This window comes from Abrus precatorius, unplaced genomic scaffold (assembly GCF_003935025.1).
Source record: "Abrus precatorius isolate BTA unplaced genomic scaffold, Abrus_2018 Scaffold11, whole genome shotgun sequence".
In the NCBI taxonomy this organism is placed as follows: domain Eukaryota; kingdom Viridiplantae; phylum Streptophyta; class Magnoliopsida; order Fabales; family Fabaceae; genus Abrus; species Abrus precatorius.
In genome coordinates this window covers 2,139,516-2,282,367 of record NW_020874303.1, presented here as the reverse complement: position 1 = coordinate 2,282,367, position 142,852 = coordinate 2,139,516, and the positions used below count along the sequence as shown (strand labels likewise).

Sequence of the window (142,852 nt, the reverse complement as noted above, 5' to 3'; positions counted from 1 at the left end):
AAAATCCTGACATGCGTCACTTTTTTGAAAAAGAAACATCAAAAAATGTGTATCGCTTATTTATTGCAAGTTTTACAGACTTTTAGTAATTATTAAATAAAAAATTTCATTTATTACTATCAATCTAGTAAATAGAATAATTTTTAATAGAAGTTTCAAAATTCAATTTAACTAAATTCATTAATATTATAAATTTTAATAAAAATTTATTTTACATATTATTTATGTTGTATAATATTATATAAATTAAAAAATCAATATAAAAATCAGTCTTTTATAAAAAAAATTATTTTTATCTTTTTCTCTTCTTAAAAATATGCCTTGTTTTATTTATTTATTTTAAATTTTATAAGTAAATTTAGTTTTTTTTTCATTACTATCTAATTAATGTAAGTTTAATTTTAATACAAATAATTTTATTATTGTTTAAATTTAAAATTGTTGTTCATCTAAAAATTAATAGTTATGGTTATATTTGTAACACCCTACTTTATAAACCCTTAATTAGAAAATTAGTGATTTTTTTTATATACTAATAATCTTCCCCTATACATAATATCGATGTATTAAACTATTAATCACAAAAATAAACTTTAACAAGCAAATTTTTAATAATATATTTCAAAATTTCGTCGTTATATAAAATATTTAAAGCAAACTTTTATAAGTGTTTAGATATCCTTTTACAGTAATACAAGGGGCAAAAAAGTCAATAAGTTCTCCACATTACACAACACTGTATACTAAAGAACTCAATTACCATTTTACCTAACAACATAATTACATACAGATAAAATATTAGTTACAATTCTTCAAAATAATAAGAGTAACAGTGGGGATGACTTCCTACAAAGCAGCACAACTAAACAAAAAGAATGGCTTCTACCTAGTACCATAAAGGCTTATGTACAACAAAAGAATGTCTACGACTAACCTTTGCCACGATACAAAAAAAAAAAAAGTAGTATCAATCCTATTCTGAATCTATATCTTCAAACTCAAGAGATGAATCTCCTCATTTGAGTCCATTTTTGAGTCGCTAAACTCATCGGTGTTTAAAAGATCATAATCCTCCGGAATATCAATATACATTTCCTCCTCCTCAACTGGAGGAGAATTGGTGGTGGTATAAGTTAGAAAGGATTATTATTATCTAAGTCAAGAGTTAGTCTAGTTCTTATAGTAATAGGGACACCAGCTCTAGGTCTTGGTGTCGCTCTCCTAAAAAATATAGTAAGTATGCCCCCAAAAGTATGGGTGTGTCTATCCCAATTGTACTGCCATCGATGTGGCTCCAGGCTAATGAGCTTAATCATCATATTCATTTAGTGTGGAATATGGGTCATCTCCCTCTGCTATAAGTGGTAACCAACCAGGTCCAATGAGTATTGCAGGTACAGAGAAAATAGAAAAATGATAGGGTGAGCCACAGTTCATACATCACGTTAAAATCAAACATCATAAACATTCACAGATCAATTGCATTCTAAATGAATGATGATAATGGTCATGATCCTAGTTTGTTTTCTAAAATGTCTATGCATGTGGGCCCGAATCATTTCTTAAATCAATGTTGGAGTAGTCAGGAGTTGACACTACTAGGTATAAAAATCCACCCACGGAATTATTAAGACTCACGCTCAATATAAACCTAGTAGCTCACTGACCATGATATATGGCAAGAGCACAGTCAGGTATAGAAGAATTTGTACAGTAGGATCCCCGACGACAGGTAGCAAGCCTGAGTCTTTTAAGACTTCTAAACACTACCCTTCCTATCCTCAAGTCTTCCCTTAGGGCCTCCCTATCGTATTCCCAGAGTCCATAATCTTTGATTCTCCATTTTATATAAAATACCATTTTTGGATGAGTAATGTATGAGTTCCTAAGTGATTTTTCTTAGAAAAGTCCTATATTCCCAAATTCTTAAATTTGTTCGAGAATGATTAAAAAAAATTTTAGTCTAAATATTTTTCAAAATTTTGACAAAGTTTCTCTTATAATATTGACTTTCCAAAATCTTCCAAATACCTGTTACAATCAGAAAAATTTCCAATACAATTTATAAAGGTTTTCAATCCATCATTCAATCATTTCAATTTATTTTCATTAAACTTTCCCATGAAAAACCACCATGCACATAAATGCTCACTCAAATAAAATTCATATCATATAACACAATTTATTTCTTAATGAAGTATCAAACATATATTTTAACCACCAAACACATAAGCAAACTATTATCAAAATTAAGCATATAAGGAAATCACAATCATCAATCATAACAAAATTTAGACAATTTCAACAAATAAGATTAAACAAGTTTATGATGTAATCCTTACTATATAGCCCACCCTTTACCTGTTACGTTCATGTTTGTTTTCTCCAACGCTTGAAGTTGATTTCTGACAAAATTTATACATGTAATGAAACGTTAGTTAGAACCTTATAGTTCTCTGATTTTATCTCGTGGAAATTTAAACTCATTTTGTTTTGTTAATCCATTTTTGGTAATATGTTAAGCTCACATTCACCTTACACTTAACTTAAAAAAATCATCCTAGTTGGTACACACTTAAAGTAGGAAGAATAGGTTCAATATTTTAGAATTTTCTAGAGTTATATAGATTGTTTTGGCATGAGGTCAAAGCTCAAATTTCAATAACGTAATTATCTACAATATTGATGAGAGGTTAAAGTCTAATTCGAGATAGATTGTACAATAAAGTTGGTCAAAGTCATAATATGAAAATTTTTTAGCAAATTGCACAAGGTTTAGTGTTTTTGCCATAACTCAAGAAATACTTAATATTTTAACATGAGACCAGTTTCTAAATTTCAAGGATTCATTTATCTACAACTTTTATGAAGGAATTAAGTTCAAATACCCTATAGAATAGTGCCAGTTTTCAGTTTACAGTTGTTTCTGACAGGGCTCAACTACACCAACACTCTAAACATACCTTAGTAATTTGACCATATCTCATGCTACACATAAGCTATTAACATGAAACTAATTTCTAAATTTCAGGCATACAATTTCCTACAAATTTTATGAGGAGTCAAGTCCTAATTTTACACTCATCAGTCTCAGTAAATCAAAATCTATGCCTGTTGGAACAGGACAACCTCCTAAGGTGACAATTATAATACCTGTTAGTAAAATGGACATAACTTGAGTTATAAATATCCATTTGAGGTGAAATCAGTGGCTAAATTTCAAGTATTAAAAGGGCTACAACTTTCATGGAGACATAAACTCCCAATTCAGTCCATACAAGTCCCAGAATTTAGTGAACAGTGACTTGTGAATTTGGGTTCTTAAGTTTTTAGCTCAACCACTTCTAATCCTCCATTTTTAGCATGACTCTAGTATCCTAAGTGTAAAACCACAACAATAAAAGCAAGATAATACCCTTCCCATTCTTATTCAAGTTCATCCAAGTAAGAAGAGAAAATTAAATGAGCACCATTCTAAAAAATAAAACTATACAAATGTAGAGGAGGATGAGGGTAACAAATATACCTCTTGAAGCTTCTCAAGAAAATCAAAGTTTGGCCCTCAAAATCAAGCTTGAAAGTGAGAGTATTTGAGAGAAAAATTAGATAAAAGAACTTATGGGAAGCTTATTAGAGAAGAAGATTATTTTTCATGTATCTTCTCTCTCTTAATCATTTTTAAAAGTTAAAATTTAATTACTTTATAATTTTTTTTAACTTAAAAATTACACTTTCGCAAATGTAATTTTTTTTTGTTAAGATACCCGCAAAATAGGCTAATTTTGAGTATTTTTTAAAAGTTCCAGCAAAATTTTAGAAAATCATAAATTATCTAATGAATATAAAACTTTAAAGTTACTTTAACTAATTCCTAATAATTTATTTTTTTTAAAAATTTTGACAAAGATTTTGTCAAAATTCAGCAGATCATGAGTACTGAGAATTATAATGTTATAATATTAACTGGATTTTTTCTTTAATTTATGCTAGTCCTAAAAAAATAAATCTGAGTGTAAGAAATACTTATTTAAATTTAGTTATTTAATTATTGGTATTTAATATTTAGTTAAAGATTTTAATTTTATTTTTTATGAGAAAGAAAAAATAGGAGTTAATTATGCCAATACTTATCAAATTAATAAGTTTTCTAATTATCTATATAAATATGAGATACATGATTTGAGTTTTAAAAAAACTTTTTTACTTAGTAGAAAGGACATTTAAAAAAATTAGATAGAGTGATTGTTAATAAGATCTGACATCTCTCTTTTAAAATAGCTTTATTATTCATATCTTTATATTAAGATTTAACCATTAGTTTTTGACTTAAAATTAGAGCTAGAGATAGTTTGTATAATTATAATAAATCTTTTAAATTTTTTACTTTATTAATATGTTTTACTTTTTTAATGAGGTTAAAATTTTTTAGATTCTCTTAAACTCTCACATAGATAATGTTTATAAATTTAAAACAAATATATCATATTGGAATAGGTCTACCTTTGATAGTATTTTTAATAATAAAAAAAAAGTATTTAATTAATAAATAAAAGGCATATCTCGCAAATTTGCATATGGTAATAATTTCTTTTTAAGTAACCTCGTAAAATCTATTTAGAAAGAAAACTAACAAATCCTTAATCACAAAGAATCCTATTGGTATTAGCAAAATAGAGTTAAATGGCTTATTTTAAGTGATGTTTTAGTTGAAAAATTCTTTTGTGATGTTAATTATTTTTTATATTGTTGCAGAATAAATTCACTTTTTTTTTTCTAAGACTAGTGTCTGATCATAGATGTGTGAGATGGATCTCTTTTAGCTAAAGACTATTGCTACTGTGTGTGGAAATTCTGGTCCTTTATTTCTATTAATTTGTAATGTTAGAATAATGTACATTTGTAGAGAAGCAAATTAGTGTATCAGAGCTTAATTCTTATTTCATTATTCTTAGTTTGAGGTAGCCTCTCCATCTCTCTTTCTCCTTTAAAATCTTAATGATTGTGAATGTCGGCTTGTCTTTAAACTTTTAGTCCCATTAAATAATAAAAAAAAACTATTAACTTCAATATTTAGAAGTGTTTTGAAACATATAAAATAAAATAATAAATTTATATTTAAGAAGATAATATTTATTATATTTTTATATGTTTGATGTAATAAAATATTAAAATAAAATTTTTATTATTTTCAATAATTTAAAATTAATCTTAAATATTGATGTTAATTCATTAAAAATGTACTTATACTGTAAAAATTATGTCAAAACTGTTAAATTTATTAAATATTAATTATTATATTAAAAAATATTTTGTCCGATGTAACTATTTTATTATTTATATTAAATAGAACAAAATTAAGTGTAATATTATAAATATTTATAAAATAATTATAGTTCTGTACTTTTATTTTGTTGAATACCTTTATTTAATTGAATCTATAATGATTTAACAATATTTATATTTACTATTTAATATATATATATATATATATATATATATATATATATATGCTATGATAAAAATTAATGATATCTAGTGATATCTCTATTTATGATAAAATGATAATATAAAATTACACTTGTTTTAATTAAATTCTTTAAATGTAATAAAAAAAATACAAAACTCAAGTAAATTTTTAAAAAGTTGTGTAACTTTTTAAATTGACCATGTGATTTAAAATTTTTTAATTTGTACAATTTAAATTTATCATTTTCATATAAAAAATTTTCTTACCGGATACATCTTATATATATATAAGAAGAAATAAATTTATACTGTTATAAATTACACATGTTCTTACACAGTTCATAATTTTATATAAAATATTTTTTTTATTTATTTAACTATTAAACTATAACTATATATTAATTTATGTAAAATGTTGCAATCCTTAAAGGTTATATTAAAATTAAAATTACCAAACACGAAATTATAAAACAAAGTAAAAACAAATGTAATTTCAAAATTAATATTTATTTATATTTAAAAAATATATATTATATATTTACCTACAATACAAATAGATACACATATAATACTATCACCATCAACTTTGCCATTGAAATATGTCACAAATGTTCATATATGGTTGAGGAATTAAGAATAAAAGGTTATTACATGGTTAAATGTAATTATGTTAGTTAATAATAAACTTTTTATTATTAATTAAAAATATTTTATTTTATTTTATTTGACTTGTAAATTAATATTTTTTAATATTTTTATAATATTCTATAAATTTTAACTAATAATAAAAAATATGACCATATAATTTTTCGAAGATTAATAATACTTCATCGTAAGCACTATGAGCAAGTGGTAAAATGATTTGGCTGCTAACAGATTCTCAGCAAGTTTGGACTTGGAATCGAACAAAAGAAGGAGCAATGCATATAATATAGCATTGATTAATATCAGGGTCTTATTAAAATATTGGTTAAAAAATTGAAAAATAATAATTATATTAAATATGATGATATACATACATAACTGATCTTTTTATTTATTTTTTAATTAATAGCTTAAGAACATTAATTAATATTTTTTGAGTAGATGCAAGAGCATTGATGCCTTGGCACAGAAGACCCCATTCCCAACATTGGAAATGAGTTTATGACTGTAATCAAATATTCCAAACAATAAGCATCTTAAAGAGTGAACATTGATGCTTCAATTTTAACAAGAATACGAATAATTAATCAATCAATTTCAGCTTTATCACGTAAAGGGTAATGCACTCAGTCAAATTCAAATAATTTACTAGAAGAGGTTGGTCTCAGTAATAAAGTTCCGTATCAGCTTATCCCTTAAGTAAAATTTTAAGTTTAAATATTTATATATATAAAAAAAATTCAATTATTACATTCAGATGCACAATTTTAGATTAGATTCAGATTAAATTAGATTAGAAAAAAAATTTAAATAATTTTACAATTTTGACTTTTTTTAAAAAATATTTTTTTAAAATGGCTTTAAGAGTATAGTTTTAGAGATATATTAAAAAAATGTTTAAAAATATCACTTATGGCTATTTCCCACGTAATTGAAGTGAAGGTTACAATTAGAAATAATAAATGAGAGAATAAAACATCTAAGGAATAAGTGAGTAAAGTGTATTTGACCCTTAAAGTTTCAATACAAAAATAATTATTAAAATAATATGTTATAAAGAAATAGAAAGTGATAATATGTAATAAAAAATAAAAATTTAAATATAGTAATTTTATATTTGAAAACTTTTCTATAAAAATAATTCTTATAAACTTTATTTAGTTTTGAATAAAAGAAACTTATTTCAAAATGTTTAATGTATTAAAATGTAAAGATTAAAATAATCCCTTTTTGAACAAACTGGTTGTTTGTAATTTGTATACGTAAGAATCTCTGACAGTGTCCGTTGGAATAAAAATAAGTATTTTTTAATTATTTACGTGTAATTTTATTCTTCTTAATTTAATTACTTATATTTAGTTTTTTTAATTATTCAAACTAAATACTCTATCTAAAATTTTATGCAATAATTAATAAAAAAATAACAGAAGTGGAAGATATTATTAATTTACGTAAATTAGTAAAAAAAATTAATAAAATATTTAAATAAATATACTAAATAAAATATAATAAAAATATTTTTATTATTTCATATTTGTATTTACAAATTTATATAAATCAATGATGTATTGCATAATTGTTATATTTTTATTAATTATCAAACAAAAATTTAATTTAAACAATTAAAAAATAAAAAAATATTAAAACTATAAATACGAAACTAAATATATTTATAAGTTTTTTAACATATTTTTAATTGGAGTCACAGTTTATTTGTTTGCATAAACTAAACTCAAAAACCAAAACTAAAATCAAAAGTTATGATTATGCACAAAACGCGTTTTGATGGTAACAGATTTTGTTGTTGTGTGTAACGACGTAAAACAAATTTGATGAAACGGAAAAATACCTTTTTCAGAACTCTATTACAAATGGGACAAATTTTAAGTATAATATTATATGCATGTGTTATTTTTAAATTTAAATTTTATTTTAAAATTTAAGAAATAAATATTAATATTATAACTTAATATATATTATCAAAATATATTTTTTTAATTAAAAATAAATGTAAAATACTATTTGACAATGTACCTAAACTTTTTCCATATCATTATCCATAAAAGGACAAATTTTCTGAATTATAACTATTTATTAATTAAAATTTTGAATTTATGAAAAATTAGTCCTTAATCATACAAAAATGATCCATTTTAATTTATAAAATTATAAATATTTATCAATTTAATAATGAAATTTATAAAAAAAAGTTACCCAATTTATACATAACTATTAATTTAATTTGTAAAATAATGGAAAAAAGTCAATACTTAAAATTGTCAATATGACATATTAAGTGCAAATATTTACATGATTAGTGATGTTATAAACTTATAAAACAACTCAATTACATTTCAATGTACAATGATTTCAATTTTTTTAATGAATTTTATTTCAAAATGTTAAGATTAACCATTCTTGAGTTTATGTGTGATTCTTTATTTTTTTCTTGAATTATTTTTTTAATTTGGTTTAGATTAAAATTATTTATTTTTTATAATTTTAGGGGCTATTTTTTTTCTAATTTTAAAGACTAAATATTGAATATTTATAATTTAAGAGACTAAAATGAACAATTATCGATAATGATTAATTTGTTCATAATTTTAAAGACCAAAATAACTAAATTTTGATAATTTTATACATTATTTTTTTATAATTTAAAAAAATTAAATTAACAAAATACCTATTATTTCAGGACTAAAATGACTTATTTGTCCCTTTTGTTTGTACTACTCTTTGGACCATTCTGCACAACCGACTTAACAAAAGTGTGTATTAAAACTGCTCACCAAAAAAAAAAAAGGAAAAAGAAGTCAAAAACCACACAATAAAGACATGTAATTGTATCAAACTCATTTTTCTAAAAGTATATATATATAGTCATTGTGTTTGACATTATTTTTATTTAGAATGTTTGTATTTCTCTTATAATTATATTAATAAAAAATATATTTATATAAATTTAAAAAATAAATAAAAGTAACACAAATATATAAAAATAGCAGTATATACTTTCTTTAATTAAACATACAAAATTTATTTTATTTAAAAAAAAACTACGTATGGAAAAAGTTTGTGGCTACCATTTGTATCCTTCTTTGACATTTGGGATGACTCATTTATTGTCGTAATCCGAGTGATACACTCAAAACTCTTCACTTTCTCCTTCACCTTCACCTTACTGTGACCACTTCTCTGTCTTCACTCTGCTTCTTCTCGATTTGCTACCATTCCCTCACATCCAAATCACTCTTTAGCTTCTCTCTTCTCTCTAACAACTCTTTGAGGCAGCCACATGCTATCCTGGTTAGGAACATTTCGTTCAGTCTTTTCTTAATTCTTGGTAAATGGGTTTGTTTTCTCTGCTTGCTCAGAAAATTGGGTTGGACCAAAAAGAAAAACTCTGCCTCTTCAAATTGCCAAAATAAATAATAATAAAAAAAAAACGATAAAATTCCCTGTTTTGAAGCGTTTTTTTTTTTTTTACCTCTGATGTTACTGTTGTTGAAGGAATACAAATTTTATTGTTATAATGTTATTCTTCAGTTTCCTGAAGAAAAAAAAAAAAAACAGAACTTTATTGATTTTCGTGTTCTTTTCCCTCTCTTTTTCGTATTGGCTCTGTTTTATTATGGAGCCGCTTATTTTGATTGCTTCCTATTTAGTTGAATTGGACAAAGCCGGTTTTATTTTTTCTTTTTGGTTTGAACCCTGTTTCGGTTGGTCTGCAAATTAATGAAGCAACATATGTTTAAATCGAAGGATACTTGGTTTGGTTGCTTAAATCTAATGGAACAGGAAAAACAGATTTTAGTGTATGAAGTGTAACTTAATTGGTTTCTGTAGGCCAAAACCGTTTTTTTTTTTTTTTGGTGTAACTTTTGTTAATCAGATATTCTCAGCAACTAAACGAAATGACATATTTGAGGAGAGTTTTTATATGATCTGCTTTGTTCTGTTTTTGTCCTGTTCAGAGTCTTCACAGATTTTGAGTACTCATGGAGAATTCAAGGTTTGGTGCCTTTTTGAGGAATAGAAGGTTTGAGAGCTTCTTGAATACAAACTCTGAAAAGGGGGTGGTGGAAACTCCAAAAGTTTCAGTAAAAGATGAATCAGTACAAAGGCTTAGGATGAATGCTTTTGTAGATGATGATGGGTGGGTTTCAGTGATCATATCTTGGATCAGAATTGTGACTTGTTTTGTTTCCATGATGGTCACAACATTTATTTGGGCATCGATCATGCTTGTGCTTATACCATGGCCTTATGAGAGGATTAAGCAAGGAAACATTTATGGGCATGTGACTGGTAGAATGCTGGTATGATACTTTGGCTTTTGAAATTAGTTCAACTTGCTTGCTGCTGCATGGAGTGCTTAGCTTTTGAAATATTCTAAATGATTTTCGTTTTCTTTTTTGTTTATTTATTGTTATGTTTGATTGAGCCTTAATATAAAAAAGATTACGTCTTGTTCAATAATTTGAATCTTGTGAAGTATGAAAATGTTATTTTAGTTGAGATTTTAATCATATCAAAGAGCCAGAATATCAGGTAATAATCCTTAATTTAGAATTCCTTTAACCAACGCATCTCAAAGTCAAAACTGTGATGTAATATTGATTCTGTTGATAGGCTCATTGATATGCATTGGTATTTAAAGAAGCAAAAGTTTGAAATATCGTTGTCTTTCCATTAAGATATGGAACTCTCGAATTTAGTGGTGATTAGTGATAAATCATATGCTGGGTTGTGGATTATTTTTTCTATTATGTGTAACTGCAGAGGAAGATTCCTAGCCTTAATTAATTTGGTAAGGTCGTTAAGACACACAATTGTGTGTGGTCAGTGGATTCCTTCAACAATGTATTATAGATTCTATTTCTTAAATGACATCCGAATACTTAACTGAAATGCTTTAGAAATCCAATCATCAGGTCATGTGTGTGGCAAAGATATTCAATTATATTGGATTTAAATGGTAATCTGAATAAATTTCAGGTCCATGATCTTTACTTCACTTATGGCAGTATGCTCAATAAGTCAAAAGCTTTCTGAATGTTAATGCCATTTTAAGAAGAGCATGTTTCCGAAGTCTCACTTTAGTCTTCATGATTTTTGTAGCATAGTCATTGAATACTAAATTTTTAGGATTTCTTTGCAAGTTAATGTTCAAAACATTGATGCAGATGTGGATTCTTGGGAATCCTGTAAAAATTGAGGGTGTTGAGTACTCTAATAAGAGGGCAATTTACATAAGTAATCATGCATCTCCGATTGACATATTTCTGATAATGTGGTTGACTCCTAAAGGTACCGTTGGCATTGCAAAGAAAGAGGTATGTTTTAATGCTTTATGGGTTAAGCATAACAAATTTTTATGCATAGCTAAAATATTACATATGCCATGGTCAAAACAATTGATGTCTTGTAGTACTTTTCAGAATGTTTTCACCTTAGAAGCTTTAATAAATCTACTATGGCACTGCACTCTCAAGATTGCAATTGTTTTTGTTATTGCTTTGAAAATGGATCTCCATTTGCATCTCCAAGCATTTACTTATCAATAGTTCAACAATGTGTTCTAAAGATTCAGAAACTTATTGCCAACCATTTCTATGCAGATAATTTGGTATCCTCTATTTGGCCAACTTTATGTTTTGGCCAACCATCTCCGTATAGACCGGTCCAACCCAGCCGCAGCTATTGAGTCCATGAAACAGGTGTATAACATTTTCCCTGCATCATCGTTTATCATGTTCTTGTCTAAGGTTCTAATTTCTAATCATTGCAATGCTTAGGCAGCTCGTGCAGTCGTGAAGAACAATCTGTCACTGATCATTTTTCCAGAGGGAACAAGGTCTAAAAACGGGCGACTACTACCCTTCAAGAAAGTAACTTTCTACCTTTATCTTCTTTTAGTGTAATGGATGGTATTCTTATAAATCTACAGAGATATTACTCTTAAAATGTTTCATTTTCTCACTTGGAACTAATCTATCCATCACTTTCCATTTACTTTTGTGCAGGGTTTTGTTCATTTGGCGCTGCAATCACGTCTTCCAATTGTTCCAATGGTCCTGACAGGTACTCATCTGGCATGGAGAAAAGGCAGCTTACATGTTCGGCCTGCGCCGCTTACTGTCAAGTACCTTCCTCCAATAAGCACTGAAAATTGGAGTGTTAGCAAGATTGATGACTATGTTAAAATGTTACATAACTTGTATGCAGAAAACCTTCCCAGGTCTCAGAAACCTCTACCTTGAAAGGTTTGGTCCAATTCTTAGCTGAGTTACCTACAGAGTGAGGTTCATGTTTGTGATCAGGTCTTAGAACAAAGTTAACAGCTGCAATATGCACAAATCAACTCAGTTCCTAACTCATTATTATATGTATAGCCCATGTCCTTTCAAAATTTAGTTAGCTTGCTTAATCTAAATTCAATCTTTCATAGCCTTGATAGTGTAAATTAATTACTATAGACTTTAATGATAAGGTTATACAATAGCATTTAGTGGTTCTTGGGTACTTTGTAACATTTGTTTCCTCAATTTCTCCAGCCAATGTTGCATAGACAATGGGAATAGTTAAAAGTTGTTTTCATTATTTTTTTTATGAATTTTAAAACCGTTTTTTTAAAATATGCACAAAGACACGTAATAAATACTTATGTATAGAATTTAATGCAGAGATAGTATTAAATTTTTTTTTTTAATAAAAATTTATTATGTATTGATTTCTTATTATGTGTTGAGAGTACACATTAGAATAATATATCTTACAATATAGACAATAAAATAAAGATAAAGTAATATTTTTATAATTAAAAATAAAAGTAAAACATATTTTAAAACCAAACAGTCCCTTAAAATGTAAGGGATAAAAAGCCGTAGTGAGTTAAATGAGATTGATGTAATTAACATAGCTGGGAGAAGAAGAAGTCTTGTGATTTTTCATGTATAAATTATTATATTGGTAATAATTATTAATTTTTACTATGATTATTTTAAAAGCTATATTTATTATATATTTTAATAAATTAATAATGTAAATAATTTTCATTAATAATGCATAAAAAATATAGTTTAATTTTTAATAACATATTAAGTTGTAAAGTTTGAATGCATAGCTGTGCAAAGCATAATGGTTTGGTGAATCTAACTTAGCATTTTATGCTCACACTGTGAGACACATTGTCATAACAGATGTCTATGCATAAAGTGTCTAATTATTGGCATCTTAAAAGATTAATAAATAAAAGTATCCATGCCTTATTTTGTGAAGAACATGAGATGGATCTTCCAATTCCAATGTCTAAGGAAATTATTTTGTTAATTTATTTTGGGCGATGAGAACTAAGTGAAAGTAAAGATAATTTTTTACTCTGTTGCTAACAGTTAAAGTCGATTTCTTTTTTTTTTATTATTATTATTTAAAAAAATTACAGAAAAGGTTAAAATGTAACTTGTAGAATTTGGTATAATTAAATATTATAAATTATTTTGACTTGACAATTACGTGAGAGGAAAGTTAATTATTCAATTATAAAAAAAATAAGTATAAGAGCAAATTGTGGGGTGAGACTGAGATTAACTGACTATTATTTTCTCTTGGAATGCAAATGTAATTAAAATAGGTATTTGTTATTTATAAATAGATTTTCTTTAGATATGGATATTAAAATAAGCTTAAAAGCTGATATTTATATTTGGGTTATGTAAAAAATTAAGTGTATAATTAAAATTTTATATTTCAATTTAAATTTATGTTAACAATAAATGTTGAGTGATGATAACGAGGATAATGATAAGTATGGCATGGGAAGTTGTGTTAACAGAGTGTGATAAGATAATTGAGTAATTAAAATTATCAAGCAAATCTATTAAACGTCGTCTGTATCTTACGAAATACTACCTCTGCTGTGGAGGATGACTCGTCTATTAGAAGATTAGGAGAATATTAATTATTTTTTTAACTAATATATATAATTTGCGTATTAATATTCTTTCCAATTCTTTTATAAATAATAATAATAATAATTTTTATCTTAATTATAAAAAAATTAAATATATTAATTATTAAATTCTTTTTTTATATATATTTATTGTAATATTTGTTTTTATAGATATTCACCCATGAATATATTCATTATTTATTGTATGAGTCACTAATTTAAGTATTTATTATTGTAAATATTTTTTGAATACATTTTAAATGTATGAAGTATGATATAAAATAACTTTTTATTATTTTTCGTAAATATATTGTCAACATTTAATTTTTTTAAGAGTTTATATTGATTTATGATATTAAGTTTAAAAAATTAATAATATTAAAACTTTATTTTAAAATATTATTATACTTTTATAATTTTAATATAGTAAATTTATTTTTGATATTTATTTTATATTAAAAAAATTCAATTAAAATTAATGTCAACTATTGATAATTAAAATTTACATTAAAAAAAAAAGAATGCAGCATGCAGATAAAAAAATTGTGTAAATGACTTTTTCGGTATATAATATATAGATTAGCATTAAAATATTAAAAAATTTCTAAATATTTATTTAAGTAAAGTGAATAGCCTAAAAATAATAATATATTAATAACTAGAAATATAAGTATTATTCTAAAAAATGTAAAGGGAATTCAGAAAATTTCCCAATTTAGCTTAATTTCTAGCTATCCATGTTATTAACTTTCTATTCAAATCAAAGTGCCACAATTAAGAAATGGATTTTGTCTCCAAATCTTACATAATTAAATCTGAATATAGGTGGTCAAATATGTACTTTCATTTTTGTATTCTTATCAAATTGATAATATTTATTCAAACAATATTTTTATAAAAATATATGAAATCTGATAAAATCAGTAATATAGAATAAATTGAATAAATGTAGCAATTATATACGTGGTAAATAAAACTTAAATAACAATCATTTGTTACTTACTTAATATAAAAAAATGGCATATTTCTGCTTTAAAATATTAATTTTGAAAATGTTCAAAATACATATTAGTTCCCAAGAAAAAATTCACAAAAATATTTGATGTACTTGAGATGTTAAGTGAATATTAGTATTTATATTTATGCACATTGGTGTATATATATAGTCAAAAACCACTCAAATCAATGTACCACTATTCATAATAATAAGATTTTAATATTTTTTTCTTTAAATGGTAAAAATATGAATTCTAAAATTGTTAAAATGATTAATTGTAAAATAACTTCACTATGGAATTCATACCATTTTTTTTATTTCAAATTAATACGCCATAATTTAAAAATCAATATATATATATATATATATATATATATATATATTTGTATAAAATCAAATCTGAATAATGAATGCATAGAATTTGGAAGAAACGTCAATTATAAAATACTTCAAAATCCATGTAAAGAAAGATAGATATATATTGCCAATAAATTCAAATCAATCCATCACTAAAATACAAAATCCAATCGAGTTAAATACTACTTTAAATATATTTATCTTTTTTTTAAGTTTAATTTTGAAATTTAATTTATTTATTAAATATATTTTTATATTTTTTAAATTGACCTATTTGTTTTAATAATCTAACTTCATTTTACAATAATTTTTTTATGTCAACCAATTAGTCTTCCTTTATATACGGATTAAATCTTCAATTATGTTAACAAGTATAACTTTTTAAAATATTATGATAAAATTTAATACTAATAATATTTAAAATTATTTTTTAATTAGATATATTTTTTAAAATTTTTGCATAATTTATTTAATAAATCATCTACGTTTGACTTAATTTAAGATGAATTAATTCATAAGCACAAACGTTTTTTTTAATTTATTTATTTTTAATTACAGAATTTTAAATTATTTCATTCTTACATTACCTGACACGACTTAAAATAAAAATTAATATATTTTTTCTGCTTCAAATTTTTTTTCTTTTCCTTTTTTTTATTTAATTAAATTTTTAGTTTCTTTATTTTAGACTACGTGTGATTTTGATTTTTAAAATATCTCATTTTAAATTAATTAAGTTTTTTTTTAAATTGTATAAATTTATTTTTTTTCTATTTCATTTGTTATTTAAGAATAATTATATAAGTTCTATTTAATAATAAAAAAACTTTTAAATGAAAATATTCGGTAGTGTATTTTTGAACTTTTTTAATTTTAACGGTTTGTTGCCTATATGCACTGGTCATTATTGTCACGAAGGTGACGATCCATGTGACCAGAATCAAATGATCGCCACGTGTCAAATATTCATTGCACGTTATCAGCGGTTCTGAAACAGCCTGATACCGTAGCACTCACTGCATTTTCTTACACTGCACCGCCTTGCTGTCTCAGCCTATAAAAGACATATAATAACCGAAATAAAAAGGGTAATTAGTAATTTTTATTTTTAATTATTAATAGAAATTTATTTTATTAGTATTATTTTTCTAATTAATTTTTTTATTCATTTAATATTTTAATAGTTTATTTATTTATTTATTTTACATTTAAAAAAATACATCATAAATAATAATGAATAAATAAATATATTAATATTTTTTATTTAAACAATAACTGATTACTATTTTGAAAAAGAAATTAATAAATTCATTAAAATTTTATTTTTTACACTAAATATTATAGATGAGAGAAAAATTAAAATTTATTACCTAATTTTAATATAATAAATAATTTGAAATAAATTAAAATATAAAAATTACATTTTTTTAAAATATATGTAATACATACCAAATTTTAACCCATGATATTTTATTTATTATTTACAATTATCAGATAATCTAATAAATAATTTTACTAAATTTTTTTAATTGGATTAAATAATTTTAAAATTTCAACTTTTAGTTAATTTTCAGCTTCTAATTAATTTATTCACTAATTTTATTAAACTTAATTTAAATAAATAAATATATTTATTTATAAATTTAATTTAAATATATTATTGATGTAAATTTTTACTGATTATATTTTTGATATATTATGATTAATTAATAATATAAATAATTTTATAAAAATATATTTTATCTGTTATTTATTTATATAAATAACAGATAAATATTTTATTACCATGAATTTTATGACTATAAAAAAATTATTAATTAATTAATGCATGTAAAAATAATTTTTTTATAATTGAAAAAAAAAAAACATACTCGTAACTATTCGTTATAAAATGGTCCTAAAAGAGTAGCTTCCACTTCCACCTGGTTCTTCTTCTTCCGTGTTCTTCAAAATCGAATCTGAAGTTTCTGAATCTCACAATCTCAACACAAACCCCATTTTCATTCACGGTCTTTGCAGTTCCCAACACTGTAATCTCTCTCTTTTTTTCTCTCTAAAAATATCTATTTTAGCACTTGTATGTGGTTTTTCTTGTGTTTTAGATCGAACCCATGTCGGGATTTTCATGGGGTTAAATTTGTTTTTTGTTTATTTTATAAATTATGGAGACTAAGTGAAATGGGGAATGAGAAAAATTGGATTTTGACTCCTTAGGTGAGGTTAAACCCTTGGATTGTGGTGATGGGAAATGGGATTTTTTAAAATTTGTTTTTACTTTGGGCTTTTCGATCAAGCTCGTGTTTTTTCTTTTCCTAGTTGAAGTTTTGATTGGTTTCAGGAGGGAAAATTGAAATGCAAAAGGAAAAGAAAATTTTGATTTTTTTGAAGGTCATGCTCTTGAATTTTGATGTACGAATTATTAATGGGAATATCTAATTCTTCGGTTTTGTTGGAGTTTTTTTTTATTATTATTTTTTTTATGAGTGGGTGTTGCTGTTAATTGGCTTGTGCTTCATGGTTATATGGAATATAGGCCTTTTTTTTGTTAACTGTTTTTTTCTAAATTGTTGCAGGTTTTCTTTTCGCTGACAAGTTTACTGTGCTGAAAGAGGTCTAATGGCTAGAAATTCTTTCCTTTACAATTTCAGTTTTTGACACGAATGTTTATTTGTGGCTTAGGTGTCTCTGTTGATGTCTTTAATTATTTTTTTCACTTAAATAATTTATTATAGTTTAGTAGCTTAACTTTTCTCTTTTAAGGTTTCATGCTAACATATTGAGTTGGTTTGCATTTGGCTATTTTTCATCCCAATCCCTTATTCTGATCGACTTGCTATTGTAAAATGGTCGTTGTATAATATTCCATTACTTGAAGCTTGTCCCCCCCCTTTTTTTTTTGTTAAACTTTGGGAAATGGAGAGTAAGTGTTCTTTATTTATCCAATGAGAGTGACAATTGAATTTTGGATATAAAACAAAATTTTAATATGTTCTACTTCCATATTGAAACATCAAGACAAGATTTTTAATTCTTCCCTGCTCTCTTTGAAAATAATAATATTTACAACTTATACATAAGAGCCTTTCAGACTTCTATGGCCACTTGGTATGTGTAAACAAATCCGAAACTCATATATCTTAAATGTTAATCAACAGCATGGTATTGTGCAAAAGTCAATCTTTTTTTATGCAATGTTTTATTTTACATAGTAACTATATAACCCTAAAATTTTCAAAGTTTTAGTTCTGTGCAGTATGCATTACAGAAAAGAATTTCATCTATCATGCTTTACAAACTCTGGGTTCATTACTATGACTGATTGGGTGGAGTAGTTGAAAGTGTCCTGTCCTTGTTTCAACTTTGGGGATGAAGATATTATGTATTTCTTACTGTGTCTGAAATTTCTAGTAACAAATTATCCTTACATAAGGAACTAGTTTTGCGCACTGTATTTTATTTATTATTCAAGGCTTTCATTTTCATCTCTGCATCACGGGTGCATTTTTTTTCAACTTTATCTGAGGAGTATATTTTCTGAAATTTAGGTATAGCTAGCTGCCAATTACAGGTTGGTTAGGGTGCATATATTATGATTATGGATTGGGAATATGTGCTCATAACTTGAATTAAGTTGAATACAATGTCAGCTTGATTCCTTGTAACTGAAGTTCAAAACAAATTTAATGCTACAATCATGATTGGGGGCGTATGGTATTGAATGCTGGGAAGTAAAGGCCTGACAATACCATAAGATTAAGCATTTTACAGATGAGGATGCTTCATTTGATGAGTTGTCATACAAGAAATGATAAGGTCAAGAATGAATATATCAGAAGAAATATATAATCCATCCATTTTATACCCTTTCCTCTAATAAATGCAGGTGTGCGCTTGAGGAAATGTACAAATCACCCTACATCCATTTTACACTGTCTCTCTTTCTCTGTCTTTGTTGTCTCTTTTTATCACTCTTCTCTCTATAATTTTTCAACATAGAAGATAATTGACTAGCCATCTGTTTTTAATAAATTTTAACATTCTTTCATTTAACATAGTGTCATAATTTCTTATTTCTTTTGTAGACTATGTCATTTTTATAGATTTCATACATTAAGACCTATTCATTTAGTTATCCATGTATATTCTATACCCTATTAAGGTGTTTTCTAATTTACTTACAATCAATTTTGTTTTCAACTTTTAGCTAGTTTTTGGTGCATTGCATTCAATATAATTTGCTCCTTTTTTCTTTCAGTTCCTGCCAATAAGAGGATCAAACTGACATAAATTTTGCATGCTGTCCAATCTCCCAATCCAGCAATTCTAGATGAATAACATAAACCTCTAGACTCCTTGATTTTCACTACTCTTTTTCTTTCCTACGGCAGCAGGTTTGGAACAAATGTTGTAACTTTTAATTTATATTAGTCATGTATTTACTGTTAACTCAATGATATAATGACAGTTATAAGTTCAAGTTTGTAGAATCAAGGAAGTATTTAGAAAGAAGTTATGTTTTATTGGTTCTCTTAATTGTGATGTACATGTACACCATCTCAATAATGCTATTTTGGTTTATCACCAAGTTGTCTTGCAACTGTCTTAGTTTATATTTAATAACAGTAGTCAATTAGCTAGTTCTGTCATTATATTGAGAAGCAGACTTTTAGATTGAGAAAATTATGATCCTATCATGTTGAGCTTAAATATATTCCAAGTTGCCTATAGACAGTTCTTTACTTTTATTTGGGTAGCTTATAGACTGTTTTTCCCCCTTATTGTAGACACTGGAGTTACAGCAGTATCAAGATGGACCAACAAAACCAAAATAACACTCCAGATGGGTCTGGAGATGTGCCTTTGAAGCGCAAACGTGGTCGTCCACGGAAGTACCCAAGGCCAGATTCAGAGGAGAGTTCCTACATCCTAGTTAGTCAAAACAAAAAGCAGAATCCTGTTCGTGTTGAGCAAGCTCCAGGACCTCCTGGATTTGAAGGGGTTAATGGAAATCAACAACTTCAAAGAGGCCAAGAGAATCATTCGAATGATGCGATGGTTGGCCAGGTAGTTTCTGGTGTAATTGAGGCTGTATTTGATGCTGGATATTTGCTCAGTGTTAGAGTTGGTGATTCTGATACTACTTTGAGGGGGCTAGTGTTCAAACCTGGAAGATATGTTCCTATTTCATCTGAAAATGATGTTGCTCCGACTGTTCCAATGATCCAAAGAAATGAGGTTCCCTTTCCTTCAAGAACTGCTCAGGTTCAAACTCCTCTCCCAAAGGAAAGGAATGAACAGCCTGTGAATGTACATAGAATTGAAACTCTCACAATGAATGGGTCACCATCTGTCCCTCAGGTGTCAAGAGGTGCTGTTAGTTCTAGTAACTTGGTTCCCTCTTCTGGAAAAAATGTACCTTCTATGACAGGCCAAACTGATCATCTACTATCCAGAGGTAATTTGGTGCCTGTATTGCTCCAACCAAATAATTTTTCAAATGGGGTGCCAGTTTCTAATCAACCATCACAAGTCAAGACCCAAGTTTCTCTAGGAAGTGGAGTGCTTGCCTCCAAAGAAATTCCTGTACATGGTACTCAAGCACTTACTTCTCATACTCAAACTAGCCAGAGTTTGTTGTCAAGTGGTATGCAAAGTGGTGAAGGTGTTCCACTCAATCAATCTTCATCTCACGTGGTGAATGAGACTGAGGCCAAATCAATGAAAATGCCTAGCATGCCTTTTGAGCAACTGGTTACTGAAGTTGTAAAGAGGATCCAAGCTCCATCAGATGCCATGGATACTGAGACGGACAACAAGTCAGGTGAGAATACAGTAGTGAAGGATTCCACCAGTCGGCAGGAAGATAAAGTTAATGATGTGGATCAACCCATTTTGATTAAGCCTCTGCAAGCTGTACAGTCTCATCCTCAAGAAAACTCAGGGTCTGCTCCCAACTCTTCAGACTATAATGAAAGTGGCAAAATGACTGAGCTTTTGCAGGTAAAACAAAGCTTTGACTTGTATTTTATTAGGCATGTGAGAGGGGATTGAGGTGATGGAAGAAACCAACACTTAGTTACCCTTTAGTTTGCTATGTGCTTAAATTGTGACATGTACGTATTAATGATCTATAATGTGATAAGGTTTTGCAGAATAACAAAATGGAGAACCAGACTTCCAAAGCAGCAGAGATAGAATCTGGAAACAAGTTGGATGGTACAAGGAATTTAGACACCGAACTTGAAGATAGTGAAACTGTTCAATCAACAACGCCTTTCTAAGCATTGAGTGCATGATTTATAAGTTTTTATCATCGCTGGTCCTTGTGCCAGCAGATTTATCTGTCATGAAGTAGGTAAATATCTGGCATAGTAAAATATTTAGGCTTTCTAGTTTTAGTCTCATGGATCTTAAATAATTATAGACTTGCAAAGGTTTCTTATTGGGTTTGTGGAGGAAAGGTAGCTTGTTACAGTTTTATTTATTGTTTTTAAATTTGAGACCCTACCTTAAAATTGGATGTTAATTACTTTCTTGTGATCTTCACAAAGCAATTATTGCCAAAAACTTTAAATTTAATGTTTCAAGTCATTTATCAGGAAGTTAGTTGCTTTGTGTGCTTTGTAGTTTTCTTGTTGCATTTGTTATACCTTGTTCCATTTATTGCTCATCTAGTTTTTGCTTTGAAACAACTTTGTATATTATGTGATAGTTTTGTTCTGAGGTCCATGGGACTCAAGTTAGAGAATTTCTAGTTAATAGGAGTTTAGTTTTTGCCATTATTAAATAAAAAAGAGTTTTGGGTTATCATTGTGATTTTCTTTTGGTTGATGGGCTTAAGAAATAGTGAAGGACAGTAATATATCTAAGTCTAGAATTCTTAGACTCAATCGGATTATATATATATATATATATATATATATATATATATATATATATATATATATATATATATCCACTTTGGTTGAGTCACCTCAATTTATAAAGTATAGTCTTATGTGTCTGCGGTAGAGAGGCTTATTGCAGCAGACATTGTGTATGTATAATTAAATTTCATGTGTTGATAATTACTATAGTTAGAGTATGAAGGTTGAAAGGCTTTGGACGTCCACATTGTTCCTAGATCGTGTCAAAAGGATTTGTACTTGAGTAATGGTGAAGCAAATTAAACTACGCTATTTAATATGAAGTAAAATGGTCATTTTTAAAAAATATGATATGTTTTTTCTTAAGAGATTATTATTATTTAAATATGAATAGGTTTTTAAAATAATTTTTTATAAGTTTTTTTTATTGTAAATTTAATTCTGTACTGTTTATTAGCTGAATTATAAAAACGATTCATAATTTTCATTATTCATAAATAAAATATATATCAATTAATCATGCGATATCACTTATTCTTAAGATCGTTCACAATTTACTGTTAAAAGTATTAATTACTACAAGTGTATTTTTTGGAAGAATATTTTAAATTTTCATTTTTTTTTTGTTGCTGTAGTGTCAATTTAAATATGAGATATAAACAGAAAATAATTTTTCCAAAAACAAAAAAATGAGTAACATATAAACATAATAAAATATAGACGTTGTCTTTATAAAAATTATAATTTCTTTCTTGATTCCTTGTTAGCATGTTCCTACCTAATTATATGTTTGGCTGAAGAGAAAATTATTGAATTATATTACTTCTCTCGTGTAGTTGAGAGAAAAGAGGGAGGAGAGAAAAGAAAATATAGTATAAACCTAAAACACAAGAAAATTATTTTTTTCCTCTTCATCTAAACATAAGTAAGGAAAATAATATTAATGTGATATTCGAAACAAAGCATTGGATGTAAAATCATAGAACCTTCCACTTCAAAACATTTTGTTTGGCGTGTGTATTTTAGTTGAAAATTAGTTTTTGGGACTTCAAAATTAAATTGAATTGAGGAACAACTTCATATTTTATTCAATTTTTTTCATGGACTTTAAGAATTATAATTTTAAATATCAAGATAAAATTTAAAATAAATATTTTATATTGTATTATTAATATATTAATATTTATATAATTTAAGAATTATTGTTTAAAGTATTTTTTTAAGTATTGTTATCTGTAATTATCATAATTATGTCAACATGTTATCATTGTTGTTACTAATATTTATTCGTAACTATAATTATCTTAATGAATGAATGTGTCTAATTTTATTTTTGTTTAAGTGATTTCATATTTAAAATTATTATTTTAACTTTTATATTCAATCTTCTTTCTTTTTTCATATTCAACTCTTCTTTTCTTTTTTTAACTTTCCTTTTCCTCCATTCTTATTCTATACTCAACTCCTTCTTCCCTTTACTCCCACTCTATATGCACCTCTCCATTTCTTTTTCCCACCCTCACCTCACCTTATATCCATATTTTTCTCTTTTTTTCATGATTAACTCTTCCACCCTGGCTCTTCCCATCTCCACTCATTCCCAATCTCTTTCTCTCTCCACACCTAGTCCCTCTCCCCTCCTTCTCATGAGAATTGTGTAAAATTTATTTGTCTTTTTTTTAAATTTTACTTAAGCAAAGATAAAATTAGAGGTTTAATTCTTGCCACAGGAGGGGATCACGATCCATTATCTTAGTATTTTGACTATTGTTGTTTCTGTTTTCTATTCTCCAATTGTTGCTTGAGGTTGCTTTTTTATTTTTTATTTTTTCTTTAAAATAATTCTTTAGGATAAAAAAAACTTTGGTTCATTTTTTTAATTGTTTTCATACTTTTTTATATTTTTATTTTTTAAAATTATATTTAAAAATTAAATTCTAAAAGCTTGTATAAAAAAATTCCAAAAACTCAATTACGAAAATATACATAAAAATGGTTGATTTTGAAAGAGTACAATTTTATTTTTGAAAATTTTATTTAGAAATAGTTAATTCTAAAACTTAATTTTCAAAAGTATGAAAACTTAATTTGTAAAAGTGTAAAATATTAATTTCAGAAACTTATTTCCAGAAATAATTACTAATAAGAAATTAATTTTTAGAAGTGTTGAAACCTAAATTTGAAAATTAATTTAATTTTAAATTTTTTAGAACTGTAGAATCTTAATTCTAGAAACTTTTTTTTGGAAGTTTGAAAATATAAATTTAGAAATTAATTTAATTCTAAAATCTTATTTTTGAAAATGTAGAATCCTAATTCCAAAAACTTGAGAAACAATTAATAATCTCACAAATAAATGCTTTTACATTATATTGATAATGGATATATCTAGAAAGTAACAATTCTTAGAATATGCTCAAAAGAAGGTAATAAGAATAATGAAACTTGAAGCAGGGAAGAAGAAGAACGAAATGTTATAAAGATGGAGTAATGTTCTGAAAAAAAATTAAAATCTGAAAAAAAAAGAGAAAAATTTGTACATTGTTTGATTTAAAAAAATATTTTTTATTTTTATTTTATGTTTAGTAATTTGAATTATTATCAAGGACATTTTTAAAAAAATTAAAAAAAGTAGTGTAAAAGAAAAAGATAGAGGGCAAAATATAACCCACCTCATTAGAGGTATCAATTTTGGTTAATTCATTTGAACTAACCCATTTCAAGGCAAGAGCTAAATGGCTTGGACCATATACTCATTTTTTACTTTTAAATTTACTTCTTAATTACATCAATAATTTAATAACTAACATGTTTATAGTATTTGGAAAAATCTTATTTGTACAAATATATTATACAAATTTTGTTACAATACAGAGAAATAAGAAAAAAAAAGGAAAAGAGATATAAGATGAGTTATGTGATGGAAAGAGATAATTTTTTTTTATTGTAAAAATTCATTATGAGAATATTATAACCTAACATTTATATATAATTAATTTCTTTTATAATACTTTTGTACTATTGAAGGCATATGTATCAATATTTTATGGATTTATAATAAAATAAATAAAAATTTGGACCATTAAAGACTTAATCCACATGATTTAGTCAAAATTTGAACTCAAATTCATCGAACTATTCAAATCTATCTATCCAATTTCACTCATTTTGACACCCCCCTTAACTATTGTTGACATTCTTTGAGCATTATTAACTTCCACATCCTCTAACTAACATCACTGCTAGTATTCTCCATCCTTAGATTACCTTCATATCTTTACCATCACCATTGCCGCTAATGTTACACATTTTCCATCAATATAAATGAGTGCTCCTAGTTTATATAACCCTTTTCATTAAATCATACAGATTAAAAAGAATCTGAACAATAACTAATGTATTAATTTTAAAAAACTAATACTATTTTAGTTTACTCTTATTTCAAATTATACTCTATTATCATATTAATTATTAAAAAAATACCCTTAAATATTTATAATAACTCTTATATTGAAGACCAACAAAAATCTTTAAAGAGATCTTATAAAAGAACCAGAGTATTACACAATAACATTACCTATTGTGCTCGTTAATAGAAATGAAGTCTAATTTTAATTCAAAAATAAGAGCTTAGTGAGTAAATAGCTGGATTTAACTTGTCTAAAAATACCTGATCACATAAATGCTGAACGCAAAATAAGGGTACTTACACGCCAATGACAAACAAAAATTCCATCATCCAAAGCTCGGAACAAATATTGAATGTTACATCATTTTGTCAGAGATCATCATAAACAAATAATCAATTGTGAAATCTATATTCAATTGCTTAATATAGTGTTATCGTGTTAATAACGGACTCATTCAAGTTCAATTGCCAAACATACAATATCAATCTTTAAAGGAAAAATCTTTCCCCAACTCCAAAAATACTAATTGAACCTTATCTTAAAATTAGGACCTCCAAATATCTAATAATTCTGACAGCTAAATTCTACTGTACACTTCTCACAAATAAGAGGAGACAAAATTTTTTATAGAAAAATCTAATAGAAAAAGAAAAAGAAAAATGAGCCTTAACTTAGAGAAAGGGATATCAACACCAGAATCTGAATGAAAATTTCACTAAAACTTGGTGCCATAGAAACCATTTGGTCCAGGGACAGAAATAGGTCGAGGCACAGGAAAGCCAGGTTGCAGAAGTGGAATGTGGCTTTGAAGTGCAAAGGGTTGTTGTCCACTTGTTAGGACAGGTGGGGGCACACAAACTGGCATTGCTTGACCAATTGTTCCTCCTGCTTTTGGAAAATAGAACCATTAGCACAAAAAAGAAGGCAGATCCATGTTTTTCAATTTGGATGCCAAAATTATTAGGACTATATGCAGTTGTAGTATAGGCATAACTTCAATTGCTTTATGTTATGTTATGGTATCCTTAAAGGGAAAACATTAATGAGTGTCCCTAGGACAGTTGTTAAGGATTCAAAAAGAAAAGTTGTTAATTGAAAAGTAAAGTTTGTTAAGTTCTCATATATTGAATCTGTTTGAGTAGTGTAATAAACCGCTTACTCAATGAGCTTTTTTACATGAGAGCTTATGCCATAAATTTGATCATAAAATTTATTGAAGTTGAAAAAAGCTTATGTTGATGAGTTATAACAAGAACCTTGTTGAAATAAATTAAAAAAAGCTTATGAGAGTTTCCATAAGCTATTCCAAATATTCCCTAAATGTTGTACTTCTGAGTAAATACTTTCGATTTTTGTTCATTACTTAAGATATTAACAAGTGGTTTTAGGAAATTCATTAGCAAGACCCCTGACCCCATAAAAAAATAAAGATATTAATGAGGTGATGCCAAAATGAGTTCCTGGCCATGTACCAAAGAGTTTATAAAGGTGACAGTAATAAATACAATTTTTGGGTCTCTGACTGAGTATGATAGATCCCCAGTAAGACACTTGTATACTAGAAGAAGGGTATGCAAAAACAGGGAATAATATCACATCTTAACAGTATCAGAATGTCAGTTAAATTTGGCTGAGAAACTAGGGGGATCATAAATAACTGATAGAGTTAGCACAAGGGAGTTAGTAGTTTTTTACAATCAGAGTGGAGTGTGCTGGGCCTGGGTCCCTCAAAAACCCGGATCAGATATACTATTTTCTTGTATTCTTTTACCCAAATTCTAGTTCAGTATTGCTCTGATATTGATTCGGATTCTAGGGTTCCATCTTAATAAAAAGACACTTTCCATTTTCCTATGTCACTGAGGTAGCAGTCCCTATCAGAGTATCTCCACAAGCATAGATATGAAACTAATTTGTTGGATGGGGTGGCTGTTAGGCATAGCAATAAAGATAATAATGAAAATGAGATAATTTCTCCTTTGAGCAAAATTATTATGTTTTTACCATGCTGCTTTGGAAATTGTACATGATTCAGCATAGGGCGAGCTCCTGAGACTGGTGAGATAGCTGTTGCTCCATGAATCAAATCCTACAATCACAAGTAAAACAACAAAGCTAATGATGGTCAATTATTACAATAAAACATTTCTATATGGAAAAGATGCTTATTATCTATTTGGCTGACCATGCAAATATAAAACTTAAAGCAAAGTGTAGCAATTATCTATTGATTCAATCAGAAAATATTTAAGATACAGCCATCCATTCTCTCATAAGTCACATCCCCTTTAAGGATTTGTAGTATAGTTGAAAAGCAGTAGCGCTCTTATTATCCACTGGGAATTCCTTAATGTTTTTTAAGATCTACAGAATGAATTTCTTCCAATTTTGGCCTAACCTTCTTTTATTAAGAAAGATTGAAGAAACTTCCAAACTGAAAGAGTTATAGGGCATGTTATCTTACATGGGAAACTGGCTGAACATAGACTAACTGGGGGGAACGTCCAACCATAACCTGCATTCAGAATAAAAGAAGAAGATATCTTTCTTATTGCTGATTCTTTGGCATGTAAATACAGATTACCTCCTAAATCCATTATTAGAACTTACACAAGAAAACTCAAATTAGATAGATGGAATATAAGATCTTTTTGTACTTACAGCAGTAGAGCTTGGCTGCAAATAAGTAGGTTCAGACAAAACAGGAGTATAATGTGTAGCATACCGAAGAGGTTGGCTCCTATGTGCCAGTTGTCCAACAATCTGTTGCCAGAGAAATGTGTAAAATAAATAAAATGAACACGCAGAAGTTTCAGCTTTCAGACTGGTCTTGCATTTATGACATTTGGCATTAAATACTCATATGCATGAGACCAAATCTCAGTAAATTTATTGATACATACAGGTTGTGAAAATTGAATGCCACTGCCACCATTTCCCACTGTCAAATTACTATACTGTGCAACCTTTACAGGGGTAGAGGGCCGAGAAGTAAAAGTATTGAATCCAACTTCTGGTTGGATAGTAGCAACAGGTGCCAAAGGAGAGCTATTTGGTACGTATACCATGTTTGCAGCAGAACTTGCCGAAATAGGATTTACAAAAGATGGAGAGAAAATTTTGGCTGCTGGATTGAGCTTAAATTCCTAAAAGAATGTCCCAATGAGAAAAAGTTAAAAGTACATCAAAACTGTTTAAAAAACTACCAAATTATCTTAAACTTGGAACTAGCAATTCTATTATGCTCTTTGGTAAACCAAACTAAGGTTTGAATGATGGATAACATATATAGAGAATATGAAAGTCCTATATCGACTATAGATATGGCAAAATAAGAGCTTATAAAGACAAACAATTCTCATTTTACAAGATAGCTTTTAGAGTTGAGTTAGGATTAAAGTCTATATTCAACATGTTATCAAAGTTTATTATAGATTTGATATTGGGCCACTCTTGCCTAAAAAAATAAAATCTAGCCCTATGAATTTCCCAGTGCAACTTACCTGGTGGCTGGTCCTGTGGTTTTCTTAATGCCACTTACCTGGTCGCGCAACTTATTCAGCTCTATATTAAAAAAAAAACGTTCTCCAATTTCTACACTCTAGATGTCCAATCTTGAGCATGAGGAGGTGTGTTGAAATCTCACATTGACTATAAATATGACTAAATAAGAGCTTATAAAAGTTAAAACAATCCTCACCTTACGTGCTAGCTTTTGAGGTAGAGTTAAACTTATAGCCCAAATTCAATGGGGAGCAAGACAAAAAAAAAATAATGGGCCACTAGTCCAAAATGTTCAGAAATAGTGTAGCTAACAGAGTACTTGGCAGATGAATTCATATGATTTGTGAAGATCATCATGTTGATCCAAACAACACATCAGTTGATAAAATGCATCCAACAAGGTATGTAAATGAATCCAATGTGCTTTGCAAGGAAAAATTAACTCTACACCTACATCTTCTCTTTTTATCAGGAGCTCTTTAGCCAGCAGCTGTTAATGGATGTTAAACTGATTTATTTACCTTAGCATTTCTGGTAGAATCTGTACCCCTTGGAGCTGATATTTCAACAGACCTTGCTGGCAACTTACGTGAATCTGAGATGAGATCCACCATACCTTGGGTTGAATTTTTAGAGGGAGAGTCTGCTAAAGTAAACCTTTCAGTATGCTGATCATCAACTTTAACAGATGAAGGAGCACTGTTGCAGAATAATCCATTATCATAAGGACTTGATGTGCTATCAGTGTTTCCATGCTCAATAGCATCCTCTTGACAATGACATGTATCAGCTGCAATGTGAGTACAAGAGATTTAAATAAGAAGGGAACAAGGAATTACAAATGCAATATCCTCATCTTGTTTTGAGAAGAGGGGATTAATTCAAGGAGAGAGATGACGAGCCTTAGCTCAATTAGATTGGATAGGAAAAAGGTGTTGGTTAACCAGATAGAAAAGAGAAGTTATGATAATATTATGTAAAAGCATTGGAAGGAAAATAAAACAAAAATCAAAAGTTCCTTATCTGTAATTGCAGCTTTGAAAATTGGTTATATCAATATCAGGGTAACAAAGGAAGCACATACATATAGAAATTCTTAAATAAATAAATACCTTGATATCAAGGTAACAAACTGACATGCCTTATTGGTTATTTGCACACCATTTAACATACAAAAGTTGCTAAAGAAGTGTACAGACTAACAAATATCCACCATCATTACTAGTTAAGCCATTTTGGTATACATTGACTAAGGATAATTTTGCATGCAGTAGATATTTAAGAAATCTGACTCACTTTCATGGCTTGAATCAAGGCTTTGAATCTTTTCATCCTGTGGAAAATCAAAGCTTTAGAATTAAAAAAATTCAAACCACCAAAGTGTGGCAATCCAGCTTAGAATTACTAGTTATGCATATGTGAACATACAATTTTTTCATTAGCAAACTCAGACTTCTGTTCACAGTTGTTGGCTTTTTCTTTTGATTCGTCATCTCCAGCTTGTCTGTCAGAAAACGGTTAGCAGAAATGCCAAAATGAAAGAAAAAAAAGTCATAAATTTGTATTTTTAGTAAACTTTCTTCTCAACAAATGTGAATTCTCAAATTACCAACCATCCATTGGCAAGCAAAGAATATAATGTGAATGCTTCCATTGGATGTTGGTTACAAAACATAATAATAAGTTAACTTCTGTATGCTTAACACACATCTCTCCATCCATGAGAATGATTTCGATAAAAGATAGTACCTTGATTGATTAGTTTGTTTTGCATCCATCAAAGACCGGGTATGATTATCTACCTCACATGTTAGACTCTCGGAACAAACATTATGAACAATTGCTTCCTCATCATGACCAGTTATGTTTCCACTAATGCCATCTGAAGGAAGCATTACTCCCTACACACAAAGCAACACGTATATTAAGCACATTAGTTATATTCTAATAGAGATATCTTTGGACTCATAAAAGATATATTGCATGGTACAAATGTCTAACCTTTGCGACAACTTGCACAAGATCACCTGACAAAATCACCAGCGTATCTACCATGCCCTCATTTCCAACGTTGGTGTTGCCCTTTCCCTTCTTGCTCATCCTTGCTTTCTTCAAAACAATACCTGAACATGGCACAAAACATGGGAATGCTACGAGTTTCTAGTAATATAAAAGATGAACTAAAATTTAAATAGAATTTTATGCCAAAACCAAATAATTAACATTAACAACTAGGCCAGACATTGCTAATCACCATCACCCATCTTAATGCGTCTATATATATGACAAACAAGATCAAGATAAGGCTTTTCTTATTTCCAAAAGTTAATTAAAATTTTCGTATAAACAAGTCCATTAAGTAACCCCCAGATCCAATAGCAAAACAAATACAATTTGATGGTAGAATTAATAATTCAATTCCTCAGATTTTCTCAACGAAAAAGAGCCACAGAAAACAAAGAAGCTAAAATCAATCGTCTGTCTAAGGATCTATGATTCAAGTTTCAACAGACAAGTTACAATTATCAAAAAACAAAACAAAGCTACCACAGATGGAAAATTACACGTGATTGTTCAATCAGGGGGATGGGTATTCCCCTAGTATAAAATTTTTCACAACCCATTTGAGCTTGCAAGGGAATAAAAACAAAAAACAATTTTCCCAGAAAAATAGAATGAAAGGAGAGAAAGACCATAATCGGTGTCAACAGAGGCAGTGTGGAAGATTCCAGAATAAACAGAGCCATCCTTAACGTGAACATGAACAGGGAGACCAACGATGCACATAGTGGTGAAAAGCAAGGCCTCACTCAGTGACGAACCAGAAGAAGCAGATGAACAAGTGTGTTCCTCTGTCAACGATTCTCTGTTTCTGTTTCTGCAACCCATCTCAATCTCTGTGTAGAAGTTCGGTTTCTTCTTCTGCTATTATGATATGAATGAACTAAGAGATCTTGGAATTGCAAAAATGAGTTGTGTTTTAGTACACATAAGATGTCTACGTTGTTGTTCCTTACATTATTCATGAACTGTTGTTCCAACCTAAAATTACGATGATTGTTCACTTTACAGTGTGACCCCAATGTTTTAGAACGGTTACTTAAAATATAAATTTGCCCTCTATAATTGTGCTTAATCTTTAAAAAATTATATTTTATTTTTTGTACAAACGTTTTTTATGTTTAAGTTTCTATTATTTCAATAATGATAAATAAAGTTTAAATTATATAGATATTTTAGGGATTAAAGTCTTCTAAAAAACTTGAATAAAAAAAATATAAGTTTCTAAAATTTCAACATAGTTTTGAGTAATGAAAAATATATTTTTATTATTAATCAAAATTTACTAAAAATATTATATAAATTTAATTTTAATTTAATAATAATTTTTATTCGTACTCTTGTAATTTTAATATATTTTGATGAGATTAGTCGATCTAAGCCAATTTACATAACTAGAAGGTTTTTTTAGTCGGAGAGGTGAAAGAGGAAGTTGGATGAAAAGGATATAAAATTTGTTTTCTACAGCTTCTATTGTTAGATACATATAAAAAATTATTTATTAAAAAGAAAAATTGAATGGAAAGAATTTTTATTTTTTAAAGAAAAATAATAATAAAGCTTACTTGACTTGATACAACATGTTTTGTGAAATTTATTCTAAAAACACTTTTAGATCTTCTGTTTTTAAATTAAAAAAATTAAAAAAACCTTAAAATTATTTCTGTTTTGTTTTTTAAGTTTTAGTTCTTAGAACCATAAAATAATAGACAATCACAATTTTTATTAATAATATTTATGTGATTATTTGTTGAAGATAAAAGTGACAAATAGTAGTAGGAGTTGTAATGATAAATAATTATAGTAATTGAGGATAATAATAAAAATAATAACTTGTTATAGTGATAATATAATAATAATAATTTTTTGTCATGATAATTGTAATAACAACAACTGCAAAAATAGTAATAATAACTAACTAGATTGTAATAGTAGTGATGATCACTAAATTATAGTAATACTAAAAATAATGATAATAATAGTATTAATAATAATAGTGGTGATTTTAAAATTTAGTTAATGATGATGATAATAATAATTGTTGAGTTAAAGTAATTAAAGAGAAAAAAGTAATATAATGATTAATAATAGTAACTGTAAAAATAACAATATCGATAATTGTAACAATCAATTATAGAAATGTTTAAGTCAGTTGATAAAGGTGAAAAAGGTAACAATAATATTAAGCAATAGTAATATGTATAATAATTTATTTAAACCATTAAAATAAAAAAATTAGTTATATCGTTAAGAATTAACTAAAATTGATTATAAATGTACATCATTAAAGATGTTTGATTTTTTTTTCCTTAAAAAATGATTTTTCTCTTATTTTTAAAAGTTTTATTACTAAAATAAATTTAAAATAAATTTAAAATAAATAGACTTATATATATATATATATATTATTTAACTATTTATTATTAATTTTTTTATCATGTAAAATATATAAAATAATTTTTTATTAATGAATCTTGTTAATTTGTACCTTAGGATATTGGTTAAAGAATTGAAAATGGTAAGTTTTTTTATTTTAAATTGTGTTAGATTACATTGAAAATCATTAGGAATCATATATTTTTTTAATTTAAATTTTCTCCTATAGTAGGAACTAGACTGTCCAATTAATTTTGTTTAAGAGAATCTTGATTTACTTAAAGAAAAATAAATTTTGATAATATATTTAACTGAATTATTGTAAATTCGTTTAAACAAATTTCGTATATTTTTTTTGTTAATCGAATTTCGTATATTTTGACTAATGATATTTTAATAGTTTCAATATATTATCAAGCTAAATTATATAAAAATAAAAACTTTCATGAATCAAAGATAAATTAAATATTACATTTAAGATTTAAGATAAAAGAAGAGTATTTCAAACACTTTTTTCTTATCTTCTAAGATTTGAAGATGAGAGAAAAGTGTTTGAAATATACTTTATTATTTTATTTATTTTAGATATTAAATACAAAACTTTATTTAATATTTTTTCTAAAAATTTTGGTTTGAGATCCAAATTTATATTTATTATTTTTAAAAAAAATTATTTTTAATTTCTTAACCAATACCTTTAGAATTATATATATATATATATATATATATATATATATATATATATATAATCTTTTTATCATGTAAAATATATAATATTACTCGTTAAACAATATTATTAAAACATTGATTAAAGAATTAAAAATAGTGGGTTTTTTATTTGAAATTTTATTGAGCTACACTAAAAATCATGAAGAATCATATATTTATCATATTTTAAAAAAAATTATTTTTAATTTCTTAACCAATAGTTTAGGGTACTTTGTTAGCATTTTTTAAAATTAATTTAAAAGTCTATTTTATTTTTTATTTTATAATTTTACACTAATTTATTATTTAATTTAATATATAATGTAAAAAATATTATTAATTACCACTTGTTCAATCTCAATTTAATTATAGTTGAACCATAGAAACTTATATTAGTATTTGTAACGGGAGTATTTATAGTTCAATTTAATTCAATTTTAGTTAAAAAACTCATATATGAAATTAATGTGTTTTAGTGTATATATTTTTTATTTTTAAATAATTTTTATTTTCTAAAATACATTTATTTTTATATAAATTTTATTTTAATTTATACTAACGAGAAGCTTAGTTAAAATGTGTTTGTTAAAAAGTTATAAATAAGAAAAAGTGTGAAAGAACAATAAATTTGCTTACAAATAAAAAACGTACTCATGTGAGAAAAGTAAAATATAAAACAAATAGAAATAATACACCTTATATTTATACATAATTACGATAATATTAGTGAAAAATAATTTTTTTATAAAATATAATAAAAATAATATAATGTATATTACAAGTGTATATATTTTTAATAATATAAATTGAAAATATTAAAATTGAATTAAGTTACAATATAAACAATTTTTAAATGGATTACATTATAATTTATATTGTATATAAACATTAAATGGAAATTTAAATAGAATACGTGAGAGTTCTTTTTTTTTTTTTTTTTATGTTTTGTATATGCTTAACCATCTAGGTTCTAAAGTTCCTTATGATTATACATTAATAGCTTCTGACATATTTATTTATTTCATTCACTTAATTTAAATACTGAAATATATTTTATTTTTTTATTATTTTGTATGAAATATTAAATATGTAACAATTGTTTTTTTAAAAGGAAATAATCTTTATAGTTGGAGTTAAAAAGTAAGAGACTTGAGATTACTTTAAATAGGATGAACATTGTCCAGAAAAGCCTCAGTTAAAGTTGTCTACTGGTCATTCTCTTCGTCTTTTGTGCCAAATAAGTTGCTGAAATCTCATTCTCTTTGGCTTTATGCATTTCAATTAATTCTGAGTTAAACTTATGCATATAAAACATTGCAATATATAAATGAGATTTGGTACAAGATTTTCATAGAATCATCTTTCAAAAGAGAGGAAAAATTCATAATCGATGATTTAATGAGATTTAATTAATGTATTCATTTATTTATTTTGGATTTTACTCTAGTTAGAAAAGAAACAAAAACACTTCATTCAACTTTCTAGTATTCCATCGATTTTAGGTTAAATTATAAATTTAATTTTTATATTTAACACACTTTTCAATTTGAAAAAAATTACAATTTAATCTTTATATGAGTCAATATATATGTTAACACTATTATATAAGAAAAACTGAATGTAAAAAAAAAAATTCATATAAAAATAAATCGTAAATATTAACTTAAAAGATTAATTTGTAAATAAATATCAAATTATAAGAAATAAATGTATATTTAAATTAAAAACTGTAAACTTGTTAAAAAAAAACACTGAATGAAAAATAAATGAAATTTTAAAAATTAAAAATTATCTTTTTAATTAAACTAATATCTAGTGTGATTTTATTTTCTAAAGATAGTAGTTTTTTTTAAAAAAGTCTTTATTAAATATTCTATAAAATTTAATATACAATAAAAATTATAATAAAAATATTAATATTAATATTTTATTCTTCTATTTGAATGTAGGATAGGAGATAAAGATTTAAAATAAGTAATATTAATTTAAGTTTTTGTGGTTGAATATTGTTAATCTCGTATTTAAGTTTATTTAAATATATAAATTTCTAGGTTCTTCAAATTTGTAAATATTATATTTAGTACCTTATTTATTTTTCTAAACAAGTTTATAACTTTTTTCATTTGTTAGAATATACCTTTAATTCTTGTAGTTGTTACTTATCTATAAATTAGTCTTTATAATTATTGTTTATGTTTAAGTCATTATACGAGTATTTTTTTTATGCATTGGTCTTTCTTATTTAACGTGTCCAAGTATTTTTAACTATAAAAGCTAATTTAAAAATATTTATTCATACAGGAAATAAATTGTATTTAGCTTTTAAGTATAAAAACTAAATTTATAATTTCACCTTAATTTTATTATTTTATTTGAATTTATTATCCTTCATAGAATTCAAGAAAATTAAAAACTTATCATAAACTGTTTTAAGCATTTTTTTTAATAAACATATGTTATTATGTACAAACATATATTACTATTATACTACATATATGTCTTGATCTCTAATATTTTACGAAATTTTGATTTTAGTCCTTAATATTTGTAGTTTTAACCTGTAATTTATCTATATTCAATACTTTTATTCCTTCTTATTATCATGTTGTAACAAAAGTAACATGTAACAATCTTTTAATTAGCATGTTATCACTAGATATCAAAAGGATTGAATATAAAAAAGTTAAAGGCTAAAACTAAAAAAACAAAGTTTTGAGAGACTAAAATGAATTTTTTTTAAGAATATAGGAACTAGAAATATATTTAAATCTATAATTTTTAAATTTCAAAGTATATAATTAAAATTTACATACCTGCGTTATGATGGATATATGATATGGTCTTGTTCAAATTCCCAAGCCAATATTTCTCAAGGAATGTTATATAAACTGATCTTAACAATGGTGTATTGACTTGACCTCCTGAAAAGGTCTTCATAATTGGAATGTTGCTCACACTCACTTTTTGTAATTTTGGCCAATCAATAGTTCTACTCTGCTGGCAGAAACTAATTAACTTTGGAAGGTCTTTGAGTATAAGACACTCTACTTCAGGAAAAATGATGGATACATTTTCTTCTTTATCTTCTGATAATATCTTCTCTATTTTCTCACACTTACACAATTTAAGTAATTTCAGCTTACCAAGGTTTTTGGTAGCAGAACATGAGAATAAACTCTTGAGGCTACCACAATTGACAATGTTGAGTGACACCAAATTTGGAAAAAAGGGAACTTGAGGTTCCTTGTTCCATAAATATGTCAAACTCTTTAGGTTGCTCAATGTTAATGCCCTTAGTTGAGGAAGCATTTCTTTGATATTCTCATCTTGTTTGTCATCATCAAGGTAAAATACCTCAGTTAATAACTCACATTTGTCCACAGTCAAATTTATTAGATTGGTGTATCTTGTGATCATATAAGAAGAAGTGCCTCTCAGCAAGTTGTTGTTGCTCAAAGTTAGATTTTCCCATCCTAAAGTTTAGCATTTTTCAAAAAAGTTAGAAACATGTTAATATAATGTCAAACGAAAATTGTTATCTAATAATTTAAATTAAGAAAATACAAGAGGCATATGTCGAAAAGCAGATGTTATTATGTATGAACATGTATCACTAACTTTATATTATTCGAAGTTTTGTATGTGATATTAAAGTTTGCATACCTGAATTGCGATGGATATATGATACGGTCTTATTCAAATTACCAAGCCAATATTTCTTAACAAATGTTATATAAACTGATCTTAACAATGGTGTGTTGACATGACCTCCTGAAAAAGTCTTCATGCTTGGAATATTGCTTACCCTCACTGTTTGTAATTTAGGCCAATCAAAAGTCCCATTTTGCTGACAAAAACTGACTAACTTAGGAAGATTTTTTAGTACAAGGCATTCTACTTCCGGGAAAATGATATATACACTTTCATTTTTATCAATTGATATTACCTCTTCTATTTTTTCACAGTCACACAATTTGAGTAATTTGAGTTTTCCAAGATTTTTGGCAGAAGAATGTGAGAATAAACTTTTGAGGCTACCACAGTGAATAATGTGAAGTGATATCAAATTTGAAAAAAATGGCACTTGAGGTTCTTTGCTCCAGAGACATGCCAATCTCTTTAGGTTGCTCAATGTTAATGTACTCAGTTGAGGAAACATCTCTTGAATGTTCTGATTTTGCTTGTCATCTTCAATGTGAAATATCTCTGTCATAAATACACATTTATCCACAGTCATAAATCTTAGTTTGTCATATCTTTTGATCATGTTGGAAGAGATGACATTCAACAATTTGTTGTTCCTCAAAGTTAGATTTTCCAATTCACAAAATGATTCTTGAGGGCTATTGTAGTGCCAGAGTTTCTCAACATCCTGGTTTATTATACAAAGTACTTTCAACTTGTTCAATGACAGCTGCAAGGAACAAATGGTAATTATCAATGTCTAGGGAGTGGAGATGAAAACAAAACTACATAGGAAATATGAAATGAACTGTAATTGATTGTGTAGCATAGTACAATTATATCATTCAATTTCTTTCCATCATAAACATGATGGCTTTGACTTTGATACAAAATTGAGATTGACCATAAGATTATATCAAAAGTGGAGAAGATTTATTGTTATATATATATATATATATATATATATATATATATATATATATATATAATGAAAATGAATATTATATCTTAAATTTTGATAAACTTACAGAATTTGGGAAGAAATAGTTTGAGGTAGCAGGTTCTGGGAGATCCTTCTCATTGGAGTCATCAAGAAAAGTGATGAGAGCAGGACAATTTGTGATTATCAATGTTTCCAAGGATGGAAATTGAGATGTAGAAGGAAATACAGTTGTAAGCTTTGTTAGATTTTCAAGAGAAACATACTTCAACTGAGGAAATGAGGTCTTATTCTCTTCCATTTCTTTGTTGACGATGTGAGTCAAATTGGGTAAGTTAATTAAAGTCAATTCAGTTAGCTGCTGCAAAAGCTCTGTAGGATATGATATTCCCTCTCTGATGCGGAATATCATTTCCATTGAGTTACAATGACTTATAGTGAGTTTTGTCAAATTTGGAATATCATACTCACTGAACATGAATAATTCTGGGAGGGTCATAAGCTCCACCTTGCTCAATGCTAGGGATTTAAAGTCAAAATAATGTGGAAGAACTTCTGTTAACTTGACACATTCTTGAATCTTCAATTCATTCAGTTTGAGGGGCGATTTAAGGAGCTCACGAAAGACTCTCTCTAGAGAGGGGCATCTCTTGATGTGTATCTTTATCAAATTATCAAACCAATTGTAACGGATTCTATAATTACTCCATATGTGCACTAGGTCAGGTAATTCAATTAATACCAATTCCTTCAAGGAATAGACATTAAAAGACTCCACGTCAAATAGAATTGGTTCTGTTCTGCAGTGTTCAATGGTGATATGTTCAAGCAGTAGTGACCTCTCTTCCAAGTAGCGAAAAATTAGAAGCAAACGGTTTCCTTTGCTGCAATTTTTTGCTTTAAACATTGTAAGGTAAGCCAGAAAGAAAGGGTTATGTTCGCATAATTCCTCTGCTTTGCTTAATTGCTCATCCCCATCAATAGTAAACTCACTTATAGTTGAGATCTCATCCTGTAAGATTTTTCTTGCTTTAGTAAATCACTATGAACAGCAAACCAAGTGAAAATAATTCAAACATAACTTTAAGGACTAACCAATTCTAATACCTAACTATTGCAAAATAATTGTTTCTATCATTCAATATCATTGTTTTAATTCAGAATATCAATAATACAATTTTTAGGGATTTAAAATTGATACTAACTTGGCTTCGAAAAAAACAAAGTTGATGCTGATTCTTCTGGTTGTGTTAGAGATGGATATTTAATTTTGTCTCTAACATGAATGTATTATTGTAGAAATTGTGAGGTACTATTATTGTTCTATCAATTGAATAGGCTAAGAGATATCCTAAAGTATATGTGGAATCAAATTCTATGTTTGAAGAGTCCCATTACTCATCCTTAATGTGCTTCTTTTATAACTATAGTTTTAGGAAAAGAAATTGGTAAGTCACTATTTCTCATAGCTAGAGGAGGAAAAATAAAGTAACAAATTGGTTTATGAATTTTTTTTATTAACTTAATTTTGGTTGTAATTGTATTAGAATCCTCCTGTTAGTCATAACAAATTGTTAATCACTTCTTGGTTGTTAGTATTTTTTTTTCAGGATTATCCCGTTATTTTCATTAAAAACAATAATATATTTTTTTATTAATTTAATGTATTCAATTTTTATAATTTTATCTTATTTCATCATAAACATCTCTTTATTTTAAAAATAAACTAAAGATTCTATTTTAAATTATGATTCTATTCAATTCACATGTTAATTATTTGAAATAACTTCGATCTATCAATGAAAATGTAGCATTAAATAAATGTTGCATATTAAAAAATAAACATAAACATAAACATTTTTCACAAAAAAGAATTACTTCATCCCTTTAGTTTTATGTGTAATCCTAAACATATATTAGTTAGATAGATAATGACATACAGAGATACTTATTTGTATAAAATATTTTCTATTTTAAATGTGTAGCAACCATTCATGATTAAAAATATAAATATAAAATTAAAATATAAATAAATGATTAATAAAATATGACTATTCTATTTTCAATATTAGTAATAGATATATTAGATAATCTATTACATAAATTAGGTTTCAAAAATATTTTATGAATAATTAGAAAAGATATCGTATTGTTTTCTAAAATTTGGATGAAAGTTAAAAATAGAAAATATATAAATAAATATAATAAAATATAAATATGCAGTGTAAATTTAATAATATTAAAATTTATTGAATTTTTGAGAGAGAGATCTAACCAATAAGAGAAAAAGTTGACTAATTTGGGCATCATTGTAAAGTTGGTCTTGATTGTCTATGATCATTGACTTCAACTGTGACCTTTCTATCATTCCCAAACCAAATGTATGCAATTCGGGGCAGTGGTTGACAACAACATTCTCCAAAGATAAGCATTCAACTTTGGCTTTATTGAATAACCCCTTAAATGATGGCAAGTCTTCAATATGCATTTTAGTCATTTCAGGAAATTCAACTACAGATAGATCAATTTTCAGGAAACCCAATTATTCAGCATAAAAGAATAAGTAAATAAATAAAAATATCATTCCAATATAATAATTTACCTCTCTGAACTGAAAAACAGAAACCTAAGACGATCAATTTTGGTAGCCGAAGCAGAGTTAAACAAATCAATTGGATACTTAATTTTTGAAGTCGACTGTACTCCTCATCCAAAATGAAAATGTATTCCATGGAACTGCAATTTTTGACTACTAAAGTCCTTAAATATCGAAGATTTGTGGATAGCAGAGTACGAAAAACATACAGCAGTTTCTCACAATCTTCGATGTATAGGTTCTTTAGCCTCCCAAGTGAATTTTGATCACTGTATGGAAAACCCCATAGGCGGCTTACACTAATATTGGAAATCACCATTCTCTCCAAATTAGGAAAAGAAATCTGCATATATACACACAATAATATATTATCACATCAATAAACATAATTAGAAAATGAAATTATTTAGCTTTCATACAATTATTTGTCACTTAATTGATACAAAATTTCTTTGCTTTGGCTTATTTTATTTTCTTTTATTTGGTTTTTGTTAATTCTATGGCTTTGGAATTGTAATGAAAGGCAAAACAGTATAAGCAAAATTAGTAATTTGTAATACTTTAATGCGTTAACATTGGACTTCAAATATATACATACCATTTCATCAAAAAGTGCTAGTCCACGGTAAGAAGAATGCATATAGAAACATAATAATGCAGGGAGTCTTTGTAACCTTAGAGAGCGTAATTGAGGAAACACTATTCTCTCTTTTCCTCCAACCACAATTGCATCAATGAGTTTGCACTCTGAAACTTCTAAATCAACAAGATGAGGAAGACCTTCGATCATTGACTTTATGAAGAGACATTTTATATTATGGCATTGTTGTACTTTGATGACTTTTATTTTCAAGAATGATTTTTCATTTAGAGGACCCTGGCATATGTGCTTTAAATTGCTTACATTGTTTAGAGACAAAGACTCCAAGTTGGAGAAAGCACCACTGTGATGATCATCACTAGAACTCACGGCTATGCATTTGATTTCAACATTGTTTTGTACAAAGAGCGATTGTAGATGGGGAAACTCATCCAAATCACTCAGAACATCTTGGACACCACCATTCAGTTCATCTAAGTATAAGACATCAACATTTTTCACCATCCTTTCAATCCCATCCTCCAATTGCAAATGTTGGTTGAGCTTGAGTTTCAATACTTTTAACCCATGATCACCATTATGGGTCTCAGTCCACCTATCCCCAATGAAAATCGTGTACGATTTCATTTTTTCAAAGTACAGGTCCATTGGCCATGCTTCAGGATCAGGAACATACAAGTCTTCTATATATGCCAAGCGATGCAAGTTTGTTAGCTCTTTCAAGCTTGCATTTCTGTTTTCACTGTTGGATCTTTCAACCTCCCAATTGCAAAAGGAGTTTCTCAAATACAATTCTTCTAAACTAGTTAAGTTTGAAAGAACATTGGATGGAATCACCTGGAGATAAGTGTCTCTTAAATCCAAGATTAGCAACTTCTGAAGCTGTCCAATTTCTCTAGGCAATTGTTGGATTCTACTTCCGAGGAGGACAAGAATTTGTAGGTTTGTGAGTTCACCAACTATAGTTATGTCTCCCAATTCGCAATTATACATGGATAATGCTTGAAGGTTCTTTAACAAACCAAAACTAGAAGGTAGTTTTAAACAATCAAAACCAATAAGTTTTAATACTTTCAGAAGTTTAGTCTCATCAAAAAATGAATTGGGAACCTGAATTGAGGGATTGTCAGTGCTTAGTATAATCTCTTGAATGTCTGGACACTGCAACTTTTCATGAACCTGTGCACCACTCTCAATAGTCATGTTGCAGAAGCGTAAACTTCTCAACCATTCTTCAGGTGGCCATTCTTTAGAAATCATTGAAGCTTTTAGATGACTTTGAGCTATTGAATAAGCAGTGTGCCATATCAAGTCATTTATTTTGACAGTTTCCTTTTCATCTTCAACCAGAAGACCATAGGCCTTAAGATCACTGATTAATGAATCACACCTACTTCTTGCAGCCTCTAATGTATCAAGATTTTTTAATAAACCTTCCCACATGTCTAAATATATACTATGCTTGTTCACGGCTCTCTTTCCCCTGATGGTAAGAATCAAGAGCAAGAATTTGTGTTCTTCACTCTCTAAACTATTGTAACATAGTGATAGTTTTTAGTGTAGGTGAGATGAGTAAGATAGTTGAAATGTGTTAGTAGGAATAGTTGAAAATAGTAGTTGAAGAAGTTTTAGTAAGAGACTCAAGAGATGGAGAATTGTTGTCTTGATTACTTCTTCTTCATTGCATTTACAATGAGGTAGCATGCCTATTTATAGGCATCATCCACCATTTGGTTCAATATACTAGAGCTATCTAGAAACTTGAAGATTTACAATATTCTAGAACTTTCTCTAGAAGCATCTACATACTAGAAGATACAATTAGTTTTTCCTAGATTGTTCTTAGTATTTTTTCTAGACTATTCTAGAAATTTGTATCAATTTCTAATACTCCTCCTTGGTGCAAATTTCTGTAACTCCAAGCTTCGTGCGTAGCTGTTCAAATTTTGGTCTTGGTAGTGCTTTAGTAAAAATGTCTGCAACTTGATCTTCGGTTGTGCAATACTCGAGCTTGATTTCTTTAGTTCCTTCTGCTTCCCTGATAAAGTGATATTTGATTGCTATGTGTTTTGTTCTACTATGATGCACTGGATTCTTTGTCATTGCTATAGCTGATTTGTTGTCGCAGTAGATTGTAGTAGGCTCATTTTGTTTTTCTCCCATTTCTTCAAGTATTCTTCGTAACCATATTGCTTGACTTGTAGTCTCAGCAGCTGCTACATATTCAGCTTCTGCTGTTGATTGCGCAACTGTTGCTTGCTTCTTTGAAGCCCATGAGATTGTTCCTGATCCTAGTGAAAAGGCATAACCAGATGTGCTTTTCATGTCGTCGATCGATCCTGCCCAGTCACTGTCGGTGTAGCCAAGTAGCTTTGAGTTGCTTATAGTTCGGTACCATATACCATACTCTTTTGTGCCTTGTAGATATCTTAGGATTCTTTTTGCTGTTCCAAAATGAATTTGGCTTGGACTTTGCATGAATCTTGAAAGAAGACTTACAGCATACGTTATGTCTGGTCGTGTGGCTGTGAGATATAGTAAGCTTCCAATCAAACTTCTGTAACGTGATGCATCAGCTTCCGGTGCACCATCATTTTTCTTCAATTTCTCATTTGTCACCAATGGAGTGCTGACTATCTTACATTCATTCATCTTAAATTTCTTGAGTAGTGCTTCAACATATTTCTTCTGTGAGATAAATATTCCTTCTTTCTTTTGTTTTACCTCTATTCCGAGGAAGTAGTTCATTAAGCCAAGGTCGGTCATTTCGAAGGTCTTCATCATATCTTCTTTGAACTTATCTATCATCTCCACATTATTTCCTGTGCAGATAAGATCATCTACATACAAGGAGACAATGAGTATATCATACTGACCTTGGATCTTGGTGTATAAAGTTGCTTCACTTTTGCTCCTCCTGAATCCTTGGTCTGCAAAGTATTGATCAATTTTGCTGTACCATGCTCGTGGAGCTTGCTTCAATCCATATAGAGCTTTTTTTAGTCTTAGTACTTTGCCTTCATTACCTTTGCTGACGAAGCCTTGCGGTTGCTCCACATAAATCTCTTCTTGAAGAATGCCATTGAGAAAGGCAGATTTTACATCAAGTTGATAAATGTTCCATCCTTTTTGTGCAGCAAGAGCAATCAGAGTTCTTATAGTATCCAGGCGAGCAACTGGAGCAAATGTCTCGTTGTAATCAACTCCAAGTTGTTGTGAGTATCCTTTAGCTACCAGCCTTGCCTTGTACTTTTGTATGGTGCCATCGGGATTAAGCTTGGTCTTATAGACCCATTTTACCCCAATGATATCTTTATCTGTGGGGCAATCTACTAGCTCCCATGTGTTATTTTTCTCAATCATTTTTATCTCTTCTTCCATTGCCTTGACCCATACTTCTTGTTTTGATGCTGCTTCAAAGTTCTCAGGTTCAGTTATGGCCAGGTTACAGGTCTCATATATATCTACCAAAGATCTAACTCGTCTTGGAGTAGACTCTGGTGAGGAATGTTGTTGTTGTGGAGGTGAAAAATTCTCACCTGAGACTTCTTCAATTTCTTGAGGTTGCTGCATTGGTATGGAAACATTTTTCTGAACCTTTTCATCTTTCCAATTCCAAGCAGCATTTTCATCAACTTCAACATCTCGACTAATGGTGAGCTTCTTGGTTTGCAAGTTGTAGACTCGATATCCTTTTGACTGTGTGCTATATCCCAAGAAGATACCTCGTACGGTTTTGTCTTCTAGTTTGTGTCTCTTCTCTTCTGGAATGTGTATGTAGCAAATTGATCCGAAAATCCTTAGATGTTTTGCTGATGGTTTTTGCCCACTCCAAGCTTCAATTGGAGTTTTATCTTGGACAGCCTTAGTTGGGCATCTGTTAAGTATGTAGACAGCAGTATAAACTGCTTCAGCCCAGAAAGTATTTGGCAATTCTTTCTCCTTCAGCAGGGATCTAGCCATCTCCATTACCGTGCGATTTTTTCTCTCAGTTACTCCATTTTGTTGTGGAGTATATGCGACAGTAAGTTGTCGTTGAATGCCTTCATCCTCACAGAATTTATCAAACTCTTGAGATGTATACTCTTTGCCACGATCACTTCTTAATACTTTTATCTGTTTACCACTTTGCTTCTCGACAAGGGCCTTAAACTTCTTGAAAATTCCAAAGACTTCTGACTTTGCTTTGATGAAGTAGACCCAAGTCATTCTAGAAAAATCATCGATAAAAAGGATAAAATACCTGTTATCATGTAGTGATGGTGTCCGCATTGGTCCGCAAATATCTGTATGAATAAGCTCCAATAAGTCTTTTGCTCTCCAAGCTTTTCCAGTAGAAAATGGCAATCGATGTTGCTTGCCAAGGAGACATCCTTCACAAGCTTCATTATTTTCTTCAAGATATGGAAGATCCTTCATCATATTCTTTTGATGTAGTAGTTTTAAGGCATGAGTATTGAAGTGGCCAAATCTTCGATGCCAAAGTCGTGAAGTATCAACTTCTGCTTTCATGGCAATATTAGCGCCTTGTTGAAAGCTTATTGGAAAACTTCGATTTCTTTTCTCCATCTTTACTTGGCCAATCTCTTGCTTTTTGTTGTCATATATCTTACATGTGTCCCCTTTGAAGTGAAGAGAATAACCTTTCTCCATCATTTGGCCAATACTCAAGAGATTTTCCTTGAGGTTAGGGACTAGTAAGACATCAGTAATAAGTTTCGTACCTTTCTTTGTCTCCACCATAACAGTGCCTTTGCCTTTTGACTCAGCGATAGTACCATTCCCCATTCGAACTTTCACTTTGATGGATTCATCGATATCCTTGAAGATGTTTATATCTTTGGCCATGTGATTGCTGCAACCACTATCCAAGTACCAATTTCCACTCGTTTCAGTACTGGGATCTTGGGTAGCATAGAAAAGATGTGGTTCTCGATCATCCTCTTCAGCGAAATTTGCTTGATACTTGTTTTTGTTGCGACAATACTTTTCCACATGTCCAAATTTCTTGCAGTGTCGACATTGTGGTTTTCCACGATACCGACATTCTTCTTCAGCATGATTTGTCCTCTTACAAATACCACATGGAGAGTATTTATCTTGATTGTTTCTAGAGAAATTTCTAGAATTCTCTTTGTTTCTAGAAGTTTCTCCATTATTCTTTCTTGCTTCATTCCCTTTATTCTGAGACCGTAATTTGAGCTTTGATTGAAAGACATTTTCTATTGAGTCCTCATCATGCCTTTTCAACCTTTGCTCATAAGCTTCAAGGGACCCTACCAACTCTGTCACTGATAGAGTAGATAGGTCCTTTGTTTGCTCAATAGTGGTGACAATTGGATCATACTTACGGGGAACTGTAATCAGTAATTTCTCAACAACTTTTTTGTCAAGAATATTTTCTCCGTAAGCTCTCATTTGATTAACCATTTCTTTTATTTTGGAATAGTAATCCTTGACGGTCTCAAACTCTTTCATTTTTAATAATTCAAACTCTCGTCGTAGAGTTTGGAGTTTTATAGCGCGTACCTTTTCGCTTCCTTCAAACTCCTCCTGCAGCATACTCCATGCTTCTTTGGCTGTTGTAGCACCCATTATTCTTGGAAAAATTGCATCAGTCACAGCTTGTTGTAGAGTAAACAAGGCCTTTGAATCCTTTTGTTTATTTTCCTTCAATTCTTTTCTTTGAGCTGCAGTAAGGGATGATATGTCTGAGGGAGTAGTGAATCCTTCTTCCACAACATCCCACAAATCTTGGAAAGTGAAATATGTTTTCATTTTTGTGCTCCAAAAATCATAATTTTCGCCATTGAAAATGGGGACGGGAAGAGATGATGGTTGAGTAGTGCTAGCCATGGGTTAGGAAATTCTTGGAAGTAGTTTATTTTAATTTTGAAATAGTATGGTAATATTTCTACGCCCAGTAGATGACCGAACGTAGCTCTGATGCCACTGATAGTTTTTAGTGTAGGTGAGATGAGTAAGATAGTTGAAATGTGTTAGTAGGAATAGTTGAAAATAGTAGTTGAAGAAGTTTTAGTAAGAGACTCAAGAGATGGAGAATTGTTGTCTTGATTACTTCTTCTTCATTGCATTTACAATGAGGTAGCATGCCTATTTATAGGCATCATCCACCATTTGGTTCAATATACTAGAGCTATCTAGAAACTTGAAGATTTACAATATTCTAGAACTTTCTCTAGAAGCATCTACATACTAGAAGATACAATTAGTTTTTCCTAGATTGTTCTTAGTATTTTTTCTAGACTATTCTAGAAATTTGTATCAATTTCTAATACATAGTCTTATTGGTGCAACATGTTCCTTTAGCTGCATCAAGGCATCTTGCAAAGCATGCAGGTCTTTCTTTTCTAATACCTTGGCTATAGTAAAAATCGCAGGAGCTAAACCTTCACAACTTTTCACTATTTCAGTTATTATGGAGCTTGCCTCAGAATCTTGAGCAATGACTCCAACCATCTTTTCAAACAAGCTCTGGGCCTCTTCTTCTAGCAACATTTCTAGTTGAAAAACCTTAGCCTTAGGAGCACCCATCAAATTTTTTATGAAATCCAAACTTTTTGATATTAGCAATAATTTACACCCCTTATGTTCATCACCTAAAGGAACTCCAATTTCATCCAAATCAAATTCTTGCGGATTCAATTCTCCCCACATATCATTAATGATGATAAGAATACTTTTCTCTTTCTTTATTCTAAGACGCAATCTGTTTCTTCTTTCCACATGCATTTCCCCATTAAACTGGAGACCCAATATAGCTTCAATATCTTCTTGAACTTGTTCAATGCTTGGCTTCTCAGCTACATCTATGATAACCACTTTGAACAAGTTTTGTTCTTCTTTCGCTTGGTCTCCAACCTGTTTGGCTAATAAGGTTGTGCCTCCACCACCTATCCACCATACTCCAACTGTTTGGATATGATGGTCCTTCAGGGACTCCATAATATCATTTATAGTATCTGCTCTTGATTTTGGGGCCTTATAATCTTTTGGTGGTTTCACTAACAGATGAAGATTACCTTCTTCTTGTAACTGTAACATTTCTTGCATCATCTTTCTTGCATGTTTATTAACCTTGTACCACCATAGGAAATTTGTGCAAGAACCTTTTCCTTCATAGTAGTCTACAAATTCATTCACTTCTCTGAAAAACTCATCAGTTTTATTTAACCACTTACTTTTAGTCTGGAATTCCTCATAATCCAAACAAGTAAGATTTTCTTGCACCCTTTGTCTTTTTTGTTGTAGATTCTTGACTTCGTTCATGAGATTCTCCAAAATGCTTTTGTAGGAAATCATGTTACCCAATTGACGTGCAACAGTTACTACTTTCATGTTTTAAATATTGTGCAAATTGATCTTCCTTTCCCTTGGCTAACGTATCACTACCAAAACAAATATATATCATTTTAAAATTAGCTTCTATTGATATAGATCTTTTTGAACAAAAATAGAATTGTCAGTATAAATACTTTGATTTGTTTTTTCAGACAGGGACTATAAGTGCATTAGAAAAATCATTTTGACTTAATGAAAGTTGATTATACTAGTTTAATAGCATGTTTAACCAAACAATTTTGTTTTGTAAGATGATTGAAGTAGGTGACTTAAACACTAATTTTTCTTTATTAGTTAAAAATATTTTTTATTTTTATTCCTATTATTTTTAACAATTCTTTCTTTTACTTCTTTGATATTTCCAAAATCTAATACCTTTATATCTTTCATGTTCAACTTTTTAAACCACTTTTGTTATTAAATCTTATTAAAATATATTAAAATTGTTCATTCTTATTTTTTATAATATAAAATTTTTAAAATGATAATATAAATTATTTTATGTTATCTCATTTCATTTAATGAACATGTTAAAATGAGATAAAATTTTAAAATTGTTATTTAAAATATATATATATCAAATTTCAAATTATGGACTAAAATTTAATGATTTTATTTTTTTATCATTTTAAAAATTAAAAGGTAATTTTATCAAATGTTTTTAATTAAATCAACTAGTTTTTCATTTTTCAACTTTTAGTTATCTTATCCACTAGTTTTACTAAATACTCCCTATGTTAACAAAAGTTTTATTATTATTATTTGAAATTATTTTAATTTGAGTAAGTTGTAATTTTTTTTGTAATATTATTTTAGCTAATTGTAAAAAGTATGAAAAATTTGTGTTAGATAAAGAGTAAAAAGACTGTATTACAAACTTTATATTTTGAATAAGTATTTCAAAATAAGTAAGAGAAAATGAATTTGAAGTAAATGGCTCACGCTTTTGAGTTTAAATCCTCTGAAGTAGAATGGGAAAATATTTGATAAAGTAACAAATGTATTCATCTATATAACATTTAAAACATCTATATTATTTCAGTTATTTACATAGTTACATGAATGTTTATGGAAAAATATTTATAGATTACTAAAATTTAGCATAAAAAATAATTCTATTACTTTACTTATAGAATAATTTAATATTCTATTAAAATATAAATATTTAATTTAACTATATTTTTAATTTTTATCATTATTTATTATAAAAAAATTATAGTTATTTTGAATTTTTTTATTTTAATACTTGCGTTTATATCATTCCCTAGGAGTTGTGATTTTATAATATTGCTTCCTTATATGTTTTATAGTTTTTATGATATTAATTAATTAGTTTCTTATAATTTTTATTTTGCTATTGTAAAGTTAGTTTTTTTTTATATATTGAATATAATGTAACGGTAAAAAGAAATAGTTTAATTTAAATGTACTAATTATATATGAAAATTACACTATCATTTAATCATAAATTATCCTGTCAACAAAATTTATTAATTTCTGTAAGGTCTAACATAAAAATTGTATTCATTATATTTTTTTAATAAACCAACAGTGTAAAAAACTTTACATTAATACTAAAAAAATTAATCTCAAATAAAAATATAAATCTATAATAATAATAATAATAATTTTTTATCTTAAAAAAAGTAACTAAATACTTAAATCATAGTATAAATTCAAACTCAATAAAAAATTTAATAAAAGAGATCATAATAAAAAATATATTTAAATAAAATATTTTATAATTTGTTAAAGTTAAATTATTATAATATATAAATCCATGTTTTTATTCGACTATGCCAAAAATGGAGAGGCAATAAATCAAATTTATCTCCTTTAAAGTGTGTAAAGAAAAAAAAAGTGAGAATTTATTCATCCTCAATTTGTATTAAGTATTTTTATAAAATATTTAAATTTAAACCATGAATAAATAAATCACTTTCTTACTTTACATATCTTTCCACTTTTAAAAAATATTTAATAATTTTTTGTATTACACCTAGATAAAGTTTGTTATATTTTATTTTTATACATTAAAATTTAATAAATTAAAATAATTAATTATGTTAACAAAATAAAGAGTAAGAATAAATTTACTTATTTTGTTAAAAGTAAATGATCTCTATTTTTTTTATGTATAAATAATTGGTCTCTATAATTCACTTTATTAAGATATTAGTCATTGAGAAATTAGTTATTGCATACTAGTAAGCTCATTTTCAGCAAAATGTTACTCTTCACCCACGCCAAAAACAGCTGCCGTAAAGTGTTCTTTATACAATATAACTTTTTTATTGTATAATTAATTCAAGAATATGTTAAACTTAAAAAGAATAAAAACATACAAAGAACATGTTTGTTTACAATTTTTAAAAAAGTTATTCTTAAAAAAATTAAAAATAAATAAATTTTTAATTTTTGAAAAGAGAAAACTTTTTTAAAATAGTAAACAAACCTACTCTAATATTATAGTTGTAGACGATAGTAGTGTTAAGAAAAAAAAAAGTTAAATATATAAAAAAAGTTAAAATTTAAAATAAAAAAACTTATATCATATTATATATAAATATCATTTTTACTATGCAATTAATCATACATATAACACGTCAGCATATATTATTGTGTAATAATGGTATAAGTAAAGAAAAAAAGAAATTGAATAATCAAAAGAAAAAGTTAGATAAAGCCTAAATTGTACCCAAAAAGATGCTGCAGTGTTGATGCTTTGACATAGAGAGTGATTGCAACAACTCGTATCTATGAATCACTAAAGAATCAACAATGTGCCTATCACAGTAAAAGGAATTTATGTAGTAATCATCAATATATCACAAAAGGCATTTTCAATACAGTAAAAGAAGCCGTAAAAAAATAATATTGAATACATGCATTTTAACTAAATATCTTGTATATAAAGTATGTACAATCACATGATCACACTTTATATTTTTAAATTTAATTGACTAATTGTTTAAATCATATTTTAAAATATGATTAAAAGGGAGAAGTACACATGTTTATCTATGATTTGTATGACAACGTATGCCAATAATCATTTAATAAGTATTTCTATATAGTATTAATGAATAAGTACTTAAATTATATTATTTTAAAATTACAACGACTCAAACCAAAATTTTTCAAGTAGATGACAAAAATTAAAATATAAAATAAACTTAAAAGAAAGTTTATGTTTAACCATATGTTATCAACTTGCAACTTATACATTCATAATAAGAACAATTTTAATTTGACTGTACTAATAAGAACGGTCTCTATGTTTCAATAAAATTTATAAATAAAAAATAAGTGTAGTAAAAGTTTTATAAATAATAATAATTTTCTATAATTGTTAGATAAAAAAATTAAGTACTAAAAATCACTAGTACAAAAAACATTTTTTACAACAGGATTTTACATCGATTTTTTGTGAAACGAGGTAGAAAAAGATGCGGCAGCATTTTTGAAAATTTTGCAAACTTTTCTACATGAGTTTGTTAGAAGAACCGATGTGAAAAATACTTTTTACATCGGTTGTAAAAATAACCGTTTTACATAAAAAAATGAGGTGGCATTTTTAAATTGTACATTCTACTTTTTGAGAATCAATTCAAATTTCAAATTTTTAGATATGCGCCAGTGAAATAGCATAAATTGGAGACTCGAACACATATTTTTCTTAAGTTTCTGAAACTTTTGTTCTATTAGCTAGGTGAACAACAAACGTGTAAAGGTTTTCCAGGTACATAAATTATTTTAATTTCTTTCATTTTTTGGTTGTTTCACTTTTTGTTGTTTCTTCTTCCTTAATAAACGATTTGATGAACATTGCATATTCTTTATGTTTCAGATTTAAATAAAGATGAACAATAATGAAACACGATAAACACAGTAAATATGACGAACACAACAAACACGATGAACAAAATTAACACGACGAACAAAATTAACACGACAAACACAACGAACATGAAAAACTTGAAGAACACGATAAATATGAAGAATTCGGCGAACACGATGAACATGAAGAACACGACGAGCACCATAAACATTGATGTTTATGGATTTTAATTTAACTTGAGAAATAAATTGATAATATTGATGCAAACGTTAAAACTCTTAGAGAAGAGAAATACTAATGTCATTGACGAAGATGAACATTAAGAACATTTTTTACATCGTTATTTTAAACAACTGATGTAGAAAGTGACACTTTTTACATCAATTTTTAACAACCGATATAAAAAGTCCTGAACTTTCTACATCGCCTATATCTACATCGGTTACGGAACCGATGTAAAAGGCCTCTTTTAACCGATGTAAAAAGCTTTTTTTCTACTAGTAAATATAAACTAAAAATAATCAAAATATAATTTAACAAGTAATTTTGTTTGAAATAATAAATTAAATATGTTAATTTATCATTAGATAACTTATATTTTGAAGAAAACTATTATTTACTCTAATTAAAGAAAAAATAAATTAGAAAAAAAAAGTTGAGACAGATAATGTCTCAACTCTAGTCACAAGTATATATTTAATTTTAATTGACTAATTAGCGACGAAATAAATTTAAGATAACTAAATTTTGCCTCTAAATTATGTTTTATACTATTAATAGGCTAAATAGAGACAAAAATGTCGAGACAAACCATTTCTATCTCTAATATATAAAACTTTTTTTTTTCTCTGTTTGCTACATTTTATCTCCAATTATGAAAAGTTATTTTTATTTCCGTCTCTAATACAAACAAAATTACTTCCATCTCTAATTGTCTTCACTAAATCAGCTTTTTTAATGTAAAGACTAATGATGATAATGTCCATCGGATTTGGTTGCCATGATGTTTATATTAAGAACATTGCATGTGGAGTTGGTCACAAGGTTAGATAGTTATTTATTTTCAATAAGATATGTTGATTTCATATTCTTGCAAGTTTATATATATTTTATTTAGTTAACTTTATCTTATTTCAACATTGGTAGTTTGAGAAATCACAATTGTAGAGCCTGTGTTTCAAACATTATAAGAAGGGTTGTAGTTATAAAAGTATTAGATAATGAGGTTAGAATAAAGACATGACAAGGGATGATACTGTTGATTTGTGATGAAGTGTTCTAAACTTTGATTCCTAATATTAATGCGTATATTTAACTTAAAATTACAATGACCATTTCATGACTTTAACATGCAACAAACTGACGATTATTTACAAAATTCCTTTCCCCTCAACAGATATTAAAGTAGTGTGCTTATGCTATTGAAATGAGAAATATGAGAAAGCTATTACCTGGACTTGAGGATTACACGTATGAAGGTGAGTATGCTAAGGTAACGCTGGAATGCACTTCAAATTTCACAAGTGAGGGAGGGCACCAACAAGGTCAAGAAGAAGAATGAGAAGGTTTAATAAATTATCTAAAAACTCTATTCATGAACTTGCAGTGAAGTGTGCCTTCTTTTTCCAACCCGCAACAACTTTGGAGATCTCTATAAGAAAAGTTAGATTCTGCAAGTTTTCATGAATACTTTCCTTAACATAAATTTATAATTATTCTATGCTTAAAACATATGTTATTAAAATGCTTCTTTTTTATGTGCTTTATGTTTCTGCATTTATTCTTTGCTTCATTGCAATTGTTTCTTGCATCTTCAGCTATTGTTAATACTAAACTCATTCAATATCCCCTCGTAGAATAACTATATCTACCACCCCTCATTTCCCACAATTTGAATAGTAATTACAACTTACATTATTAGTTACCTCTGTGACTCATTTCCCTTGTAATTAATTTAATTACCTTTCTTTTCTCTCTTATATATCAGTGCAATTCATAGAATATTTGCTAGTCATACATAAAGAAAATGTTTTTGTTTTCCTTGTAAAAAGTTCACACACACACAGAATAGTTTTGCATGTAACTCAATTACTTTCCTCCAATCAAAGGAACCTGACCATTGACAAGATTAGATTGGGCTAACTGTTACATTAAAAACACAAAAGAGAGAATGCAATTAGCTTCTTAGACTTATTATGACTATATACAGAGCTTCGATTAGGTCAGGTATACTATAGCATCTCTCATGTAAAGCCGTGTGGCAACTAAATTTAAATGAATAATTTAATTTTTTTACAATTTATTTTATATTTTTCTAATTATTGAATGAATAAATTATTTAATATGTTTTATGTTTTTAACACAATAATAAATAAATATTTACTTTACAAAGTAATAAAAAGAATATTAAAAAATATAATAATTTAAATTATCCTTCATCTCTATCAAATTTTGGTAGAGAAATTAACTTATAATTTATGTATTGTCACACGTGTTTTTAATTGAATTACAAAAAACAATAATTTGACCACAGTGATTATTAAAAGAGAAACTAAATTGCACAATTTTAACTCCAAATTATGAATTAACAGACGGTCTCAAATTATATAATTTGACCACAGTGATTATTAAAATAGATTCTAACTCTTCCAATATTTTTTTTTTAACATACGCATTCACTAATAAATCTTTGTAAATGCTTAATAGATATATTTATATATGATATTTAATTAAAGAAGGTTTTGTACATGTTCACAGTCATAATCTGTATTATGTTCTTTTTTTACTTGAAATATTTATATTTATAAGAATAAATGATAAAAGTATATAATTTTGAACATAATTTAATCCTTAAGAATATTAAAAAATATATGATTTAAGTCCTTAACCTTTGACTAAAAAAATACATAATAGATAATGAATTGCATCTCCAAAGGTCGTATCGTACACATTTTCTGACTGGTTAATATGACTTTGAAGCATTCTTTACGATCTCTTCCATTTTGGAGTCTTCTTATCTTTCATCCCTTCCTATTGTTCCATTCCTAACATTGATAAAAATAGGGCATAAAACAGATAAACCAAATTTACCAAATCAATTACATTTTTTTTTTACGTTTAAAGCTACATAATATATATTAAGAGCAATAATGAAATTTTGAAAATTTTGGATTATTTTGAATAAATAACATAAATTCATAGTTTATCTAACAAAAATACTTATTATCCATCTTAAAGAACCTATAAGAATCTAACTAAAAGCAAATTAAATTTAAAGTTAATAGAAAATATAGAATAATATAGACACCATATATATATATATATATATATATATATATATATGTATGTATATGTATGTATATATATTAATTGAAAGCTGATAAAAAAATTAAATGATACTAATAATTATAATTAAATGTTCTAAATTGTTTACTATAAATATTAAGTAATAACCAATAATTAAATGATAATCCTATCTATAATGCATAATTTTGTAACACTTACGTTTTTGTGCTAAGTTGCAACTCTCTCATTCTCATTGACTCTACGGCAGTTTAATTAATTCTGAATTAACTTATGCAAATAAAAAAAATTCTTAAATGAATTTAAGATTCAAGCAAACAATGTATTTATTTATTGTGGATTTTACTTTTCCTAGGCAAGAAACAAAAAACATTTAACTCAACTCTTTAGTATTTCACCAATTTTATTATTTCATTTGAATTTGGTGTCCTTCAAAAAATCCAAGAGAATAAAAAACTTATCATATTTCTAAAATTACTTTTCTACAAGGTTTGAAAGTTAATCCACGGAATTCCACTAAACAAGAAAACTACATAATCCTAAAGATTTATGTTATTGTGTACAAACATGTATTATTGTTATATTGTGGCTTAAATATGTTTTGAACTCTTTTATATATATATGTATATTTGAGATTTCGATTTTAGTCTCTATTTTCTTTTTAGTTTTAACTTATATTTTTTTAAAATTCAATACTTTTATTCTCTCTTATTGACATGGTGCAATAAAAATAATACATAACAATCTTTTAATTAGTTATGTAATTATTAGGGGTAAAAATAATTTTTTAATTAATCATGTCATTACTAGAGAAAAAAGGATCGAATATAAAAAGGTTAAGAGATAAAACTAAAAGAAAAAAGTTTGAAGAGACTAAGATGAAATTTTTGTACGAATATAGAGACTAAAAAATATTTAAATCTATAATTTTTAAATTTCAAAGTATATAATTAAAATTTACATACCTGCATTGTGATGGATATATGAGATGGTGTTGTTCAAATTTCCAAGCCAATATTTCTTAAGGAATGTTATATAAACTGATCTTAACAATGGTGCATTGACTTGACCTCTTGAAAAAGTCTTCATACTTGGAATGTTGCTCACATACACTTTTTGTAATTTTGGCCAATCAATAGTTCTATTCTGCTGGCAGAAACTAATTAACTTTGGAAGGTCTTTGAGTACAAGGCACTCTACTTTAGGAAAAATAATGGATACATTTTCTTCTTTATCATCTGATAATATCTTTTCTATTTTCTTACACTTACACAATTTGAGTAATTTCAGCTTACCAAGGTTTTTGGTAGCAGAACATGAGAATAAACTCTTGAGGCTACCACAATTGACAATGTTGAGTGACACCAAATTTGGAAAAAAGGGAACTTGAGGTTCCTTGTTCCATACATATGTCAAACTCTTTAGGTTGCTCAATGTTATTGCCCTTAGTTGAGGAAGCATTTCTTTGATATTCTCATCTTGTTTGTCATCATCAAGATAAAATACCTCAGTTAGTAACTCACATTTGTCCACAGTCAAATTTATTAGATTGTTGTATCTTGTGATCATATTGGAAGAAATGCCACTCAACAAATTGTTGTTGCTCAGAGTTAGATTTTCCCATCCTAAAGTTTAGCATTTTTCAAAAAAGTTAGAAACATGTTAATATAATGTCAAAAGAAAATTGTTGTCATCTAATAATTTAAATTAAGAACATACATGAGGCATATTTCAGAAAGCATATGTTATTATGTATGAACATGTATCACTAACTTTATATTATTCGAAGTTTTGTATGTGATATTAAAATTTACATACCTGAATTGCGATGAATATATGATATGGTCTTATTCAAATTCCCCAGCCAGTATTTCTTAACAAATGTTATATAAACTGATCTTAACGATGGTGTGTTCACATGACCTTCTGAAAATGTCTTCATGCTTGGAATATTGCTCACCCTCACTGTTTGTAATTTAGGCCACTCAAAAGTCCCATTTTGCTGACAAAAACTGACTAACTTTGGAAGATTTTTTAGTACAAGGCATTCTACTTCAGGGAAAATTTTAGATACACTTTCATTTTTATCAATTGATATTACCTCTTCTATTTTTTCACAATCACACAATTTGAACATTTTGAGTTTTCCAAGATTTTTGGCAGAAGAAGTTGAGAATAAACTTTTGAGGCTATCACAGTGGACAATTTGAAGTGACATCAAATTTGAGAAAAATGGAACTTGAGGTTCCTTGTTCCAGAGACATGTCAAACTGTTTAGGTTACTCAATGCTAATGTATTCAGTTGAGGAAACATTTCATGGATATTATGATTTTGCTTGTCATCTTCAATGTCAAATATCTCTGTCAGAAATTCACATTTATCAACAGTCATAGATTTTAGTTTGTCATATCTTTTGATCATGTTGGAAGAGATGACATTCAACAATTTGTTGTTCCTCAAAGTTAGATTTTCCAGTTCACAAAATGATTCTTGGGGGCTATTGTAGTGCCAGAGTTTCTCAACATCTTGGTTTATTATACAAAGTACTTTCAACTTGTTCAATGACAGCTGCAAGGAACAAATGGTAATTATCAATGTCTAGGGAGTGCAGATAAAAACAAAACTACATAGGAAATATGAAATGAACTGTAATTGATTGTGTAGCGTAGTACAATTACATCATTCAATTTCTTTCCATCATAAACATGATGACTTTGACTTTGATACAAAACTGAGATTGACCATAAGATTATATCAAAAGTGGAGAAGATTTATTGTTATATATTATATATATTATATATATATATATAGAGATATATATAATGAAAATGAATATTTTATTCTAAATTTTGATAAACTTACAGAATTTGGGAAGAAATAGTTTGAGGTTGCAGGTTTTGGGAGAATCTTCTGCTCAAAGGAGTCATCAAGAAAAGTGATGAGAGCAGGACAATTTGTGATTATCAATGTTTCCAAGGATGGAAATTGAGATGTAGAAGGAAATACAGTTGTGAGCTTTGTTAGATTTTCAAGAGAAACATACTTCAACTGAGGAAAGGAGATCTCATTCTCTTCCATTTCTTTGTTGAGGATGTGAGTCAAATTGGGTAGGTCAATTAAAGTCAATTCAGTTAGCTGCTGCAAAAGCTCTGTAGGATATGATATTTCCTTTATGATGCGGAATATCATTTTCAATGAGTTACAATGACTTACAGTGAGTTTCGTCAATTTTGGATACTGTTGTGACGTCATAAAGGAAATGACATAAACCAACGTGTGGCAATTATCCAACTTGAGTTCATTTAACTTAGAGAAAGAATCAAGGTGTATCGACAAATGATATGCAGTTGCAAGCCCATGGGTGAACATTTTCAACTTAGGACACTTTTGTATCACCAATGTTTCTAAAACTGGGAATTCTGCATCCTTATTGTTGGGATGGAACATAATTAAGTCTGGGAGGTACATAAGCTCCACCTTGCTCAATGATAGGAGTTTAATATGATAATGAGAAGCTCTATCTTGTTGAAAAACTTGTGTTAACTTCCCACATTCTTCAATCTTCAATTCATTCAGTCGGGGGAGCTCAGGAACGAACTTAGGAAAGACTTCCATCAGAGAGGGACAACTCTTGATGTGTATCTTTCTCAAATTATCGAGCTTAACGTAACCAAAGACATCAGTATTCCATATGTTCACCAGGTCTGGTAATTCCATTAATACCAATTCCTTCAAGGAAAAGACTTTAAAAAACTTGATGCCAAATAGCAATGTTTGTGTTCTGCAGTGTTCAATGGTGATATATTCAAGCAGTTCTGACCTCTCTTCCAAGCAGCGTAAAAATAGATACAAACGTTTTCCTTCGCTGCAATTTTTTGCTTTAAACATTGTAAGGTGAGTCAGAAAGAAATGTTTGTGTTCACATAATTCCTCTGCTTTGCTTAATTGCTCATCCCCATCAATAGTAAACTCACTTATAGTTGACATCTCATCCTGTTAGATTTTTCTTGCTTTAGTAAATTACTTTGAACAACAAACCAAGTGAAAATAATTCGAACATAACTTTAAGGACTAACCAATTCTAATACCTAACTATTGCAAAATAATTGCTTCTATCATTCATATCGATGGTTTAATTCAGAATATCAGTAATACAAATTTTAGGGATTGAAAATTGATACTACCTTGGCTTCAAAAAACAGTTGATGCTGATTCTTTTGGTTGTGTTAGAATTTTTAAGGACTGTTACGAAAGATGGATATTTAATTTTGTCTGTAACTTAAGATTCATGAATGTATTAATAATGTAGAAATTGTGACGTATTATTATTGTTCTATCAATTGGATATTACTCATCCTTAATGTGCTCCTGTTATAAGTACCATTGATAATTTTAGGAAAAGAAATTGGCAAGTCACTATTTCTCATAGCTATAGGAGGGGAAACAGAGTAACAAATTGGTTTATGACTTTTTTTTTATTAACCTAATTTTGGTTGTAATTTGTATTAGACTCCTTCTGTTAGTTATAACAAATTGATAATCACTCTTAAATTCACATGTTAATAATTTGAAATAACCTCGATCTATCAATGAAAATGTAGCATTAAATAAATGTTGCATATTAAAAAAATAAACATACACTTTACAGTAAAAAAATTACTTCATCCATTTAGTTTTATGTGTAATCCTAAACATATATTAGTCAGATAGATAATGACATATACATATACTTATTTGTATAAAGTATTTTCTATTTTAAATGTGTAGCAACCATTCATGATTAAAAATATAAAATTAAAATATAAATAAATGATTAATAAAATATGACTATTCTATTTTTAATATTAGTAATAGATATATTAGATCATCTATTACAGAAATTTGGTTTCAAATTTTTTTTTATGAATATTTAGAAAAGATATCGTATTGTTTTCTAAAGTTTGGATGAAAATTAAAAATAAAAAAATATATAAAAAAATATAATAAAATATAAATATGCAGTGTAAATTTATTAATATTTAAAATTTATTGGATTTTTGAGAGAGAGATCTAACCAATAAATAAAAAACTCGACTAATTAGGGCATCATTGTGAATTTGGTCTTGATTGTCTATGATCATTGACTTCAACTGTGACCTTTCTATACTTCCCAAACCAAATTTATGCAAATGGGGGCAGTGGTTGATAACAACATTCTCCAAAGACAAGCATTCAACATGGCCTTCATTGATCAAGTCTATAAATGATGGCAAGTCTTCAAGATGCATTTTGGTCATTTCAGCAAATCGAAATCCAACTACAGGTAGATCATCTAAAAGTCGTCAATTGTCTCCCAATTATTCAGCATAAAAGAATAAATAAATAAATAAAACAAGATATGTAAAAATAATATTTTTAAATCAACATATTAAAGGAAGAAAATAAAATGCAATAAAATAAAATAAAATTCCCACAAAGAAAATATTGCTTCTTGTTACTATACTTTGTAATGCACCCACTTTTACAGATAAACCTTTCCATTTTCTTTCTAAAGTTGAAGGGAAAAAATCATGAATGTCACTATTCATATTTGATTTCACACACACATGCACTAAAATTAATGTACAATATATTTCATATGAGGCTTATTCATGTTACATTACTTTTATAGATATTTTTGGTTTAAGAAAGTGCTTTTTATTTTAATTATAAAATTATCATTTTATTTTTATTGCATTTTTTATTTTTAAATATTTATAGTAACAAAAATAAGAATATTTTTTTATTGTTCTTACAGCTTCCTAGATCAATATATTTTTATATACAAAAAATAAAATAAAAATAAGATAACATTTTTGTAATTACAAATAAATTTTCAATTCAAATTGCTTCTCATGCTTTTAAAATATCATTCCAATATAATAATTTACCTCTCTTAACTTCAAACCAACAACATACGTTGATCAATTTTGGTAGGCGAAGTAGAGTTAAACAAATCAATTGGATACTTAATTTTTGAAGATGAATGTGCTCGTCACCCAAAACGAAAATGTATTCTATGGAACTGCAATTTTTGACAACTAAAGTCTTTAAATATTGAAGATTTGTGGATAACGGAGGAGGAAAAACGGACAGCAGATTCTCACAATCTTCGATGTATAGGTTCTTTATCCTCCCAAGTGAATTTTGAACATTATATGGAAAACTCCATATGTATCTTACACTAGTATTGGAAATCACCATTCTCTCCAAACTAGGACAAGAAATCTGCATATACACACTAAATTTTATATTACCACCTTAATTAACAAATGAAACTATTTAGCTTTCGAATTGTAATGAAAGGTAAAACAGTAGAAGAAAAATTAGTAATTTGTGAGAATTCATCAAATATATACATACCATTTCATCAAAAAGTGCGAGTTCACGGTAAGAATAATGCATATAGAAACATAATAATGCAGGGAGTCCTTGTAACCTTAGAGAGCGTAATTGAGGAAACTCTATTATTTCCTCTCCTCCAACCACAATTGCCTCAATGAGTTTGCACTCTAAAACTTCTAAATCAACAAGATGAGGAAGACCTTCGGTCATTGAATTTGAGAAGAGATATTTCATTTCATGGCATTGCTGTACTTTGATGACTCTTATTTTGAAGAAAGTTTTTTCATTTAGAGGACCCTGGCATATGTGCTTTAAATTGCTTACATTGTTTAGAGACAAAGACTCCAAGTTGGAGAAAGCACCACTGTGATGATCATCACTAGAACTCACGGCTATGCATTTGATTTCAACATTGTTTTGTACAAAGAGCGATTGTAGATGGGGAAACTCATCCAAATCACTCAGAACATCTTGGACACCACCATTCAGTTCATCTAAGTATAAGACATCAACATTTTTCACCATCCTTTCAATCCCATCCTCCAATTGCAAATGTTGGTTGAGCTTGAGTTTCAATACTTTTAACCCATGATCACCATTATGGGTCTCAGTCCACCTATCCCCAATGAAAATCGTGTACGATTTCATTTTTTCAAAGTACAGGTCCATTGGCCATGCTTCAGGATCAGGAACATACAAGTCTTCTATATATGCCAAGCGATGCAAGTTTGTTAGCTCTTTCAAGCTTGCATTTCTGTTTTCACTGTTGGATCTTTCAACCTCCCAATTGCAAAAGGAGTTTCTCAAATACAATTCTTCTAAACTAGTTAAGTTTGAAAGAACATTGGATGGAATCACCTGGAGATAAGTGTCTCTTAAATCCAAGATTAGCAACTTCTGAAGCTGTCCAATTTCTCTAGGCAATTGTTGGATTCTACTTCCGAGGAGGACAAGAATTTGTAGGTTTGTGAGTTCACCAACTATAGTTATGTCTCCCAATTCGCAATTATACATGGATAATGCTTGAAGGTTCTTTAACAAACCAAAACTAGAAGGTAGTTTTAAACAATCAAAACCAATAAGTTTTAATACTTTCAGAAGTTTAGTCTCATCAAAAAATGAATTGGGAACCTGAATTGAGGGATTGTCAGTGCTTAGTATAATCTCTTGAATGTCTGGACACTGCAACTTTTCATGAACCTGTGCACCACTCTCAATAGTCATGTTGCAGAAGCGTAAACTTCTCAACCATTCTTCAGGTGGCCATTCTTTAGAAATCATTGAAGCTTTTAGATGACTTTGAGCTATTGAATAAGCAGTGTGCCATATCAAGTCATTTATTTTGACAGTTTCCTTTTCATCTTCAACCAGAAGACCATAGGCCTTAAGATCACTGATTAATGAATCACACCTACTTCTTGCAGCCTCTAATGTATCAAGATTTTTTAATAAACCTTCCCACATGTCTAAATATATACTATGCTTGTTCACGGCTCTCTTTCCCCTGATGGTAAGAATCAAGAGCAAGAATTTGTGTTCTTCACTCTCTAAACTATTGTAACATAGTCTTATTGGTGCAACATGTTCCTTTAGCTGCATCAAGGCATCTTGCAAAGCATGCAGGTCTTTCTTTTCTAATACCTTGGCTATAGTAAAAATCGCAGGAGCTAAACCTTCACAACTTTTCACTATTTCAGTTATTATGGAGCTTGCCTCAGAATCTTGAGCAATGACTCCAACCATCTTTTCAAACAAGCTCTGGGCCTCTTCTTCTAGCAACATTTCTAGTTGAAAAACCTTAGCCTTAGGAGCACCCATCAAATTTTTTATGAAATCCAAACTTTTTGATATTAGCAATAATTTACACCCCTTATGTTCATCACCTAAAGGAACTCCAATTTCATCCAAATCAAATTCTTGCGGATTCAATTCTCCCCACATATCATTAATGATGATAAGAATACTTTTCTCTTTCTTTATTCTAAGACGCAATCTGTTTCTTCTTTCCACATGCATTTCCCCATTAAACTGGAGACCCAATATAGCTTCAATATCTTCTTGAACTTGTTCAATGCTTGGCTTCTCAGCTACATCTATGATAACCACTTTGAACAAGTTTTGTTCTTCTTTCGCTTGGTCTCCAACCTGTTTGGCTAATAAGGTTGTGCCTCCACCACCTATCCACCATACTCCAACTGTTTGGATATGATGGTCCTTCAGGGACTCCATAATATCATTTATAGTATCTGCTCTTGATTTTGGGGCCTTATAATCTTTTGGTGGTTTCACTAACAGATGAAGATTACCTTCTTCTTGTAACTGTAACATTTCTTGCATCATCTTTCTTGCATGTTTATTAACCTTGTACCACCATAGGAAATTTGTGCAAGAACCTTTTCCTTCATAGTAGTTTACAAATTCATTCACTTCTCTAAAAAACCCATCAGTTTTATTTAACCACTTACTTTTAGTCTGGAATTCCTCATAATCCAAACAAGTAAGATTTTCTTGCACCCTTTGTCTTTTTTGTTGTAGATTCTTGACTTCGTTCCTGAGATTCTCCAAAATGCTTTTGTAGGAAATCAAGTTACCCAATTGACGTGCAACAGTTACTACTTTCATGTTTTAAATAATGTGCAAATTGATCTTCTTTTCCCTTGGCTAACGTATCACTACCAAAACAAATATATATCATTTTAAAATTAGCTTCTATTGATATAGATTTTTTTGAACAAAAATAGAATTGTCAGTATAAATACAAACTAAATAAAAAATTTAATAAAAGAGATCATGATAAAAAATTATATTTAAATAAAATATTTTTTTTTATTTTTTTGAAATTAAATTATTATAATATATAAATCCATGCTTTTATTTGACTATGCCAAAAATGGAGATGCAATAAATCAAATTTATCTCCTTTAAAGTGTGTAAAGAAAAAAAAAGTGAGAATTTATTCATCCTCAATTTGAATTAATTATTTTTATAAAATACTTAAATTTAAATATGAATAAATAAATCATTTTCAATCTAAGTGACTCCAAGTAAGTTTCTTTGAGTTTAAATCTAGATTTACCTTGGATACTCAATCTAAGTGACTCCAAATAAGTTTCTTTGAGTTTAAATCTAGATTTACCGATCGTTTCTGTCCATGTTCTATTTTAAAAGGGTATCTCGTGTTGTATAGGAAGAAATTTCATCACGTGCGATCCTCTTCATCAAACTTTTTCTGGATCTTCATCTCGAGGTAAAGAAGGTTCAATTTTATCATTAGAACATAGAAATATTGGTTCTCTAGAAACCCCAGTAGTATTTGTTTTTATCGTGAGATTATATAGAGATAAATGGAAATATTAAGTGGTATGATAGGTTGATGATGTATATTTTCCTAAATTTGAGATGTCTAAGGGGTGATAATTGATTATTTTGAGATATTAAAAAATATATAATTGACTATGTTATTCGATTTGGGCTTATATTTGAAGTTATGTGGAAATTGTAGGATGATATGGTTGTTGAACTTAGTTGGAAACTGAGTATATGTGGAAATGAAATAAATGATGGATCATTTGCATGAAAGTATATGTACTGTTGTATTCGAATGAAATTGGATATTTGAAATCATGAAATGTGTGTTTATAATGCAAGAATTGTAGCTGTGAATTAGTGTGATTGTAATACAGGTATTATAACACATCAACGGGTGTATTCACAATATATGTATTATATAATACATTAAATTATATGATCACAATACGTGTATTGTAACATGCTGATCTGTAAATAATAGATAAACTAGTGAGAAAGAAATTAGTGTGAATAGTCACAGCGATACACTGAGAGTATGGAATAAAGAGCCGACTACAGCACTCTAGGGGAAATGCAGGTGATAGATGACATTCGCTAAACGTGCATAATTTATAAAAGTGTGGATGCATCATATGGCTACACACGCATTTCCTGACTAACACTCTGGACTGTATTTGTGCTAAGAACCCTTTTTAGTGTATATGTTGTATCCGTATACATGGCTTCAGCGGCAGCTATTCACCTATTGTGTAAGACCTCATGTAATACTGAAGGCAACTATAGAATGTGATCACATATTATGATGAATTGAGAATGAAAGAGATTGAATACGCTATGGGTATATGTAAGAGAGATGAAGTGATTGGATTATAATTAATAATGGGATATGTTATAGAACTAGGTGGATGTGGTATGGAAACTTTAGCGAATTAATGTGTTCATTTTGTAAGTGGATATATATATATATATATAGATGATGTTTGTTGATATGTTTTAATGATAAGAAAAGATGAGGTAATCGGAGATTAAGAACAAACTCTCAGCATTTTAGACATGGATTGAACTGCTCTTATGAAATATTATTCCTGATATTTTACCAAGAGGTTAATGAGATTAAAACAGGTGTGATGTCCTATTTTGCGGCTCATTTTAGTAGTAGAAGTTGGCTTCGACCTACTATTGATATTAATAATTTACCAAGAGTCTCTGTTCTACAGAATGAGGAGCTTGTTAATGCTTTTTCGGAGGAGGAAGTGAGAAAGATGATTTTGGAGTGTGAGGGTGATAAAAGTCCAGGGCCTGATGGTTTCAATTTTGTGTTCCTTAAGAGGTTTTGGGGAGTGATCAAGGAAGAAGTGATGGGTATGCTTACTGAATTTTGTAGAAATGGGAAGCTACCTAGGTCTTTATTATCTTATTTTGTAGCACTTGTGCCAAAAGTGTCTTGCCCACAACAGATATCTGATTTTCGGCCTATCTCATTATTAGGTTGTCTTTATAAGATTGTTTCCAAGCTTTTGGCAAATAGGTTGAAAGGAGTTTTGGATTCAATAATTTCAGAAGAACAATCAGTCTTTATCCCGGGAAGGAACATGTTAGATAGTGTACTTGTAGCTAATGAAGCAGTTGCTTATGTGCGGAGGTATAATAAGAGGTGTTTTGTGTTAAAGCTTGATTATGAGAAGGCGTATGATTCGATAGAGTGAGAATATATTTTGTTTATGTTACGTAGCTTTGGATTTTCAGATAAATGGGTCAGTTGGATGGAAGCTTGTGTGTGTGGGGGAAGCCTATCAGCTTTGATTAATGGTTGTCCTACATTGGAGGTTCATATTGAGCGGAGCCTAAAACAGGGGGATCCTCTTGCCCCTTTTCTTTTTCTTGTGGCAGCAAAAGGGTTAGAAATTCTTATGCGGAATACAGTGACTTGTGGGTTGTTCTCTGGTGTGACGATTGGGGAAGGGGGATCAGATATTTCTTTGCTGCAGTTTGCGGATGACACATTGATTATGGGAGAGGCTTCGGTGCAGAATTTGTGGACTTTGAAAGCAGTATTGCGTAGCTTTGAATTAATGTCAGGTATGAAAATTAACTTCCATAAATCTTTTGTATTGGGGATTAACACTGGTGATGACTTTGAAAACTTGGCTGCGGAGTTCCTACATTGTAAGATTGGTAGTTTCACATTAAAGTATCTCGGGTTACAGTTAGGTGTTAACCCGAGAAAGCCTAGTGCATGGAAGGGTGTGTTAGAGGCTCTTAAAAAGCGGTTAGCGTCATGGAAGCATAGGTATTTATCGATTGGAGGTAGGGTGACTTTGATTAATGCCGTTCTTAATTCTATGCCATTGCACTCGTTATCATTTTTTAAGGTGCTGAAGTCGGTAATAAAGAAAATTGTCACTATCCAACATAATTTTTTATGGAAGGGTATTAAGGATGAATCTAAAATCCCCTGGGTGAAATGGAAAACTGTATGTAGACCGCGGAAGAATGATGACTTGGGCATTAGGAATGTGCAGTGATTTAATTGGGCGCTTCTTGGTAAATGGTTGTGGCGAGGTGTTAACTGTTCTAGTTCATTGTGGGTGCGGGTGTTGGAATCTAGATATGGAAGATTAGCTTCTTCTCTTCAGCGTTCATCAGTTCACAACAGATGTTCTTTGTGGTGGCGTGATTTGCTGGAGGTTATTCATCAAGGGAATTCATGGCTGGATGAAAAGTTTGATAGAAGTGTGGGTGCAGGTTTACACACTCTTTTTTGGAGAGATAAGTGGGTAGGAGGGGTGCGATTGTGTGAAGCATTTTCGCGATTATTTGCAGTGGTGAGAAATGCTGAATCACGTGTATTGGAGAATGGTTTTCATGATGACACTAGATGGGTTTGGAATGTTAGTTGGCGAAGAGGACTCTTTCAACATGAGATCTCGAGCTTTAATCTTTTGTTGGAGCTTGTGGATGAAGTTTCTATTAAGTTACTACAAGAAGATAAATGGGTATGGAGGGTAGATTCTTCAGGTTGTTATTCAGTGCAATCTGCGTATTCATGGCTATTTGAACTTTTTGGTGGTCCTAATAGTGTAGATCAGTGTACGGCAGATGCCTTGCAAAGGCTATGGAGAGGGAAGGTCCCTCTTAAGTGTCTGGTTTTTTCTTGGCAATTGTTGTTGAATGCACTTCTTTGTAAAGGTTTACTGATTGATCGTGGTGTTCAAATTGATGATATAACTTGTTGTTTTTGTCATAGTTTGGAGGAACTTCCAACTCATTTATTTTTAACGTGCTCAGTTTCATCTCAAATCTGGTACTTTACTGCGCGTTGGCTTGGATTCTCACTGGTTTTGCCTTCAGATTTATCGACTCACTTGCTTTCTTGGGTTGGTGTTGGCTGTAGTAAAAGAAAAGGAATATGCTTATTAATTATTTGGGTAAGTACAGTGTGGTCTTTGTGGTTGCATAGAAATAGAATTATATTTTTCAATGGTGTTTTGGATGAGAGGGAAGTCCTAGATTCTATTATTCTGAGATCCTAGAAATGGTTATCACTTGTTAGTAAGGGAGAAGCTATTATGTTAGCTGATTGATATTTGAACCCACGAAATTGCATCTGTCTTAATTTTGTATAAGTATATTTTTACTTTTTATTTCTCTGAGTAAGTAATTTTTTGTGTATATGAGTTTTTGAGTTTCCCTTAAACTCTTTTTAATAAGATTTGTTTTGCCTATAAAAAAAAAAAATTATTCCTGATATTTTAGAATTACGTATTTTATGTTATATATATATATATATATATATATATATATATATATATATTAGTTAACGGTTTGTAAAGAGAATGCTTTCATATAAATACATATGTGATTTAAAATAAGAATCTATATATTTTATGTTATTTTAATTTGGTAATACTATATAATTACAGTTAAATTTCAATTCAATTACTGCTTAAAATATATTTGGAAGAAAAAGTTTTGAATTTTTCCCTTCTGAGAATACTCGATTTGGACAAGAACTAATTCATTCTTATGATTTTTAGTTGAAAAAGATTTTAAATTATTACTTTAAACTAAATGAAGTGATTTGCTACAAATTATTATTTATTTACCGGAATTTAAAAAGTAGGATGTTACATCGCACAATGTTACTCTGCACCCACGCCAACGACAGCTCCCGTAAAGTGTTCTTTATAATTTAACAATGAAGAACGGACAGCAGATTCTCACAATCTTCGATGTATAGGTTCTTTATCCTCCCAAGTGAATTTTGAACATTATATGGAAAACTCCATATGTATCTTACACTAGTATTGGAAATCACCATTCTCTCCAAACTAGGACAAGAAATCTGCATATACACACTAAATTTTATATTACCACCTTAATTAACAAATGAAACTATTTAGCTTTCGAATTGTAATGAAAGGTAAAACAGTAGAAGAAAAATTAGTAATTTGTGAGAATTCATCAAATATATACATACCATTTCATCAAAAAGTGCGAGTTCACGGTAAGAATAATGCATATAGAAACATAATAATGCAGGGAGTCCTTGTAACCTTAGAGAGCGTAATTGAGGAAACTCTATTATTTCCTCTCCTCCAACCACAATTGCCTCAATGAGTTTGCACTCTAAAACTTCTAAATCAACAAGATGAGGAAGACCTTCGGTCATTGAATTTGAGAAGAGATATTTCATTTCATGGCATTGCTGTACTTTGATGACTCTTATTTTGAAGAAAGTTTTTTCATTTAGAGGACCCTGGCATATGTGCTTTAAATTGCTTACATTGTTTAGAGACAAAGACTCCAAGTTGGAGAAAGCACCACTGTGATGATCATCACTAGAACTCACGGCTATGCATTTGATTTCAACATTGTTTTGTACAAAGAGCGATTGTAGATGGGGAAACTCATCCAAATCACTCAGAACATCTTGGACACCACCATTCAGTTCATCTAAGTATAAGACATCAACATTTTTAACCCATGATCACCATTATGGGTCTCAGTCCACCTATCCCCAATGAAAATCGTGTACGATTTCATTTTTTCAAAGTACAGGTCCATTGGCCATGCCTCAGGATCAGGAACATACAAGTCTTCTATATATGCCAAGCGATGCAAGTTTGTTAGCTCTTTCAAGCTTGCATTTCTGTTTTCACTGTTGGATCTTTCAACCTCCCAATTGCAAAAGGAGTTTCTCAAATACAATTCTTCTAAACTAGTTAAGATTGACAGAACATTGGATGGAATCACCTGGAGATATGTGTCTCTTAAATCCAAGATTAGCAACTTCTGAAGCTGTCCAATTTCTCTAGGCAATTGTTGGATTCTACTTCCGAGGAGGACAAGAATTTGTAGGTTTGTGAGCTCACCAACTATAGTTATGTCTCCCAATTCGCAATTATACATGGATAATGCTTGAAGGTTCTTTAACAAACCAAAACTAGAAGGTAGTTTTAAACAGTCAAAGCCAATAAGTTCTAATAGTTTCAGAAGCTTAGTCTCATAAAAAAATGAATTTGGAACCTGCATTGAGGGATTGTCAGCGCTTAGTATAATCTCTTGAATGTCAGGACACTGCAACTTTTCAGGAATCTGTGCACCACTCTCAATAGTCATGTTGCAGAAGCGTAAACTTCTCAACCATTCTTCAGGTGGCCATTCCTTAGAAATAATTGAAGCTTTTAGATGACTTTGAGCTATTGAATAAGCAGTGTGCCATATCAAGTAATTTATTTTGACAGTTTCCTTTTCATCTTCAACCAGAAGACCATAGGCCTTAAGATCACTGATTAATGAATCACACCTACTTCTTGCAGCCTCTAATGTATCAAGATTTTTTAATAAACCTTCCCACATGTCTAAATATATACTATGCTTGTTCACGGCTCTCTTTCCCCTGATGGTAAGAATCAAGATCAAGAATTTGTGTTCTTCGCTCTCTAAACTATTGTGACATAGTCTTATTGGTGCACCATGTTCCTTTAGATGCATCAAGGCATGTTGCAAAGCATGCAGGTCTTTCTTTTCTAATACCTTGGCTACAGCAAAAAGTGCAGGAGCTAAACCTTCACAACTTTTCACTATTTCAGTTATTATGGAACTTGCCTCAGAATCTTGAGCAATGCCTCCAACCATCTTTTCAAACAAGCTCTGGGCCTCTTCTTCTAGCAACACTTCTAGTTGAAACACCTTAGCCTTAGGAGCACCCATCAAATTTTTTATGAAATCCAAACTTTTTGATATTAGCAATAATTTACAGCCCTTATGTTCATCACCCAAAGGAACTCCAATTTCATCCAAATCAAATTCTTGAGGATTCAACTCTCCCCCCATATCATTAATGATGATAAGAATCCTTTTCTCTTTCTTTATTCTAAGACGCAATCTATTTCTTCTTTCCACATGTATTTCCCCATTAAACTGGAGACCCAATATAGCTTCAACATCTTCTTGAACTTGTTCAACGCTTGGCTTCTCAGCTACATCTATGATAACCACTTTGAACAAGTTATGTTCTTCTTTTGCTTGGTCTCCAACCTGTTTGGCTAATAAGGTTGTGCCTCCACCACCTAACCACCATACTCCAACTGTTTGGATAAGAGGGTCCTTTAAGGCCTTCATAATATCATTTATTGTATCTGCTCTTGATTTTGGGGCCTTATAATCTTTTGGTGGTTTCACTAACAGATAAAGATTACCTTCTTCTTGTAATTGTACCATTTCTTGCATCATCTTTCTGGCTTGTTTATTAACTTTGTACCACGATAGGAAATTTGTGCAAGAAACTTTTCCTTCATAGTAGTTCACAAATACTCCCACTTGAACAAAAAATTCATCAATTTTTTTTAACCATTTACTTTTAGCCTGAAATTCCTCAGAATCCCAAGTATGATTTTCCTGCACCCTTTGTCTTTTTTGTTGCAGATTGTTGATTTCGTTCCTGAGATTCTCCAAAATGCTTTTGTAGGAAATCAAGTTACCCAATTGACGTGCAGCGGTTACTACTTTCATGTTTCAAATAATGTGCAAATTGATCTTCCTTTCCCTTGGCCAATGTATCGCTGCCAAAAGAAAAATATCATTTTAAAATTAGCTTCTACTAATATTGATTTTTACTAACAAAAATAGAATTGTTGGTATAAATATTTTGATTTTGTACCGATACATAATTATACTAACATATAATTTTATTAATATAAATATTAACATGTTGCATCGTGTGTTAATGTACACTTTTAAAATTTTATTGATTTAGAAAATCTTTTTTTTTATGTCAATTTCTTTTTCAACTTTTTTTTATTTGGTTAATTTTGTTGATTTAGAAGAATTTTTTTAATATAGATAAAAAATTATTAAACCTTCAATTTAGTCTGAAGAGTATAAGTGTGACATTTTATTTCCTAAGAACTTTTAAACTCCATATTAGTCTGACTTTTGTTATCATCTGTCACTTTAATCCTTTGAGTCATATATAATATATTATTAACATGTAGAAATAAAAAGTTAATAAAACTTTTTATCCGTCCATTTTTCTTCTTTTTCATTGTTCCTTAACACTAACATTCTTTCTTATTAGGAGTTATAGAAGTTTGACCCTTAACTATTGACTTTGGCAAGGAGTTTTTCCTAGTCTCTGTGCACACCCATATATAATTCATGGAACCCTATTTATTGCCTTATCATGTTCTTCATCGAGATCAAATTTAACCACAAAATATTTGTATATAGTATTCTTAAATTTAAATTTGCTTCTCGATTTTTATGTTTACATAATTCCTCTCTCAGAAGCATAAAGTCCAAGATCTTCTCTAACACTTTCACTATGTAGAACTTTGGCAGCAAGTAGTTCCCGTCTTTGTGTTCAACACACATGAAACCTACTCAATAGGTTTAATGCAAACCTTACATCCTCTCCAATAAAACCCTTGTTCATTGTCATTCTTCTTTAAAGAGAAAGTGAATAAATCATATTAAAATATGTTTAAGATTGGCTTATCTTAATTAGGATTGTGCTAGATTAAACTAAAGGTGATTTTATTAAGTCTTTTAATAAATATTTTATTTTAATGTGGCTACTCATAAAATAACAGTTTTTAAGTTTTATAAAAAAATTTAAGAATATTAGTTTCAAGAGAATGTATTTTCTCATAATTTTATTTGAAACCACCGTCAGTCTTGATCTCCTGTAATAACTTTTGTGATGATCTCCATGACTTATATATGAATTATCTTTGATGGTAGCGCTCTAATTATTTAATTATTTATTAAATCGAAGGGAATGTGATGCAATTTAAATTTTCTACGTAGAGTTTAGTGAATTCCAACTTTGGAAGATTTGTATTAGTGATTCATGGATTTTTAACATATAACATCTATAACTTCAATCCTAGAGAGGGTGAATTTGAAGCTGTCCCATTGTTCATTTTTCACAGTCTTGATCTTTAAATTTTGTGCTTTTTAATTATTTAATTCTTGTTATTTTTATTAAATATTTATTTAAATATTTTTTATTTATTGTCTTAATCATTTAGACTTATGGTTATATGTTTAAAATTCTAAAAAATTGTTAATCCAAGTCATCTTTCGCATATTCTTTGAAGTTCATCCAATTTTGTTCATTGTTTACATGTTATCTTTATCTCTTTGTTATTTGTTTAAGCATCTAATTATCTTTTCAATTTATTGTCTTATCTTTTATTTTTATCTCTCAATTGTTTTAACATCTTTATCTGCTAAAAATCTTATTTTATTTTATTTTAATTTTGTTATTTTTTAGTTGGTTATTTGTTGTCAAACTTTTCTTTGAGCATTTTCTCTATTTACCCTTTTGATTGATAATTTATGTAGATTATTACATAACATACTAGAACCTTAAAATTAGATTGACTTATGAGTTCATATGACTAGTAATTATTATTTTTTAAATAAAATAATCTATATTCGCATGTGTAGCTTGTTGAATAGTTTTAATAAAGTAATGTTTGATATAACAGTTATTAGAATTATAAAAAAGTTAGACGAAGTTTTATTTTAAACTTTAAAAACCTCTCTCATTTATTTTGAAAACATAAAGTACATAAATCACAATAACACAGGCACATGATATTTTTACGATTGGACAAACAAAAGAGTAGAAGGAAGTAAAATAAAAAGTTTGTAGAGATGATTAGACTCAAACATAAATTTAAACAAATCTCTTTTACATTGTTTACATGATATCATGAAAAGTTTTTTCTTAAATTTTGTAATTTTTTAAACATAGATTAATCTAACAAGAACTCTCACCACAAGAAACTATAATTCTAGAACAAACTAAAACCAACTAGGAGTTAAAAAAATAACGTACCTTTAATATATTTAACCCGTACACTATCAATTAACTTGCAAGTGCATAGTAAAATTATTTTAGTTTGATTGTATTAATAATAACAACCATTATATTTCAATAAAATTTATAAATAAAAATAAGTATAGTAAATTTTATAAATAATAATAACACTCTACGTTATTATAAAAAATAAATTATAAAGATAAATAAAAGTTTTGAAATTAAGAGCTATAATTTTAAAATAATTTTTTTATTAATACTTGTCATTTTTATTTATATAATAAATTAATATATTTTGAGTTAATATTAAAGGTATAAACAAAAAATAATCAAAATATAATTTAACAAGAAATTTTGTTTGAATTAATAAATTAAATATGTTAATGTATGGTTAGATAATTTTTATATAAAAAATATATTTATTCTAATTAAAAACACAATTAGAGACAAAACAAAGTTATACTACACATTATTTTTGTCTCGACTTTCGTCACAAACACATATTTTACTTTAGTTAAATAATTAAAAACATAATTAGAGATAAAATATATTTGAAACAGCTAAATTTTGTCATTAATATAACTGATATTATTAATGACCTAAATGAAGTCGATGTAAGACAAAATTTTTTTTATTGAGACAAGCAATTTTTATCTCTAATTACATAAAATTTATTTTCTTTTGTTCATTAAATTTTATCTCTAATAAAAAATTGTTTATTTATGTATCTAATAGAGACAAAAGCTATTAACTTTACACGTTTTATGAATTATCTTTTTATAGATGATAATTGTGAGTCCACTGAATTTGGTTCTCACGATGTTTGTATTTAGAACATCACATGCGGACTTGGTGACAAGATTAAATAATTATTATTTATTTTCAAGGAAAAAAATATTTTGATACTGTGCTTATTTCTTCTTTTTGAAAGTTTATATATATTTTATTTAGTTGACCTTATCTTATTTCAACACTGATAATTTGGTTAATCACAGTTCTAAAGGTTATGTTTCAAACATTATGAAAAAGAACTTAGTTATAAATCTTTATGATTAAGTGTTCTAAAATTTGATTCTTAACACCCCATTTAAAGTAAAACAAGTGTAGTACAAGAAGACATATATATTAAAATTATAATATAGAATATCAATGTGTATATTTAACTTAAAACTTAAGCTTTATATAATGACTATTTCAACTGCTAGCTATATACCAAATTCCTCCCCCTAATTTCTTTATCATATATATCATATCATATATCATATTCACTCAAGACTCCAATGGTGGCTACAAGCATATGAAACCGATGAAGCGTAGAAAGTTATAACTTTTAAGTAAATAAGGAAAATAAAATTTATAACAATTGAGACTTAGTGATATGATTTTTTAGACATGAATACATACTTTTCTAAAAGTAATATTTCATCCCTTGTAATAACAGCATACAATACCATAAAATTTATCTTAAAGATACAAAAAAGATTGACAACGATATTTTATACTTTATGAATTAATATCTAATAAGAACATAAAGTAAATTTTGTTATGTGTTGTTATTGCTTTAAAGAAAAAATAGTTTTACAAATATTTTTTTTACTTTGATGTGTATTTAATTATTATGTTAGAACCAAAATTTCATCATCCATAATAAAACATAAATCCTATATAGAAGAACTTATTGGAAGAGATTATGAAACAGAACTACTTGATAGTTATCTTTGGAAATAACTACAATAGTTATCTTAAAAGTCTAAAAAACACAAACATTAACTTCTTCTTTTCTTACTTACAATTAATATCAAACACCATATCTTAATGATATTAATTATATAATCATAAATCAAAATTATATAAATACTCTATAATTCCAACATTTTTTACATTTCAGCTGAGGATATATGTAAAACAAGCATTTTATTTTATCCTGACGCCAAGATTGAAATATGTTTTTTTGTTTCCGGTATTCATTTTAAGATCCAATTTCAAGATTGTGTTAAAATTCAAAGTGTCAACTGTTATCAATGCTTTCTTTTCCCAACCCGGTTAAAATTTAAATGTGACCCATCAATGAATTGATTTCGCATGCACCATGAATATTAACGATATATGACTCATAAGATCAACTGTAAAGTCACTCGTATGTGAATATATCATCATAGCTCAACATAAATTAAATTCAAAGTGTTTCACTATTGCAGTTAGAAATATGACAAAGCTATTACCGGGACTTGAGGGTGTGTCGCAGTTGACTCTGGAGGATTACACATGCGTGAGTATGCTAAGAATATGTACCTAAATATATTACCAACAAGGTCCAGAAGATTGAGAAGGTTAAACAAAGTCTGAGATATTTTCATAGCCACATAAATATATTACAACAGAGAAGGTTTGAAATAGTATTACCTGAGTTAAACTAATCGTCTATGTATGCTTCTTTTCCAACACTTTGCTCGTATTTTAGGTTGAAGAAAGATGATTTCATATCCTTTGAATCAAAATATTTGAAATCAAGGACACAACATTTAGCTCAATTCGGTCAAAGGACGTTAAGCTCTCAAATTTCTTTTTATGAACTTGGAGTGAATTGTGCCTTCTTTTCAGACCCTCACCACCTTTGGAGATTATTTGCTCATCTCTTTGAAAAAAGTAAGATTCTTCAAGTTTTTATAAATACTTTCCTAGAGATTAATTTATAATTGTTCTTTACTTAAAACTTAAGTTAGATTAGGGATGTGAAATACCTATCTTGTTTATATGCTTTATCTTTATCACTTTAAATAAAAAATTATATATTAAAAGAAACTACATCTTAAAAAGATATTATTAATATTTTAAAGATATATACAGTTTTTCAGTCTAAATGGTGGGTCAAACTTTCACTATAAAAAAAGAAAAAACAAGAAAAGAAACAAAGGAAGAGAACATTTGGTTTCCCTCCATATTAACCAATGTACATCATGAATATATATCCAGACTACTTGGGTTCATTCAATGTGGAGAAAGGAAATGAAATTTAGCATAAAATTATCAATCGGTTGGTTCCCAAATATATAGTCCTTGACAATTTAATAGTTATTATGGTTGATCTTAAATTAATTTTTCAATAATTTCTTAAATTTGAGATATCATATGTTCTTTAAATTTAAAAATAAAAGAATAAAATAAATGATCCTGTAGGAAAAGAAGAATTTGAGATTGATTCCTACGTTGATTAGCCAAAATTTAAATTTTCAGACAATACATTAGTGCCCACCATAGGGATAATACATTTTCAGATGTTGTCACGTGGTAGCACTCCTTTCCTAAGCTCATATGTTTAAATTTTAAATTAACGTGTATACACATTACATGTGTATCAAGTGCACAACATTTCTTTTTTTCTAGAAACAAAAGTGATAAATATCAAATTTTAGTAAATTGCAACATAAATTAGAGTATTTAAAATTTATGAATTAAAGTTAAATTTTAATTCTCTTCTAATTTAGAAAATTTTATACTAAACAATTAATTTAATTAAAAGATAGATTAAAATTTTTTTCAATTCTTTGTTGAATTCTTTAAACAGAGGACAAAGAAGGCATAGAGGAAAGAAACCCAGTCAAAAAAATTTAATCTACCTAAATTTTGCTCAAACGAGAGTTTTCTCACTTAAACGAAAATACAAGATGTAAAAATGAGTCACTCCCTAGCCATGCTCAAGAAAACAGCTATCGCTTGAAAAAAATACATTTATTCAGCATGAAGTACTATTGTCACTTGAGCAAATATATGAGAGAAGTTTGAGAGAATTGGTCTGTTCATTTTTTCATCTCTTTCTTTTGTAATGGTTGCATATATGAGAGACTAATTTTTTCTTTGGAATTAGATGTAATCTTTAACTTTAATGTATTTTAATAGTTTATATATATAAATAGCTATTTCTATAAATCTTAGTGATTTCATTTCGCTTATAATGTTTTATTATATTTTAATCAATAGTATTTTGATTTAGTATTCGATGTTTGATTGAAAAGTAAGCTTTAGATCCAAATTAAATGGAATTTATAGTGTGTTGAAATGCTAGGAATAGATTTCAACATATTGATTTCTCTTTAATACTTAATTTTAATGTTGGAGTATTCATTGAATAATTTAGAAATTGTTATTCAATAAATATTGTAACATCTTTCTTTTCTTTAAATAATTTACATTATTAAAAACATTATTAAGAAAATTAGTACTAATTTGTCCAACTTTACAGAAATAGTACAATATGGGAATACCAATTAATAAAATTTAACAAAGTATCAAATTCAAAATTTGTCTGTCAATGAAATAAGATACATCAAAAGATTTATACATCTATTACATTTAATTTAATTATATCTGAGCAGTTCCTTTCTCACAATCTTTGACGAGTATGACCCTAGAACGGATCAACCATCTCTATCTCCTTTCTTTCATTACCTGAAAATATCAGTGAGTATTTCTCGCCCCACTAAGTCTCTTTTATTATAAATTATCTTAAAAGAACTAAAGTTATTGCCTAATATCCTATTCAAATTCATTACCAATAGTAAACAGCTCATATTAAAACTTATCATATCCAAGCACAAGCAATAATGCAACCATCAATAAGAGCATATACAACAATTCATTCACTATACATACATTTCTATATTGACCTGTATGTTATTATACGTGTATCATATCATTTCAATTAATATGTCACAATACATGTGTCCCAATCACACCTGTCGATGTACTACAACACGCATATCATAACATAAATTGATCTACCACGATACATATATTATAATCATATAATTTCTATACTATATCCCATTCATCATTCTTTCACATTCATTATACTTTCATATTTATTGCCCTTGAGATTCCTTGAGGACTTCATAGCATAGATAGCTATTGGTTTGTGGCAGCAACATGGATACACACGTGTATCGGCCTGGCCCCTTTTAGCAAAGGTGTAGGCAGGGGTTTAGGTCAGGAAATGAGTGTGAGGCCTATGGTGTCTTTTCTCTTTATTTTCATTAATTCTTGCGTAATCATAGAAAGACATCCACCACCCTCATTTCTCCCAGATTTCTCAATCGCCTCCGTCTTCCACACCTCTAATGTATCTCTGTGACTATCTATACTTATTATATTTCTCTTTCTCAACATTTCTCATTTCATTCTCATTCTCATTCTTTTCTATACCCTTCTCATAGATCAACGTGTCATATATGCGTAAGTCTTGATTACACAACTTAATATATTACAATACATGTATTATAAGTATATCTTTTGATGTACCACAACACCTGTATCATAATAACAACAATCAATCCATCTAACTCACGTATTACAATCACATATCTCATAATTCCTTCATCATGTCATATCATTTACTTTTATACATAAAACTCTTTCTTCTTTTAAGAATAATATAACACTTTTCATCAATAACCTAATTTTATCCATTTCAACATACCTCAATCATCAACAAACATTCATCTAGCACAAAAGATTCTCAAACAATTTCACACCACACAAATCAATACAATGTGCCAGAGGTCAGACACCTCCGAACTCAGCTCAATCGTACAACCTAACATACACACTTTCTCCGTAATAACAAAGTGGTCTATCCTAAAGTTCAATATCACTTGTTCATACATAAATAATAGTAAAAACTTAAAAATTCCTCAAAAGCTTAATTACTTATCTTTTCACTATAAAGTCTTATCTAATTGATCTTTAGATTAAATTATTGGTTCCTCATACCCAAAATTTCATTTTTAGTAACACAATTTAAAGAATCATTGGGGTTCTATTACCCAAAGCAAAATACCGAAGTTAAGGTTCAAAAAGAGGTTTTCGTGTCAAACCCTCTATCCTACACATTAGATTTTTAAGAAAATCTAAGTATTTTAGTGTCCCAATAGAAACTTAGCATTTTTGAACCAAAACACCAAGAAGGAGTTAGGGTTTGGGATCAACTCCCCTTACCTGGAAATGGATCTCAAAAACTATGTTCTTCATGTGCTCTAAAGAGAAACTCCATGTCTCGATCTAAAATACTACCAAAGGACTAGAGTTATTCTTAACATCACAAGAAATATTTCTATTATGAAAAAGAGAAATAGGAAGGAGATCCAAGGGATGAGCTCTAGAAACTTACTTAGATCCGAGAAGAATGGATGTTTGAGCTCAAATCTGAAGGAGATCCAGAGTTATTGGAGCTTTTCTCTAAGAAGGGAGAGGGAGAGAACGAAGAGGATGGAGAGGATATATGATTTGGTTGAAAATGAAGATTTTAGGGCAAGAATTCTTTAAATATCTCTCAAACTCGCGACTTTCTCGCTACAGCAAAAAAATCATAAGTTTTCTTCCTTTGCTGTTTGTCATTCTAGTTACAGCGAGAGCTCCTCGCTATAGTGAGAGAAGCATCCTCGCTACAACGAGAGGACTCCAGAAGGTTCCATTTTCACCACCTCATTCTCGCTACAGCAAGATTTCCTACAGTTCACATCAATCAAACACTTCTAATTTCAAATAACATGCACAAACAACTAATATTAATTGTAATAATAATAAATTACAAAATAAGGGTATTACAAATATTCTTAGGAATCTTGTATGTGAAGAATTGATACAAGGAAACATAGAAGTGTTGCATCTATTTTTATAGAATGTCTTTCTATTATTAAATCATCAAAATATGCATGAGAATGAATAATAAAATTCAATCCCATCTTTAAATTATTGCATTTCAACACTTCCATTATTGTTGCCTTAGTCATATTTACTACCATCAATTTGATCAAATCTCAACCATTGAATATATGTACAAATGTTATTGGATCTCATTTGATATTTTAATTAAGATAGCAGAAATTATAGCAATATCTATTGATCCTTAAGGAATACAACGCTTTTATTCACCACTATTTATACGATCAATTGGTATGTTTGCCAAGAAATCAAGAAAAAGAAAATAAAAAACATCAAACACACAATATGAATTAAATTATACTTGCAATATACAAAATTTATTACTTTTTAAAAAATAAATAAGTATTGTAACATCCTGTACCTTAATTTAAATAAAATGAGCTTTGTTAAAGTATAATTGGAGTAGATTTGGATAGAATTTATATTTAAAAAAAAAGTGAACAGTAAAACTGCCTATGAATAGTGTCGATGAACAGTGAAACTGCCTATGTACAGTGCCAATGACATCATCAATGACATCATCATGACGTCATAGTTGACATCACATCCGCGTACAGTCCGCTTGCACAGTGTTTCCGGTGTGAACAGTGACCACGAACAATGTTTCCGACGTGAACAGTAAGGCAGTGAACAGTAAATTTTGAAAATTTTCTATAAAAAGAGAGTTTCACATAAATTTTCATTTCTTAACTCCTATCCAAGATTCTTAAAGGTTCTAAGGGTATATCTCACCATTTTCTCCCATACTAAACCTCCTAAACTTAGATTTCTCTTCAGATCTTTGATTCTACGTCCGTTCTAAAGAATTTTAAGTAAGTTTCTCTAAGTTTGAAGTTAGATTTACTGTTCGTTTCTCTTCTTCTTCTTTTTCTTATAGATGTTCATGATGTTCTTAGGAAAACCTCTGTCCTAGAGTTAAAATTTTCGGTTAAATATTTGTAAAAGCTCTGTTTTGAGGTAAGGGGGCTCTACTTTATCATTTGGTTATGTTTATTACTTGTATTCTCATAGATCTTGTCATGTATGTAATTATATGTGGAATAATCCTTGTTTTATGAGAAATAATCAGTAAATAGTGAGAATAATTGACTGTTTATGTAATCTTATGATAAATACATGATGAAAATGTGATATTTTGTTCAAATAGGGCATGATAAGGTATATTGTGAATGGTTGATATGATTTTATGATTTTGTGATATGAAATACACAAAGAGATGGATGTTTCATGTAAAAATGATGTGTATTGTGAATATGCCATGGTTTGATGTATATGATGAAAAGTATGTGAAAATATAATGAAAAATATGTGTGAACATGATAAATGACATATGTGAACATGTGAATATACTCGAAAGAGTATAAGATGGAAAAAGATATGATGTAAATAGTTATAGAGATACACTGGGGGAGTGGAAGATGGAGACGATATAAGATATCTTGGGGAAATGTAGGGTGGTGAGTGACATTTGGGATTATGCACGAAATATTGTGTTCAAATGCACCACGTGGCCGCACACTCGTTTCCTGACTTGACTCCTGACCATTACCTTTGCTAAGGGGCTGTCTATTGCATGCGTTATATCCATATTGTATTGGGCCATCCGACGACTATTTACATGGATGTGTAAGACCTCGGGATAGAGGCATCGGATAATTGTAGCTACAGGGCGTAAGTGCGGGTAAAAGTAAAAGAAATTGTGAATCTGTGGAATATAATATGTGTTGAGATGAGAATATGCTTTATATGACACTGTGATATGTAATGCCATGATTTTTTCCTTAATCGTGATAAGATGTGTTTTGTGATGAATATGTGTTATGTATGAGTGGTAGGGTAGAGACTCACCCTTACACAACATTTTCAGGAAATCAGGACGAATAGTACCAGACTCACAGTGCATGGATGGATGAGAACTGCTATAGAACTTAGTTATTTGGAGTTATGTAATGGATATTTTCAGTTCTATAGCATTCTTTTGAAACAGTTGTAAAACTACTATTTCTTTTTGTTGCTGATGAAAATTTTAGAATCTTTGTTTTTCTAAAGTACTTATGAATTAATGAAATTTTACTCTATGAACCTTATATCATTTCAATGTCTCTTTCTTATTAAAAAGTTTTTGAAGAAAAATTTACTTTACCATTTAATTTTTTATGAAAATTTATCATATATTGAGGAAAGAAATATAAGGCATTACAAGTATCGCCCTTACTAGATTAGCAAAATTAACTTAAATAGATAAATAATTTTATTTTATAATATCAGTAGTGCAAAAATTATTTTTAACATCAATTAAAAACGAGATTTAACATCCATCAAAGAATCAATGTAAATGTAGTTGATATAGTAAGTCAAAACATTTTATATTGGTTATAAAACAAACAATCTAGATAGTAGTCTGCCCATCAATGTTCGTTAATAATGTGAATGCTCTTCTAATAATTTAGCCAGTAGTTCTTTAATGGTATTAATGTTAATCAATAGCGTCAATATTTGTCAATAGTGTTAATATTTGTCATCAATAGTATAAATGTTTATCAATATTTATCAGGGATTTTGTCTTTGTTAAGTCTATAAATAAAAAAATGCAATATTTTTAATATCGTATACTAAAATTAAATGAGTTAATGAAAAAAATACATAATAAAAAAAAATCATTATTAACATACTTGAATGCAAGTAAAAGTTTATGTTTATTAACAATGTAGCTAAATACATTAAACGAAGGTAAAAAAGTGTAAGTAAAAGTTTGTGTTCATCAATAAAATAATAAAAAATACTAACAAAAGTTCGAGTCTGTAAATAAGAAGTTTATGTTAGTTGTCACCAATTTAATTTGTTTAACTTATATATACAATTGAAATCTTACATTTTCTATTACTTTTATATTGTTTATGAAATAACTTATAAAAAAAGTGATATTTATATTGGTTGAAAAAATAACTAATCTAAAAAACTATATTTAAATTGTTTTCTATATTGATTACCAAAGAAAAAACTAATTTAAAAAATATATTTTACTTCATTATTTATCAATTAATTAAAAAATATATTTTAGCACATAACTCCAATTTTAAAAAATTACATATTTATTTCATATAATTTTTCACGATTATTTGTTGAAACAACTATAGACCACCAATTTTAAGATGGAAAGAATTCCGAAACTGAACTCTCCAACCAATTGAGCCGAAATGCTAAAGAGTCAGTTTTCTTTTCATAATATATGTCCTTTAAAAAAAGCAAACTGCTTGGCTGAACGGTTCATAGTGACCAATTCTTTCTAAATAGATGTGTTTAGTTGTTGACCAAAGAAAGGCATGGGAAAAAAACATTCTTATTTCATCTCTCTCTCTCTTTTCTTTAAAATTCTAACTTTTTTATTTTTTAATATTTTTTATTTTTATTCTTCAGAATTTAAGATAATTTATAAGTATTGGTCTCATATTAATTAAGACTCGATTGATATATTTTTTTTATTATTAAAAAATTATCCCACTAAAAGTTATGAATGTTATATTGATTTAGTTTGAATTGACATAGAAATTACTTTCAATACTAGTTATTTTGTAAATTGATCAAACCTTTTGTTTATTTTAAAGATTGGGAGAGAAAAATTTTACACTAACCTTTTATCTATTTTGCAAGGGATTCAACTTATACAACACTGAATTGATCATTAGATATGGTTGAAAGATTCTTTAAATAATTACTCTGTAAAAACATGGTATAAAGTACTTTAGTCCAATATTGCAGATGAGACCTTCTTATTTGATATGAAATTGCAAGCACTATAAAAAATGTGGAAGTCATGATCCTCACATAAGTTTCAAATTTTATCATGGCAAGTGATCTTAGATTCATTTGCATCAAAAGTAAATCTAATGAGATGTAAGGTGAGACAACTTGAAGATGTAACGTCCCGAATTTTGTAATCTTAATTGTTGGTGATTATATAAAAATAAAGTTATTTTCATGTGTGTATTTTAGAGATGTGCTGTGAATATGTATATATATATGTGTGTGTGTGTGTGTGGGTGGATGTATGTTTGAATTGGACTGGTTGGGCTAAGTGCAGGGCGATACACTGGGCTGTTCTCGCTGTAGCAAGGAATATCTCGCCTGGACGAGCTCCATCTCGCTTAAGCGAGATATGCAAACAGTAGTTTTCTCCAATCATTTTCTGATATGCTCACTTGAGCGAGTCCCATCTCGCTTAAGCAAGCTCTATCTTGCCTAAGAGAGATGAGTCCAAAGAGCATGATGCTTTTTCTGTGAGTACGTCCTTGCCTTGCCTAGGCGAGATCACAGCTTGCCTAAGTGAGATCACCTCTCGCCTGGGTGAGATGACAGTTGAACTAGTTTTATCCTATCTCACTAGGGCAAGAGTCATCTCGCTGAGCGAGATTGCCCTGAATCCTTATGGTTCTAGGCGCTTAATCTCGCTTGAGCGAGATCCACTGCACCAGCTTTCTCTCAAAACCCTCATAATTAACTTCTAAACACATTCTAATACTACTTAATATCAAACAAAACATTATTTATCGAATGATGAAAAAGAAGGTGTTACAACATGCATATTTATCACAATAATGCAATTATAATTATAAAAACAGGGTTGTTACAATATATTATTTACACAATTATGTAACATTTATAATTTTTTTTTTACAGATTACTAAATGTTAAAATCACAAAATAGTAATATATTATTTTATATATAGAATAACTTAATTTTGAAAATTTATAAAATATTCTATTTAAATATAATTTTCTTATTATAATTATTTAGTTTAAATTTTATTGGATTTTTATTGCATACCATGATTTAAGTTTTTAGTGACTTCTTTTTAAAGATCAACAATTATTATTGTTGTTATTGTTTTTATATTTTTTTTGTTAGTATTGATGTAAATATTTATTTATCAATCAATTAAAAAGTACAATGAATTAATTTTTTATTTTATTTTTGCTATTCAACGGGGCTAAATAGTCCAATAGAAACTACAAAGAACTCCTAGAAGTCCCTATGGCAAGAGCATCAAGACACAAAGAAAAGAAGGAGGTAGGAAGAGCCATATCAAAATATAAAAAATACAGGGACTCTTCTGAATCTAATTTGGCTAATCTTAATCTTAATGCAATTATACAACTTAACAAGTCCCTACTTTTCTTAATCACCTCAAAGGATGAGAATGAGATTGGATATTCTGGATTAAACAAATAACCTACTTACAATCACCTTCAATCTAGACAACCTGATACCCTTTCTTTAAAAACAAGATGTACCTTATAATGAATGTACTAGATGTGATATGACTTGTTGTTGAGAAATATCTGAATATGATAAATAAGTCATCAATGATTTATTGAATGAAGTGATTATTAATATCGTGAGTTAATGATCTGAGCAATACAGAATTGGTCTGGAAGTGCTATTGAAGATGATTTTGTGATTGGATTGAAGAATGGATATGGTGTTATAGAGATAAATTAGAAGTATAAAGTTCGAAGATGATAGGATATCTGGAAGAAACGTAGGGTGGTGAGTAATATTTACACATTCTATTTGAGAGTGAATGCACCACATGGCCTCACACTCATTTTTCAACTAGACTTCTGGCTATGCCTTTACTAAAGAGTCTGTTATTGTATATGTTGTATCCGTGTACATAAGCTAACTGGCAACTATTTACATGATTGAGTAATACTTCAAGAACTACTGGAGGCATCGAATTATTATGATCATAGTGCACTGAAAGTGTGTGTTTGGAAATGGAAATGATAAAAGTGTGATGAGATTGTATAAACATGTATGTTAATGAAAATGACTAATATGTGGTAGTGTAGTATTAATTAATATTTAATTGTATAATTATGATTTTGTTATGACAAATAATATGATATCTATTTGTGTTATATTTGAAAAATAGAATAAATGCTCACCCTTACATAACCTGCAGGCAAAAAAGATGACAACACACCTCATGCATATTAGAGTATTAGATGTTTATGTTATTAATAGATTAAATTATGTCTTTAAGGAATATAGACATGTAATACATTTAAATTTTAGAGTCTATTTTGAGGATAATTAGGAGTGTATATTATAAATAGCCTATAACTATGCAGTTCCTTTTTATTTCCTCACTAGTGGTCCAATTCATCACTCTTTTAGTTTTTATCTATACTAGAGAATGGAAACGTCCTCTCGAATCATGAATAAACTTATCATGATCATGATTTGTTAGGAAAGCCAAATAGTTACACATTTGAGAGATTTCCTAGTATAGAGATGCTAGTGGACTCTGGTAATGCTTACATTAAAGAGGATAATGAGTTAACTACTGAAGACTTGACAGAAATTGAAGGATGACATGATATAGATGAATAGTTTCAGGTCCTTGGTATATATGGAAATGGGTATGAACTGTTGTATATTTTAGAATATGTTGAATGAAAAATCTGTAAATATAATACTTTATGATTATAATGAGAAATTGAGAATTTATCTACCCTCAATTCAAAATTAATTATATTAATAAAATATTATTTACCCACTTTAAAAAAATATTTAATAACTTTTTGTATTTCACCTATTCATAAAATAAATTGTTTGGAATCAAAACTACTAGAGAATTTGTTAGAAAAGTTCATTATATTTTACTCTTACACATTAAGATTTAATGAATTAAAATTATTAAATATGTTATATAAGTTCTTGAGAAATTAAAATATTCACTAGTTAGAGTATCACTTAATCAATAACCTTGTTTCCAATTGTAATGTAACCACTTCTACTACGCTCACGCCAACAACTTCTGCAAGATGGTCTTCTTGGTGGTGCAATGTAACCTTTTTTTCATTGTAAAATCAATTAAATAAAAAAAATGCTAATGATATACATTTTAACATTCTTTTTCAACATATTTTCATTTGTTAATTAAAATTTATGAAAAACTACAAAAATATGAAAGAAAAATATTAATTTAGGAGTGACAAAGAGTGGGACTCACTTAACTTTTGTAGTTAACCAATAGTGAGAAATATGTTTGTTTTGCTAGCATATTTTTATTAAATAATTTTGAGACTAGTTTAATTTCAGCCCATAAAGAATAAAAACACATGACTTGGAAAACTTACATTGATTCTACCATATCAAATATAAGAATTTATTAGGTTAAATTACAATATCAGTTTTTTAAATTTAATTTAAGTTTTAGTATTTTTATTTAATTTATTTCCTCTACTTTTTATGATACTTTTTTTATTTAGAAAATCCTTTTTTAATATTAATAAAAAATGATTAAGCCTTCAATTTAGTCCTTAAAATTGTAAGTGTAACATTTTTCAGTTACTACAAACTTTAAAACTCCACATTAGTCTCTTACTTTTGGTTACATTTATCAATTTAGTCCTTTGCTCACACATTATTAACATGCAGTAACAAAATTCTATTTTAAGTTACATATATAATTGATTGTGTGATAAAAATTGATATATATGATGTGATATATGTTTTTATTTTATTTTAGTTTTTAAAATTTTTAGTATTAGACAATTTTGTTCTTGAATTTTAAATTTTTTTATCTATACATCCTTTATCTTCTTCATTCTTCCTTAACACTACTATTGCTAGCCATCTTTGTGATCTTTGCCAGCAACTTTGTTGCTACCATACACTTTTCTAACGCTATCACCTTCTCTCCATCATACCACTTCTACTCCCCACACAAAACAAATTAGTTGTCTTCTTTGAAGGAAGGGATTGAAGCTCCTACTAGAGTTGCCACAAAACCCTTTTTGTATGGCTTTATGGCTTCGGAGAAGCTTCTAGAGGGTCTTGTAACAATGTTTTTGGGTTTTGAAGAGACAAAGCATATGAAGTTGAATGCATCATCAACCGAGGGGGTTATTAAAAACTCAGATGAAATCTATACATGAAACGAAAAATATAGATTGGTTTGATGGGATTAGAAGATAATGGAGTGGTGATTCTATGCAAAACACAAATGGAGTGGTGATTCTATGCAAAACACAAATGGAGTGGTGATTCTATGCAAAACATAAAATTTTCTCTCTCTTTTAGTGGGTACATGACAAAGAAAATGAAACAAAAAGAAGGGGAGAGTGAAGAACAAAGACAAGGAAAGAGAAAGAGTTTAAGGCAAGATGACGTGGTTGAATAGGGAAAAGGTGTTAACATCGAAGAAGTGTTGGATGACAATGACGAAATTGCTAGTGGAAAACACAAATGGTAGCTAGCGATAATAGGTTCCGATGAATGTAATGTTAAGGAAGAATAAAGAAGAACAAAAATGAATAACACATGCATCTACAACTTCAATCTTAGAGGGTGAAATTGGAGCTTTCCCATTGTTCAGTTTTAGAAAAGCCTTGAACTCTTGATTTTGTGCTTTTTACTTATTGAATTCTTGTTTTTTTATTAAATCTTTATTTAAAATTTTTTATTTGGTGTCTTGATCATTTAGAATCATGGATATTTGTTCAAAATTGTAAAAAATTGTTCATCCAAGTTTTTTGCATATTCTTTAAAGTTCATTCAATTTTGTTCTTGTTAGTTTATTGTTTATATGTTATCTTTATCTCTTTGTTATTTGTTTAAGTATTTATTATCTTTTCAATTTTCAATATGTTATCTTATCTTTTTATTTTTGTCCCTCGGTTGTCTTAACATTTTTATCTATTAAAAATTTTGTTTTATCTTTATTTTCATTTTGTTACCCTTTAGTTGTTAATTTCTCGTCAAACTTTTCTCAGGGAATTTTACCTATTTTCTCTTTTGATCGATAAGTTGCGTAGATTGTTACATTGCATATTATAGCCTTAAAGTAGGATTGACTAATGAGTTCATACAATAAGTAATTATTTTTTTATTTTAAACAAAATAATCTATATTAGTTTGTATGGTTTGTTGAATAATTCTAATAAAGTAAGGTTTAATATAACATTTATTAGACTTTTAAGAGATAATAAAGTTAGAGGACACAGCAAAAATAAATAAATAAATAAAGTTAGAGGAAGTTCTATTTTAAACTTTAAAAATTTCTCTCCACTATCTTTGAAAACATAAATTACTAAAAACACAATAACACAGGTACATTTTATTTTCACAATTAAATTTAAATAAATCTCTTTTACGTCTTTATTGTGTGAAAGTTATAAAATTTAAGATTTTTTAAATTTAAATAATTTTAAAAATTGTGAAACAAAAAAATTTACATACACAAAAACATATTTCCAAGGTTGAGTAATGCTTATTTTGTACATAAAATAGTTCAATGAAATTTTTTTTTTAATTTTGTATTTTTTTAAATAGTTTAGTCTAACAAGAACAAGTATATAAAGAGAACATTAATTTCTTCATAAGTTTATTATCAATTAAAATAATATTAAAAAAGGTTACTCAAATTTGAATACAATTGAGCAGAGGAAATAAGTAAATAGAAGTGACATGAAGATAGAATTTAATGCTACTTCACGTTAGCATTTCGTTAAGACTAAGCAGAGAAAAATGGAACAAAAGATTACTCAAAAACCAGAAGAACAAAAAGTAACATAAAGCTTAACTTGTACCTGAAAGAATGGATGTTTTGGCTCAGGTAGTACTTGCAACAATTTATACCTGTGAATCAGCTATGTATACACTGTATAGTAATCATCAATACATGCATTTTAACTAAATATTTTATATGAACAAGTGATAACTAAATTCCTTGTATACACTGTATATATAAAGTATACACAATAACACGATCATGCTTTATATTTTTAAATTTAATTGAGTAACTGTTTAAATTCTATTTTAAAATTTGATCAAAATAGAAAAGTACATACGTTCATCTATGATTTGTATAATAAGACGTGTCAATAATTATTTAATAAGTGTTCCTAAATAGTTTTAACAATGAATGTGGATTTAAGTTATATTATTCTAAAATTATAAGGACTTAAACCAAAGTTTTTAATGTATAAGACAAAAATATAAAATTAAAATAAATTAAGAACAAAAAATGCATTTAACCCATACACTATTAACTTGCAAGTTATCCATGCATTTTTTTTTTAATTTGATTGTATAAATAATAACAATTATGATATTTCAATAAAATTTATAAATAAAAATAAGTATATTAAAATATTTATAAATAATAACAATACTATACGTTATTTGAAAAAATAAATGAAAAAGATAAATAAAATTTTTAAAATTGAAAACTATAATTTTAAAAATAAAATATTTCTATTAATATTTGTCATTTTTATTTATTTAATAAATTAATATATTTTAAGTTAATGCTTGTCATTTTTATTTGTATGATAAAGTAATATATTTTGAGTTAGTACTAAAGGTATAAACTAAAAAAAATCAAACTATAAAAACGTATAAAAAACTATATTTATTCCAATTAGAAACACAATTGGAGAAAAAAAAAGTTATGTGATATATCATCTTTGTCTCAACTTTAATCAGAAACACATATTTGACTTTTAGTTAAATAATTAAAGACGCAGTTAGAGATAAAATAAATTTCAGATAATTAAAATTTCATGTTGTTATGTTTGATATTATTAATGACCTAAATCAAGATGAAGTTAGAGACAAAAAATATTGAGAGAAGTAATTTTTGTCTCTAATTACATAAAATTTGTTTTCTTTTTTCTGTTCATTAAATTTTATCTCTAATAAAGAAAAATTCTCTCTGTTTCTATGTCAGACAAATTTACTTTCAATTTTATGATAGTTTTGAGCTAGGCACAAAGGAGAAACGAATAAAAAGGAGAAATTTTTTGACTTTTAATAAGAAAGCAACATATGCTATTAACTTTACAAGTTTTATGAATTATCCTTTTACAAGTGATAATTTTGTGTCCATTGAATTTGGTTGCTATGATGTTTGTATCCAGAACATCACATGTGGACTTATTATTTATTTTCAAGAAAAAATTATATTTATATTATTTCTTATTCTTAAAAGCTTATATATTTTTTATTCAGTTAACCTTATCTTATTTCAACATTGGTAATTTGGGAAATGACAACCCTAAAGGTTGTATTTCAAACATTATGACAAGGAACTTACTTATATACAAGTGTTAGACAATGGGGTTAGAATAAAGACATTTGATTCTTAACACACATTTTGACAAGTCTAATCTTTACCTAACAACTTAAAGTTCTCAAAATAATTAATCCACTAATGTTAATTTTTTATGATCAAGTGTTGTAAAATTTGATTCTTAACACTCCCTAAAGTAAAAAGAAAAGAAAAGAAAAGTGAATAAGGAGAAATAGATTATAGCTACGTAAATATATTACAATAAAGAAGGTTTGAAATATTGTTACCTGAGTGAAACTTGTCTATGTATATTTCTTCTCAACTATTTGTTCGTATTTTAAGTTGAAGGATGTTGAGCTCTCAAATCTCAATTTATGAACTTGGAGTGAATTGTGCCTTCTTTTTAAACCCTCAACAATTTTGGAGTTTACTTGCTTATCTCTGAGAAAAGTTAGATTCTTCAAGTTTTCATAAATACTTTCCTTGAGATAAATTTTTAATTATTCTTTACTTAAAACTCAAGTTAGATTATGAATGTGAAATACCCATCTTGTTTATATGCCTCATCTTTATCACTTTGAATGAAAAATTATACTTCAATCAAAATAAACTAAAACTTAAAAAAATATTATTAATTATTGAAAAGATATCTGCAGTTTTTCAGTCTAAACGATGGGTCAAACTTTCAATAAATAAATAAATAAAACAACAAAAGAAACAAAGGAAGAGAACATTTGGTTGACCAATGTACTTCGTAAATATATTTCAAGACTACTTGGGTTCACTGAATTTGGAGAAAAGAAATGAAATTTAGCATCAAATTAAAGGCCTTATCCTGAATGTACAAAAATTATCAATCGGTTGGATCCCAAATATAAGTCTTTGACAATTTAATATATATTATCGTTTATTAAATTACTTTTTCAATAATTTCTTAAATTTAAAATATCATATGTTCTTTAAATTAAAAAATAAAAGCTAAAATGTATAATAATAAATTTAGTGCATTCAACAAAATATATTATCTTGTAGGAAAAGAAGAGTTTTTGAAATTGATTCCCGACGTTGCTTAGCCATAATTTAAAAATGAAACATGGTTAATTAAATACATACTTCTTTGTTAACATTTTTGTATGTGAAGAAAAAATAAAATATTATATATAAATAGAGGAAGAATTTTTTACACTAGTGTAAGTTTAAAAATTTTTATACTCAATTTGAGCCTTTCAATTAAGTTACATCTAATAGTTTATAATTTATTACTGTACTGATAGTTAAATATAAGTTAAATGAAAAGTTTAGATTAAATAAAAGAGTTTTATATGTATATATACGAACAAATATTCTCAATGTAAATTTATTAATTGCAATATACAAAATTTATTAATTTTTTTTTTAAAAAAAAGTATCACTCTTACTGGACCAATTTTTAGATGGAGATATTCCAAAACGGAAATCTCCAACCAAGCATATAGTGATGAATTCTTTATAAACAGTTGTGCTTGGTTGTTCACCAAAGAAAGGGATGGGAGAAAGATAGTTTTATTCTTTTTTTATTTTAAATTCTAACATTGTTTCTTATTTTATATTTTTTTAGTTCTTTTTTTATGTTTTTATACTTTAAAATTTACAATAATTTATAAATACTGATTTCATATTCATTAAGATTTAATTAATATATTTTTTATTATTAAAAAATTTAACTCATCTAAAAACTACAAATTTTATATTGATTATATCAATTTAGTTTGAATTTATATAAAAAGTAATTTATAGGTAAATCAATCTTAAAATTTTTTATTATTTTTTAAAATGCCACCGCGCTATTTATTAGATCGGTGAATTATTAACTAATATAACAAAAAGTGCCAGGGTTTATTTTTGTCTTTTTGTGAGTATTTTTAATTTTTATGTTTCTTTCAATAATTTTTACTCAGAAATATTAATAAAATTTCCTTTTTCAAAAAATAAAATTGAAAAAGTAATAGGTTAAATATGTAATATTGGGTATAAATTTTAATAAATGTAAATAGATTAAATACAAAAAACAAATAGTCTTACTTAGCTGATAGGATTATTTTTAGAAGATACTCATGGACGTGTGTGTTGAAGTAGAACCCTCTGCTGTGAAGGGTGATAGGAGCAAATCCTTGTTGTTTGATGCTTGAAGATTGGCGCATGAGTTAAAGCAATTAAAAGGGATGAAGAAATGGAAAATCATAGCAAAAGTATGGGTTGAGTTGTTATCATATGCAGCATCTAAATGCATACCCATTACTCATGTCAAACAACTTAGTAAAGGTGGAGAATTCCTTTCCCTTGTTTGGCTATTGATGACTCATTTAGGCTTCTCTGTATTATTTCCTGATGATGAAAAGTTATTCTTCGCTTAAAAGTATATGTCAGATTACGAAAACCACAAACTATTACTTTTTCACTCAAAGTGTATGAATCAAAGGGAAAATTACAAATCTTTTAACAGCGTTTAGTTTTCTATGTGATGAAAATGCTTTTAATAGCATTTCGTATTTGTGCATACCAAACAAGTGAAAATGTCGGTATAATGATAATTATGCGTCGTTATCAACAAACTAAAAACTGTAAAAAAAATGTAATTTCTCTTATCCTTTTGACAGGAGTTACAGGCTAAATAACAGGAATCCTAAAATTTAGCCTAAAAACCTGTCAGTTACAACATATTTACAATAGGAAAATGTAAAAGCTATTTTATCAATTACAATAAGAAATTATTATAAATATCTACAATTATAATAATTATAGACAAACTTAATAATCTGGAAATATCGCATAAAAAATGCTTCAACTTCCATTAAAATCTTCCCTCCTATTGTTGTCGGCACGGCAAGTCAACCAGTAGCAATTTGCCAACAAGAATCCTCGAGTAGAAGTGCCAATAAGATATCAAATAATGTGATGAACAACAATTAGATGAAGATGTTTAGGAGAAGACATGAATTGACTTGCGATATTATATCCAGTTGTGGTCAAGTAAATAAGACTTCCAACTAAATTCCTACACAAAGTTAGATTATTCAACAATTGTAATAACCTAGTTTTTATTGCAGTTTTTTTTTTTTTTTTAAATAGAAGAGTTTGATTTTTGAAAACTGTAATATTTCTTACTCAAACGAGAAATGTCTCGTTCAAGCGAGATCAAATCATCTGAAATGGGAGTCTCAGAGCTTTCTCGTTCAAGCGAGATTAACGCAGTGGATGAAGACTTCTCTAGAATATCAAGTCACGTTTAAGCGGACCTATCTTGTTTAAGCAAGAATAAATTTGTTCAAGTGAGGTTATTAGAAAACATGTAAAAGTTTTTGTGTATTTATCTTGTTCAAGCAAAAATGGGCTTCACGCAAGTGAGAAAGTCATCGCTCATACTGTCGCCCAAGTAAGAAATGTCACAACCCCTCCTCAAAGGATCAATAACATTACATTTAATTATACCTAGTACAATTTATCCAATAAGATAAAGTCCATCAAAACATTCAATTTAATATGATTCGCAAAAAAATAAAACCCGAAACCTCAATGGTGGATTAAAACCTCACAGCATTCTCATAAATTTTATATTTTATAACTATAATTATCTATTGGCAATATATAAATATATACAATGACTGCTCAGTAGCAAGTTCAAAATATAATTTTACATTATTATTATTGAATATTTACATCTCATATTAGATCTGTAATCAAATAGCTTAACCTCACAAATGAGGCCTAAATTTCAAAATTTCCAAAGCTATAGATTCCAAAAATGATACTTGATCACTATCACTTCTCAGCTAGCCCATCAGCATGGGAAGTGGATATGCTACTATTCTTACCTGCTCATGTACTACCATACTATCATTACAATACACACAAATACAAACAAAAAATGCAAGGTGAGGTTGTATAATAACTAGTCATAATGTAAGGAAATAAAGATACAAATAATTGTACAGTCTAGTGCAAATACAACTTTCAGCAAGGTAATATAGCAATTTTCAACCATCTAATATGAATGTAACAGATCAATTTCAATTGGTTTCATAATTTAAGGAAACCTACAATTTGCTAGTCTAGGAGTAACCCATCTTAGTATCTGAATCTAGATATACAGGCACAGCTCAACATATTTTATAATCATTATATGTCTACTCACCTAAACATATAACTCAGCTCTAGTATAATAATATCTCATACAATTTCTGATGATACAACTCAGCCATAAATTTATATTCCTAACAAAATTCAGCAATTTTCTCAACTATCATAGGTCACAGCAAGTATCAGCATTTCAAACTTTTATCACAATCATAACCAACACAAAATATTGGCATTTAACAACAAATTTCAACATTTTCAGCGCATCATTCACAAAATATAAATTTTTTTTCATAAATAAGTTATATATATATATATATATATATATATATATATATTGTCTTTTACCCTAGGGTTTATCCATACATCAATTCATCCTTAGCTACATCAGAATATATATACACATGCTTCCCATTATCTTAGTGAATAACAATAATAACTTAGAATAAGCTCCTCTTACCTAGAAATAGATGTTTCTCAAGTCACGATTCTCGTGAGTTCCAAGGAAAGAATACAATGCTGAGATTAAAACTATAGCTCGAACGATTCAAATTTCTCATATCAAATCGCAATGGACATTCACCTCAAACTCATAATTTTATTGCTAAAGAGAGCAACTCTTGCTACAGTGAGATATACTAGATAATAGATCATTCTTGCTATTTATCATTTTTGCTACAGTGAGAGTCTTTTTCATTACAGCGAGAGGACTCTAGAGAGTCTGATTATGGACAACTAATATCACTATAACAAGATATATCTCGCTACAATGAGATATCTAGCAGTTTTACACCAACTAAACCTATTCAATTCACACATGTATCAACTTTTTACTAAGTAACTATACGACTCACATACATATACCCAAACTATTTCATACATTTATCAACATACAGTATCACATTCAAAATACAAAAACATCATAGTCAAACATACACATCCACATAAGTGAAATAATTTTACACACTGTTTAAATAGTTCTGCTTGGTTCTTCACCAAAGAAAGGTATGGGAGAAAAAAGTCTTATTTTATCTTTTTTTTAATTTTTAATTCTAACATTTTTTTATTATTTTATTATTTTATTTTTTTAGTTTTTTATGTTTTTATACATTAAAATTTAAGATAATTTTATAACTATTGATTTCATATTATTTAAGATTCAATTAATGTATTTTTATTATTAAGAAATTAACTCATCTTAAAAACTATAAATTTTATATTGATTATATCAAATTAGTTTGAATTGATATAAAAAGTAATTTGTCGGTAAATCAATCTTAAAAAGTTTTATTATTTTTTAAAATGCCACCGCGATATTTATTAGATTGGTTAATTATTAACTTATGTAATAAAAAATGCTAGGGTTTAATTTTGTCTTTCTGTGAGTATTTTTAATATTTGTGTTTCTTTCAATAATTTTTACTCAGAAATATTAATAAAATTTCCTTTTTCAAAAAATAATAGTAAAAATAAAATTGAAAAAGTATTAGGTTAAATATGTAATATCGAGTATAAATTTTAATGAATGTAAATAGATTAAATACAAAAAAAAAAAATAAAATACAGGCCGACTTTCGTCAGTTATAGCAGTCATACTTAGCTGATAGGATTATTTTTAGAAGATACTCATTGTTTACACAAAAAGTATTATTTATAAATATTTTAATTTACATTAAAAACAGTTAATTTTGACAAGACACTTTATTAATCTTATGTTTTAAATTAGGACAACAAATTACTATGGATTGGTGATTTTAAATTAAATGATGTTTGTAAATATTTTATTTAAATGAGTTAATTTAAGTGGGATGTCTTGTTAATTCCATGTTTTAAATTGAAATACCAAAATTGTGACAATTGGTGATCTACATTTAGATTAAATTATGTTTTTATACATATTCTTTTTTAACGTCAAATAAATTAATTTACTCAAGATGTCTTATTGATAAGAATTTTTCAGTGATGATATATTTATTCCTTATTAATAATTTGTAAAGCATCGAAACCATTTTAATATATAAGTTTTTATAAAACTTCTCTTTTTTTCGTGATCAACATTTTATTTTGTTGACATACAATTTTGTTTTTCAAACCCTTTTCTTTAGATTTGATAAGTGCATGTATATTATGTTTATTTGAGCTTCCTATACTTTAACGTTGATTATGATGTGTGTTTCACAGTTTATTTTTGTTAAATGTTAATTACGTGAAACTTTGGTGTTCACTGCCACCACTCTTTGTATGTGTTGCCAACATAGCATCACTTGACTTGTCCAAACTCCACCACTAATAGATAACATATCATAGTTAGTATTTTATTTCGAAACACGCAGTTAGATTCTTACAAAGTTGAATAAAACCAAATTTGAATCAACGCTTTGAATTAGTTCCTTAGCCCGTGTCTTGTAAGATAAGTTTTTACAACACGTAGTTATATTCGTCCATTGTGCTTTCACGGCTTGAAGGTAACTTGTCTTGAACCAAAGCAAAAGAGAAGCATTTCCCTGACACACAAGAAGACAATAAAGAGCAAAGCAAAAGAAACAAAGCAGAGGATGCACATAGTTCTCTTCAATCATAGTTATTATTAGCCAACTTTATAAAGATAGAGAATGAAATATTGTGAGAGTGTGTTATAAGACTTAACCATTAAATAACTTTAGTATCTTTAGTGATGGAGGGAGATCTATATACATCACAACCACTCCAAGCCTAAAATGGAAAAGAAAAGAAAGGAAGAATATATAATGGCCTTCTAAGTATGAATCTTTCGTAAAGAAGATAAAAGAAATTTAAAGAAAATGAACAATTCATGGTCTCCTATTTAAGATCTTGAATCAATCATAGGAAGAAAGAGAAAGAAAAACAATGGTTAACCCAATCCCAGAATTTGCTAAGAAAGTATGGTCCAAGTGGAATATTAGAGGCGTTATCCTTGTTAGTCTTACCCTACAAATAATTCTCATATTTATGGCACCTATGAGAAAACGCACCAAAAAAAGCATATTGGTTATGTTGCTATGGTCTACATACCTTCTTGCAGATTATACAGCCAACTTTTGTGTTGGACTCATCTCCAATAAATATGCGGATGAAGACAAACCCAGCTCCACTATCAATGATTTCGTGCTTGCATTTTGGACACCCTTTCTTCTATTGCATTTGGGTGGCCCTGACACCATCACTGCTTTTTCTCTTGAGGACAATGAACTTTGGCTCAGACACATGCTTGGACTCATTGTTCAGGTCAAGATGATCTCTTCATCATTTAAATTTTATTTCAATTTTATCTTTAACTTTAGTATAGTTTTATATTTTAGAGAATTATGATACTTTATGTCACTTCCTTGTTTTTTAATTTCTCTTAATACCCATTAACAATAGATATACTTACATTTTCTTTTACTGCGAGTAATTTATTTATAAAATCTTTTTTTATTTATTTCCCTTGTTCATAACACTTATCACGTGTATTTAAAATTTATATTATTTTAATTAATATTTATTTACAATAATAAGACATCTTATTTTAATAGATAATATTTTTTATAACATGGTATTTTATCAATATCAATATTATTTATTTTAAAATATATACTGTAAAGTATTCTTTAATATTAGATTTATAATTCTTTAATCCAATAGTTTAGATACATATATTACTGATTTCTTCTTTATGTAGTATGTATATTTATCATTTGTTAGAAATAGTTTTTCAAAATGTAAACTAACTTATTTTGAAGATAAATTCAGATGACATTTTGTATCATTTCAACTCAACCTACTTTTATATATATTGCAATTTATTTACGTTGGATATTAAATTTAAACACTTAAATTACTTTATAATTTTTATATAACATAAGAATGATAGGTAAACTCATTGACTCATCTTATTTATTATTTTTATGAAAATATATATTAAATTTTATATAATTTAAATATTTAAAGATATATTATTATGATTTTACATTTATTTATATAATATAAATATTTAAAGATATATATATATATATATATATATATATATATATATATATGTGTGTGTGTGTGTGTGCGCGCGTGCGCTTTAAAATGCACCTAAATATTTGATTTATATTTCTTTAATCATATAATTTAGATATATATTGTTAAAATTGATATAATATAATAACAAATTAAGTTAATTCAGTTTTATCCTACGTATTATTGTATCTTGATTGAGTCAAATTCAGGTCCCACCCTATGAACATTTTCGATTGAAAGGTACTAGGATAAACTTTTGCCAACTTATAAACACCTTGTTCATTACGATAATAAGATCGTACTCTTTTTTTTTATCTTTTTGGTAGATAGATCACATCTTTGCATTACTCGTTTACAGGTCTGTCTAACCAGTTATGTCTTCCTATTGACACTACCCGAAAACACGTTATGGCTCCCTACAACCTTTGTTTTCTTGGCAGGGATCATCAAGTTTGCCGAAAGGACTCGGTCTCTTCAACTTGCAAGTGTTAGCAACTTTCGGCAATCTATGGTTCGTAAACCAGACCCAGGTCCCAATTATGCAAAACTAATGGAGGAATTGAAGTCTAGAAGGGATGCTGGACTTCCCGCCAAAATAGTAAAAATGCCAGAAATTGCTGATCCAATACTACTAGACACTAACACTTCCCAACAATTTCAAAAGCTAGAAGAGGCAAGTACTAGTGCAAAGCATGGGGTTCAAGATGAGTCTAAGGATGAATCAGATGGCAATAGTATTCAAGAAACAACAAAAGTTGCCAGAGACAACGAGCAAGAGGAAAATCTATGTGATGTGGAGGTAGTGAGAGATGCTTATAACAACTTTGTTACATTTAAAGGGCTTGTTGTTGACATGATTTTTAGCTTCCATGAACGTAGTGACAGCCGCAATTATTTCATCAAACTAACTGCAGTAGATGCTTTGAGAGTTATAGAGGTTGAACTCAACTTCATATATGAAGCTTTTTATAGTAAGGCATCAGTTTTATTCAACAAAGTAGGATTCTTGTTTCGATTTGTGTCTGTTAGTTCAGTTGTGGCAGCCTTAGTGCTTTTTGTTTTTGACCAAAAGCAGGGTTGCAATGAGTTTGATGTTAAAGTCACCTATACATTGCTGTATGGTGCTGTGGCCTTGGATGTTGTGTCTCTGTACCTGCTCATTTCCTCTGATCACACATTTGCATCCTTTAACTCTCTTGGTTCTAAGAGAAACGATTTTGTTGGTGGCATAAGTGCATTCAAGGACTCTATTTTTAGAGGTTTTCTTAAGTTCAAGAGACCAATTTGGATAACAAGCGAGGTCAAGAGTCCAACTTGGTTACGAAATAGGAAGAAAACACAGTTGTGTAGGCATGTAATTTTTCGTAGATGGTCTGAATCCATTTCCGGATTCAACTTGGTATCATATTGCCTACAGAAGAAGAGGACACATTGGCTAGACAAGGTCATTGATTACATTGGAGCCAAAGAATTGGTAGAACAATGGAAATATGAGAAGAAGCAACCATTGCTCCAAGAGCTTTGGATTTTTATCTTCAAGGAATTGAAGAGAAAATCTGAGGATGTAGATGATGTTGAAACTATACAGAGAATTTGCTCTTCTAGAGGTGAGTGGGTTATCCAAGAGGGTGAATTACTGCGGGATGATATAGACAAATTGATGCCTCATGTAGATCGCAATATTGTTACCTTTGATGAATGTCTCATTTTGTGGCACATTGCCACAGACCTCTTGTTCTATGAAGTTGAAGAAGATGTTGAGAAAGGAAATCATAATGTTCATAAAAGTGATCAAGATGGTGAGCTTAAAGATTTGAGTAAGATTTTGTCAGATTACATGTTATACCTTTTGATCATGCAACCTACCATGATGTCTTCTGTTAGGGGAATTGGACAGATAAGGTTCCAAGACACATGTGTTGAGGCCACTAACTTCTTTAGCAAGAGGGAAATGATGTCAGAGGTTAAAGCACTTTCTAAACGTAGTACCTTTAGGTTCACTCAGTACTCGCCTATTTCTCAAGGAAAGAAAATGTCCAAGAAACTTCATGAATCCGTTAATAAATTCATTAGAAGAGGAAACACATTATCAGTAGATGGAGAAAAGAACCAAAAGAGTAAGGAGCAGGTAGCATGCATGAAACTCATGGATGTGTGTGTTGAAGTAGAACCCTCTGCTGTGAAGGGTGATAGGAGCAAATCCTTGTTGTTTGATGCTTGTATATTGGCCCATAAGTTAAAGCAATTAAAAGGGATGAAGAAATGGAAAATCATAGCACAAGTATGGGTTGAGTTGTTATCATATGCAGCATCTAATTGCATCCCCATTACTCATGTCCAACAACTTTGTAAAGGTGGAGAATTCCTTTCCCTTGTTTGGCTATTGATGACTCATTTAGGCCTTGCTAAACAGTTTCAAATCAAGGAAGGCCATGCAAGGGCCAAATTGATCGTGGAGGAATGATAGTCAAAGGAAGCTGAATGAGTTACTTGTGATCTTTTGTTTTTCTAAGCTAGTAGATGTAAAAGTCATCATTGTTTATTTTCTATATATATGTCACATCAAACAAAAACAACGTGTGCTTGTTTCAATGAATGATTAATCTACTTGAATTTTTATCAGTGGGAAAATGTACTTATATTAAAGGAGTAAAAGAGATAGAAAAATACTAGCAACATACTATTTTAAACCTGCTTTGTAATATTTTTTTACTGTTGATTAATTTTTAAAAAACCAAAGCACTTGTTTCATAAATTAATCACTCTTTCAAAAATGCTTAGGCATTTTAAAAAATTCATCAAAATAAAAAGTATATTCACCAGAGTATTATTTGGGTTCCTCTAAGAGATATTACAACCTTTAAACAAAACAAACTTGATAGACTACTGCTTACACACTTGTTTAATACACTGATAAGGACGTGAACACTTACTTAAAAGTTAAAAACATCTCCCTATCTTTGAATATAACTAACCCCATGATATAATTTTTAAAAGTTCTCAAATGCTAATTAAATAGTAAATAATAACACTCATTTGTATCTTTTCTTCTTTTCCTTTTGCTTCTAACCAATGATCTGCCGAAGTATGTGTCTTTTGCCATCAATAGGAAGGAAAACTTTTCTTTTTTCGATAACGAAAACTAATTATAGCTTAACAAAGAAATCCTAAGAATAATCCTCTCAAATAGGCCCAATACATGAGATTAGAAAAGTAATAACACCAGTCAACATAAATCCAACAAATCTAACTTACTAAAATAACTAAGAGTACATTCATATTTAATAAATGTAAATGAACCAACACAACAAGGCAAGTGACAGTTAAAATGGTTGTTATATAAGTGACTGACATCATTCTCTAGCCCGTGGATAAGTGCTACCGTATATCTTTCAGTCTTTCAAGATCAGAATCTTATTAAAATGAAAAATGCTCCTTAATTAACAATTAAAATAATTTGGTTTTGTTATTCATCACCGAATAGGCTTTCCAACATACTAAATTGGAATCTAAATTCAAAATAAATTAATTTAATAAACAGTTATATTATTTAAATATTTAAGAATTAATATTACATAGGATATCATATATAATTTTTATTTTTCTTTAATTTTATTTATACACATTTCAAAAATACCCAAGACACCAAAAGACACTACAAGAATTAAGATATACTACAAGTTGTTAGCATAAATACTTATATTCTAGCAACATTTATAAGTTATTGCTATACATGTTTATTTTCTCATCAAAATCAAAAAAGTAAATTTATTTTAACGATTTTATTGTGTCGATATTAGCACATTTGTATATGGCAGCAACTTTATCAATTGTTAATATAAGTACATAACTATTGTCGCTACATTTATAATATGTTGGTATAAAATTGTTTTACTTAATTATTTTGATTATCGTTGCAACTAGTACAACTATTGTTGAGAACCAAAAAAAGGGAAAAAAAAGCACAAAAAGTAAAAGTAAGGTGCCAGTGAATGCACAAAAAAAATATACTTTCCTTTAATGAATGGGTAAAACGTCCCCGAATAAAGATGTACTTGAGTGGCTTCATTCTTTTACCTAAAGAAAAATTGCTACTTTAATTATGTCTCTTCACCTTGTTCAAGTATTGAATCTAATTCCAAAATTGAAATGGTAATCCTGAAACATTTAATAAATAACATTGGCTTTGTCATATAATTGGAGGCCTTTCAACAACGAAAGCTGCAAAGTCGAAAAATCTTCATCATTGTTTATTTCCTCAATCATATCACCATTCACCCCCACTTTAGTACGGTTCCATCATGGCCTCAGACATTGCCCAATTCCTTAAACAAAATTTCTTGGATAGTTTCCAAGAAAGAGCTCTTAACCTATCACCTTCTGTCACTTCCCTACTAAATGCAATCAAGCAAGAATTCGAAGATAACAAGGTATATTGGTCACCTCCCCCCAGTGAATCCCTCTTTTGTATGTACCAACTTGACTATGCACTTAATGAGTTTCAAACTTACAAGACAACCCTCTCTCCATTCTCTCGTCCTGAGCAAGAAAATGACCCCAAAATAATGTTGGGGGAAACTAAGAGAAGACTCATTGAGATTCGAGAGAAGTCTCAAGAGGATGCAAACTCAAGCTTATTCACTTCATCTATGTTCCAAACCACAGATGATTCATCTTACTTTCCAGCATTTGATGAAGAAATCTCAATGATTCTTAAATGGCTTGAATCTAATGATCGTGGGTTTAAGGCCATTGGGATTGATGGGATGTGTGGCACGGGAAAGACTAAACTAGTAGAAAGGGTTCTGGAGGATCCACTTGTCAAAGGTAAGTACGAGAAGCCAATATGGGTGTCTTTGTTTGACTTGACATCAAAAGAGGAAATGGACATAAGGATTGTTAAGGAGTTGTTGGCATGTTTGAATGAGGATCCTGACCTATTGACCGAGGAACCCGAAGATGATTGGCTTGTGAATAAACTAAATGAAAAACTGAAGGCTCAAAAGTACTTGATTGTATTGGATGGTGTGTGGCATTGTAATGATTGGTTTAGTGATTTATATGTTGAAGGACAAGTTGGTGATAGGACCAAGCTTCTCTTTTCTCAAGCATTGCCCAAGGACGCTGGTGGTGCTGTCTTTGTGACTAGCAGGATAAAGGAGGTGACTAAACAATTGGTGGGTGAGAAGAATTTGATTCATCTTAAGCCTTGGAGTGATGAGAAAATGAAGGAGTTTGTGAAGCGTTGTATGGCAAGCCAAAGTAAGAGCAATGAGCCAATTCCTCAAGAAGAGATTGATTATGTTGCTTTTCATTGTCATGGTCTTCCTTTAGTTGCTGCAACTCTCTCAGATTGGATAGCCAACCAAAAAATTTGATTATGTGTTTTTGTTGTTCATACTTATTGTAATAAAAATTATGTAGAATTGAGATATTTCTCTACGAATCCTGAAAATTGCCAACAACACACTCTCTAATTAATATTGTAATTTTTATGTTTTTGGTAAAAGAAATTGTTGCAGTTTTTGCTCCAACAGTAGTTGGTTATAGTTGAAAATTTATCCTTCAAAGTGCACAAATTTTCCATTTTATGCACATTTGGTACGACTCTAGTGGAAATAAATAGTTGCTAAAAGTTTAGAGTTTAGTCATGCGATTGAGTAGGCCCTTTTAAAGGAAATATTATTTTATTAAAATTTTATCGTTCAAACTTCTTAAGATATAATATAATCATTTTTTTATTATTTTTAAATCATTAATAAACTAATCTTTTAGTTGGCATTTGGAAGAACATATAAAAATAACTTATGATTTTCTTAATTTTTTTAAATTTATTTCAATACAGTTTTTAGTATCACTTATATATTAAAATAATTTTTTATATCTTATATTAAATAGTTTCATGATCATGTCACTATCGTAAGGCTATAATAATATTATTGTATATAATGTGAGTAGTTAATCGTGATTTGAAGATCATGTTAATGTGAAATGTTATTAAGTAATTTAAATATTTAAATTTAACATTTACTATCAACGAATCATAATTTTATTATTTGTATGATCATTCATTATGTTATTAAAAAATTAATATTTTAGTATAACTCGTGTAAAATGTAATTATGAACTTAGATATGATTTAATTAAAAAAAAATCTATCAGTTAGCTTGAGAAATTATTTTTAAATCCTCAAAATATTTATGATAACCAACTTCATGGAAGTAGATGCAAAACGTGTGAAAAAATAGTATTGTCTCTACCTTAAGGTTTTTGAATATAATATCATAAAAAAAATACCAGTTGAACACCCAAATATCTCAACTACCGGTAACGACGCCATTTTGACAACCACATCGTAATGGTTTCAAACAAAATTAGACTCCCCAAATAAGCATGCAATATAGGGAGTAAACCTAGGTCATTTCACAAGAACACAAATTCATTCTATTTTCAACTTTAAACATGCAACAGTGATTAATTTAGGGGTTTGTGATTTAACGATAAATTAAAAATGAAAGTAATTTAAATGAAAGTGGATCAAGACAATGAAAATGAATCCAAAAATAAATTTGAAAACGAATTTGAAAACAAATCTAAAAATAAATATGAAAATGAATTTGAACTTAAAATTTGAAAACAAATCTAAAAAACATAATTAAGAACAAAAATTAAAAAAATGAAAATTGAAAACAAAAATTAAAAATGAATATTAAAAAGAAAATTGAAACATGAACAATTAAAACTAACACGAATTAAACCCACGAACCACAGACGCAAACTAGGATTATTATACCAAATTTATCCAAAACTCAAATGCAATAGAAAACAATCAATCAATATTACATTCCAGAACAAAAACCAAATTCAATCAAATTATGCATGCACAAATCTTAATTAAGAATTGCAAGAAGGTAAAAAGGTAAATTTGAAGCGCTCAATCGATCTAGCAATTCACGTCTGAGACGAGATGAATTGCGACACCAAATAATTAAGAATACAGCAGGATCCGAAGAGACGCAAGCGAATGGAATGAAACAAATTTACTCTCAAAAACGGGAAAGTGTCTTTACAGAAAAATGAAATTATTAAAAGGAAGAGAAGAAAGGTCCAAAATCAACCTTTTGACCCCTATATATACTCGTCTTAAATGAAAACAAAAATAAATGGGCCAAGGCCTCTGCGAAAAATAAAATAAAAGCCCTAAGTAGAAACTCTAAATATAAAAGGTAAATTTTAAGTCCAAACTTCAAAAATTAATAGAAAATAGCTCTAAACCCCAAATAGCATGATCCATATGTCCAAATTGAAGCCCAAAAATTCAGGAATCCATTGCAAAAAGAATCATAAAAAAGGAGGTCTGCAGAAAAAGTTATGACTGAAATAGTAGCAAAGGTCAGAATAGAAAAAAATACGAAATATAAAGTAAAGATGACAAATATTCATGAAAACCCCAATTTAATGCAAGAAATGTAAAAACATGCTAAATACAATAATTAAAGAGAGAAAAGGTATCTTGGAAGATGCCATAAGGCTATAAATGTGAGTATAAAATATGAATTATCAAATACTCCCACACTTAAACTTTTGCACTCCCAAGCAAAAGAAAGAAAAAGACAACAAGATAAATCCAAACAAAGTAAACTTTTTTAATGGATCCTAAAGTGAAAGTGATGTGAGCAAGTAAAACAATGAATTCATCAATCAAAGTATGAAAGAATCAAAAACAATCAAGAGTATGTCCTAACATAAAAGTAAAGAAGAACTTCAATCTGACTAAATCATGGATCACAATTGGCAAAAATTCTCTCAAAGGTATGTGTATCACTTATTCTCTCAAGTGTCTAGGTTAACATTTTCACTCAAAGCACATCATGAAAGTAAGCATAACCATAGGCTTGAAAAGTCTCTAATTTCCACTATTTGAAACATATGCATCAAAAGATCAATAGGACTTTTAGGTAAGTAATGTGGCTAGAGAAAGGTTGGATGAAAAGAAAGTAGACAAGGCTAAAAACCAAGAAAAAGAAGAGTAATAGGGAATGAGTTAAAAGCAAGTAGAAAGGTATCTAAAATTCAATACTAAAATTCTTCTTTTTTTTATTATTATTTTTTAAATGCTACTGTTGCAGTGACTAATAATGCATCAAAAATTCCAAACAAATCACAATAAAACACAATACCCCCACACTTATTTTTAACCAACTCCCAAAACAATTCCAAAGCTCATCTAATCTCTAAAGTTAGGTGAATCATGGTTTTTCAAGTCACATGGCTTGTAATGAGCTGCAAAATCATCAAGAAAGGGTTAATAAGGCTCAAAGGAGTAAACAAGTGAAATAAATGTAAGGTGAGTCAATTTGGCTAAGTAGCTAAAATGAGAAAGTAGGCCTAAATCATATCAACAGTGAATGTGAACAAATAATTTCAAAAGAGTCAAGTCAAGTTCTGGAGTACTTACAAACATGAGTGAATCACACAAGAAAGACAAATCTTACTAAGGTAATTATTCTACCAATCATTGATCCAAAATTTAACTATCATGAAAAACCAGCTAAACTCAAATGCATGAAACAATTCTATCATGTTATGGAACTCTCAACTAAGAATGACAAATAAAAAGTTGCTCACACAAATGAAATCTAAAATCAAAGGAATCCAATGAAAAATATGCTAAGGCACACTCCCCCCACACTTGAAACAAATATTATCCGCAATGTGGAAAAAAGAAATAGAAAATGCAAAACATATGCAAGAAGTCCAAGAAAAATAGAAAATGCAAAACATATGCAAGAAAGGTACAGGAAAGTATAAGGAAAAGAAACAAAAGTCAAAGAAAACAAAGCCCCAAGTGCCTATGTAGACACATCCTCCATCAAAGTAGGCTCCACTAAGGATAAATCAACTATGTTCTGAGCTGACTCCACTGGTTTGCTCTCCTGGAATAGTTTTAGCTGATGACCATTGACTTTAAAAGTTCTACCGGTAGCTTCATCCTGAATCTCAAATGCACCATGGGGAAATTAGATATAACTTGTTACTTCTGTCATAATTTGGGAGAACATCCAACTTATTTGTTTTTAACGCACTCAGTTTCATCTCAAATCTGATATTTTACAGCATGTTGGCTTGGATTCTTACTGGTTTTGCCTGTAGATATATCGACTCGCATGTTTTCTTGAGTTGGTGTTGGTTGCAGTAAAAGAGAAGGATGTATTTATTAATTATTTGGGTAAGTACAGTATGGTCTTTGTGGTCACATAGAAATAGAATAGTGTTTTCCAATGGTGTTTTGGATGAGAAAGTAGTCATAGATTCTATTATTCTGAGGTCTTGGAAATAGCTATCACTTATTAGTAAGGGAGAAGCTATTTTGTTAACAGATTAGTATCTGAACCTACGAAATTGCTTCTGTCTTAACTTTATATAAGTATGTTTCTAGTTTTATTTTTTTGAATAAGAATTAGTTTTTTCTCTATGTATATGAGTTTTGAGTTTTTCTTAAACTTTCTCTAATAATATATATTTTGCTTAACAAAAAAAAAAAAGCTTGAGAGCTCAACAGCCCAAAAAAAGAACATAAAAACTAGCATAAACATTCCTTAAGTGTCACGAATCATGTTTCCACAATCAGCAATTCTGATTTGGAAATAGCTCCATTAACTTTCTAATCAGGAGACCCATTAACTTTCTAAACAGAAGATCTATTTTTTCAGAGGTAATCTTGTTGAAAAAATAATTTCACATACAACTATAATATAGAAAGTTATTTATGTATGTTCTTTTAAAAATTATAATAATAATAATTTTAAGATTGCATATAATTATCATATTGCATATTTTATAAGATAAAAATTGTCATAAATTACATAATAATAAAATTATATAATTAGAACAATAGTAAATATTTAAAAAGAGAATTTTGTCACTAATAATAATAATAATAATAACAATAATAATAATAATAATATTATTATTATTATTATTATAAATTTATATAAAAATATCACGAGTCTTTATTTAATTATTATTTACATTTAAGTTATTCCCTTCAATAATTTTTTAGAATTAAATATCATAAACCATTTAAATAAACTATATACTTAATCAATGGCGATCAGTTCCTTCTACGCAGTAGAAAGTATTACTTTGCAGGAAAGAATATGTTTAAAGTTAATTCTTGGCAATGCTTGCTTAACTATTATGAGAGAGATCGATATATCTAACTTTATATAAAATTTGAGTCATAATTTTTAAATGAGATTATTTTTAAGAGTTATTTTATATAAAAATATTTTTAGATATTAGTCTCGTCTTTATTATGTTATTTAACTTTTCATTGATTGAATATTTTGTTTTATTCAATCTTAATTTCAATTTTATATTTTAAATCATTACATTTTTAATTTAAATATTTTATCTATATAATTTTATTTAATTTAAATGAACATCTATTATTAATAATTAAAAGATTTATTTTTCCTTAAATTCATAAACTTTATTAAATTTAAAAAGAATTATAAAAAATTTTATTTTATTTTTAAAATACATTTTAATTCAATAATATCTGTTTAGTATATGAAAAACTATCTAGTTTAATGAAAATGTAATGTCATATCTATTCATGAACAAGTTAATATTATTTTAATTAAATATAACTTTATCCATTTCTTTTAACTATACAGGGAATTTTTTCTTTTTCTCACACTTTTATCTTTTGCCTCTTTGATTAATTATACGCCTTTTTTACATTTTTTTTTATTGATTTTACCACCAATAAATTTTAAAATGGTGTTACTAATAAGTGATGACATGAATATTTGTTAAGATATCCCGTATTAATTAAGATTATGACCAAAATATTTTTATAAACGAAAAAAAAAAGGTGCGTGAAAATATTTCATATTAACATACCTTTTATAAAATTCATATAACTTTCTTTTAATAAATTAACTTTTGAAGATGAGCTATGTTTATTTTTATTCATAAAAATTAAAAATTTAATAAATTATAAAAAAAATAAATTTAATCATATTTACAAGAACTAAAAATATATTATATTGAAGATACAAGATAAGTTTAATTACAAAGCCATTAACCAACCATGCAAATTTACTTCTCAATTATTTCTTTCAACTTGTCTTCACTCTCCTAGGCACACTCTAAATGGCACTATCATGTGTATATAATATGTACAATTGTATGAACAGCATTGCTCTTGGAATTTATGTTGGAACATTTTATGACTTGGAAGTGGTAGTCTTTCCTTTCTCTTCAAAGGTCCATTGAAAATGGTTCCATTCTGCATATTCCAGTGAAGGAAACAACTCTTTCAAATTAGGGGAGGTCATATGTAGATGATTTTGGTACTTGATACGCACAATCTTCACACCACTAGCTCGACCTTTTTCTCCATGATCTGTAACGTTGAGCTTCCCACCCTTTATATACAGCTTCTTCAATCCACTGGGTAGCTTGCTAGGCTTCAACCATTCTGGAATTGTCTCTGAAGGATAGCCTTCAAGATCCAACTTTTCCAAACCTGAAGGGAGAGAGATATGAATATCTTTGTTTACACCCCATGATATTTTGAGACGCTTAACTGTTATGAAATCTTTTAAGCTCTCAAAATCTCCCTCTTGGATCACAGCCTCACTTCCTATATGTATACTCAATCGTTTTAAATTTTTCAATTTTGCAAGATCTGATATTCTACAAGGAGTCTTGGTGGAACTTCCTATTACAAATCCCTTCAATACTTGGAGCTCATTGAGCTTCTCGATCCCCTTTGGCATGCTCTCCAACAAGTAACATTGGGACACATCCAAATGTGTTAGCGTTCTCAACAATGCAATTTCATTAGGTAGTGTTTCCAAATTGTGACAAGCCTTAAGATCAAGAATTTCTAGGCCAACAAGTTGACCAATGGAAGGGGGCAATTCGGATATTCTTGATATACCACGAAGGCTAAGATACTTCAAATTCTTTTGATCCTTCAAGCCTTTTAGAAATTCTACATTCTCCACTTCAATGTGATGTGAAGGTGACGCTTGCCAACGTCCAAGTTGAAGCACCACCAACTTCTTCATTTTAGTCATCCATTGAGGACCAAAATTAAGATAACTCGCACCAACATTAAATACAGTTCTCCAATTGTCATATTCCAAACCAAACTCATCACTTATTTTAACTTTTTGTTGGTCTAGTACTAAACAAGTATGGCTGGGTAGATATTGATGAGAAGAGCCAATTTGTGAATAAAAAAGCTGGTTATTAATTTCTCTTGGAACTAATGACACCAACATGTGACGGATCCAAGGATTAATTTTAAATTTATTCACAATGGGACACTTGCCATTATCATGTGGTACAATCAAATAACTATTCAGAAGCTCATCAAAAATTTCCTCACCTTTTTCCTCTGCCATTTTCTCTTTTGTATTTTTGACAAAACCATCACCAATCCACCAATAAATTGTATGCCTTTTCTTTATGACAACATTTTCAGGAAAAATTGAGAGAGACAACAAGCAAAGTCTTGAATGAAGATCAAGGATATCATAACTAACCTTAATTCTTTTCAACACTAAATCCACCACTTCATTCTTGTGTTCACCTAGAGACACTATGGGGTATTGCACTGTTTGGGATGCTTGGCTTGATGAGACATTAGCTTCTGTGCTTTGACTAACACCAACAGGTTGCAACTTTTGAGTTGAGTCCTTGATGTTTTTGCAAAGGGCTTCCAAGGCTTGATCCAACAACTCAATCTCTGGTGTTTGGCTTGATGGGTCTGAAAATTTTGTTTCACCTTGATTAGCATCTTCTAGAGGTTTGATATACTCAACCAAAGTTTTTGCTATTAAGTTTAGAAGATGGCCTTCCATGGCTCTTAATTAAAAATCATTTACGTACATAATAATTACATAAAAATCATACTTAAAATGTTTTTTAATTAGTTCATGATATAAAAAAATTATCTCAATGATATATTAAAATCAAACTCTATTACAATTCAGAGCATATTTCTCACAAATCAAAATGATTAAAATTATAAATTGATGTTTCAATATATAAATCACTATCGAGAATAGCATAAAACTCATTCCCTACTTGAACATCATCAACAAATAAAGAGGATGATAAGATATAGATGAAGTATCAAAATATCAATATCATATACGTAACCAATGTAAAACGAAAAGCAAATACAAGTGTTGGTGCTTCAAAACTCTCACCCATTCCTTGATAAACGCTCAAAATGCGATTGAAAATCTCAAAGGATTTTTTTTCGGTGTTGAAGTTGCGGAGAAGGTCATCAACGAATGTCAATGTGTCAAGGAGTTTTTCTTGGTCTTTTTTCACTGTGAAAAACAAACCCTTTATGTTGTTTATCTCATCCATCAAGTCATGTAGATTTTTGGAAATGGGTACATTTTTTGTGATTATAACATCTCTAAATCGCCTCTGCAACAAAGGCACTGCTTTCTGAGGGTTTGTTCGTATAGACATTTTCTTGTGATAAGATTGGGGGATAGAGTGGTAACAAATATTGTGCCTTTATGTGAGAAATTAAAGGTAGAAAGAAAGATATTTGTAGGCAAAAGATTTAGATAAACTATAAAATTAAATTAAACATGCTCACATATGCAAGCAAGGAACTTGTTCCTATACCTTTCCACTACTCACTTTTCTATCTATCCCTTCTATATCTTTATACATTTGTTCTAAACGATCAACTGCTTTTTTGTTTTTTTATTTAATTTGAACTATTAATTTGTTGATTTAAAATTGTTATGTATTTGAAATATAGATGTTCTTATTGATAATTACTAAATGCATGCAAATATACTCATAGATCAATTGATTACATGGTGTGTTAAAGTTACTACACACTTTTAATAATTTTTTTTCAAATATTAAATCCTATCGACCTAACTAGTGTTGCTTAAAATATTCTAATCAAGTAAATTAAATAAGTATATAATTTTTCTTATAATTTTAAAATTGATTAATATTTCATTTATCACATTATTTTTAACATATAGTTAAATTTTAAAATAAAGTAAATTTTACTGGTGCTTTATATATTAATAAATATTTAAATTATATTAAATTTATTATAAATAATCAATAGGATTCTGTAATTCATTTAATGACTATATTGATAAAATTTAATATTTTATAAAAGTTATTAAAGATGTACAAATACACACACATATTCTTAAAAATGTTATGTGTATTTTTCTTTTAATTTTAACCCTTCAATTAAAATTTAGTAATTTATATTAATACTCTTATTATATAAATTTTATTTTTAATTTAAATTCAAAAGATATAATTTATAAAAATATCATAAATATATAATTCATACTTTTGTTTATTTTACTTATCGATACTTCTATGCACATGTATTGATTCAAAGTCATTATACGTACGTGCGTGTGTAATATTAAAAATAACTATTTTTCATTCGTTGACTTGTCTATCTCAATAATTTTTGTATTGTGTTCAATATTTCAAAATAATAAATGGTAATTGAACAAACCATTATTCATGAAATATTGATGCTTTTACGTCAAATTCAAATTATGACCTTACTTGGTTATGTATCATTTAGTTAAATTTCAAATAATAAATTTTGTATTCTATAGAAAAGTAGTTCTAAAATTATACTCTTCATTGGTTTTTTTCCTCAAATGTTTTTTTTTTTCTATGATTACGATATAGGTTTGTGTTTAAAATACTAAAAGTCAACTTCAAAATTGCACAACTTTGAAACGTGTATTTATATCAAGGTTTGAATTAGAACTAAGTTTATATGTAAAATTCACACACATGTAAGAACGAATTTTACCACACAGAAAAGCAAAAAAATTATGTTTCAAATTAAGTGCACATGGAAAAATAACTTTCTTTACTATTTAGAAAGAGTCTTAATCAATATATATTTACATAAAAACATTTCTTAAAAAATTTATTTAATAAAATTGAATTATTATTATTGGAAAATATATTTAATTTAAATTTTGTTTTAAATTAAAGTATCAACCAAAGGAAACTTGTTTGAAAATTTCTAAGAAAAAGGGTAGCTAGGTAAACCAAGACGATTAATAAAGGAAGGTATCATACATCATTATTCTTGCCACTTTATTTGGTGAATAAACCAACACAAAAGAGGAAGGTATCTCTCTAAAATGGTTGCTTCACAGCATCATTTCTTTTCCCCATTGGAACACATTATCACTTTATGCCATGTCCCCTCTTTCAAAAACAAAATCTAACTCCAACAAGCAATCCTTATTGGTGATTAAATTAAGAACAATTTTTCAATCTAATTATTTAACTATTTTCAATGTTAATTTTAATCAAGGTTAGATTTTTAATTACTTTAATAATTTATAATAAGATTAAATACTTATATTTAAATTAAATGAATTTTAATTAAAAAATAATACTAAAAAATATATTTTTTGTATTGGCCAGTTAATTTCTAGCTTATGTACTATTATAAATTTCTAACTATCCATTTTTTTGTACAACAAGCAATTCAACAATATTTAAAGTAATGATTTAAAAAAAAAGATTTTATTAACCTTGACTTTTAAATTTGAATTTAAGTATCCACAAATAAAAAAAAATTATTAAAAAAATATACAATTATTATATTAATTATAAAAATATAATAAATATTTTTTCTAATAAAATCTTATTATTATTAATTGTTTATCCTTAACTCTCATTAACAAAACTCTTTAAAAAATAATCATGGCTAAAGTTTCTAATCAATCAATTGAAAATATGTGAAGTTGTAATTTACCAATTGCGTTTATCTTCGATATTTAAAATAGTTTTAAAAATATTATATATAATATTTTTAGAATATTTTGACATCGTGTTTAAAATATTTAATGTTTTCATTCTTTTTTATCTTTATGATAATTGATATATTTTATTTACAATATTAATTAAATTTATGATTATTTAAAATTTTAAAATAAAAAAAATTTATATCATAAAAAGTGTGTGACGAAGTGATATATTAGTTTTATGTTAATGGAATATGGCTCGAAGCACTAAAGTAATGAAAAAAAACAAAAGTTAAGAATTAAGGATGTAATATGTGGATATTATGTTATTATACTTTTTATTATTTAATTTTTTAAAAGTTTAACTTAACTTGACTTATTTAAATAATATGCTTAATTTAATTTTTTTAATAGATTTAATTAATTAAATAAAATAAATTTAAATTTTTAAAAATATATTAAATCTAATAGAATGATTTATTTAATATTCATAAAAATTTATAATAATATATCAAATAATTTTGTATAAAAATTATAATATAATATTAATAAATTATATTTTAAAATAAATATTTTAAATTAAAAATTCTAATATTTTTTGTTAAAATTAAATAATAATCCTGTTACTTGTCTATTTAAATAGTTTAATAATTTATTTATAAAAAAGTTTAATAAATTTTTAAAAGTCTTGATATAAGATAGATCATTAAACAAATTTAATAGATTAAAATAAATTTTTAAAATTTTAGACTTCAAAATTATTAAATAAATTATACTTATGTAAAGTATGATTTAACTTATTTCCATCCTTATTAAGGATTAATTTAAAGTTTAAAAAATTTAAGAAATTAAAACATTTGACACTTACTATCTCAAATATTAAATTAAAAATTTAGTCTATTTTCAACATTTTGTATTAAAATAAAATTTGGGGCACAAAAATAGTACGGTGAGAATTTTGAGGACTTTTTAATTTTAAAAAATATTTTTTATTTAATTATAAAACTATCATTTTTCTTATTTTTATTTTAAAATATTTATATAAAAAAATTTATATAAATTTAAAAATAAAAAATGACAATTTTATAATTAAACATAAAAGTTAAAACCAAATAGTTGTGGAATCAAAGAGAAAACAAAAGAACTCCATAAATCTATCTAAGAAAACAAAATCATGACACTAAGCATCCCAAATTCCTTTTTTTAAAAAAATTATTAAGTAATCCTTATTTATAAAAAAAAATTAATAATATATATACCCTTTTATTAATACACTTTTCATCATTCAATATGCTGAAATAAATAATGGGACCATAACATTTAATAAAATCCATACATATTTTATCTGACCATTAAAAAAATACTAAAAAAGAGTATTATTATTAACATTTTTCTTTAGGTTTTTTTTTTTTGAAACTCCTCATTCAAATGCACAACTGTTTCTTTTAATTATTATCCCAAATTAATTATTGTAGTTTGTATAACCTAAATCAAAATAAATTAGGCTGGCCTCATTAAAATTTTACTAACTAAAACTACCCTAAACCCTTTTAATTAGTCACCAAAACTACATTCTTATATAAATAAATGTTTAATTGATTTTAGTCTATAAAATTTCAATTTCATTAACTTTCCTTTTCAGTCTTTTTAAAAGACATCGTTATCATAATCAACAAACAACAATGATATGATATAATTTCATAATTTTATTCTTTACTATAGACAGTCAACATCGATTTATTTATGAACATTCAAACCATGTACCACCCGTGACATACATGCCACAACTCTCGATTCACAGGTTCAATCTACTTCTTTTAAACATAAAAATTTTTCATATAATTTTTGGTTTTATAATACTTTTATATATAATGATGAAAAATTAAATCTTAGTCAATATATTTAAAGAATTAAACAATTTATCATTTTGTATTGAACTTTTATTGGTATCATGAGGGGTCAAATTAAAATTGATAGCTAACAAAATTAAATGACCCAATTATTATATTTTGTTTTATTTAGAGGAAATTCTTCATGTTGCATTTTAAAATAAGGATTCCATTATATTAGTTTCTTAAAATATTTAATGTGCTATTAACCTTAAATTTTTAAAACTTTTGGTCGCTAAATTAATTTTTTAAAACAATAAATTAGTTATCAAAGTTATCCTTCTATATCACTCTTTTCATTTTTAATAAGACAAATACAGTGATATTTTAGACATGTATTAATTTAAAATATTCAACAACTAATATATTGATTATTAATATTTAGAAGCACCGACTTAATATTATCTTTATTCTTATTTATTTGTGTAGAGAGAGAAAAATAATTTTTATTTTCTACAAATGTCATTTTGTCTGTTTAAAATATTTATATTATTTGAATATTTTAAGAGTAAAAAAATCATTATTAAAGAATAAATTAGTAAGTTTAGTAATGATTAATTTTAACTAAATGATTGAATTCATTGATGTATGTAAAATATTGTCTGAATATATAAATAGAAACATAAATGGTGTTAAATAATCCCAAAAGCTAATTTAATAACACACAATTTTTATTAGAATAAAGTTATTTTCATTTTTAGTTCTTGCATAAAATAAATTATTTGTGATTTTACATCATTTTAATCATAATTTATTTAGACACATACAGAAAAAAAATATCGAAAATGATTCTAAAGAAAATATATGAGCTAATTTGATCTCTAAAAAAATAAACTTAATTTTTTAATAAAAATATAAAAAAAATTGTTAACTTAATTAATTCGTCAATATTTATTAAAAAAACAATAATAAATTTTTACTATATTTTTAAAACATATTAGTATATCTTTAAATTTTATATAACTATTACTAATAATGTGAAGTGATAACCTTATATTTTATTTTATGTCTTGCATGATCATTAACTAATAATAAAACATTTATTATAATATAATTTTTATTATTCCTCGTATATGGAAATATAAAACAAAATAGTCACACAGTGACAAAGAAAAAAGTGATGCACAGTCGACAAAATCCACCAACCTCAATCATGGTGTGTTAATGATAGATTCGTGAAGTACATTGTTGTCGTGCTGATCCAACTTTTGCAGGGGTTTCTGTTGTCACACAATGGAACTGAAACTCATTCTAACGGTTTTGTTGTTGGTGTCTGCAACTGCCACTGCTGATTATGTTCGACCTCAGCCCCGAAAAGCCATACATCTCCCATGGGATTCAAAACCCTCTTCTTACCCTCAGCAGGTCACACTCTTCATCAAATCATCATATTCTCCAACAAAATCACTTTTTTTCTCATACCCTTTTGTTTTACTAATTGATTTAATGTTACCCTTTTCCATTGTTATTTATTTATTGTGTTTTTGGTTCTGAATCTGTGCTATCTGTTTCTTGTTTTAAATAAATTAATGAAAATGCCCTGTTTATGTTTATGGTATGTTTTAATTTAGAAAGTTTTCTCTTTGCAAATTGAATGTGAGAAATGGTTTTCTTTGTTTGCCTCATTGAGCGCTATTTTTGTTCCTTTTCAGTTTCTGGTTCCTTGCTACAGCAGCGTTTTCTCTGATTTTCATTTTGCATTATGGATTTTGGGTAACAAAAATCGTGATTTATCGTGAGCTCTGAAATTCGGGGAAGCCACACACTAGTTTCATTTGTGAGTATTTGGTTGAGAAACATGACATTAAATTGGTGATAAGTAACTATTGTACTCTATATTCACCTCGCACAATTTGGGAACAAACGCCTTTCCATTCCTATGGATGCTGTTCAATCCTCGTCCTCAGATGTCAAAGCTTTCAGTCCCCTCAGATTTTGGGATTATAGTTCTTACTTTGGTGACTAGTCAGAAATCATGAAAATGATATCAATTCGTGACGATTGGTTGTTTGTTGTAATGCTTATACTCAAACAACTACTTTCATTTAAATGGTTCTTGCTTAAACTTAAACTGCTTCCTTCACTTTGGCGAATTATTTGCCAGTTCTGGGACAATTATTCTGTGAAGTGTGAACCATGGCACTTTGTTTAAACGATCAAATCAACGCTGTTAAGTATGTTACTTCATGCTACCGATTAAGTATCAAACTTTTATGTTTAAAGTGTATATTGCAGGTGCATATTTCTTTAGCTGGAGATCAGCACATGAGGGTTAGCTGGATTACTGATGATAAGTCTGCACCTTCAACTGTAGAATATGGAACATTGCCAGGGAGATATGACTCAGTAGCTGAAGGAGAGACCACCTCTTATAGTTATCTGTTCTATAGCTCAGGGAAGATACACCATGCTGTAATTGGGCCTTTAGAGCATAATTCTGTGTACTATTATCGATGCGGTGGACAAGGTCCAGAGTTCATGCTCAGAACTCCTCCAGCTCAATTTCCAATCACTTTTGCGGTGGCTGGGGATCTGGGTCAAACTGCTTGGACTAAATCAACATTAGATCACATTGACCAATGTAAATATGATGTTCATCTGCTTCCAGGAGATCTTTCCTATGCTGATTATATCCAGCATCGATGGGACACATTTGGTAGGCTAGTGCAGCCACTTGCTAGTTCAAGACCATGGATGGTAACACAAGGGAATCATGAAGTAGAGAGCATACCCTTGTTAAAAGATGAGTTTGTGTCTTATAATTCCAGATGGAAAATGCCATCTGAGGAAAGTGGATCAAGTTCAAATCTCTATTATTCATTTGAAGTTGCAGGTGTTCACATTATCATGCTTGGGTCCTATGCAGATTATGATGAGTACTCGGAACAATATAGGTGGCTAAAGGTTAGTTGGTTGCTCCAATTGACGAATAGTTACTAGATTCAGATACGTGTTATTATTGGATCTATTGCCACTATATCTAGTAAGTACTTGGAGAGATAATAAACATGGAAGACAAAAGCTTCTTATGCCATAGTTTTCAATGTTTAGCCTACACCTTTTTAACTAAAGGCGTTCTTGGTAATGATTAGAAAAGCACATAATTATTTGCACCATTAGGAATAGCATGTATCACATCCATAAGGGAAAATTAAATTTTATCTCTGTAGCTGTCTTGGACTCATAATATGTAATGCATGATTCATCATGGACTGAGAAGGATCCTCGCTTTGAAATTTTGAACTATGTTAGTCTTCCAACAGACAGATTGCTATTGGTATAAACAATGATTATAACTGCCAACAAAAGTTTTTATAAAAATCAAGGTTGTTTATCTGGCATTCTACATGCCTTCATATGTTGATAAATTATATTTCATTTCAACTGTTACAATGTCCTTGTTTCCATTTTTCATCGTTGATTTTATTATATAGTAATAAAGCTGATTCCATCCACTGAAATAAGGCTTAGTTTCATATCTTGTTATCAGTTTGGTGTCTTCCATTCTGAAACTGTCAGGTTATTGTGGATGTTCTGCTAATATTCTTTTAACATTATGTTATAATAATTTTAAAACCTCATTTAATATTTACCTGGTGATTATGAATATATTACATTGCATTTAATATTTCATTTGAATCCTCCCACCCCCTCACCCTTATGTCTGTGGCTTCCCTCTCAATTCTTTATGCACACAGGGCTAATGTTGTTGTCTGTGATCTACAGGCAGATCTGTCAAAGGTGAACAGGAAAAGGACCCCTTGGTTGCTAGTGTTGTTTCATGTGCCGTGGTATAATAGTAATACAGCTCATCAAGGGGAAGGGAGTGATATGATGGCAGCTATGGAGCCATTGCTTTATGCTGCTAGCGTCGATTTAGTTCTTGCTGGGCATGTGCATGCCTATGAACGCTCGGTATGCATATGCAGTTTAAGGTTCTGTTTTTTTTTCCATAAGAATTCCTTAATTGTATTAAGATCGTAAACTGTTCTTTGTTTGATTAACAGAAACGCATATACAGTGGAAGACTTGATCCTTGTGGTGCAGTCCATATAACCATTGGTGATGGAGGAAATAAAGAAGGCTTAGCTCCTAAGTAAGTTTGGTTCTGCCATAAACATCCAAAAAAATCTATTCTCTGAATCATTTGTTTGTCCTTAAAAATATATATTAAGGTTGTTTTCAAATTCAAAATTTCTCAACACACAAGCTACTTCAATTTGCTCTTATCTCATTCTTACCATTTTTATATGGCCACATAACTGTTTGTTGACAGGTATATAAATCCACAGCCAAAATGGTCAGAATTTCGTGAAGCTAGTTTTGGTCATGGCGAGCTAAAGATGGTCAACTCTACGCATGCTTTCTGGAGTTGGCACAGAAATGACGATGACGAGCCTGTAAAATCTGATGATGTCTGGATAACCTCTTTGGCCAGCTCAGGAAGTGTTGATCAGAAGAGAAATGAACTCAGGAATAAACTTATGACACCCTAAAACCCCTGATCATCTTGTCAATCCTCAACTATCAAGAGTTTGGTCGTGTATGCGAATCATGAGAAAATTCCTCATATATATCAGTATGTTACTAAAGTAGCAGCTTGAGTATGTTGACCTTGTGTCCTTGGAGTGAGTAAATTGTGATACTTAAGTATTTTGGTGCACGGTTGTTCTTGTATTTAATCTAAATCCATAGTCTATAAATTAAGTAGAAGGCTGGTTCAATTGTCTCTTATTCTCTTTGCAGTTGATGCTATTGCTTGTTATGACTTGTGGAAGAAATGGTAAACTTTCTTAGAAGTTTTGTAGCACCAAGGAAAATTGGCTAGACCCTTATCACATTCAGAAATGGGTCAAGGTTTTTACATGGAGGGGATGAAAGTGTGATTGGCATGTTGGTGAAGTTGCTCATCTATGATGCACTGCTGATTTTGCTTTTGGGGATGATGTGTGTTGCTGGAAGAAAAAGGAGTGGACTTTACCCAAGCACACTGGGCCCAACCCATTAAGATTATCGGTTATGTTGGCCCAAAATCTGCCTGAAACCTATAGGAATTGAGTCTTTGGAATTTGTGCTGAAATAAGTGACCAAGGAAAGGATGTTGGTCTCCCTTGGTGGCACACATGAGTAATTCACCTTTAAGAATTTATAGTAATTATACAAAATTGCCAAATTAAAAAATTGCTACTCTTCTTATTAAAGGTGAAGAAATGGATTCCACTTGTGAAACAAAGGATAGACTAGCATGGCAAAAAGAGTGATGTCAAAATTTAATGTATTCTCTGCTTGCTATTATCTACTAGTTTAACTGAATGCCAAAGTAAAACCAAAGGGAATATGTCTTTCTTGGTTCAAGTTATGAATATACCTTCCTTTTTAACGTGTCAGATAAGAAAGTTTGGCCTAACTTATTCTCAAAATTTAACTTGTAGAAGAAGGACTATCTTAGCCCTTATAAGAATATTTTACTCTATTTTTAATCAATGTGAGACATCTTTAACAAAAGTTCACATTAGGATTCTCTAAATTTTGAAATGAATTAATCTTTAATTATTATTTAAGGACACTTTTAGTGGACATCAAGAATTATACCTACCTTTCGTCACTTTTTGAAGTACAAAATTCTCATTATTGCCTTCCCTGGCTCCAAGTTCCTATATTTGATATTGAGTTACTGAGCACTAGAAAATTGAAAAAACTTTAACTTCCCTTCCTATGAAAGGAGTTATTGTGCTTGATTTGCCTCCAGACAAATGTAAAACAGAAAATTAACGTGCACTTTCACTTCTCCCTTTCATAAATTTTCTCATTTAATGTGGAACAAATATAATACGTTGACTTAGGTTGAATTTTGGAATCCTAACTCTGAAAACTAATTCCATAAAATTGAGTATAAAAAAAAAACAATGTTCATCACATACAGATTTTAGCAAAAGCTGTAAAATTTATAATCTAATGTATTAAATTCATAACATATTTTTGAAATTGTCTCTGCTATGAATGTCTCTTTTCCTCATCTCCTACAGTATCTTTCCCTTAATCTACCTAATTTTATATTAAAGTAAGAATTAAATAAAAATAAATAAATATATATTTGATATTTTGAAAATGTTAAAAAAATATATTCAATACTTTGTTCCTAGAGGAGGATTTGTAAGAAGATATTGCAGGAGAATTTATATTCATTATTTTTTTCTTTTATTAGTGTTTTTGCATAAAATATTTTTTAAAATTCCATTAGCTATAGAGCAACTTTTAATTTAAAGTCTCCACGATGTAAATCTAAAAGTATCCTAGTTTTTTTTTTTTAATCATATTTGTCTGTTCTTTTATTCTTTACAGCTACTATCCCTCCTGTTAGGAACGTTTCCAATTTTTTGTATCTGCAATTGCTTTTCTTGTATTTCTTAATTTTGTGCGTTTCATTGTTATTTTATAATTTTAGAAAAATTATGCATTTAAAATCATAACCCTCTTTGTAACTGCAAAAATTGTGCTCTTGCTAAGTATGAATTTTATAAATTTATAGTTTTTTGTTATAGATAAATTCTTATTTATTTTTTGTTATCCATTTAAATTTCTTAATAAATTCTAATCTTGAAATTGAATTAAAATTAAAAATTGCATTTTAATATCGTGTATGCTGACATACTAAAGAATATTCAACTTTAACTTAATTTTCAATATTGTGTAATGACAAACTTAAACTCAATGTCAAGAATTGGAATCAATTACTGAAACTTTAAAAGAAAAACGTGAAACATTTGCCATTTATGGTTATTTATAATTAGCATAACGTTGCCCTGTTAAGTATGCATGTTTTTAAATTTATAAGTTTTTGTTGCAGATAATTCTTCTTTATTTAATGTTATTATTTTGAAATTTTTAATATATTTTAATCGTGAAAATTGAATTAGAATTATAAGTTGTATTTCATTATCATATATGCAGATCGATTAAAGAAAGTTGAACTTTAATTTAATCTTCAATATTAATTCCAAACTTGAGGTCAGGGTCAAGAATTGGATTCAATTTGGGAAAGTCTAGAAGAAAAACGTGAAACATTTGTCATTTAGTTCCTTCTTTGCAATGTTAAGTTTAATTTGATGACATACTTCACCTAAAATTTGTGGTGAAGAATTTGATTCAATTCGTGAAACATTTTCCATTTGGTTCCTTCCTTGCAATGTCAATTTTAATTTTATGTCATACTTTACCAATATATATATATATATATATATATATATATATATATATATATATACACACACACACGCATAAACATCTTACGTCTATTTGTCATGACTCATAAAGCAACAAAATCTCATACCCCTTTGTCCACAGTCTTATTATAGAAAAATGTCTATTCGAACAAACCCCTTTAAAGCAGTGCCTTTGTTATTGAGGCGCTTGACAACCATAGAAAAACATGCAAATTTGGATGATTTGAAGGAGGTGTTGATGAACATAAAGGACTTGTTTTGGATAGTGAAGAAGAATGAAGAAGAACTCCTCGACACATTGACAGAGGTGGATGACTATGTTCGCAACTTCAACACAAGAAAGTTGATGGAAGAGAAGGAAGAAATTTGCAAAAGAATAAGGAATTCAACTCAAAAGTTGTTGCCAGCTCATGGGTCATCAGGGAAAACATTTCAAGTTGGGGAGCCTGAAAGGAAAGAAATTGTGCACCAATCAGAACCCTCTTTAAAGCTACCTCAAGAGTTGGAAATGAGAATGGATGTTTACTTGCCTTCTGTACAACAAATAGTTTTTTTCAACTTTCTCTCAGCTCTCCCTCAAAATTCCGTTTTAAAGAAAAGGCAACTAATTTACTGGTGGTTTGGATCGCGTTCTCTCAACTATGAAATGCACGCTTTAACCCATGGTGCATTGGATTTGGAACGAAGAGTTAACCAAGAGAGAAAAGCTGCTGAGGATATGTTTTCTTTTCTTTTGGTCAAGAGACTAATTGTACCGCATGGTAATGGTAAGTGTCCTCTTGTTAATAAATATAAAATTAGTCCTCTCCTTCGTGATGTTAGGGAGCCATCGAGCGATGAAGACCAGGTATTTAGATTTTATTCACAAATAAAACCCTCATCTCATGATACTAGGAATCGGTGTTTAGCACTTGACCAACAAAAAGTTAAACTAAGTGATGAGTTAGGGTTTAAATTTAAGCGTTGGACAGTTATTTTTAATGTTAGTGCTAGTTACCTTGATATTGGACCTCAATGGATGACTGGAATGAAGAATTTGGAGATGCTTCATCTCGGTCGATGCCATGACTCAGCTTCACATCACATTGAAGTGGAGAGCGAAGAATTCCTGATGGAGTTGAGGGATCAAAAGTATTTGAGCTATCTTAGTCTTCGTGGGATATCAAGAATATCCAAACTACCACCCTCCATTCTTCAACTTGAGAGTCTAGAAATTCTTGATCTCAAGGCCTGTCACAATCTAGAAACACTTCCCAATGATATTTCATCATTGAGAAAGCTTAGGCATTTGGATGTGTCCCAATGCTACTTGTTGGAGAGAATGCCAAAGGGGATTGAGAATCTAACTAAGCTCGAATCACTAAAGGGATTTTTAATAGGTAATCCCAGCAAGACTCCTTGTAGAATATCAGATTTTGCAAACTTGAGCAACCTAGAGCGACTAAGCATACAGATAGGAAGTGAGGCTGTGATCCAAGATAAGGAGTTTGAAAGCTTGAAGAACTTGTCAAAACTTACGCGTCTCAAAATATCATGGGGTGGGTCTGGCACAAGGTATAGTGATATGAGGATCTTTTTCCCTTCATCTTTGTTTAAGTTGCATCTTGAAGGCTTTTCTGGAGAGGAAATTCCAGAATGGTTGAAGCCTTCAATGCTACCCAAAGGATTGAAGGTGCTTTATATAACAGGAGGGAAACTTAGAAGTTTGGCTCATGGAGACAATAATAACCTATGGTCAGTGGAGATTGTACGTCTCAAGTACCTAAACCATTTGAAAGTTGATGGCTTCACAGATTCGGAAGTTTTGTCAGATTTGCAACGCTTCTTTCCTTTCTTGAAATATGTAGAAGTGAAAAAAATAGCAGATCATTTAGACTTTGAATGGATCAAAGTAATAAATTAAGAGAGTGGTAAAAGCAAGTATACTCATAAAATGTTTCATACATGTATTTATTAGACTTAACTGTGCTTCTAAGTCTAAATAGTTTGATCAATGTGTAATTTTAGTTTTTATTATTTTAATTGTTTATATTAAATTATTTTTTTAATTGTTCAAATTAGGTTATTTATTTTAAATTTTTATTCATAAATTTGTATAAATATTTATTTGTATAAATTAACAAATAAAAATGTATATATTATTTATATATATATATATACACTAAATGAAATATATAAAATAGAGTAAAAAAAATTTTATTTATTATTTTTATGTGTTTCTATAAATTTGTATAAATCAATGACATATTACATACTTATTATATTTTTTATTGGATAAAATTTAGAAAAAATAACTTAATTTGAATAATTAAAAAATGTAAAATAATCGTATAATATAATTTTTGACTGATTATTTAAAAATTTTATTTTAATTTATTAATGCTCGTTCATTGCAAAAAAAGATTTACTAGCTCCATATTGGTTGATAAGTACAATTTTCTTCATTATTAATAATATTCTAATGCATATTTTATTATATTAAGTAAGATAATTAATTAGAAGACAATATGCTTATAAGAAATATGATATCCCTTCTGGTAATATGATCTTTATAAATAAAATTTTAATGCTTTATTAATAAGTTAGAAAAATAAATACTCATACTTTTTTGGTTAAAACTCGTATTAGATATTAAAATATCAAATTAGATAATATTTTTTACAATATTCTTTTTATTAGAAACTTTAAAGATAAAATTATATATAAATAAAAAATACTAAGTAAGTATTATATTAGTTTATATTTTATTTTTCTCTATTTAAGATATATATATATATATATATATATATATAAAGTAAAATAAGACTTTTACATTATTAAAAGTTGTGGATTTTATTTATTTTCATTAAAATAAAAAATTAAGAATGAAAATATGGAAAACTTATATCTGAAAGTTGGAAACATAAGATGCTAAAAAATATATGGACAGAAAAAAGAAAAGTAATAATAAATAAACAAAGTAATAAAGCTAAAAGAATAAAAAAAATGTCATGTAAAAATTTTAGTATAATAAATTTATTCTTATATATAATTTTTTTTTTACAAAAATAATGTACAAAATTATATTTTTTTTCCTTAAAAATTGAATAGTTGATATTCTTATCTAATTGATCGTCAAGAAATGAAATTTATGTATGGTAAAATTTATCGTAACTTTTATAATTAAGAGGGTTTGTTAATATCTCTTACATATGTTAATTTAAAAAGATATAAAATACCCTTTTAAGTTTATGAGTATCATAAAATACTTTTTTAAGTTTACAGGTATCATCCAATCATCTCCATGCATTTGTGAAAGAAAGGAATCAAATGATAGACTAATATGACAAATTTTCTTGTAAAAAAGAAAATAGCCAAACTTCGTAATTGAATTGTTTGCTGTAATAGTGGATCTGCTAGTATAATCTAATGTCAATTATTAATCAAATGAGATATACGGTTTTTACCTTAATCTTTAAAGCATACAAAGTTTCAATTATTGTCTATCTTAATCATTACTTCGATGACATGATTTAGCTTGAATCTAGTTCCTCTCAAATGTCAAATAAAACAATGGCATGTACATTTACTGTCTTATGTTACCCACTTTATTATTTTAAATGAATCAAATCCTACGATATTTCAAGTTGAATTCCAGAATCTATCTTGTAAATAAATTCTACTAAATTAAATAAACAATGCTCAACACTTACACTTCCTATAAAATAAACCCTAAAAGATTATAATCTACTAAATTAAATAATAGATGTTCGGGAATTGTTTGCAAACCTTTTTTTTTTTTTAAATAAAAACTAAAACGAAAAAATTCATATAGGTACTAAAAGACATTTAAACTATTTTGACCATAAAAAAATTTATCGTCTCCGAATTATTTCAAGAAGTGGAAGGGCAAAGAGGAAGAAAAAGTGCTGTTAGCCTCATTCAACAAACACTCAACAGATGTCAAAATGCGGCTTCTTGTCTCTCTTACTTTTCCCTGAAAATGTTGATATGAAGAAAATGCATGTAATTTATGGTGGATTGGAGGGGTTTTGTTGAAAAGACAAGGGAAAAGACAGTAGAGGAAGAAGGTGAGAATACGTTTGATGAACTTGTCAATCAAAAAATGATTATACACATCTTAATGGCAAATGTCCTACTGTGAATAAATTTAAAATTACTCCTTGGTTTGATAACAAGTTGGTGAGGCCATTGATACCAAAAGATGACAAGTTTTTGGGAATATTTGTCTCACAGAACATTCTCTTCTCATTACAATGACACTAGGCATAAGTGTTTAGCACTTGACCAACAGAAAGTTAAACTGAGTGATGAGTTTGGTTTTAAATCTAACCATTAGAGAGGTGTTTTTAATGTAAGTGCTAGTTATCTTGATTTTGGACCTCAATGGATGACTAAAATGAAGAATATGGAGGTGCTTCATCTTGGTCGTTGGCAGAATTCAGCTTCACATCGCACTGAAGTAGAGAGTGATGCAAGGAGAGAATGCATAGCAAGAGACGTTTCCTTTTGGAACACCGCAGGTGCAGAGAAGCACCAAGCAGTGGCACTTAGATCAGACTCTGATCTTGCCGTGTTCTACATCTTTGGTTACCAAGACAGCCTCTACGCTTACACAATGCGCCAAGTCTTCAGAGAATGCAAGATAACTGGCACTGTGGATTTCATCTTTGGAGACGCCATTGCAGTGTTCCAAAACTGTTTGATCTAACCCACAAAAGGGTTGCCAAATCATACGAACACGACCACAGCTGAAGGTAGAAAAGATCCAAATGAACCAACAACGGGTTTCTCATTTCAATTCTGTAACATCACTACAGATTCTGATCTTCTACGTACCCTTAGTTAGCACCACCCAAACATACTTGGCTAGGCCATGGAAGATTTATTCATGAATTGTTTTCATGCAATCGTACATGAGTGACGTGATAAGGCCAGAAGGATAGCTAGAGTAGAATGAGAATTTTGCTTTGCATAAGTTTTAATTTGTTTAAGCAAATTTTAAAGTGAATTTCGATTAGACGATCTAGTTGTCGCTGTAATAAAAGAGGATCCAAATTTAACATATTTCCATATAGACTTTCTTGATCCAGTTTAAAAAATTTAAATTTACTCAGCTTTTAAATTTAATAACCCAAATCCTATATTTTAACAGATATATTAAGGTCAGGTCAACTTATTTTATTATATTTAAAAAAAATTAAGAAAATCAAAAGGATGAAAAATTTTTGTTACTTAAAATATAATATGAAATCTGCAGTTTAATTTTATACGGGAGAATTGAAAATCGTATATCTATCAATTTTCTGTTATTTCTATTAATGATTTGATCATTGCTCAATTTTTATTTTTTACCTTTTTCCCTTTTTTGGCATTGATATAATGTCAGTATTTTTTCTATAATCACTACCAGGAATTGAAACTGGGCCTATGTTATATGCTTTGAAGGGTGGAATATACCTATTCCGCTACCACGTCTTTTTCTTTTATTATCTACTTATTGAAGCAACTTCTACAACTTGTTTTTCGTGGAACAAACACATCCTTACATATATATCTCAATCTCTATATGAGGTGGCTTCTAGCATGTCGTGAAAAGTTTGATAAGTGGACAGAAAAAGTGTACTAGATGACTTCTACCCTTTCCATTTTCATTTGTTGCTTTACGGGACCACCTAAGATAGCAATTGTTTTGGTCCAAGAAAACTTTCGAGATTGGTCATCTATAATCAAATATGTGACACAAATTCAACGTAAATCCTTTAAGGTTTTAATAGAATTCAACAACACCACGCATCCCCAATGCCCACCACAACATTTTGCCTTCTACTACCACAAAATTAGCATTTCTTCTCACAACCACTATTGAGTAGCTCCAACTATTTTATATCTTTCATTTCATATACCATAATTTGATTCCTCTTTCACTCTACAACATCTCCAATGCCTTCCTTAGTCCAACAGAAGTATACACCTAATTTTCACCACCACATTTGCAAGACCCGCTTGCCCATTTACTCGGCTCGAGTGTATTGTTCCTCCACCACCACCACCTCTAAGCCCAAGTCCAATGTCAAGCAATTGATCACTGGACCTCGGCTAGTGCAGCCACCACAAGCGGTGGTTGCCGCTTCTAACCACCGTCCCATGGACAATGACCCAAGTTTGCGATCAACATGGTCTCATAGAGCATGGGTAGCAGCTGGGTGCACAACTTTGCTCATCTCATTGGGAGAGTCAATAAAAGCTGCAATTGATATGCATTTTTGGGTTGAGCCCATTTTGGCAGGTTGGGTTGGTTACATATTAGCTGATCTTGGGTCTGGGGTTTACCATTGGGGCATTGATAATTATGGAGATGGCTCAACCCCAATTGTTGGAGCCCAAATTGAAGCCTTCCAAGGACACCATAAGTGGCCATGGACCATCACTAGGCGCCAATTTGCTAACAACATGCATGCATTGGCACGTGCGGTGACATTCACGGTGCTTCCTATAGAACTTTTTTGCCATGACCCTATTGTCCAAGGATTTGTTGGGGTGTGCTCTGGTTGCATTATGTTTAGTCAACAATTTCATGCATGGGCACATGGAACGAAGAGCCGGCTTCCGCCACTCGTGGTGGCGTTACAAGAGGCCGGCGTGCTCGTGTCACGGTCACAGCATGCCGCACACCATCGGCCACCCTATAACAATAATTATTGTATAGTGAGTGGAGTATGGAATAAGTTTTTGGATAAGCATAAAGTGTTTGAAGCCATGGAGATGATCTTGTATTTCAAACTACGGGTTAGGCCCAGGTCATGGAGTGAGCCTGCCTCTGAGTGGATGGAAGAGATTGACACCCCTTCTGAAATCCAGGCCCAATGATCTTTGTTAAATTTTTCTTTTATTTTTAAACGATTCATTGCATATATGTATCTTAGTATATGGTTGTTCTCTTTCCCTCTCTTTTTTTAATAATAAAAAATAAGTATTTTATTTATTTATTTATTTTGGTTCAAAAAAGCATTGTTCACTTGTAGATATTACAAGATTGATATATCTAATAATAAGTAGTTTTTAGCCCATGCAATTTATGTGATTTCAATTGTGTTTGAAAGATTAAAATATAATATAAGATGAAATCTTCATTTTTCCTTAGTCTTAATGTTTAATTATTCTTCATTTAAGCCTCCAAAAGGGGGAAAACTCACCCTTAAATATCTATCTCCATCTCTATATTAGGTGGCTTCTAGCAAAGTCACAAAAAAGTTTGATACATTTTTGTACACAAGCTTAATTTTATATATATATATATATATATATATATATATATATATATATATATATATATATATATTAATGAATCAAAATCAAACACGTGTGCAGGTATTCAAAGTAGATAAACCAATAAACCATAAAATTTTTAGTTTCAATATTTGTATCAAAACAAGGTTTAGTTTAACACTGCTTATTATGAAGAATGTCACCAACACACTAACACATTATGTTCAACAATATTGTGGGATAAAATATGTTTAAACTCATGAAATAGGTAACAAAACCCACTAAACTTTGAGCAACGCTTATTAAATGTCAGAAACAGAAAGTATTGCTATCATTCTTTCTTATATAGATAGCAACATTATTGATCAAAAGCTAGACTTCGCCAAAGTTTGTAACATGAAAAAAATTGCTAGTCGTGGACTAGAAAAATATATCAAACAAAAAACTAATCAACATTACTTTGATACTTTGCAATTAGGAAGCGGATTTTTTTTAAGTCAATTTAGCATGAGACTTTTCTGCTGTAATCCATTTTCAATTAGCTCTCTGTCCGCTCATCAAACCCAATATCTTCAAATAATTGGTTAAGGGAAGGGGAAAATTAAAAAAACAAAACAAAGACCATTTCCAGATTCAGATTGGCTTGTCATCACCAAATCTAGCTAAGCATATGATTGATGCATTCATATTTGAATGAGAAGAGGAAAAGTATCAGTATGGAAAAAAAAAAACTGACGGTCCAAATAATCACACTACTTTTAGCATCATTTACAGAAAAATAAAGTATATATTTCTAGTTCCCAATCACCATACACTTGTTGTGTACACTAGATAAACGGAAAACTAATCCCATATTTTAGGACAAAGAATTCAAGAAATCAAAAGAAATAATTGATTTAAAGTTTGCAACAATCTAAATATATAGGCCTTCAAAAATCAGACCTCAGTTTTCTTTCTATTAAATTTATTAGGAATCAACTCCTACATAAGATGAGATGGGAGACACACAAGGAAACCAGTACCGTCGTTTACCATCTCTATGACCATCATCAATCATTGCAAGTCCTTCCTGCATGAGCCAATAGTGTTTTCATATTATACGTGATTTGGAATTGATATATGTGGTTCAGATAACGAGAAAGAATATGATTTTTCTTAAGATTTTAGTAATCTTACGTCAAGTAATGTCTCAAGGGCATCAATGGCTCGACCAGAAGTCCAAGATAACCGCCGCTCTACTTCTTCAACAGTCACAAATCCTTGAGCCTGCCGTAAAGAAAATGTTATGTAAATGTGAAAAGACTAATCCTTCTCAAATGATAAACTAGTTCATAGCAACTTTTGCTACACTGGATAAGTGGACAGAAGAAAATATTTTCATCACAAGAAGGAATCCAGTTTCTAGCTAAGGTCAATCACATTAAACCAAACCATGGTTGATGCTTCCTGTACACAAACTTTCATTGTAATGCCTCTGTGCACCACTAGTTTATAGAAGTACACATTTTCACCAATAAGACAATATCCAAAGCAGGAGACTTCAAATTAAAGAATGAATAATCAAAGAACTAAAATAGAAAATCCTCCCAAACAGCAAACTCTAATACTACATTTTGATAATGAATAATCAACCTATATTTCTACAAGACAACTTTTTCCCTTCCATTAATATTACAACTTATTTAAGTGCTTATTCAATAAGCTCTTTTTAAGTGATGACTTATAACTTAATGATGAAACTTAAGAGGATAAGCTGAAAACAATTTATGTGAGTCATAAGTTGTTTTCTATAAATTGTTCATAAGTTCATAAGCTCTAGATAGACTTAAAAAGATGAAGTCAATAAAACCCACTTTGGGTATACTTTTAGAAAAGTCCTTATACAAGAAACAATTCAATATAAAAAATTAATAAAACTTTTTTTTACAAGTTAGAAACAACTTATCTCTTCAAATTTTAGAGAAGTTAAATGAGAGAGCTTCTCAATACTTCTCAAAAAATAGAGAAAAATTTTATTCATTTTTTATACTGATTTTTTCTTTTATAAGGATTTCTCTAAAAGTTTATCCAAACTGAGCCTAAGCAGCATTCTCTTTTGTAAGCCAAAAAGAAAACATCAACCAACTAGCTCAATGTCATCCTTTTTGATCTATTACTCAATGTCTCTCAAAAATATATAGATCTATCCTCAGGAAACAAGTGAAAGGAGCAAGTTAACTTTAGTGAGTAGTGCACCGTAAACCTAGGTCATACGCATAGGGTTGCAATGAAAACAAATATATATTAGCATATCCATAAAAGAAATATTTGTTACCTGGGCAAGTTCTAGAATTTCATTGTGATCTTTGTTCAACTCAGTTGGAACTGAACGAATAAGTTTTCTCTTTCCAACGGAAATAACTTCAAAACCACTGCCCAACACCTGAAATTTTAGTTACACATCAGTATGAATCACCATGATCTCAACAAGGATGCATGTAACAAATCTCTCAGCAAGTGGAAATACAAAGATTTATGTTCCAAAAAGAAAAATAACAAAAAGATAATGTACTACTCACACACATCATTGCACAATCCACATGCTGTTCTAACATATGCAGGCAAGCTGGGTTCACTACTTGTAATTTATTTAATCCAACCATCAGAAAAGTAGGCATCTTTTTACTAAAAACGAAAAATACAAGTTAATCATAACATTAACATCTTAAGATAAGCACTGTGATACATTACTTGACTTTCAGGAATTAGTTTGGTAACACAGGCTAAAATCCTGTTAATAAGGTGTTCTTTTTTCAAAATTATTTATTTATTTATATAAACTTAAAAACATAAAGATCTATTAACAATGGTGGTTGTATCTTCTATATACAATTCATACATTAAGGAAGAATTTTGTACTATCAAATTTCCCCAATTTAATTTCAGAAAACTGAAGGTCAATTCCTACAACTCAAGGCCACATTTCAGAGCAAGTCCAAACCAAAGAAGTGGAATCCTCCCATAATTAATGCTTTCACATCCCAATTTCCACTTTGACTGAGTATCATCAAGTTTCTTTTGTTTTGCTGATAAGCATGTTTGGCAATTGCCATTATGATCTTTGCTCATATCATCATCGAGTAATTCCTGGGATGCATCAAAGTTGCCATCCCATCCAAAATGTTTATAACGAAGGAGTACACCAGTTAAAAAAAATCATGCATTCAATGTAATGAGATTGTGAGGGAACTCAGGGAAGAGATATGCTGCTCAGTTATGGTTGTTGCCAGAGCTTAGTTATTGGGAAAGAGTCAAAGGCAAGCTTTAAAAGTAGTAGAATATTCACTTTGAAAAATGCACTGACGAGCAAACATATGGGATAGTAGAACAATTAAACAAACTTATTTGAGATTGTCTTTGGCATTTATATAAGTTTCCAGAGTCAAGCATAAACTATCTACATCACAGTCATAAACAGTAATGGTTATAACTTATAATATAGTTTATGGGCAACTTAAAATACAAGACCTTCAGCTTACTAATAGCACGCAGGCAATCATCCTCAGAAACAACTCCACGATCACTTTTTCGTCTTTGACGAAGGAGATGGCAGAGTTCTTGCAGGTTGATCAGTCCTCCATTGTGAGCTCTAGTGGCCAAGCAAATATCCACTATTTGAACACCTGTCTAGCCAAGCAGCACATATTAGCATACATGCTAGGAAAATAGTGAAAATAAGCAGCTTGAATTTAATTAAAAATATAAATCAGGAATGGTTTATTAAATCATAAAGATAAATACTTCAACAATTATAAGTTTGTAACATACTGGATTATAATGTAAAGTGAATAAAACCATAAAGAGAGACCACCATGTTCATAAGGAACATTGTACCTTTGAGGATAAAAGCCTAGTTAATAACAGACAGAGAATGTAAATCTCAACTCTTAGGGTTGACTTTAAGCAACAGATAATAGTAAGATTTTATTGAAAAAAAATTATTACACTTTTATTTGTATCTCCATTGTAATAAATGTTTCTTTTCGATAAAAACTTACTACTTATAGGTATACCAGACAATATACAGCAAAAACTACAGAAACAATAGAGAACCCCTCCACAAACATGGAAATAATTGAAATGGGTTAAGGCTCTGATACCATGTTAGATTCCATCTTAAAATGAATTGGAATCAAATGAAGTAGCCTGACAGGTATATAAATTGCACCCCAGTAATTGAGGCAAGCAATGTGGGACTTTCCAATGTACCTAACGTTAGTTGATATTACATTAAGCATCTCCGTTGTCCCATGACAACCAACCTAACCCCAACTCAATGTTTTTGATCCTTTTTTTCAAAACCAAAAACAAAAAACCTATATGAGAACCATCATCATTCATCCCATATGTTACATTGATATTATTCAGCCAGCTTATCCCTAGCAAACTAAATATAAAGACATGGTTAAAGGCAGAAATAGTACTGTACAAGAACAGTTGCAAGTGAATCTACAGCTTTTGAAGATAATATACACCATAAATTTACAGTGGTGTGCAGTATCTGCAGCTTTGACAAAACTGAAGTTTGATAAACAAATAAAGGATACAAGAGCTGAACAAGTTACTGAAATTATAGGAGAAAGTACTTGAATTTAATAATGGTGGCTGAAACTTGTCCGTAACTCATACTGGCAGGCAAAGATTCTACTATTTAGGATCCATAAGCACGTGTTTTCGGTAGTGATAAAGGAACATATGCTTCATATAATTGAGATTAACTAAGTTATCCTGTTCATGTGGAGTGCAATGTTATAAGCAAGTATTTGGAGCATTTTATCTCATATTTGCCTTCATAAACATAAACTACCATGATATGTATGCCTATCAGCCTACAGTTTTGATATTTCTTAAAAATCTTACTGAAGTCTTCTTCCTCAAAAAGTGAACACAATAAATAAGACAATAAATTCTACTATCTCTCCTCTCTGGATTAGAGGTGTTACTCTTATTTACTAGGAAAAAAAATCCACAATACTTGATCCAGCCGCAGTCCTATTGTTCAAATCCTGAAGAGGACATTTATGTATAGCACTACAAACTCCTGCATTTCTTGTCTTATATTTTATTCTCAGGTATTCTAACATTAATATCATAATAACATATGAATATTATACCAAAAAAATCCATAGATGCATAGGAAACTCATTTCAAACAAGGTTAAGAAAGATATTACTAACCAAGTTCATAATAGAAGTCACCAATTCCTAATAGCTCTGCCCAGAAACCCTTATTGGAGGCCAATGGATCTACTCCAACTTTAGCACACATTTCATGGAACTGCGACCTGAACGCAGGGTTCTTGCGGATGTCATTCTGAACCAGTGATATCAGTCATTAGCATGATTTGATTGAATCTTTAATTGCAAAAAGTTTTATAATTAAAGTGAGATTGCTTGAAAAGGCCAACAGAAGAAGACATGAACAATGTCACTTATGTAGTTCTTAGACAACCATGCCCCTAAGTTCTATCGCCATCAAATTGGTCAAACAACTCTCCTAAACATGTAGGCCACTCCATCATTCAGCAAACAGCATCATAGCCAAAAACACATCAAATTCATCCTATTCCCATGCTATGATAGCAATACCATTGTTAACTACCAGAAACATCACTATTTACAATTATAGCTTCTGCCATTAACCTCAAACTTGATGCCCAAACACATTGAAGTTTGTGAGGATCCCAAAACCAAACCAATCTCCAAAGCAACAAACTTTCATAAATTCCCACTCAAGAACAACCAAACTACTAGCCAGAAATCATCAAAACAACTCCTTTTGTACTCAAAACATAAAAGGGAATATATTAACCTTGACTCTTGAGACTCATTTTAAGCTTCCAAAAATTGATACTTTTTATTGAGAATCAGAACTCTTGTTACACTTTCATATTTTTAATGTAATAAATGTTTTTTTAATAAAAACTTACCAAAGCTAAATGTTCAACAAAACCAAACATAATCTTTTGAAAATCCAGTTGTGTTTTTCCAATAACCCAGATTTAAAAATCAAAATTTTATAGCACCACAAACACGGTTTCAACTTTTCACAGTAAAAACAAAGCACAAAGACAAAAAGGGGGCGAAGTTTTTTTTTTTCGAAAATAAAACCTTGTGTTTGCGAGCAAAATCTTCAAGCTGAGAACGAAACGTGGCAAGTTGCTCCTTCATCAAATCGGTTCTGATCTTTGCTACATTTTCACCCAACAAACGGTATTGATCCCTTGCAGCTGCAGCTGTCTGCAATCCTCCAATTCCAGGTCTTCTTCTCATTTTGCTTTTTCCTTAGCCAAATCTTTATTCAAATTCTCCAGTTCTTTTTATGCAAATTGGGTTTTCTGGGTAGTGCTTTTCGTTGATCGAAATTTAAAGGAATTGATGGTTTTGCTGAGAGGAATTACAATGATTTAAGGTTAAAAATAATTGACTTTTTGGATTTTCTCATCAAACAAGAGAATTTAAAAAATGACGAGTATTCTGCTGCTGCTGCTGCTTCTTTTCTTCGCTGTAATTACATTTTTTGTCCATATTTTTATTACTTGACTACGGGTATAAATAATTTTGGCTCCTCAAGTTTTTGGAGTTATTTTAGTTACTTTTTTTTAAAATTAAGTAATTTTAGTTTTATTAATGAAAGTTTGAAATGTGAAATAATTTTAAAAGTTTTAGAAGTAAAACTTTTAATAAAAAAAATTGATAAACTTTAAAGAATATTATAAAAGGAAAAAAATATTTTTTTTATTTTGGAGAAATTTTAATATTAATTCATAAATTTTATGTTAAAATATTTAAAATATATTAATTGATTTAAATTGTGAATATTTTAAATAAAAATAAAACTTTGGAATTTTTCAATAAAAATGATAAAGAGATTAAAATTACTCAAATTTAAAAATAAAAAATTAACATGCTTCAAAAATATTTACAAGACCAAAGTTACATCTTTATCTATCTTCTAATATATAAAGTAAAAATATTTGTAACCTTTTTTACTAACTCTCTGCATTACAATCCCTCTCAAATTAAGTATAAATAAGTAATTTTTTAATTCTACTAAATTATATTAAAATATTTAATTTAAAATTAATTATTATCATTCATCTTTCATTAAAAACATTAAATTATCTATTCACTTTTTTAACTAATAAAATTTTTTAGGTATCATTCTAATAAAAATTAACTATTTAATATTATTAACTATATATTTCTAATTTAATATTTAAATTAAAAACCAAAATTCCATGTCATGTATTTTTATGTTATTTTGTTTTATTTTAAAGTAAAACCATTCTTTAAGAAAACGATTAAATAATACAAAATTGTACTAAAATACTTGAGATTTAAAAAATGATGAAAAAATTATATAAAGATCTTTTAAATTTTAGCTTATTTTTAACTGAATTTTTGTATGTATAATATTGTATATATGTTTTTTATTATATATGGTTAAGCAGAAGTTGAAAGATTATATATATATAAACTGCGATAAGAAACTTTATATACACTGTAATCAATCTTTCAACAATAAAAATTATACCAATATACCTTTTCATTTGCTTCAAGTTCATAGCAACTGAGTGATGTGGACAAATTTGAGTGCTCCATTTCAATCCTTATTTTTGTAAGTAATTATATTTTAAAATTATTTATATCTCTTTGTTATAAAAAGATTAATTTAGAAATTTTATTAAAATGACTAAGATATATTCATTCATTGAAATATAGTTAGTACATTTTTTATTTTTCATTTAAGCAAGAGTATAAAAAATATTTTAACTGCAGTGTATAATTGGCAGAAAAAAATGCTGGAAATTCTGTTTAGTTTCATACTTATATTGCTAGTGCAGCTCTATCATCAACAATCAGAGTGGCGCAGCGGAAGCGTGGTGGGCCCATAACCCACAGGTCCCTGGATCGAAACCAGGCTCTGATACAGAGTGGCTTTCCGCATATTTTTTTTTGGTTTTTCCTCATTCTTACCATTTTAAGTCACAGACTATATAAATTTCTATATTCCACGCACTGCATTTCTTACACCAGTTATTTCAGGGCCAATTGGCTACCATTTGATTGGTTAAATCCAATTCACCAAAAAAATTCAAGCTTAACTTTTGAATGTGACTTATGATTCATCCATCAGCATTAGTTTTATTTTAATATATATAACAAAATAGTTGTGCAACATATTGGCACCCTACCTTAAATAAACAAATGAATAGTTTGTTTTGATAAAATGGTTTTTAACTAAATCTAATGGTTAAGAGTTAAAGATATTATAATCCTGCTTTTTAATGCTTCAAAATTGAACTTCTATGAAAAAGATGAGATTGATTTTTGAGACGGAGAGGATTAAACATAATAACAAATTAAGGCTCTATTTGAATGAGTTTATAAATAAGTCTTTATAAGAGATGAAAAATACTACAAAAATAATAAATTTTCTCCCATAAATTAAAATTAACTTATATTTCTCTAAAAATAAGTAAACATGATTAATTTTAGAAGTTACTTTCACTTAACTTCTCTAAAACTTAAAAAAGATATTATTTTTAATTTATGAAAAAAATTTATTCATTTTTTTATATTATTTTTCTTCTCTTACATAGATTATCTATAAGTTTACTCAAACAGGGTTTAGGCTACTTGTTTCTTAGTTGATAAGGTTAGAAGTGATTTTGCATGGACAGTTATATTTTGACTTCCACACAAACCAAAGCAAGTTGAACAGAAGTTTTAAATTTTCACTTCTCCAGCGTCAAGGGCATTGGCTACCATTTGATGGGTTAAAGCCAATTCACTAAAATCAAGATCAACTTTTCAAGGTTAGTTTTGATTCATCCATTAGCATTAGTTTGTCTTAGCTACGAAAGCTTTTAGAAAAACACTTTTTTTTTTAATAACAGAAACACATTCTTGAATTTTAAAATAAGAAAGATAGCTTAGTGAAGCAACTAACTACGCACTACCTTAAACACAAATGAATAGTTTGTTTCAATAAAAAATGCCTTCAAAAGCATTTTGTCAAGTGAT

General features: G+C 28.6%; 13 protein-coding genes, 1 non-coding gene and 1 pseudogene across 23 annotated transcripts; 9 read left to right on the top strand and 6 right to left on the bottom strand.

Annotated features, from left to right (window-relative positions):
• Positions 1–9,290: 9,290 nt before the first annotated feature.
• On the top strand, positions 9,291–12,377 carry LOC113854292 (1-acyl-sn-glycerol-3-phosphate acyltransferase-like). Its single transcript, XM_027485215.1, has 6 exons — positions 9,291–9,420; positions 10,089–10,433; positions 11,301–11,450; positions 11,736–11,834; positions 11,913–12,005; positions 12,141–12,377. The coding sequence occupies exons 2-6, from the start codon at positions 10,113–10,115 to the stop codon at positions 12,375–12,377; spliced, it is 900 nt and encodes a 299-aa protein (XP_027341016.1). The 5' UTR covers positions 9,291–9,420; positions 10,089–10,112.
• A 4,961-nt stretch (positions 12,378–17,338) lies between these two features.
• On the top strand, positions 17,339–22,016 carry LOC113854476. 7 transcript variants are annotated; one of them, XM_027485480.1, is made up of 5 exons: positions 17,339–17,449; positions 17,993–18,030; positions 19,675–19,810; positions 20,204–21,419; positions 21,563–22,016. In XM_027485480.1, the coding sequence occupies exons 4-5, from the start codon at positions 20,229–20,231 to the stop codon at positions 21,698–21,700; spliced, it is 1,329 nt and encodes a 442-aa protein (XP_027341281.1). In that variant the 5' UTR covers positions 17,339–17,449; positions 17,993–18,030; positions 19,675–19,810; positions 20,204–20,228; the 3' UTR covers positions 21,701–22,016. The 7 variants fall into 7 exon arrangements, with proteins under 7 accessions (XP_027341281.1, XP_027341284.1, XP_027341280.1 ...); XM_027485483.1 differs by having other exon boundaries at positions 21,572–21,975; XM_027485484.1 differs by having other exon boundaries at positions 17,426–17,449; positions 19,738–19,810; positions 21,572–22,016.
• Positions 22,017–26,078: 4,062 nt separating this feature from the next.
• Positions 26,079–32,166, bottom strand: LOC113855208. 2 transcript variants are annotated; one of them, XM_027486747.1, is made up of 11 exons: positions 31,893–32,166; positions 31,201–31,322; positions 30,949–31,100; positions 30,628–30,703; positions 30,496–30,532; positions 29,721–29,989; positions 28,599–28,841; positions 28,357–28,458; positions 28,160–28,210; positions 27,700–27,784; positions 26,079–26,580 (listed from the first exon to the last, which is right to left on the bottom strand). In XM_027486747.1, the coding sequence occupies exons 1-11, from the start codon at positions 32,086–32,088 to the stop codon at positions 26,411–26,413; spliced, it is 1,503 nt and encodes a 500-aa protein (XP_027342548.1). In that variant the 5' UTR covers positions 32,089–32,166; the 3' UTR covers positions 26,079–26,410. The 2 variants fall into 2 exon arrangements, with proteins under 2 accessions (XP_027342548.1, XP_027342547.1); XM_027486746.1 differs by having other exon boundaries at positions 26,210–26,583.
• A 4,983-nt stretch (positions 32,167–37,149) lies between these two features.
• LOC113854289 lies at positions 37,150–43,608 on the bottom strand. Its single transcript, XM_027485205.1, has 6 exons — positions 42,163–43,608; positions 41,787–41,907; positions 41,244–41,479; positions 39,057–39,980; positions 38,488–38,758; positions 37,150–37,817 (listed from the first exon to the last, which is right to left on the bottom strand). The coding sequence occupies exons 1-6, from the start codon at positions 43,606–43,608 to the stop codon at positions 37,150–37,152; spliced, it is 3,666 nt and encodes a 1,221-aa protein (XP_027341006.1).
• A 12,790-nt stretch (positions 43,609–56,398) lies between these two features.
• LOC113854286 lies at positions 56,399–65,657 on the bottom strand. The gene is made up of 7 exons (XM_027485200.1): positions 63,054–65,657; positions 62,798–62,918; positions 61,742–61,983; positions 59,535–60,401; positions 58,490–59,240; positions 57,967–58,296; positions 56,399–56,412 (listed from the first exon to the last, which is right to left on the bottom strand). The coding sequence occupies exons 1-7, from the start codon at positions 65,655–65,657 to the stop codon at positions 56,399–56,401; spliced, it is 4,929 nt and encodes a 1,642-aa protein (XP_027341001.1).
• A 4,879-nt stretch (positions 65,658–70,536) lies between these two features.
• On the bottom strand, positions 70,537–73,361 carry LOC113854284 (probable disease resistance protein At4g27220). Its single transcript, XM_027485199.1, has 3 exons — positions 71,339–73,361; positions 70,825–71,300; positions 70,537–70,689 (listed from the first exon to the last, which is right to left on the bottom strand). Exons 1-3 carry the CDS (start codon positions 73,359–73,361, stop codon positions 70,537–70,539), a joined length of 2,652 nt encoding a protein of 883 aa, XP_027341000.1.
• Positions 73,362–100,460: 27,099 nt separating this feature from the next.
• LOC113854283 lies at positions 100,461–104,061 on the top strand. The gene is made up of 3 exons (XM_027485198.1): positions 100,461–100,838; positions 101,956–103,579; positions 103,730–104,061. The coding sequence occupies exons 1-3, from the start codon at positions 100,461–100,463 to the stop codon at positions 104,059–104,061; spliced, it is 2,334 nt and encodes a 777-aa protein (XP_027340999.1).
• Positions 104,062–105,898: 1,837 nt separating this feature from the next.
• LOC113854279 (probable disease resistance protein At5g45440) lies at positions 105,899–106,975 on the top strand. Its single transcript, XM_027485193.1, has one exon. It carries the CDS (start codon positions 105,899–105,901, stop codon positions 106,973–106,975), a length of 1,077 nt encoding a protein of 358 aa, XP_027340994.1.
• A 5,859-nt stretch (positions 106,976–112,834) lies between these two features.
• LOC113854277 (disease resistance RPP13-like protein 4) lies at positions 112,835–114,481 on the bottom strand. Its single transcript, XM_027485189.1, has one exon. The coding sequence runs from the start codon at positions 114,479–114,481 to the stop codon at positions 112,835–112,837; it is 1,647 nt and encodes a 548-aa protein (XP_027340990.1).
• Positions 114,482–120,510: 6,029 nt separating this feature from the next.
• LOC113855334 (purple acid phosphatase 18-like) lies at positions 120,511–123,788 on the top strand. 2 transcript variants are annotated; one of them, XM_027486940.1, is made up of 5 exons: positions 120,511–120,657; positions 121,528–122,196; positions 123,019–123,207; positions 123,300–123,388; positions 123,569–123,788. In XM_027486940.1, the coding sequence occupies exons 1-5, from the start codon at positions 120,526–120,528 to the stop codon at positions 123,786–123,788; spliced, it is 1,299 nt and encodes a 432-aa protein (XP_027342741.1). In that variant the 5' UTR covers positions 120,511–120,525. The 2 variants fall into 2 exon arrangements, with proteins under 2 accessions (XP_027342741.1, XP_027342740.1); XM_027486939.1 differs by having other exon boundaries at positions 120,512–120,657; positions 121,528–122,200; positions 123,023–123,207.
• A 2,863-nt stretch (positions 123,789–126,651) lies between these two features.
• Positions 126,652–128,418, top strand: LOC113854272 (disease resistance RPP13-like protein 4). Its single transcript, XM_027485184.1, has one exon. The coding sequence runs from the start codon at positions 126,652–126,654 to the stop codon at positions 128,416–128,418; it is 1,767 nt and encodes a 588-aa protein (XP_027340985.1).
• Positions 128,419–130,914: 2,496 nt separating this feature from the next.
• On the top strand, positions 130,915–131,500 carry LOC113854269 (annotated as a pseudogene).
• An 832-nt stretch (positions 131,501–132,332) lies between these two features.
• LOC113855030 (fatty acid desaturase 4, chloroplastic) lies at positions 132,333–133,575 on the top strand. The gene has a single exon (XM_027486464.1). It carries the CDS (start codon positions 132,459–132,461, stop codon positions 133,383–133,385), a length of 927 nt encoding a protein of 308 aa, XP_027342265.1. The 5' UTR covers positions 132,333–132,458; the 3' UTR covers positions 133,386–133,575.
• Positions 133,576–134,518: 943 nt separating this feature from the next.
• On the bottom strand, positions 134,519–140,201 carry LOC113856254 (vacuolar protein sorting-associated protein 22 homolog 1). 2 transcript variants are annotated; one of them, XM_027487997.1, is made up of 6 exons: positions 139,934–140,201; positions 139,001–139,136; positions 137,292–137,446; positions 136,099–136,206; positions 134,961–135,050; positions 134,519–134,853 (listed from the first exon to the last, which is right to left on the bottom strand). In XM_027487997.1, the coding sequence occupies exons 1-6, from the start codon at positions 140,093–140,095 to the stop codon at positions 134,752–134,754; spliced, it is 753 nt and encodes a 250-aa protein (XP_027343798.1). In that variant the 5' UTR covers positions 140,096–140,201; the 3' UTR covers positions 134,519–134,751. The 2 variants fall into 2 exon arrangements, with proteins under 2 accessions (XP_027343798.1, XP_027343799.1); XM_027487998.1 differs by lacking the exon at positions 139,001–139,136 and having other exon boundaries at positions 134,576–134,853; positions 137,292–137,450.
• A 1,482-nt stretch (positions 140,202–141,683) lies between these two features.
• TRNAM-CAU lies at positions 141,684–141,755 on the top strand. The gene has a single exon. It is a non-coding gene; the product is annotated as a tRNA-Met (tRNA).
• The last annotated feature ends 1,097 nt before the right edge of the window (positions 141,756–142,852 follow it).

Excerpts from the sequence above, each read along its gene's own strand:
- LOC113854292 (XM_027485215.1), top strand. The coding sequence starts at position 10,113 with ATGGAGAATTCAAGGTTTGGTGCCTTTTTGAGGAATAGAAGGTTTGAG. Across the intron at positions 10,434-11,300 it reads ATGTGACTGGTAGAATGCTG|ATGTGGATTCTTGGGAATCC; the intron begins GTATGATACTTT and ends ACATTGATGCAG. Across the intron at positions 11,835-11,912 it reads CTATTGAGTCCATGAAACAG|GCAGCTCGTGCAGTCGTGAA; the intron begins GTGTATAACATT and ends TGCAATGCTTAG.
- LOC113854476 (XM_027485480.1), top strand. The coding sequence starts at position 20,229 with ATGGACCAACAAAACCAAAATAACACTCCAGATGGGTCTGGAGATGTG. Across the intron at positions 21,420-21,562 it reads AAATGACTGAGCTTTTGCAG|GTTTTGCAGAATAACAAAAT; the intron begins GTAAAACAAAGC and ends TAATGTGATAAG.
- LOC113855208 (XM_027486746.1), bottom strand. The coding sequence starts at position 32,088 with ATGGGTTGCAGAAACAGAAACAGAGAATCGTTGACAGAGGAACACACT. Across the intron at positions 31,323-31,892 it reads CTCTGTTGACACCGATTATG|GTATTGTTTTGAAGAAAGCA; the intron begins GTCTTTCTCTCC and ends TGCCATGTTCAG. Across the intron at positions 28,459-28,598 it reads GCATTCAATTTTCACAACCT|ATTGTTGGACAACTGGCACA; the intron begins GTATGTATCAAT and ends CTCTGGCAACAG.
- LOC113854289 (XM_027485205.1), bottom strand. The coding sequence starts at position 43,608 with ATGTGGGAAGGTTTATTAAAAAATCTTGATACATTAGAGGCTGCAAGA. Across the intron at positions 39,981-41,243 it reads GTCAACTTTTTCTCTTATTG|GATGAGATCTCAACTATAAG; the intron begins GTTAGATCTCTC and ends AAAATCTTACAG. Across the intron at positions 37,818-38,487 it reads AGAGATGTTTCCTCAACTGA|GATGGGAAAATCTAACTTTG; the intron begins GTACATTAACAT and ends GCTAAACTTTAG.
- LOC113854286 (XM_027485200.1), bottom strand. The coding sequence starts at position 65,657 with ATGAAAGTAGTAACTGTTGCACGTCAATTGGGTAACTTGATTTCCTAC. Across the intron at positions 61,984-62,797 it reads GAACCTATACATCGAAGATT|ATGATCTACCTGTAGTTGGA; the intron begins GTGAGAATCTGC and ends GACGACTTTTAG. Across the intron at positions 59,241-59,534 it reads ACTATTTCTTCCCAAATTCT|CTGTCATTGAACAAGTTGAA; the intron begins GTAAGTTTATCA and ends TGTTCCTTGCAG.
- LOC113854284 (XM_027485199.1), bottom strand. The coding sequence starts at position 73,361 with ATGAAAGTAGTAACCGCTGCACGTCAATTGGGTAACTTGATTTCCTAC. Across the intron at positions 71,301-71,338 it reads GTGGACTGAGACCCATAATG|ATGAACTGAATGGTGGTGTC; the intron begins GTGATCATGGGT and ends TCTTATACTTAG. Across the intron at positions 70,690-70,824 it reads TCGCACTTTTTGATGAAATG|ATTTCTTGTCCTAGTTTGGA; the intron begins GTATGTATATAT and ends GTGTATATGCAG.
- LOC113854283 (XM_027485198.1), top strand. The coding sequence starts at position 100,461 with ATGGTTAACCCAATCCCAGAATTTGCTAAGAAAGTATGGTCCAAGTGG. Across the intron at positions 100,839-101,955 it reads TGCTTGGACTCATTGTTCAG|GTCTGTCTAACCAGTTATGT; the intron begins GTCAAGATGATC and ends ACTCGTTTACAG. Across the intron at positions 103,580-103,729 it reads GGTTAAAGCACTTTCTAAAC|CATGCATGAAACTCATGGAT; the intron begins GTAGTACCTTTA and ends AGGAGCAGGTAG.
- LOC113854279 (XM_027485193.1), top strand. The coding sequence starts at position 105,899 with ATGGCCTCAGACATTGCCCAATTCCTTAAACAAAATTTCTTGGATAGT.
- LOC113854277 (XM_027485189.1), bottom strand. The coding sequence starts at position 114,481 with ATGGAAGGCCATCTTCTAAACTTAATAGCAAAAACTTTGGTTGAGTAT.
- LOC113855334 (XM_027486940.1), top strand. The coding sequence starts at position 120,526 with ATGGAACTGAAACTCATTCTAACGGTTTTGTTGTTGGTGTCTGCAACT. Across the intron at positions 120,658-121,527 it reads CCTCTTCTTACCCTCAGCAG|GTGCATATTTCTTTAGCTGG; the intron begins GTCACACTCTTC and ends TGTATATTGCAG. Across the intron at positions 123,389-123,568 it reads AAAGAAGGCTTAGCTCCTAA|GTATATAAATCCACAGCCAA; the intron begins GTAAGTTTGGTT and ends GTTTGTTGACAG.
- LOC113854272 (XM_027485184.1), top strand. The coding sequence starts at position 126,652 with ATGTCTATTCGAACAAACCCCTTTAAAGCAGTGCCTTTGTTATTGAGG.
- LOC113855030 (XM_027486464.1), top strand. The coding sequence starts at position 132,459 with ATGCCTTCCTTAGTCCAACAGAAGTATACACCTAATTTTCACCACCAC.
- LOC113856254 (XM_027487997.1), bottom strand. The coding sequence starts at position 140,095 with ATGAGAAGAAGACCTGGAATTGGAGGATTGCAGACAGCTGCAGCTGCA. Across the intron at positions 136,207-137,291 it reads GTGCTATTAGTAAGCTGAAG|GTGTTGGGCAGTGGTTTTGA; the intron begins GTCTTGTATTTT and ends CTAAAATTTCAG. Across the intron at positions 134,854-134,960 it reads CCCTTGAGACATTACTTGAC|GAAGGACTTGCAATGATTGA; the intron begins GTAAGATTACTA and ends TGGCTCATGCAG.